This window comes from Saccostrea echinata, unplaced genomic scaffold (assembly GCF_033153115.1).
Source record: "Saccostrea echinata isolate AGI-Se365-2 ecotype Australia unplaced genomic scaffold, CSIRO_AGI_Sech_v1 ptg000061l, whole genome shotgun sequence".
Lineage (NCBI taxonomy): Eukaryota > Metazoa > Mollusca > Bivalvia > Ostreida > Ostreidae > Saccostrea > Saccostrea echinata.
The window spans coordinates 1,076,675-1,220,853 of NW_026889810.1; the positions used below are offsets into that span (position 1 = coordinate 1,076,675).

The 144,179-nt window shown below is 34.3% G+C and overlaps 2 protein-coding genes across 2 annotated transcripts; both read left to right on the forward strand.

Moving 5' to 3' along the window:
* Positions 1-2,998: 2,998 nt before the first annotated feature.
* LOC133175157 (uncharacterized) lies at positions 2,999-96,009 on the forward strand. Its single transcript, XM_061310277.1, has 29 exons — positions 2,999-3,035; positions 8,559-8,638; positions 8,886-8,967; positions 74,387-74,454; positions 74,582-74,647; positions 75,602-75,676; positions 75,795-75,902; positions 77,943-78,024; positions 78,185-78,311; positions 78,582-78,663; positions 79,178-79,369; positions 79,571-79,697; positions 80,367-80,483; positions 84,154-84,278; positions 84,767-84,891; positions 85,257-85,399; positions 85,584-85,700; positions 85,834-85,928; positions 86,310-86,439; positions 86,599-86,774; positions 87,612-87,693; positions 88,333-88,455; positions 88,578-88,694; positions 89,411-89,644; positions 90,117-90,218; positions 90,594-90,728; positions 91,146-91,262; positions 94,612-94,848; positions 95,564-96,009. The coding sequence occupies exons 1-29, from the start codon at positions 2,999-3,001 to the stop codon at positions 95,809-95,811; spliced, it is 3,549 nt and encodes a 1,182-aa protein (XP_061166261.1). The 3' UTR covers positions 95,812-96,009.
* Positions 96,010-102,192: 6,183 nt separating this feature from the next.
* LOC133175158 (perlucin-like) lies at positions 102,193-115,339 on the forward strand. The gene is made up of 3 exons (XM_061310278.1): positions 102,193-102,324; positions 114,529-114,625; positions 115,113-115,339. The coding sequence occupies exons 1-3, from the start codon at positions 102,193-102,195 to the stop codon at positions 115,337-115,339; spliced, it is 456 nt and encodes a 151-aa protein (XP_061166262.1).
* Positions 115,340-144,179: the final 28,840 nt, after the last annotated feature.

Genomic DNA, 144,179 nt, shown 5'->3' on the forward strand with positions numbered 1-144,179 from the left:
CTCTGCTTCTGGGCATATCGGAGGCAAACTTAGTAATATTTTAAATGATATAAGTAAGCTTATTTCTACCAGATTTTTGAACATTTGGACCTTTTGTCTAAGCATTCTGGTCCTGGGCAGGGCTCTATTAATTTGTATTCTACTGAGAGGAGTTATCCCCCTATGCTGTTTACTTTTGATAATTAATCACTGTAAACAATGTACTTGAAAGGTTAATAGAATAAGATAATTATGCAAGAATGTTTATCGTATAATTCAAAAAGTACTTTCTTAGTTTTAATAATCAGGTAGACCTGTAAGTAATAGATAAATAAAAATGAGACAAAAATAACTTATCTTATTAAAAGTTCTTCAAAGACCATAAGAGAGGTCAATGCTAGAGGTCTTAATATGGGTTTAAACATAGTACCGAAGCACTAATAGTTTGTTAATAGTCTGCATGGTGATAGTTTTAAGTGGGGGACAGATTAGAACTTAATTTATGAGTTGATACTGAATACTAGACTAATTATTTTGTTGATCCTGATCTTCCTACTTCTCTTGCTTTAGGGCAACAAAGCTTCATCTATCAGTGTATTTAACTTCTTAATTGTTGTATTATACTCAGGTGACCGATAAGGCCCTTGGGCCTCTTGTTTAATCTCAATACAATGAGTATTTCTGTTTAATTGGACAACATTTATTTTAAAAGGTTTTAAGTTTACACAACTACCCAATACTGATGATATTTTGAAACCACAATAGACTAGTTGGCATTGTTTCGGCAAAAGCAAAAAAACCCGACTAAAAATGAAAAAAACAACATAACCCCAGTTCCATAGCTGATTTTCTGTACATGTATAATGGCAACGTAGATAAATGCAGGATGATGTAGGCAATATCAAGAAACTGTGTGAAAGTTTAAGAGTTGTCATCCATTTTGCATAAAATTTCACATATTTTAAAAAGTTTCTATTCCTATGATAAATTAAAACTTTTGATGAAGTGATATACTCATCTTAACCAACCTTTGTCAAAAATCTTAAAAATAACAAGTTAAGTCATGTCCCAAGGAGTAAAATTAATTACTTTATCCGCATAGATTTTAATTTTTCATTCAAAGTTTCACAATTATTTATTGGAAATAAAGTGACGAAAAGTTGTATAGATTAATAAAGATGGTTGCAAAAAAGTGAAATTTTGAACATCATAAAAATTTTACAATTTCTTAATATTTTAGAAATTTATTATTCGCATCATTTACAACCAAAACAGGTCCAAAATATATACCACTCCAGGCATCAATTTTTCTCTTTGTATCATCTGTCCTTAATATCAAAAATATGTCAAATTATGGCTTGGATATTGACCCTGAATTAGAAAAAAAAATATGGAACAACTCAAATAATACCACCTTAATTTTATCGTTTTAAGTCTTATTGATGAAGAGTTCTCAATTTGTGAACTTCACAAGCTTTTTTATATATAAAAATTTGATCTTGATTTCCTCCTCCATCCTAGAACTTGGAATTCCTAATGTTAAAGGTTCTCAAGTTATTATTGTTGATATAATTAAGTTTGTGTGTTTGTTGTTTAACGTCCCTTTCGAGAATTTTTCACTCAGATGGAGAAGCCACCTTTTGCCGGTGGAGAGCTGCAAATTTTGACCTATGTTCGGCACTCGGGGCCATTGAGGAGCGAGGGATCTTTTTCGTGCCAGCACCTACTGCAACACGGGACCTCGGTTTATACGATATCATCCCAAGGACTGGTATTCACGTCCCAGAGTGGGATTCGAACCCGTGACGTAAGGATCAACTCCTTACTCCGCGACTCTATAGCGAACATTCTAACCACTGCGCCACGCGGGCGACGAAATAATTACGATGTCGACGAAGGAGAAAAAGGGAACCGATAAAAACAATGTCTCCCCAAGGAAGGGAGACATAATTATCTCTTGGAGGACTACATAGAAAGTAAAAGATAAGGAGCAATAGAAAATAGGGTATTGATTAGTAATGCCACCGATCACTCGTTTTTTGTAAATATGGTAAGATTTTGTTTGTTAACGTCCCTCTCGAGAATCATCTATGGAGACACCACCACTTACCGGTGGAGGGCTACAAATTTTGACCTATACTCGGCACCCAGGGCCATTGAGCAGTGAGGGATCTTTTTCGTGCCAACATCTACTGCGACACGGGACCTCGGTTTATAGGACCGGTCTCCACGTTCCACAGTGGGATTCGAAATCGCCACGTAAGGATCAACACCTTTCTACGCGACTCTAGAGCAGACGCTCTACCACTGCGCCACGCGCAAATATGGTAAGATACAGTATGGTAAGAAATAATTAGAAGAAAAGTGTCCATTATTCGGGCTCAAACACGTTAGCTGTGCATTGAATGCAGGTATTGTTCTTAAACGCTACAAAATCCCGAAGGGAAATTCCACGTTATTATTTCATTAAAGAATTTACAAATTTCTAATCAGTACTTTACAGTCAGCTCATCATGATGAAAAGCGTTCTTTTATCCTGAACCAGTCTCCCTTAATTCCTGTTAACAATGCACGGATATCGATCACAGACTTTTGAAGTAGAAAAAAGCCCTTCTTCTTAAAATGAAAATTTAATTGAAATACGTATTAACATTGACAATCGATTAAAACCTATTTACTGATAAACGTATCATAAGTTTTGCCTAATACCAGACAAGAGACAATGACTCCATTTCACATTTTTTAAAATTCTCATTTGGCTGTCATGTTCGCACTATTTCATGGAATATATTGTATGACACGTGAATTAAAACTCACCAAGGAAAACAAGTTCGATTATATGCTACCTTTCAACAATTTTCGCTTTATTTTAGAGATGGAAACACTTAGCCGTGTTCATTGTGGATATATCTGTATCATTCATAAACCTCTCTGTGTTGGAATTTTATATAACTCTAAAAATTATTTCTGCAAAATTCTTCAATCTCACTTGAGTGAACGGTCAGTTGATAACAATAAGATGATAGATGGATGGAGCGTTTGGATTGACTCGGATGGTAAGATCAAACAAGGCAAAGTGTTTCTTGGTTGAATGTCAGTCTTTGCTGTATTTTTCATTTTATTCATGCAAAAAATATAACAGAATGTCATGATTACACACATATAAAACATAACGGATAGTCTATTGATAGAAAAAAAGAAAATTATCTCAGGACTATTCTCCATGATAAAGATCTATTCGAGCATATATTATTATATAAGTTACATGTGACATACAGATAATAAGTATTACCTAAGGATATTCAATAAAAGCTCTCCAATGGGGTCCTGAAATTGCAATTAGGTTAGTAACAAAAAATAACATGAAAAATAATTTACATAATGGAATTTAGCCAGGGTACTTTAAAGAATATAGCATAATACTTTGAAAAATGCCGTGTTTCCTAAGTTACTCATTTATACCTTAAAAAGTATCACATTAATGCTAATGAAAATAAAGTTCGACAAGCTATTATAAAGTATCTCTTCCGTTTGTTGCTAAAAAGGATCTTACAGTTTTTTTGATTTTTTTGGTTTAGTACTCATCTTCTTGATCTCTAATGGCAATGCATTCCAGTCTTTAATAGCATTGTAGAAAAAACAAAGACACTTTACCTATTATCTTAGGTTTTTGAAAATTCCTATTAGTTACACTGCTTTTAATATAACTGTTTAAGGAAAGCTCTAAACACTAACAAAAAGTGCTTTTTGCACTTAAAGACAAATATATCATATAAAGATATGCATATTGAGACTACAGGTGACTCTCGATGGCTCGAACTCCGATCTCTCGAAGTGAACCTCCGGTCCCGTTTTTTCCCCTCTATATAACTAAGCAAATTTACTTTTGATCTCTCGAACTTCCAATTTCTCGACGTTCTCTATCTCTCTCTCGAAGATCTGGGTCCCGTTACCCACATTTCATTGGTTTTTACTCTCTATCTCTCGAAGTTTTGATTGCGCGTGTGTACATGCCAATCAAGCATAAAATTAATGCAGGTTGGACTTACCAGTAACAGTTAACGCCTGGGGCTGTGAGCATTCGAGTGTTGATGTTATTAATTAGTTATAATTCGTAAATTATAAACGGATTGCTTCACAACTTATTTTGACTTGACAGCGAGACGATAATTTCTTAGAAAATAATTTAATAGACGTGTCAATAATTTTCCATAAATTATGAAGTTTTTTAAGAGTCTAATACATAATCCCAGTATGACAAACATTGCACAAGAAATCCTATCTCAAGAACTGAATACCTATTTAATACGAGAAATCTGGTGAAGGACCCGATCAAGCCCGGGGGTAGTCACATGATGATCGCTATTCAGGTTACATGTAATCATGAAATTGGAATAAATAAATCCTAAAACTTAAAAAGATCGCTTTATTTATTCAAAATACGATCATTGTTGTTGAAATCAAGTGAATTACCTGTAAAATACGAATGAAAACGTGCAATGACATTATCAACATATACTTCCGGTATTCATAATAATAGAACAATGATGATTGGAACTGAAAATTCCAGATTTCATTCACTTTCTATCTCTCGAACTTTTCTTGCAGTCCTTTGAACTTCGAGAGATCGAGAGTCACCTGTATTTACTTCATTTTCAACATAGGGTACCTGCCTTATTTCCGCAGGAAAAATGTTCAAAGACAGTGGACTATTCGTGAACAAGAAATCAATGTAGTTTACTTACATTGGGAAAATCAACGGAAATAATGAATGCAATTACTTATTCTTGGTCTAATATAATGCTAAGAATATTTTAATCTATTACAATTTGTGTAATAAATTGTAAATAACCATTATTATGCCCTGCCATGAATATGGCCGGGGCATATAGTGTTTGTCATGTCCGTCTTCCGTCTGTCCTTCCGTCACATTTTGCGTTTAGCTCTGTTTCAAAGAAACTATCCAAGATAATTGAATAAAACTTCATATGCTGATAGATATTGATGAGAGCTATGCAACTGCATCAGCAGTTTTTGACCTTGGCCATTCCTTTGACCTTGACGTCACTTTTCTTAAATTAGTGTCAAACTTCATATTCTGATACATACTGATGTTAACTATTCAACTGCATCAATATTTTTGACCTTGACCTTTCCTTTGACCTTGACCTCACTTTTCTCAATTTGTGTATGACTCCGTTTTAAAGAAAACATATTTTTATCGAACTTCATATGCTAATACATACTGATGTAACCTTTTCAACTGCATCAACATTTTTTGACTTTGACCTTTCCTTTGACCTTAACTTCATTTATTTTAAATTACTGTTTAGCTCAGTTTTAAATCAACTATTCAAAACATTTTTATCAAACTTAAATGTATTTGTGAGAAGTATTCAACTGCATCAAAAATATTTGACCATGGACTTTCCTGTGACCTTGACCTCACTTTTCTTAGATTTGCATTTTGCTTAATTTTAAAGAAACCATTTAAGATATATTTATGTAAGTTTATCCACTTATATACATAATTTGGCGAGAATTTATCATCTATATCCAACTTTTTAGATTTCAATTTCAATTTTCAGGAAACTATTGAAGGTATTCTCATCAAATTTCATACACTAATACAAATTTTCATGTTGCATTACTAATATACCCTCGGTGGAGCATTCATGTCGTATGGACATATTTCTAGTTTTAATCTTACTTCTAAGGGCAGATCACTCTAACTGCATAAACTACCCTACAAGTAGAAACTTTTAGTGTGCAGTGTTTAGATTGATTGATTGACTGTACATTGTTTTGCGTCCCATTCGAGAGTTTTTCACTCATATAGAGACGTCACCATATACCGGTGAAGGGCTTCAAATTTTGACCTTTACTCGGCTCTCATGGCCATGGAGCAGTGAGGGATCTTTATCGTGCCAACGCCTGTCGTGACACGGGGCCTCGGTTTTTAAGGTCTCATCCGAAAGACCCGCAACTTTCACTCCAAAGTGCCGAGCGCATGGCGAAGGAACAGTTGCTACCTATTTTTTATCGACTTAGGTCTGTCGCGGCCGAGATTCGAACTCACGACCTCCCGATCACGGAGCGAGCGCTCTACCGACTGAGCTACCGTCAACGGTATGCAGTGTTTAGAGCTTCCTTAATACAAAATGATCATAGAGATAAGCTGGTGCATTTCCATGATATATATTAAAAACATGGTTTAATCTTAATTGTTTAAACTCTGTCTTCAACTCTTAACATATTCAGAGAGTTTAAAATGTTACAAGAAATATTTTCTCTGGGACCAAGTTTAAAATGAACAGTACTACTTTGTTCTGGATAACTCGTATTCTATGTTTAAGTTGCTTGTTTATTCCAGAACAGGCGTAGTCAAAGTAACTTTGTATCGAAGCAGAACACAGAGTCTTTCTAGACTGTGTACCAAGACAAGATGCGTTTCTTTATGAAAATTTAAGTCTTTTTGTATAATTCTAAATACAATATTTTCACACGAAAGACACTTTTCAATACAGATTCCTAAATATTTAACACTTTCAGAACCTTTGATAACATGACCATTACACAAAATTTTAAAATCTGTAATAATTTTAAGGTTTCTTGGAGGACCAAATAAAATAGATTCTGTCTTACCTAAATGAGGTGACAATTTGTTAACTAACCATGAAGAACTTTTATACAGAACACCAGTTTTTGTGCACTAATAGCAGGATCTCTGTGTGCATAAAAAAACACTGTCATTAGCATATAATCATCATCAATACTGACAGCAATATCGTTTACATAGATAAGAAATAAAAAAGGACCTAAAATGATACCCGAGGAACACCACAATTTATCGAATGAAAAATCTGATGGAATGATGTTGACTTGGACTTGTTGCTGTCTACAGGACAGATAAGATTTGAACCACTAAGTAGATAGAACACCTAAAACTTCTAACTTATCACCTAAAATAATATGGTTAACAATGTCAGAAGCTTTTTGTAAACCCAACATTACCAGGCCTGTAAAAAATCCCTTTAGAGGTTTTGCTTTTAATAAAATCTAGCATGTGTATCTGTAGAAAATTTGTTTCTAAAACCTGATTGGTATGTATACAAGTGAATATAGTTTTAAAAATATAAAAGTTCAACAGGACACATTTTTCCAAAATCTGAGACACTATACATAGTATACTGACGGGCCTATAATTTCCGACTTCAAGGGAATTTCCTTTTTTGAAGAAAGGTTCGACTTTCGCCATTTTGAAGGCTTCTGGTACAATACCAGTGGTAATAGATTTATTTACTACGGACATAAAAGTTTCCTTTAATGTAAAAAACTCCACCTTAAAAAAAAACCTTGCTTGTATGTTATGTAACTTTTCTTTACATTCAAATTTGTCAGTTCTTTGTAAATAAAATCTTCTCATGTTGAAGTACAGGTGGAAGTACACGAGTTTTGTTTTCTGTATTTTTATCTGCATAAAACTGTAAAAACCCTTGATGTAACTGAAAACGTATGAAGGACTAGGATACTTGCGTACAAGTTTTAGTGTAATATACTAGTAGTAAAGAAACAATTAAAGTAATCTAAATATAGTTTTGCCTTCATGGTGTACTATACCATCGATGTTTAAAACAATATTTTCACTACTTTTTTGTTTATATTTGTATCCAATCTTCGTAAGTTTGTTGCCACAACTTTTTAGGCTCTGATCTATTTTCCTCAATTTTATCTTCAAAATAAAAAGATCTAGCTTTTCTAAATTCCCTTTGCATTAGATTTCTTAATTCACAAAAAAATTAGTCTTCTTTATTTTTATGTTTTCTATCAAATAAAAATGTTTAACCTATTTCTAATGAGACCTAAATATTTGACGTCATCCATGGCTCACTTCTTACCTTAACCCTAAGTTCAACAACAAGAACTAAAGTATATCTAAAATGTTGGTAAATATTTATTTAAAATTTGAACCAAGCTCGCGTTGAATTTATACTCCAGTCCACACTAAATAAAAGAAACTGTAGAGATTCGATGAAATAATTGTTCAATAATATTAATAATATGATGACTTTTAAAGTGGCCCCTGGAGACTTTTCTTGTTCAAAATGTCAAAAAAATGATCACTAATTCCAGTGGTAATGACACCAGAGTTAACAATATTTTTCTTTAGAATTACATGAAATGTGGTCAGCAATCGACTCTGTATCACAAGTAACTCAGTAATTGACTCCGTATCACAAGTAACTCTTGTGGGGTCAAGAATAATTTGGTAAAAACTAAATAAATTTAAGATTTTCACATAGGATTTGTATTAAGCATTGCTTTTGATAATGAAGTCACCCAATGTGAGAGTTTCAAAGTCAGTCAGTGCGTAATTTACAGAGATCTTCTTCCCAGTTGTTTTACAAGAGGACCTACCTTTACATGCCATGGACCCTTAATTCTTGCATTGTAACAAGCTTATTGCAATCTTCAACTTGTACCATTGACTGTTAAATGTTAGATTACAAATTAACACACAAAACAATGAAAACATTAGTATAACTTCTTTAAAGCATAGATTTGTTTTTTCCTTGTAGTCTGTACGCCTGGCTGGTCCCCCTTTGCTGGACACTGTTACCGTCTGTATGAAGCCCATGTTACATTCGATGAAGCAGTGGTAAGACATTAACATTTATGACAATGTAAGTTCCATTAGGATTATAGAGTGCATACATTAAACATTTTAGTAAGCTTATAAGAGCAAGATATGTTATTCTTTCTATGTAGAGGAGATGAGGCAGTTCAATCGCCTTTATAATCATTAAATAAATAGTCCTTATGAAGGTACTTTCTCGTCAGCAGTTAAAATAATTGAACCATAGAAAGCACGATCCACAGTTATATATCGATTTTCATTATTTCAGAATCGTTGTCAATTAGAGGGGTCGTACCTGGTTGAGGTCGATTCATTGGAAGAGAACAGCTGGCTATCAGAAGAATTCGGTGGTAAGTTATTCATTTGACATTAAGTATTTATTGAAAAAATGAACAAGTGTTTTTTTTTTTTTATTCCAAGACGATTATAAAGACGTTGCGCGCAATGTTAAATAAAAGACCAGACATGTTAACCCAAGGGTAATTTCGAAATAATGCTCGCAATATAGGCTATTTTTGTATGAATAAATAGCTTTTTTACAGATCTACCTGATTCTAGTCAGAAAATTAATTTAATTGGATTTTAAAGCAAAATATATTTAAACAGCGCTAACAAATGATATATAAAGCGTTATATTTTTACATAATAATGCACTTTTAATATTTTAGTCTGGAATGCTTGGATATGGCTTGGGATTAATGACAGAGATATGGAAGGAAATTTCAAATGGACTCGTCCAGAAAGTCACGTGGTCTTCACGAATTGGCGACCGGGCGAACCTAATGGTCATACTTCTAACAACTGTGTGGGATTATGGGAAACAGGCGTTTGGAATGATATGAGTTGCTCCGAAAAGTTTCTGTTTATTTGCGAAATGGAAAACTGACTATATTAAAATCTGATTCTAAGAAACTGTGAGTGCGATTATATATTATCTCTTATTTTTTACAAGAAGTTTTCAAAATGGTTTATTAAATGAGTATGATAAGTGAAAGTATTTCTCTAAGAAGAGGCCCATGGTTCTTAACGGTCACTTTATTAAATGTAAGACTGAAAATGATCCATAGATTAAAGTATAAAATAAAACTAAATAAGCTGATAAATGAAGCTACATGTACATGTCCAAAAGCAAGAGAATAGATGATCAAGGATCAGTAATAAATTTAATTAAGTACTGAGTAACAAATATTGAAGAAAACAATTGAAGTTGATCTATTATTTGCTATGCAAGTACTTTTTATATTAAGTATCAAAAAATTCTTGTATAATTCTGTTACTTTATTGACATGCCAATTACATTATTTACATTGATTAATTATCATAAGGTTATAACTTCTTTCAGTAAAATACAGCTTAATAAATTGACCAAGTGTCGGATGAAGAATTTAACAATTCAGGTAAAAATATCCTTGCTACTTACTCTATATCCTCTGTTTGCCTCCTAGATGCCCGGGAGAAAATAAGATTTTCAAAGAAATAATGCATTTTTCAGTACAGATTCAACATGGCCCTTCCTTAACAACAGAGCCCCTGACCCAAGGGCCAAGAAATTCATAATTTGGAAGAGGCATGCTTGCTTATCATAACAATGCAATTAGTATGTTTGCAAAATACCCTAGGGAGATCAGATTCACAAAGAAATAATGCATGTTACGATATATTTAAAAGAGCCCCGTCCTGTTACCAGAGCCCCTGACCCAGGGGCAACGAAAGTTATAATTTTGGGAGAGACACTCTTGCTCATCATAACTATGTACTTGGTTTGTTTGCTTTATACTACGGAGCAGAGAAGAAGATCTTCAAAGAAATGATGCAATTTCACTATACATGTATATTCACCATAGCCCCCTCCGTCAGAACCCCTGCCCCTGGGCCCAAAAATTTCAAATTTTTTGAAGAGGCACTCTTGATCATCATTACTATGTATCGAGTTTATCTGCTAAATACCCTGGAGTAGAGAAGATTTTCAACGAAATATAGCACTTTTCAAATTATGATTAATAGACCCTTCTCGCACAAACCCCCCGACTCTGGGGCTACAAAGAGCAAAGTCCACGAACCATTAAAAATGGCCTCTTCTCAAAAATTAATGTGATGTTTGTTATAGGTAATGTAGATTTTTAGCTTTTCATAACGTTTTCCTTTATTTGATATCTATTATACTTTTTGAAAAATAGAAATTGCAATATGACAGTGTTTTGATAGAAAAATGCATTAGGAACGTCATTTTTTGTAATATAACGTTGCGTCAAAGAGCGATAGAAATGACTTATTTAAAGTTTGCGATTACAATGTACCCATATAAATATAGGACTTGAAATTAAATAATTAGCGATAGATACTGATATAATCAACATCATTTAATTTACAATCATAATTTAAAAAAGCAGATGAAGGTGTTCGTTTGATATACCAGTCAATTCTGATTGGATAGAATTGAAAAAAAAAGTTTTCTACGGAAAATGACTTCAACTGTGGTAGTTTTAGATCGATGAAAAAGTAAATATTTGAAACTTTTAAAAACTTATATCTAAATAAATGATCAGAGAAGAAATAGTCAACGGAAGTTAAAAGGACGTACTTTCTAAACATTTGTAACAATAAATTGAACGTCTCACCGTTTTCGTTCATGTAATAGAGAAACTGAAACAAGTTTCGTAAAATACGGAATTCATTCAAAACTTTGTTATTTTTAATGCAAAATTTTATGGAAAAAATGAATTATATTAAAAAGAAGATGACCTAAAAACAAATATGTTAAGTATACTTAAAAACTGAAGATCTATGCTATTGACTTCAAAAGCGTATCCAGCGCCGGCGCGCCGGGCGTAACAACTCCCCCCCCCCCCCCTTTTGTATGTAGAATTTATATGTTCATCATCCTAAAATAGAGGAAAAAACACCTCTTATTTGTAAGAATTGGTCAGCTTAAGGGGGCTTCGCCCCCTGACCCCCATCAGGGCTTTGCCCTGGACCCACTGGGGCTTCAATACAGCCCCCCTGAACCCCCCCCCCCCCGCTTCTTCCTCCCCTCGTTGTGAAATTCCTGGATCCGCCACTGGACTTAGTTGATTTCACGAGAATTCCCCATATTCAGAGAATAAACAGAGTATATATCAACTGAAAAATAAATATAGGTATTACCTTATTTGATGTTCGAAATACATGTATATATTTACTGGAAGAAATAATTAAAAATAGAAATTTGTGTTATACTTGATGATAATTTTGAATGTATATAAACAAAGAAAGTACAAGTAACATCAAGATAAATTCTTACATCTATACTGTCAAACAACTTTCATGAATACGCATGCAAGAAATATCCGCGAGATTCGCATGCAACCCAAGATCGTGGATATTTGTCTTCGCGAACCAGCCGATCGCTTTTAGGGCCATATTTTATTCCCGAAAATAATATGTGTATGCAGGACAGGGATTCGAGACATGTTGTAACGTGGATATAAATAAATGATGTTTCTGTTTTTCTTCTCAAAACTTATTATCTATTGACCTATAAATATAATAAATTTAGTATGTTGCTTAACATTCACTACTTTCAATTTCATTTTCACATTATGATTTTCATGTGTATATATTGCGTATGTAATGCTCGTAAATACACATCAAGAAAGTAAATGAGATACATATATACAAGCATTAATATTTTTCAAATACTCAGCGTAAGATTGATTTTATACGAACAAGTACTTGCTAATAAGGCCTTACGAAAGACAGCATAAGAGGAAAGGGTAATATGCTCTCTATTATTCTTGAAATAGAGAATATTGCTGTAGTAAGAGTAGCATAAATAAGGGGGTGGGGGCACATACAAAATTTTCAGTGTGGCAAAATAGTTTGACATGCGTTCAAGAAAATATTTCCAAGGTTGTTATATATATATATATTCAATAGGACATTGACCTTTTAGCACATAGAATTATTGACAAACACCCTTTCTCCCTGTTTCCAGTAGATTTTATAGTCATAAATCCTAGTTTTAGATATTTCCTATACTTCAAATTAATGTTGATATAATTACATGTAATGCTCTTATAATTTATGTCAAAGCAAACCCCACACCCTTCTCATGTGAAGTAGGAGACAACTAATTTCAGTAGCGGGTTCAGCGAAATTCAGATATTAAATGTAAAGGAAGAAGTAGACCCCCACCCCCCCTTTTCCCACCACCACCCAAAGGATACAGAAGTTAACTGGAGTTGGTAAGAAGAGTCGTGTATATATATGAAAGAAAACGTGTCAATGAGAAGTGTCCCAACAAAATCCCCCGATTAGGTTTTCGTGTTCTAACTGGTTTATTTTCCTTGTCAAAAAAAGGGGGGGGGGGGAGTTGGATTTTTTGGCGTTGGTATTCACGGATCTATCATTGACTCTTACATGTATATTTTAAAAAAAAAAATTCTTAAGTGGTTCTTAAGTGGTTCAATCATGAAAGCCGGAAACTGGCACTGGAATGAAAGTCTCTTCTAAGAGAAATGCCCCCTCCCTTTCGTATTACGGGCCTTAAATTAACTTATCACATATACATATATACATGTATATTGTGCTCAAGTTTTTTATCAGTGTACAATTATTTATAAAAGGGAGGTGCTGGTCGAGAAAACTTGACAAAAACAATTCATTCACAAGTAGTTTACATGTACACATTTTACTTGTTATTTACATTATAGCGTAGTAGCGATTAAATAATTCTGAATTTTTTGAAACATATTTCAATTCCCCTTTTCTTCCTTCTGTCAAATCTTTCTTTTTTTTCCTTTTTTTTTTTTGCTTTTCATTCATTTTTTAATTTGACATCCTACCTGCACTTCAACTCACTCCTTTTAATAAACAATGTCAAGGGTCATATATTTAAAATGTGCATCTTGTTTCTGGAAACCAATAATTTTGCTGACATGCATATATTAGATAACTATAGTAAACATAGATACTATATGCTTGTGCCCTCTAAATAAAAACGTCTGATGACCTTTTTCTTGCTTGTCAGGAAATTTTTGGTAGTGCCCCCTCAACTGCCAACTGAAAATGTATGGCTGTGCCCTCCCCTCCCCCCCCCCCAACTGAATTTGCTTCCTACGGGCCTGTACTTTTCACGCTTTTATGCAGGAGCATAAGAATTATCTACGCGGGCTTCTTTTTAATGAAATGATTGACATGTAGTACAATAATAAAGATTATTTGCTGAGCATTACATGCAGATATAAATATTGTATGTACCGACATGGGATTCGTTAAAGCCCTGACATGTGCATTTGACGGATCAGCACATGAGTTCTTTATTTGGATCCTGTCTGATAATTATCTCAATGAAATATCTAAATTTCTAATGCTATCTTTTTTTAAAAAATAATTTTCCCGATTCTAATTAAATGCATTAATTATCTAAACGACAGAAAACTAGGTCCATTAAAAGCATTTGATTTTTTTCTCTTCTATGACGTCAAAAATGACGTATAACGAGTAACGTCATGTACATACATGATCATAAGATAAACCCATGCTTTTTTCCAAATTTGATTTCAGAAAATGTAATTTTTTAGATTCTTTATCACATTTAGTGTCTTAGAAACGAACAAACAACTGTTTTTCTTTCGCCTTGTGCGTTATCTACAGATCTTTATTAAATATGACCCACCCATTAGGAATTTACCGGATTCTTGAAAACATCAAAATTCAAAAGTATTGTCAAATTTCATATGTCACAAGCACGAACAACGCTTATAATTGACATAAAAATTTGTGTTCGTGCTATTTATACATATAGTAAGTAAGAAAGATGTTCTTGCCTGTGACCCCATCTAACTTTGGGGGGAAACCTGTTGATAAATCGGCACTTTTAACGCTTTTTAGAAACCAGTATATATTCCAATCATCAGACATGCCTAATGACGCCTCATTTAACATTTTTTTTACATGTGGGATACGAGTGTGTTTCCACTTACATTATCAATATTATACATCTCTTGAAACGATCCTATAAGTTTGTGTAAAGCACGAAGACACGTATGATGGATCGTGGCCATAGCATTTTTCACACGCACTGAAATTTTATTTTATTTTTTTTTCAACATGAGCACACTCGTTACCGCAAAATATTTTCATTGGAAAATATTTCCCGAATAGTTATTATTCTTATTCTGTTTTAATATTTTGCGGTAACGGGTGTGCTCTATGTGTAAATCACGATTAAATGTGTAAAATTTTGGCATTTTCCCGGAAAACCTCGAACCACGGTGAGGTTTAGAATTTAGTTTGTCATAATAAACATCCGGTTTTGACGGAAATGTTGCACATGTGAAATGTGTTAATGTTCTAGGGTGAGAATTATCAAAAACATATATTCTAAAGCCCACTTCAATTTTTTCATATTTACTAGGCCAAATAAGGCATATTGTGGGTCGAGTTCTTTCACAATTTTGGGTAAGGCACCCTTGATCATCATAACCATGCACCTAGTTTATCTGCTTTATAAACATTTAAATGAAACAGAAGTTGTTACATCGATCCACTACTGTTGTTTATAATTGAAAATCAATAAAAAACCCTCCAGTCCTCTATAATCCTTTTTGACAAAAGTGATTTACCCAGAGAAGAGAATGAAACGACACTATACTTACGAAACAGTCATTTTTAGTGTAAGAGATATGGGGATAAAGGAATATGTTTTCCAGATCGCTTGTTGTTTTACGTTCCCAGAGGATGAAACTATGCCATTCAGGCACTTTTTCAGTTAATTGAATGCTGTTTTACCTTCCTCAGAGAATGAAACTATGCCATCAGGCACTTTTCAATTAATTGAATGTGAAGTTTCATCCAGTGCATGAAAAAATTATTTTATCCATATGAGACTTCACCGAATGCTGGTAGCATTAAAATCCATACAGCAGAGATTGAGGGGTCGTTATCGTGCGAACGTTTTCCTGATAGGGGCTTCAGTTATTAAAGTCTCATCTGAAAGTTTTGTTTGTTAAATATTTTACTCATATTAATACGCCTCCACTTACCGGTGGAGGGCTGCAAATATAGATCTGTGCTCTGCACTTAGTGCCTTTGAGTAGTAAGGGATCTTTCTCGATCGTGCCAACACCTACTGCGACACGGTACCTCTGTTCATAAGGTCTCATCCAAAGGACCGGTCTCCACGTCCCTCAGTGGGATTCGAACCCACGACGTAAGCTCCTACTCTGCGACTGTAGAACAAACGCTCTGTACAAAGAATCTTTCAGATGCATTCGAATCAACACACACTGAATGCATACTTACGGATATGGATCTGCTGTTGTATTCGATTGCTATAAAAGCAAACATTGTGTAGTATTCGATGGTTATAAAAACAGCATCTATTAAAGAGTTTACTCATATTTGCACGAGTTATAAAAGATGTCCATGTTATGTACCGATTTGTAGAAGATGTTCCTTCATGACAAAAACATATTTCTTCAAACGAAAGTAACAACCAAATTTTTTTTAGGAAGAATGGGATCGCAAAAATACAGAGGACCTTATTGTAAATATTGCAATTGAATATACTTCGCACAAAACAAGAGTGGTAACTGGTGAAGATAAGTGTATTTTGCAGTACCAGGAGTGGATAGGAAAAGAAGACCACGTCGATTTTGGATGATTCATATTAGGTCACTCTTACTATTAAAGTGACAATGACATACACACAGAGAATTTACTTCAAAATATATTGCCTTTTTCTTGTGATATTAATTACTTTATATAAGATGAATCAGAGCGATGCATGGGATCGATTGTTCCAGTAATTGTGTAAAGAGTGGAGGTATTTATTGCTTCAATTGCCTTTCTTAAACTGTTGATTTGGAAAAGAATAAGTGCACTTTAGAGTGTCATTTGGAGCCTTTTCGGCCACCTATTTTAAGCCTTAAATTAGACTATATTGCTAAATTAATCTATGATTATTGTGCATACATATGCTTTTGATATTTATACTTCGAATTTTTTGTTAAACATATTGATATAATTCCACACAACGTCATTGAAAAGAGCATGTATAAGCCTTAAATTCCGGAAATTTGAACTAGACCACTTTCGAATTTAAGGTACCCACAAATGGGCGGAGATATTTAAATCGCATGGAAGTGGAATGTAAACATTTGCACATTATTTCCAGATTGATTCAACAGTATGAATTTAAATGGAGGAGAGAAAGATTGTGTAGTTCCATGATTCACACAAATAATTAATAATTCATGGCCATACATACATGTATTGATCATTTTCATAATTCGTATCCGTATGTTTGATGCCTATCACCAAATTAGATCAATCTTAAGTTTTCGTATATGATAAAAAATGCCCCCTCTTTTTTCTTTAGCTTCATCATTTTTCGTTTTATATGCTGAATGCTTTTTAATTCAAAGAATGAATGTATGTTTTAAGAAAGATTCACATTTACATGACTTCGATGTCACTACATTTAATCTAAATTCGCTTTACATGTAGTACGTAGAGTAATACAAACGTGTAGTGAAACAAATTATACATGTATGTAGTACTCACGGTGATATATATTTTATTATATGCATGTATAGATAAATAACGTTCGGAAATGAAATATAAAATTTTAACTTAAAATTTGAGTCGCTAGGTTAACATGAAAACTCCCAAGAAATACAAACTATCTGTAATTTAAATTAACATTTTATTGACGGAACAAGTATATTTCAGATTAAAAAACATGGTCAACGAAAATTCTACAACGTTACTATATCCATAATCACTCGCTTATGTCTTCAATATATCTTTCATTTCGGCAATCCAAATATTGTGAGGTATGATACTAGTGTTTAGGGATGTGCCTGTATATGCCTGCAGACCATAATACAGAGGCGACATGAGCTAACACAGCTACATACTAATCGTGCACTTGATTTGCACTGGCAATACCAGAATTTCCTTCAAAATACCAAACGAAAAACAATTTAGTGAAAGAAGACAAGGTAAACTTTAAAACCTAATAAAATTTTCGCAAAATTCTTCATTATTTTGAAGTTATTCAGGCCGGTACAAACGGCGAGATTTGTAGTTACTGTATAATACAAGAATTATATTTGTATTATAATACTTTCCTGTATATACGTTTATACGTTTTATTAGATTGTTAATAGACTTTAGGGATTTCTACGTGTTTCCCTCGCAATAAATATATATATCTCTCTCTCAATAATGGAAAGAAAACGAGGTTCTGTTAGCAGTATCTGTTATCGTATTATGCATTGCATTAAAACTGAAAAAAAAACAAGATGTGTTTGTGAAACACTGATGCCCCCGTACGGCAGCTTATGGCGAAGGTTAAAGTTTCTCAAATGCAAGTCAAAATCCTGGCCAAAAGATAAAAAATGTTGATACCCAAAGAAAGATCTTGTCTCGAGGAATACACCTGTGAAATTTGAAAGACCTAGATACAACTGTTCAAAAGTTATGGCGAAGGTTAAAGTTTTTTATAAGTCAAACGTCAAGGTCAAGGTCAAAGTGGTTGGTATCCAAAGGAAGGTCTTGTCACAAGGATTACATATGTGAAGTATGAAAGCCCTAGCATCAACCAATTAAAAGTTATGGCCAAGGTTAAAGTTTTTCAAAAGTAGGTCAAACTCGTAGGTCAAGGTCAAAAGGTCAAAGTGGTTGGTATTCAAAGGAAGGTCTTGTCACAAGGATTACATATGTGAAGTATGAAAGCCCTAGCACCAACCTTTCGAAAGTTACGGCCAAGGTTAAAGTTTTTCAGAAGTAGGTCAAACTCCTAGGTCAAGGTCAAAGGGTCAAAGTGGTTGATATCCAGAGGAAGGTCTTGTCACAAGGAATACACATGTGAAGTTTGAAACCCTAAGCACCAACTGTTCAAAAGTTATGGCCAAGGTTAAAGTTTTACAAAAGTAGGTCAAAGTCCAAGGTCAAAAGGTCAAAGTTGTTGGTATCCAAAGGAAGGCCTTGTCACAAAGAATACACATGTGAAGTTTGAAACCCCAAACACCAACTGTTCAGAAGTTATGGCCAAGGTTAAAGTCTGATAAAATTTTGCACAAGTGGGTCAAACTCCAAGGTCAAGGTCAAATATGATGGTACCCAAAGAAAGGTCTTGTCACAAGGAATACACATGTGAAATATGAAAATAATAGCTCCAACCAATCAAAAGTTATGGGCAAGGTTAAAGTTGACAACAGACAGACAGACAAACGGACAAACAGACAGACAAACAGGACAAAAACAATATACCCCCGGGATCTTTCGATCCGGGAGCATAAAAACATCGTAATGGAAACAGCGGCGGAACACTCGTATATGTACTTGTTGCACACAATACATCGCTAGATGAGGTGCAAAGAGAAGACCCCAGAGTAGTTATAAAAACTTCTTTAGAATACCTGTAGTTACTCCTTTTTATCTTCTTCCCATAAAACAACGAGTTTTTCGATATTTTTACTGCTAAAGTCGACCATTATTTACCACGTGTTTTTTTTTTGTTATGATAAAAATAGGATGACCGCAATGCGATTACTTTTGATTGGTTTAAAAATGAAAGGTAAGTTAAGACTTGTATTAAGAAATAGAGCATTGCCCTATTCTTAATACAGTTTTAAAAGATTCGAAAAATCTTAGGATTCACTGTATTAAAAGTACAGTCAGATTTTGTACTTAAATACATATCCGTATGTACAGCCCTGAAGTCCATTGACAGACGCAATGAAAGCATATCGAACAGTGGAATGTCACGTGAGTAAAGTGATTATAATATCAAACAGGTCAAAATAGGTTGACACTCGGTGACCTGTTAATTTAGTAGCTAACCCGACCGTAGTTTGGAGAATTTAAAAAAAAATACATATGAGCCGCATATTGTCCAACATTGCCCTTTGGATATGTGTAAGTTTAAATCAAAATACACATTCTGTGCAAATGAGATGAATGGAGAAGTTGCGGCTCGATGTAAACAATGTCGTTGAAAACTGGTATGCATATGAATAACAATAGAAATGTGACAAAACTGCTAGACCGCTGTCGCAAAAACCAGTGTCGCTTGGCATTATTTAATATTTTTATGTGATATAATATATCAAACCCTACACTTAAGATATTGTTTAATAATTCTGATTCAAAAAATTTATAAATTTCGGAAATTTATTATTGGCAAAGCACCGGGATCCAACTCTCATAGCTTAAGTGCACTGATCCTTCACTAATTGAACACTAGATCCTTTAACTCCGATATATTAATATATATCCTTGTCTTAGAGTCTGGAACTAAAGAAAACAAGTTAATTCAGAGAATTTGTGTCCCCCGCTTAGGGAAAAAAGTAGAGCAAGCGCGGTTCGCCCCCCCTCCCCCCGGATTTGTAGAATTATTAAATGTATACATGTATATTGAAGCAATTAAAAAATGCCAATATGGATATAAAGCTTTGATTGCTTATTCTTTAATATGTGTATAGAAGATTCTTTTTATATAGAATATTTATCACATTGTAACACAGGCCTTCGGATCGCTTAATTTCGACTTATAAAAAATGGAGTGTATATTTTTTTTTTGTAAAAGCGATCTAAAGGCCTGTGCACTGTAATAATGATTTTATGAGTTTGTACGAGCCAGACGTCATAACTTTTTCATTTTACATTCTGAATACTATCATTTAGTAAATCCCCCCCAAAAAAATTTCGGAAAAAAAGATCGTCCGAATTTGAACCCGGCACCTCTCACAAGCTAAGCGAGAGTCATACCCCTAAACCACAGATTCACTTGATTATATAGCAAATAAATTGCAAACATTAGGTCACATATAATGTTTATATTCATGTTCGATATTGTCAAAATTTTACACAATACATGGTGTCTAATTTAGCCTTTACTAAACAGTTCTAATAGATGTAATAAGAATATAAAGTCCGCCGACAACCTGTATTATACGTTACAGCTCTCCACATGCCACTGTGCTAAAATAGTGCCAAGCGACTTTTAATACAATAAATAATAATAATAATAATAATTAAAAAAAAAAAAAACAAGAGGCCCATGGGCCACATCGCTCACCTGAGCACATTGGCTAGGCAAAAGCCCAAATCAGTTCAGTATAGAAAAGATTACCAGGGGGTTTTAAAAAAATTTTCCCATATATTCCTTTGTAAAAAATTGATCCCCATTGTGGCTCCTCCCTATCCCAGGGGTCATCATTTGAACAAACTTGAATCTACACTCCCTGAGGATGCTTCCATATCAATATGACTAAACATAGCTTTTCTGTTCTTGAGAAGAAATATTTTTTCTATATGTTCTTATGTAAAACTTTCTACCCCCCATTAGGCCCCACCCTACCCCCGGGGGTCATCATTTGAACAAAATTGAATTTACACTACCTAAGGATGCTATCATCTGATCATCTCAAAATGACTAAACATGATTTTCAGTTCTTGAGAAGAAGACATTTTCCTATATGTTCCTATGTAAAATTTTCGATCCCCCATTGTGGCCCGACCCTATCCCCGTGGGTCATCATTTTAACAATCTTGAATCTACACTACCTGAGGATGCTTCCATATCAAAATGACTAATACTGGCTTTGCAGTTCTTCAGAAGTAGATATTTTCCTATATATTTCTATTTAAGACTTTGATCCTCCATTGTGGCCCCACCCTACCCCCGGGAGTCATGATTTGAACAAAATAGAATCTACACTACCTGAGGATGCTTCCACATAAATATGATCAATCAGGGCTTTGCCGTTCCCTTGAAGAAGATTTTTAAAGATTTTTCCTATATATGTCTATGTAAAATTTTGATCCTTCACTGTGGCCCCGCCCTACCCCCAGGGGTTATGACTTGAACAAACTTGAATCTACACTACCTGAGGATGCTTCCATATAAATATGACTCATCATGGCTTTGCTTTTCTTGAGAAGTTTTTTCCTATGTATTTCTATGTAAAACTTTGATCCTCCATTGTGGCCCAGCCCTACCCCCGGGGGTCATGATTTGAACAAACTTGAATCTACACTACCTGAGGATGCTTCCATATAAATATGACTCATCATGGCTTTGCTTTTCTTGAGAAGATGATTTTTCCTATATATTTCTATGTAAAACTTTGATCCTCCATTATGGCCCCGCCCTACCCCCGGGGGTCATGATTTGAACAAACTTGAAAATACACTACCTGAGGATGCTTCCATATAAATATGACTCATCATGGCTTTGCTTTTCTTGAGCAGAAGATTTTTGAAGATTTTTCCTATATATTTCTGTGTAAAACTTTGATCCTGCATTGTGGCGCCACCCTACCCCCGAGGGCCATGATTTGAACAAACTTGAATTTACACTACCTGAGGATGCTTCCATATAGATATGACTCATCATGGCTTAGCTTTTCTTGAGCAGAAGATTTTTGAAGGGTTTTCCTATGTATTTCTGTGTAAAACTTGACCTTTTGACCTCAAAATCAATAGGGATCTTTCTTAGGCGGCCACAGGGAATTATTATGTAAAATTTCATTGCAAGAGCTCAAAGGATTCTCGAGATATCGCGCGGAAACGAAAGTGTAAAAAACAGACAGAATTTATTACCTTGACCTTTGACCTCAAAATTAATAGGGTTCTTTTTTAGGTCATAGGGAGTTGCCATGCAAAATTTCATTGCGAAAGCTCAAAGGGTTCTCGAGATATCGCGCGGAAACGAAAGTGTTACAGACAGACAGAAATACAGACGGTCGGACGGACAGACATACACAAATCAATATTCCCCACTTTCAGTGAAAGTGGGGGGACAATAATATTAACGCATGCTACTTAAACTTCTGTACTTTTTTAAATCTATTTAGAATCTGTTAAAATGGAGTCAGATTATCCGAGAATATAATAATTATATTCAATAAGGTTCATAAAATATGACAACGAATGACAATATATGTGTTAAACTGGCAAAAGTATTTCAGGAGGAAATACTGAAATGACGTCTAAAAAAGCCAATGCATTTATTTTAAAAATACTCCATCATTCAAAGGATTAAAATCGAATGATTTTCTTTACGTTATGGTATCTAGTTGTTTGAGGTATGGATTGGAATCGACATCTTATCACTCCTATATACAAATAATACATATATTGTATCTCTACATGATTAAAGTTAAAATTGCAATAACGGTTCACCGTAGCTTATTGTATCGCATCATTTGAACTGTAGGATTTCAAAGAAATTCGGAGAGGTTATTATTTTTATTCATATTTATTCATCCTAAAGCTATCTATCACCTGTTGTTTTTCAAGTTTTCAAAGTATGTTAGGAGTTCGACTTGGAAGCTGAATCCGATCTTTCAAGCACTCTGATAGTCCGGTAGTTATCAGCAAGATTCTAAATATTTCCTTTCCTGTTTTCCAAAATGCAAATTACAGGTCAGTGGGAACCCCCTTTCCCTTTAATTTGCCATCATATATAATTATAAAATTAAAAACAAGCTAATATACGGATTTGCCATAATGACGTTTGGGGTGTCCTTTCGCTTTGAGGTACCAATCTCTTATACCACTGAATAAAATTTAATGAGACTTCCACTGAATCTCTGTTACATAGTTCCATAATGCACCTCCTATTTTACTTCTTTATCGGACACATATTTGAGTTTCCCATAGCAAAACATAAACACTGCATTTCTTTCTACAATATTTAGGGGTACCCATCTCTTATACGCAACTCCTCCAATACAATACCACTGAATAAAATTTAGTGATACTTTCAAAGAATCTTTATTACATACTGCCATTGTAACCTCCTATTTCTTTTTGATCTGACACTTATTTCGGGTCCCCCGTAGCAGAACATGGACTTTGCCATTATAATCATTTGGAAGGGGCCATTATAATCATATCGGAGGCGGGGGTATCATTTTGTGAGCTCAGTGCTCACAGTACCTCAAGCTATTATTTTTTGGGGGGGGGGGGGGGGGTTACAGAATTTTTTTTTTAAAGTGAAGCAGGGGCCTTATATCAATTCATGAACAGTGCTATCGAAAGTAGGTTGAATTGAAAACTCAGATAACTCTTTTAGAACATCTTACTAATCTTTCCGAAAATTGCATGAAGGATACACAGCAGACCTACAAAATGGGTATAATGCATCTTTTTTATGCCACAGCATTGCTATCGGAAAGTATATTCAGTGTTTGAAGTGAAGGAATCAGATCTTTCATAGCTGCAATTGATGCCTCAAAACACACTCAAGATTACATTCAGTACATGCTTATGCTAACCGGTGACAAATATCGAGTTGCAATCCGACTTTTGTTCTAGTGTAGTGTAGTGTTTGAAGACCAACAAACTGTTGGAATTTCGATAGGCACTAATTGTGCTCTTTAGTAAGCCGACCTGTTTTTTTTTTATATTCGTATTAATGAGAATTTATTCATAAAATAAGTACAAAAGAAGTAGAAAATACTTACTGTGGCCTTTAACTCAACATTCAGATATATCGACGGCGTCCTCTCAATCAGTTGACCTACCCTATTTTGTTTCTGAGAGTTCGCTATCTAGAATTTTTCAGGAAAAAAGGCAATTATTTGATCTCCCCCAGCTTCTTTGTAAATATTCCTGGAAGGGGTTGGTCAGAAATGTATATCACAGAGGCGTTAATGAATAAGAATAAGTAAGCTTTTATTCTGTAATTCCATTTGTCCAATACACATCTACAACTGTATTTACTAACTAAAAAGATTGAAAATAAGTTTTTCCTTAGCATGGTTATTGGTAGAAGCATATTTATGTTCAGTTGGTCGTCATGATTCTCCCTCTAAGATTTTTTTCTCCGCCTGATTAGAGAATATGAAGACATATAATGATCAATTTTCAACTGAGTTAAATCTGGTTATTGAAATGGCGGGCAGGTCGGCGGCTGCCAAAACGATACAACTTGTTTCGGGATAACTGTTTCCGGATCAGGTCGATCTAGAGAGATGAACTCCAAATCGAAGAAATTGGATCTGTTTTCTATTGATTAAGCGCGTGTTGACGACTGACAAACGCATCAACATTTAGGAAAATCATCACTGTAGGGGACAGAACCATGACAACGAAATAAATTAATGCTTTAGTCCAGAAATAGGCGCTGAAGTGGTTGGGGGTATTTTTTCCAAGATAGAGCTTTCGTCCCTTGTAGAGTTTATGTATATAGGTGTGGTACGTCTTTTTTAAACGTGGTTTTTCTTGACTGAAATTGTCAGAATCTTTATTTTATCAACTTTTAAGTGTATTTAAAGTAGATTCAATTCTTTTAAAAATATATTTTACATTTAAAAATCCGGAAGACAAGCCCCTATGGATACCAAGACAAGTAGCTGTAGAATTCAGGTGAAAATCTGTAATATCACTGCCAAGTCTATTACCATAAGACCGAGGTCAGATGTGTATCAGCTTAGTCAAGTTAACATGGTGAACAACTTCTCACAAGTCTTCTGGTAGCACTGCATATAGTGAGAATAATTTGTCTTTATCAGATGTGCAAATTGATAAAAACTTGACTACTGAACAAAATGAGCTTTTCTCAAACATTTTATGTAAATGGGGTTATGTCTTTTCTAGAAATACTAAGGACCTAGGTAAAACAGACTTAGTACAGCACCGGATTGTTTTGGAAAATGATAGACTCTTTAAGCAACCCTATCGGAAGATTCCACCTGGGATGTATGATGAAATTCGCCAACACATCAATGATATGCTGGAAGCAGGAGTAATCAGAGAATCATTTCTTCTAATGTGGTACTTGTTAGAAAAAAAGACGGCAGTCTAAGGTTTTGTATAGACTATAGAATTCTCAATTCTAGGACCAGGAAAGATGCATATATGCTTCCAGATTTTACGATGTGGTGGAAACTTCCAATTTTTTTTTTCAAACTTGACCTACGTTCCGGATATTGGCAAGTGGCCATAGCTGTAGAAAGCAATGAACAACAGAAAAACAATGAAAACACTACACTACCTGAATCATAAATAGGTGGGTCCAAGATCCAACACCTGCCTACATATTCCCCCTGCCATGAGAAAATGGTTCCTGACATTACCTAACTTCGAAGCTAGACAATGGTTCCAGGGCATGAGTCAAGTAAATAGAAAAATAATCATCATCATACATTAGAAATAACACTGATGAAGAAATAAACTTCATTGTTGTCATCATAATATATACTCATACCTACACAGTAAAAGATCTATATATACAGACACAATGAACAACAGACAAAAAATGAAGACACTACACTACCTGAAACACAAAGATTCAACACCTGGCTACATGTATCAAAGATATGCATAGTACATATATTTGGATTTGGATTTTTGAACATTAATGGGGAAAATATCAGTTGTTGAACTAGATCATTCATATCAAGAATATGTTCTTAGGGTACATTGATTTGTTGGAATGTCTTCTGTTTTCGGAATAAAACGTTTATGTAATTTCTGTGGAAAAATACCAGTACCGTTGACACAAAATAAAACCTGGATTGCTGTTACAATATCAGCTTTCCCCTAGTACAAAGATTTACATTCACATATTTTTTAAACAAGATGTGTTTGTGAAACACTATGCCACCGATGGTAACGCAATTGTGGAGTGGGACGTAGACTACAGTGCAATAGTTATGTCCAATGTTAAAGTTTTTTCAAATGTAGGTCAAAGGTCACAGTTGAGGTCACATGATCAAAAGATTCTGTACCAATGGCAAGATCTTGTCATAATGAACACTCATGTCAAATATTAAAGCCTTATCCTTGACAGCGCAATAGTTATGGGCTAGGTTAAAGTTGACAACAGACAGACAGACAAACAGACAGGACAAAAACAATATACCCCCGGGATCTTTCCATCTGGGGGCATAAAAATATATCATGATCTTTACCTCCCCAAATAATAAAGCAATGGTGCACAGGGTTTGCTTTCTACCCCTGATATGCATACAAATATCTTGATAGACAAATGCTCCAATGAAAATCATATAACTCAATATTATATACTCCTGGCAGGTAAATTCCTGTTTGGTATAAGAAGTGTTTCGACAAATACGGCATACACAATTATTTTGACAGTATGGTTTAACAAAAGTATGGCAAGTCAAACGTTGCAATATTCCAATTCTTCCATTTGTATTGTATAATTTTGCTTTTGTATTGTGTAATTTTTATTCATATTCTATAATTTTTCATTTGTAGTGTATAAATTTTTACTTGTTTAATTTTTGTTTGAATTATATAATTTTCCATTTGGATTGCATAACATTTATTTGTCTTCTATATTTTCCATTAGTGTTGTAAAAAATCATTTGTATTATATACATTTTTAAATGTATTCTATATTTTCCATTTGTATTGTATAATTTCGTACATTTGTATTGTATAATTTCTTATATGTATGCGATAATTTTTCATCTGTAAATGTAATCGAGGGATTTTTAAAAAAAAAAAATTTTCCTCTAGATACAGATTTTCTGTAGAATCTGTGGAAGGAATCACGTAAATGTTAGAGCCATATCTATGCCGTCCAACTCTTCCTTCTTGTGCAATGAGTGCACATAACCAATATCTGGCTCTCAGATACAAAGGAAGAGCTTTTAAACAGTCAAAATATTACCATGCATAGAGATGCAACAACAAGAAGCATTCTGAGAGTATTGCGTTAGCAATACTAGTCCCCCACCGGCAAGTGTAATCTGGTTCCCGTTAAAAATTGAAACGGCCATAATTCCGTCATAAATCAATGAAGCTGTACCAAATGCAAACTTGATCTGTAACTAATCAAGATACACTCACATACCAAAAATCAGCTCAATATCTGAAAGCGTTTAGGACAAAAGTGCGGAAAACCAAGTGGGACAGACAGACAGACGGACGGACAGACTCAGAGGAAACCTATAGTCCCCTCCGGTTTCACCGGTAGGGGACTAAAAAAAAAGAAAACATTTCATGGATTTCAATTTCATACAGGAAATAAATCTTAAACTGCTGGTATTAGAGAATTGTCTGATGGGAAGGGAGAGACTATGTTGATAGTACATAATGTTCTAAAGAAGTGTTGTCTGGTATTTCAGTTAAAGAATGTGATGGAAAAATATTTAAGAACCTGTGTCATATTCTACGACTGGAAGGAGTCTCCCGCGTGGTGCAGTGGTTAGAGCGTTCGCTCTAAAGTCGCGGAGTAAGGAGTAGATCCTTATACGTCGCGGGTAAGAAAAAGTGAAAAATTCTCGAGAGGGACGTTAAACAACAAACAAACAAACGACTGAAAGAAGTTCAACAGAACATGGTTATTTCTATTTTATCAAGTGAAATTTCTCATGATGTTCATTCTTGTAAATGTTCTGTCTACCCTCTTTTACAATTTTGAGATGTTGTTTGCAAAAGTTTTTGACTCTGAAAAAGAAACATTCAATTTGATGGATATTCTAGTATATCCAAAAACCCTTATGTCATGTTTATTTTTAAAATGTGTATCAAAATTGTTTTTTCAAGATGGAGCAGGAGATTCAAATTTTACTCGTGTATTTTTTAGAAGTCACCCAATGGGCAAAGTTCCTCTTATGAACACAAGGGCAATTCGTTTTAATTTGTGCTTTTATAATGCTGCTGGAACATTTTTTATTCATAAATTTCTATTACAACATTTTTTATCCTCAAATTTTTTTTTTAAATTTTGTTCAGAATGCTATTGTTTCATCATTGCAGAGCAAATTATTTTTAACAATTTTGAGAACTCTTGGTATTGTTTGTAAATTTATTACAGAACCATACTGGAAAATAAGTTTAGAAGTATCAACAATGGGAAATATGAGCACTATCTATCAAAGACCTTTATGTTTTAAATGTTATTCATGAAAACCCCTCCGTATTGTTGAAGCGGTAAATCAAATTATCTGAAGGTCCAGGTTTCTATGATCCTGTGTCCGATTTTTTATATACTTTGTCCATTAATGATGATCTTAACTGTGTTTTTATTGAAAGGACCTGTAGTGTTATAATAGACAAGGCAAAAAAGTTGCTTGCAGGTTTTTTAGTTGGAGGAAAATATTTCAATACATGTTCAAACAAGTTTTGTTTAAAAGAATGTTCATCCTGTTGTACAAACAATATTTGTTTTGGAAGATTAATGGCTCAATATAGATTCTTAAACTGAAATATGCTGCCACATCGTCTTTAAATACTATTGAAAGTGTTTAAATGTACAATAATAGTGAAACAAAAAATTGGTTGGCCAAGACAGAGCACAATTATTAATACTGCAAGAAAAGATAGTAGAACATTTTAATTGGAAAATAAGAGAAGGAAAGATTTAATAAGCATTTAAAAATTATAAGAGAAAGGGAAGCAGAGAACAAGAAGAAGGAGAGACAGGGAGAAGCCATTGACAAAGCATTAGAAAACATTAATGTCCATGGATTGTGGGAATCATCAGAGGAAATAATGAGAAACTAAGTCATCTGAAAACAAAGAAAGAAAAGATGGGAACATTAAAGACACAAATCGATATATACAAAAAAGTTTTTAAAATTGAAAAAGAATTCTACATTTATTATCATTCAGTAAAAAGGGAATAGTGTGTTGGATGACAAGAAAATTTAATGATATTGAAAAAAAAACCTATTATGAAGACAAGACAGCAACCCTAGAGGATTTGTTTCACGAGAAAATTACCACACGTGGAGTTGGAGGGGCAGTTTTTATGTAACAGCAAGGGAGCAAATTGAGTGAATAAAGTAAATTCAATTTAAAAAAAAAATAGAGTTCTATAATTAATATCACTTTAAACAAGAGGCCCATGGGCCACAACGCTCACCTGAGTCAATATGGCCCTGCTGTTCTTTGTCAGCAGATTTCTTCTTCTATATATTCATACGTAAAGCTTTGATCAACTGTTCTAGGCATAACCTATCCCCAGTTGCCATGTTTTGAATGAAATTGAATCTATACTTTCTGAAGATGCTTCTATATTCATATAACTAATCATAGTTTTGCTGTTCTTGAAACGGAATTTTAAAGATGTCTGCCATCCTACCCTGGGGGGTAGGAAGGGAGGGGGGGTTAAAGATTTGAACAAACTTGAATCTAAACTACCTAAGGATGATAAGAAGATTTTTAAAGAATTTTCCTATATATTCCTATGTAAAACTTTGATCCCCCATTGTGGCCCCACCCTACCCCCGGGGGTCATGATTTGAACAAACTTAAATCTACACTACCTGAGGATGATTTCCTATCAATATGACAAATCATGGCTTTGCTGTTCTTGAGAAGATTTTCACAGAATTTTCCTATGTATTCCTATGTAAAACTTTGATCCCCCATTGTTGCCCCACCCTACCCCCGGGGGGTCATCATTTGAACAAACTTAAATCTACACTACCTGACGATGATTTCATATCAATATGACTAATTGTGGCTTTGTTGTTCTTGAGAAGAAGATTTTTAAAGAATTTTCCTATATATTCCTATGTAAAACTTTAATCCCCCATTGTGGCTCCACCCTACCCCCGGGGGTCATGATTTTGACAAACTTGAATCTACACTACCTGAGGATGATTTCATATCAATATGACTAATTGTGGCTTTGTTGTTCTTGAGAAGATTTTTAAAGCATTTTCCTATATATTCCTATGTAAAACTTTGATCCCCCATTGTGGCCCCACCCTATCCCCGGGGGTCATGATTTGGACAAACTTGAATCTACACTACCTGAGGATGATTTCATATCAATATGACTAATTGTGGCTTTGTTGTTCTTGAGAAGAAGATTTTTAAAGAATTTTCCTATATATTCCTATGTAAAACTTTAATCCCCCATTGTGGCTCCACCCTACCCCCGGGGGTCATGATTTTGACAAACTTGAATCTACACTACCTGAGGATGATTTCATATCAATATGACTAATTGTGGCTTTGTTGTTCTTGAGAAGATTTTTAAAGCATTTTCCTATATATTCCTATGTAAAACTTTGATCCCCCATTGTGGCCCCACCCTATCCCCGGGGGTCATGATTTGGACAAACTTGAATCTACACTACCTGAGGATGATTTCATATCAATATGACTAATTGTGGCTTTGTTATTCTTGACAAGAAGATTTTTAAAGAATTTTCCTATGTATTCTTATGTAAAACTTTGATCTCCCATAGTGGCCCCACCCTACCCCCGGGGGTCATGATTTGAACAAACTTGAATCTACACTATGTAATGAAGGTTTCCCTTAAGTTTCAACTTTTCTGGCCCAATGGTTCTTGAGAAGAAGATTTTAAAAAGAAAACACCAAATTTTTACTTATTCTTAATTATCTCCCCTTGGAAGAGGGCATGACCCTTCATTTGAACAAACTTGAACCCCCTTCGACCAAGGATGCTTTGTGGCAAGTTTGGTTGAAAATGGCCCAGTGGTTCTGGAGAAGAAGTCGAAAATGTGAAAAGTTTACAGACGGACTACGGACAAAATGTGATCAGAAAAGCTCACTTGAGCTTTCAGCTCAGGTGAGCTAATAATACCGCAGCATTCGAAATAAATGTTACAATTTTATATAAAATATAGCCTTTAAACCGAAATAGAGGGTATGTAGCATTTAAACATACCAAAAGAAGATAGGCGTACTTGGCGTGCGATCTGCAGGAATCATGTGTACGAAACATTTATGGTTTAAATGTCCACGATTTGGTCGGCAAACCAGAATAGGACAGACTTTACAAAGTTACGCACAAAGGAAACTGTTTAGATTTACATTGAAATAGCTTTCAAATTTGAAATATATTAGTCCACTTATCTAAATAGTCACGATAACACAGTAATGCTTCACATAAATAATAAATAGGGATGGGTATCGGCAAAAAATTCGTATCGTGATATATCACGAATTTTTCCCAAAAATATCATGATAAATCGTGATATTTTTACACGCATTTTTTACTACAATTTCAAATGAATTTCCATAATATTTCTTAAAAATACTGTAGATTCCTTATTTTACGCGAGTACTTATTATCGCAAAATGACCCAAGGGCGTCAAATCGCGAGAATAATAATTCGCGAATGGTTGATTTATCTAGAGATTTTACATACATTAAAGCACCATAAAAATAAAAGCGAGTAATTTTATTTCGCGAGCGGTGCTTCTCGCGTAATTACGCGATAATTTATTCCTCGCGTATATTTAGGAATCTACAGTATACTATAAAAACATAACATTACTTTTTAAATTTTCATTTATGTAATATAAAGCATGTTTTGATGCTGTTGTATAACTGCTTTCAACATTTTTTACACTTCCTCTTATTGTCATTCAATAGATTGAACAAATAAGTGAATAATTTCCGGAATTTATAGTTATATATGTACCAAATATCGGTATTTTAGTCTCCGCATCACGATACGTATCACGCAATAAAAAAACAAGATATAGAGTATTACAGATGAAATGAAGTTTCAGTAGGTTTGAAAAATTGCTTTCGCTCCCCGTGCAACTGAACCAAAATTGATATATTATAAAACTTATAAATCAGTAAATAAAATTTTACTGTATAAATAAAATTTTACTGTATAAAAAAGGCGGAAAAAATGCTCCATGCGAGGATCGAACCAAAAGCTTCTCGACTCCTAAGTGCACTGGACTGGTAACGCGTACGACTGAGCTATCAACGCTACACAAACACTCCGGAATTTAAAATGACAAAGAAGCAACGCATTTACACATTGGCATATTTTGGAAAAAGTTTTGTTTTTTTTTTTTACAGTTTCTTGGTCTTTTCCCTATTTTTTTACAAATGTTTGTTTCTTTCTTTGAATACAAAAGCACACAGATGTCTTTTGAAAATCGTGGAGAGATGACCCAGAGATAACAAATTTTTAGGAAAACGTGTTTTTTTTGTACTAAATGACGCATCTAGCCATGTTTCAAATATTTTTAAGGAAATCAAAACACACTATTGGGAAAATATTTTCCTTTCCTATTTCATAGGAACATGATACATCAAAAGAATGTTAAAATTTAATCTTACAGTTCAATAAAGTTTTCACTTTTCAAGTGCGCCCCGATTCCTGCCGAATGTCAATCAAAAGCGCCCTCGTTCTTATATCATTTAAAATAATTATATACAGTTTATTTCTTGTGTATCTTTTTTTTAAATTAAGTCCAAGATATTAACACTTTTCAATCTGATGTAATGAATACTACGTTTGTCAATACCTGGACTATTTACAGGAAACTTTGTTATACAAACCGAAAGCATCGATGTTGAAATTGGTATATCTACAGGGCCATTTTATGCATAAAGTAAACCTAGTTCTTTAGGGAAATCCTAGTGAAGATCTAAGATCTTTTGAGAAATTGCATCGAGAGGGGGGCGAGTGTCCCTCCACCACTCTGTCTCTGAAGAATCTTCTCGGTAACATTCTCCCCTTTTGTTTTGGAACAGGCCTTACGATATTTATCTTTTACTTGTTTGACCTTTCAATTTGGACTAATCACATTTATATATTATTAAACCTGACTAATGATGAACAAAGCATCATCAGTGGAGAAATTTTCACTTCTTTTTTTTGGACAGCCATAATTGACAGATGGACAAATTAAGTGCATTATGGGATACTTACCACTGGTCAAGTCATGGTAACCACTAATTGTACTTTGAGCAACAGAAATTTGACCAATGGTTAAGTAGCCAATGGAAAATAAATTTAAAATAACCAGTTGTCGAATTTAACCAGTGTTTTGAGCAACCCAGTCATGGTGTTCATATTTGGAACAGTTCAAAATAAGATTTGCTGTTAGTCTTTAAATAAAATCGTAGAAAAACAAATCATATCAATAGAATTTCATTATTCTGATTTATATTTTTGTACATGTATATGGTTTTTACTGACAGACGGACGATGGACACCTTACTATCGTATAAGCTCTTCTGGTCTCTGACCAGTAGAGCTAAAAATTGACGGGGGGGGGAGGGGATGTAATGAAGTTACTGCAACTGAACTAGACCGTTCTTCAGCTAATGCTACACCAATACATGTCGCATCATCAGGAGTTATACATGCAAATTGCCCTTTAGTTCCAGCTGGAGCTGTTCACTATTTAGATAGAGGTTACGGTAAAGCACCTTAAGATTTCAGAGTCATTCAGTCATATTTTAAGTTGAAAGGTCGAAGTTGTTACTGTGCATATAGGACTGGAGTTAGTGTTAGGGCGAAGGTGTCAGTGTGAGGACAAGGACTAGAGAAAGAGTTATTGGATATAGAGTTAGAGTAATTGATTATGTTGGCCCTATGTGCTTAACTTTCAAGTACCTGCAATGAGTAATTGCTGAGAAAACTGCGACCAAAATTGTTATGTATGGTACGGACAGACGCACGGATAAACAGGAAGTCGACATCAGATTCGCACAAAAATGAATCCCACCATATGGCATGTCTAAACAAAGAGTGTGCTCAACTTTGAAGAATCTGCGATGAGTAATATCTGAGAAAACTGCGACCAAAATTTGTTATGTATGGCACGGACAGACGCACGGATATTCTTCACTGAAGACGTTTTACGTCCCATTCGAGAATTTTTCACTCATATATAGACGTCACCATATACCGGTGAAGGGCTTTACTCGGCACTCAGGGCCATTGAGCAGTGAGGGATCTTTCTTGTGCCAACGCCTGCCGTGACACGGGCCTCGGTTTTTAAGGTCTCATCCGAAAGACCAGCAACTTTCACTTCAAAGTGCCGAGCGCCTGGTGAAGGAACAGTTGCTACCTACTTTTTATCGACTTGGATCAGTCACGGCCGAGATTTGAACTCACGGCCTTCCGATCACGAAGCGAGCGCTCTTCCGACTGAGCTACCGTGACGGCAAGTGTAAGACAAATATCAGCAAAGATTCTTTATCTTTTATTCTGATAGATGAGATGGATTGTTGAGTCAGCAAATGCAAGTTATTGTGGAAACACCTTGCCCACCATCTGCTAACAAATCAAATGCCATTTATTGGAGACTGCTATAATCGTCTGTGCTATGAGCAATATGTATCAAATATAATATATATCTTACAATCTATGTTATACCTTATTATCATTTTATTTCAATAAAAAGTTATCATAACCATGAAGAAGTCTGAAACCCCTGTTTAGTGGAAAAGAGAAGCAGGACAGGCTTTCGAAAGAAATGATTCACCGCTCAAGACAGATACTTGAGCAGCTGTTGAGAAAATTACCTTGGATCTTTGATTAGTGCGTTTAATGACACAGATTTAGGATTCAATCAAAATTCCGTATTTTGATGAGGAGCAACTGTAATATTCCACAAATGGCAGAGTTCAACTGTGGTACCTATAGGAAATTGCACAATTTAGCTACCGATTCAATGTTTACTTTTCAACGCCAGAACTGTGCTTTTAAATTCTTACATAAAGTAAAAACAAGCTAGTTTAAGCAGCGAGTAATTCTATTTTAATATGATTTTGCCCTCGATTTATTTTAACATACGTAGCTTTGCATTGCGTGCCCTTACACTAGTTTTCGCTCAGTGTCATCCTGTGATGATGTTTCAAAGTATCAAACTAAAGGTCAAAACCTTCTACGGTTCGAGTTGTTTCGAGGGCATATTTTTGTCATTCTTGGAGGATATTTCAGGTGAAACACTTGCTGTATGTTTCACGTGATACTGAAGTGCCCAAATTTGTGTCTTCCAGTTTTCAGGGCAAAACAGGAAGGTTCGCTCCGCCAAACCATTTTAATTCTGAACAAATCAAATTGTTCAACTTTTCAACTTAGATTTTTGGCTATATCTTGTATATAAAGATGATCAGATTGTCAGCGCAACTCCTCTTAAACCGTTGCACATAATTTCGTCAAACTTTACAGATATTTAGAACACAGTGTGTATATGCCCTTATTGCCAGGAAATTTCGATTCCATTATTTTTGGCCTTAGTTTTTTCTAGAGAAACTTTCTAGCTACGGTATAAGTGAATCCACTGGAATCAGCTTTTGTAATGAAATGTTATGTGAAATATTTTGACCTTAAAAGAGCCCTATTTGATTTGGAGATCAAAATATTAATGATTCAACACACACACAAAATCTTGGATAGAAGTACACAAAAAGTTCCCCCACCCCACACCTCAAATTAGTGCTTTGCCTTAAATAATTTCATAAGTACAGTATATGAACAAATTGACTACATCATAATTTCGTTTCCGTCAATTATTTAAATGTGTAAATTGTCATACGTTGCACATGGACTTACAATCATTAGCAAATCGAAATCACCGAGGAATTTAAATAACAGTTTGTCAGCAATATTCGTGCACTGAATTTCCTGAAACTTTGTAGTTATTTCAGACATATAATGTGTAGATTTATACTACCAAGAAATTTTGATTCCAATATTCATTTAGAAACTTCAGCCCAATTAAATTTGTAACAGACAAAGATTTCAATGTCATTATATGCAAGAAGTTTGGATGTGATTATTTTTTTGCAAGTAATGCCCCTTTTTGAATTATACTGTTTATTTAAGGTGCACCGTGCCATTCATTATGTATTGCATTGTCCAGTTTTGGGAGAGCGTGGAGTATGTGAGCTTGCTCACTTTTTCTTTCATTTTTTTTCTACAAAATTATTTTTCAAAATTTTCCAAATACCTATCACTGCTTTGATTGATTGATTGTATGTTATTTTACGTCCCATTCGAGAATTTTTCATTCATATAAAGACGTCACCACATACCGGTGAAGGGCTTCAAATTTTGATCTTTACTCGGCACTCAGGGCCATTGAGCAGTGAGGGATCTTTATCGTGTCGCCTGCCGTGACACGGGCCTTGTTTTTTAAGGTCTCATCCGAAGGACCCGCAACTTTCACTTCAAAGTGCCGAGCGCATGGCGAAGGAACAGTTGCTACCTATTTTTTATCGACTTGGGTCAGTCGCGGCCGAGATTTGAACTCACGGCCTTCCGATCACGAAGCGAGCGCTCTACCGACTGAGGTACCGTGAACGGTCCTATCACAGCTTTGCAAGTGGCATTTAGATGTGGTGCGAAAATAAACTAGTCAACAAAGGTAGGGGACACTGTGCCCTAGTTATAAATATCAAACAAATATTTTTAAATCAAAAATAATAAAAACACAAATAAATTAATGAAATCTTTTCTTTTTTTTTATCTTTTTAGGTAAACAAAAAAAGTTGTAGATGAACATCCTTTTTTAAAATCCATGTTTATAAATAAAATTAATGACTTTTATCCAGAGTAATTCTTATTTTATTCAATAATAACTTTAGAACAATAAAATGGAAAACGGACACAGAGTATTGCTAAGAGCTGTCAGAGGAAAGTGATACTTGTACTTTGTAGTAATTTTTAAAACAAAATCAACCACATAAGCAAGGTGACATAGAATCATTCATGTGTGAGAGAATTATAAATATTTAATACTGTTAAAATTTAAAATTCTTACAATGAAAACTTTTTGCCTCATTGAAGACTTCATACTTCCAAGCTCATTTTTCATATATAATGGTACTATGTAAGTTCTTTATTCAGGTAAAAACAGTCTTGTTTGTCACTTTTCCTCCTCAACTGTTTTTCCCCCTACTTTCAGTTTAAAAGTAACGATCCTGATATAAATTATTTGCAAATTAATCTATCGTGCACATCGGGCTAATTTTTGCGTAATCAATGCAACCAAATGATGATTTCTCATTTTATCCCCCCCCCCCCCAACTCCCAAAGGCATGTTACCTGAACAGCTGTTTGTGTGCGTTCAAGCGAGAAGTGATTCCCTATCTTGACTTCACACCTCTGTGTGCATTAAAAATCAGCATGTGCTGATCAACTATGAGTGAATCTCGCCACTGTTGGGCATATTTATTTAATTTTGGCTTGCAAAATACAAACAACAAAAAGCATGGCGCTGAAAAAAGACATGCTGCAGCGCCATGCTAGCTTGCTTTAGACTTAACGCTCTTTAACACTTGCTCAACGTGTTAAAACGATGTTTTGCAAGGAGACCGCCATTGCTGAAACTAAAACTAATACCAGAGTCGATGACGGAAATCGGAGAAAATTCCGGAAAAAATATGAAATTGCCGAAAACAAGTTTAGGGTCGGGGTGTAAAATAGGGACGGTCGGGTAACAGAAACCACACACATTTTTTTTTTATTTGGCCTTACCGAGGATGTTGAGTTCAAAAGAACAGAAATTTCGAACATGAGCAGGACAGTCAATTTTGCTATATGGGTGAATTAACAAAAAAATGACCAAACGCATATTTATCAACCCACACTAAAAATACAGGCAATGAAAATAGATTTCTATGTCTCAGCATATGTCTTTAGATGTGTCTAAATACCTGCCAAATATCTCGTTGGTATCTCAATTAACAAAAAAGTTATGTCCAAAAATGATGCAAAAAAGTCAGGAGTGCAACACCTTTTTGTGACATTTTGAAATTTCAATATTATTTGGAGATCTGTAAAATAAATAATAATGCTTTATGTTGAAAACAGACTTTCCTGATAATATTCAAAGTATTGAGCTTTAAATGTGGACTATAGTAACTTTTGTTTAATCAAGTTGGGGTCATGGCTGATGTTTAAAAAATATATATATTATACCATGTCAGGAGTGCAACAGAAAAAAAAATGTAGTGTTGCCCCAAAAAAAAACATCAATTGTAAAATTCTGAAAGAAAATTAAGACAAAAAAGAATTTTCAAAGTGTGAAACAATAACTGATGTACATTTTAAAACTTAAAAATGTTATATAAATCACAAGTAGCATTAATGAGAGTCAAGTATATGTGCATACCCAATAATGTCAGGAGTGCAACATTTCATGTTTTGCTCCCAAGCATGAAAAACTATTATCATTATATGATTTTCTGATTTTTATTTTGGAAAGTAAAGACACTAAGAACATTTTTACCAAACAGATTTATCAATTACAGGATCTGTCTGTGCTTCAGATCTATTTTTCTATGGTCAGGAGTGCAACACATTTTTTGAAAGATTAAAGTTTTGTGACGAAAACAATTCTATTCATGCTTAGAAGTATTCATTAATTAATAATGATCTTTTTGTATAATTTAATACTAAATTATTGACAATTTTATTATTAATATCCTTCTTTTTTCAATTTTATCAATTCAGATGTGTTTTTATACTTTTTGTGATTTTTTTTAATAAATGTTAAAATAAACACACTAAAAAATTGTCATAAAATTCAAGTAATTCCTCCTCAACTTCACTGAAACAACAGAACAAGTTCTTATGTAGTTTTCACTTCACAATTCTTCTTTAAAGGCCCCCATGCTTTTGGTCAGGAGTGCAACAAATATGTATGAATTATAAATCATCCAATAAGAATAAAAATAAAGAAAAAATGATGATTAGAATTTTTCTGGTGGGTTACTGTTCTTGTCCTCTAAAGGTGAATATGCTATAAAATATATTTTATCTTCTAAATATACATTTAAACTAGTTTCTTTTGGCATGAATAGGGAATAATTCCAGATAAAATGGGAATTTTAAATACTTTCATCTGTTTTAACTATGAAATACTGGACCATAAATATTGCACAATTTCACCACCACTTGATGTTGCTAGAATACTTCATGAATTTTTGTGCTCTATGGTTTTAATTTTAAATTTATTGCAGTCAGGAGTGCAACTGTTTCATAAAAACCAATGCTTTTTAACTATTTTTACTACAAAATAAGTTGAAAAAAATGTTTGATACTAAGGTGAGTTAACCATGCATCGGACACATACCTTGCTTCGGACAACTTTAAGCAAAAAACTTTCATTGAACCCGAGTCTCCCCGTGTTTTTACTTGTTTCTGTCTTAAAGGTGAAGACTTAAACTTTTTAATGATGCCGATTTTTGTTTTCATGTTGTGATAAAAATACCACAAGAATGGCCTTGAAATTACGTCATATTTTGCATCATCAAAGGGGAGTAACCAGAATTTTACGATTTTGCAATTTTTAGAGTTGTCGCTCTTTAAATAGACTGCAAGGGAACGAGTCGTACCTAGGTAAATTTGTTAATGATTGATAATTTTACAGAAATTTTTCAAAAATTTTACTTCAATGTTTGTATAATAATTTTTAGAGTTGTTTTTTACTAGTATGTTTATTTCACCGTACATCGGACACAAATTAACCATGCATCGGGCACTTTCCGATGCATGGGTAATCACTTCCATTTTCATATAAAACCCAAATGACAGCTATTTTTTACGGAAATAGATAATAAAAAATCTAAATTTTAAGTGAAAATACAAGATATCGATATATGACGACTAGAAGTGAACTCAATTTATTTCTTGAAACTAAATGATGATAATCCACGAGACAAAGGCGCGAGTTGCTATATTACTAGCATTGTGAAGCCTTTCTAAGGCGATGTGATGCACCTAAAATCTCTTCACATTTGTGGATCGAAATAGTCATTCAAATTTAACTAGAAGTTTAACTTTTTGATAAAAGATAAAAATGTTTCGATATCACTAATTTTAAAGCACCGAGATCAAGGTATTATATTTCTCTGGTTTAAATACCGTATGTCCGATGAATGGTGAATATTGTCCGATCCATGGTGAATTCTGACTTATTTAGAAAAAAATCGGGTTTTAATGATATTTTCTCTCTAAATAGCACACGATTGTGTCAAAAATTTATATTTAACCAGACATGTTACGTTCCATTTTGATAATATTTGGTCGGTAAGGATATGGCTAGAACTTGTTGAAGTGCGAGGGTGTCCGATGCATGGTGAATTCACCCTATTTGATGTTCAAAACACTATGTCTATCAACAAATTACAGAAATGTCACAGTCAATTCAGGGAATAATTTTCATCATTTCACATATATTTTTAAATACAATTTATGTACTTTACACTTTGTAAATAATCATCTTTTAAGGTCTTCAAAATATGAAAAACCTGCCGCAAACGATGAAAAATATCAAAACGACAAATTGATTTACAACGTAAGAATGGGTTATTGTGTGTTATAATTTTTAAAACAATGTTAAATAAAATACATATCAGATGTGAGGAGTGCAACACAATAATGTAACATAGGGTCACTTCAAAATCTAGTATTTTTTGTAAGAGAACTTGTATATAAAAATTCTTTTTTTGGCTTAGATTTAAAGAATTGACTTGAACGGACAAAAAGTGAATTCTGGGGAATTTTATTGCTTTATATTTTTTTCAAATTAAAACTTTTCAAACCAGAATTGAAAAAATAATGTAAAAAAACAATCAAAAAGCCATTTTTTTTGCTCACATATACAAGAGAAGATACTCAATCAAGGTCTAGATTTAATCATTTATACCCCTTTTACCATTTTGAAGCATAAAAAACTATAATTTCTTGTGATTATGTATTTTAGAAAGTCTTTTAAGGTGTAATGATATTTTCTTTGTTCAAAAGAAATTTTACTTAAAAATTCTGAAACATTTTTAATTCAATTGACTATTCTATTGTAACTTCGGGATTTTAAACTAGAATGCATGTGCAATGTGATGATATAAGTGAAAAAATACGTTATAAGTAGTTGAATTTTTCCAAAAAAATTCAGTTTGGGGGTCATTTTTTTTAATTCACCCATATCGATACTTAGTCGAACACTGTCTCATTCAATATCACTATGACAGAAAAAAACCCAATTTATTTTCAATTTTTATTATTACATGGAGAATACTAAATATAAACAAATGTTTCGGTATATAACAATACTGATAAATGAGCAGACAATACTCGTTATGTTTAATTTTAATTAAAATAAGGTCCTTAGCATCGTTTTTCAAAAAGGGGAGGGCATGCAGCCAGATCACAAACGACATGGAATATTATTTTAAAACAAAGTAATAACCGGGAAAAATAGTAATAACCGGGGGGGGGGGGGGGGGGGCAAGGCAAGAAAAAAAGACGAAAACTGGTCAACATTTAAATATTTTTTGGTGGTGGTGGTGGGGGATCTCTCTTTCAAGCAATGAAAGAGTATGCGTGGAGGGACTTCTTCACATTATAACAATTAAAAAGAAGGGGGGTTAACTGGTCTCTTCAATTTAATTTTTCATTCTGTATAAACAACTCCCCTTCCAACATTTTTCGGGCTTGAATTGCATCAATAATTCTGGTAAATTTAGGTTACTATGTAAGTTATTCAGCCAAGAGATTAAAAACATCATTATGAAGAATATCTACGCAATTGAATTGCATCATTGGGGTACACATGAAATACCAATTAGCGTGGTCCATTACTGCAAATGCGAACAAAACAAACCCAAAGACAATATGGTTATCGCAATCTTCTCCGATGATCAATTTACAATGAGAGTTGCTTATTTTAGACGCTAAGATAATCGAGTTTAAAGACCAGTTTATTGAGGGTCTTTATTATGTTAAGGCCAAGCAACCAGTTTCCAAGTTTTCATGTCAAAAAGGTCCAATGCGGAACATTTCCATTGGATTCAAGGTCTCCGAATCCAATGGTCATGTAATGGAAAACATCATAGCACCATAAAAAAGAATTTTATACTACCGTGTGTCAATGAAATACTATCGTGTAAAGAACATAATTGTACACAAAAACTGCATAAATTACATTTGTATTAGTCACTATTTGTTACATTTGGTATTCGTATTCTCCTTATTTAATTTAAAACTCACAATAAAAAAACAAAGCTTCTCAAGTCAAGTTTCCCCAGATTTGAATATGCCCTAACTAAACAGAGAGGAGGCCTTGTCTGCTGCTGTCGCTGACGTAAAAAAAAATAAGGCAAGTGTTTTCTCTGTTAAGCGTCCACCCATCTTTCAAAAACCTACCTACCTATTCGCAAAAACAACAAACCAAAAAATAAAACAAAGAATTTATAATCATAAAAATAAGGTCAATCAAAGGATTAGATTTCATTAATCTATTTTTCTCACAGAAAGATCCATTCGTAAGCAAAATCAGGATATTAAATGCTTAAAGTTTACCTAACATGACATATTATAGACAAATCTTTAGAGAAATTGACAGAATTCAAAGATTTTGACCAGAATAATCAGTTTCAGGACTCCTGATTTTGTTTGTTTTTTCCCATATTGGGTGTCAAAACCTAGGCGCACGCGGACGCTAAACATAGAACAAACTTGGAATGGCCTAACCTGTCATTAGGAAAATTGGCCAATAAGTACAAAGTCACGAAATCTACGTTACATAATAGAGTCACTGGAAGAGTCCGAGAAGGTGCCCAATGGGGAATGAAGCCTATTTTCTCTGCGAAGGATGAATCTGAGATGGTCGATTCAGCTGTTGAAGGAGCTGAGATAGGTATCGGCTTTCTAAGATTTGCTGGGGCCATAGCAAAGGTGAAAGGGCTTACATTAAGAACAACAAACCCTTGGAAATGTGGTGGCGCAGATTAAAATCTCGCTTTACAAACTTCTCTCTCCGGACCCCTGAACTCAATGGTTCTGCTAGACATGATGCTATGTCGAAGCAAAGAATGGCCAGGTACTATCAGTCTTTAGGAGGGATTCTAATGTGCACAGACTTTCACAACCAGCCTTCCAAAATATGGAATTTTGATGAGACGGGCATAACTCTCGCCAAGAAAGGCACTAAAGTAATTCATGAGAAGATTTCTACTTCCCGTGAAATGGTAACATTTATTGCATGTGACAATGCAGCAGGTACTTGTGTACTTGCATCCCCCGTCAACTTATATGTCCTGGTAAAACTGAATGTCAAAGCTTGAGGGCTTTGACATATTTAATAAGATCTGGACAGGATGGCACGTGGAGAGGGGCAAATTGATTTGATATGTGGTGGGTATGTCACGTGGAGGAGGAATATTAACAATATAATGTCGGTAGGCAGCATAATATGGTTTGATATAGTATTCTTCTCGACCAATGAAATCTCAAGATTTTTATCAGAGGCAGGGTGAAGCTTTATAGTGTGCGTCCGTCTATGTTGGTGACAACTGATTACACTGAACAGTAATTACAGTACCGACCAGACACAACCTGACAGAAAGCGAACCCAGAGCGCACCCCGGGTTCGCTTGGGGTCTGCTAGTGCTGACCCCGAGCGAACCCGGAGCGAACGCCGAAAACGAACCCCAAATTCAGGAGCGGTCCCAGAAAGCGAACGCGCGTTCGGTGTTGCGTAACAGAGCTGTCAATCAGGATTAGCGATTAACCCAATCAACATGCCGAACAGGCTTCGGGGCCACCAACATATAAAAATCTCAGCTCAAATATCAACCTCAAATCTTAGATTTTTGCCTCAGCTGAGATTTTCCTAAAACACGGTGCCACCAACATTTCTGAGATTCGTCTCACGTAAGCTGAGATTTGAGAAAAATCTTAGATTTATTTTCGTTGTTATATGCGACCTTTTTTCGAAAAATGCACTAATATGTTGATTTAGTGATTGAATTTACCTTTTATTCAGTTGTTTATGCAATATTTTCGTGTATAGATCGCGATAAAAACACACCCCCACTTCCTTCGTCTTTTATTTGCTGTTTCGGGTCATTCAACAGAAAGGATTCCATTACGACATTTGCGACAATAAATGTTCATCGAACTCAAGTAAAATAATCCCTACAGAAGAATAAGACAAAAGAAATCCAAATTTTGTAGTCTTGGCTTGTCTGTCGACACATACACCGAGGCGTCACTTCCGCCATTGTGACGTTACGTGTAGCAGGTAGGCGGATCACTATATTTCCCAGACCGATTAAATTAAATCATTTGGTGAAACACATTTTCTTTCTTTTGTTATATGTTAGATATCATGGTACATGTATATCTTTATCTTGAGTTATAGGGACTATTTGTATTTAGAATAAACCTGAGTGATTTTTTTCTAGCGTGCAGATCCAAAAAAAAAAGTTCGATAGTCGATATAATTATATAGCCATATTTCTCACATGCTGTAATAAATTTTGCGAGTTTTCCTTAAGTGTGGATAAATGTGATAATATGAACAACGAACATGAGCGGGTAACATACGTATACTTAGTTTTACAGGATCATTTATCAAGGAAATTTCTCGAGGAACTGTTTGATTAATTGTCGGGGAATTTCAGTTCACCCCCCCCCCCCCACCCAAAAAAAGAAGAAAAACCGGCTAAAATTTGAACTAAGGGCATGAATAGGGAAGAGGCAAACTAACACATCGGATTTTTCTATGATCCCCTGTGACAAAATGTTTCGGAGTCTTTATTTCTATTTTTAGATAAATAATAAACAACGAATATAGCACCACTTGACAAATAACCATCGTTACATTGGAAACCCAAGTCAATCTCGCATGTGCTCATCAATAATGAGAAACTGATTAATTTCTAATATCATATCGTTAATAAAAAGTTTCACTGCGTAATGATGTAATTTTTTTTAAAAACAAATGATCATACTTTTTTGGGGGTTTCAAAATGTATGTTGTCAATTTAAAATAAATACTGTTTGTTTAAAAAAAATCATTCATGCAAGTACATTTGAATAGATGCAGTTCTTGTGAATTATGTAACTCAGAATGGACATAAGACGAATTTATTCTTATAAATACCAGAAACTGTCAAGGATTTTATGTTTACGCACAATGCATTTAGAGTATAAATTCGATCCAAATTATCAATTAAGAATTTTATAGATTTAGTTAAGAACCAAATTAGAGGGACTGCTTTCATCAGTAATTAATAAATTGTGATTTACAAAATGTACATATTATTTCCAAAGAACAGAAATATTTGTACATGAAATGTTAGACAGATTTCTTTTAACATTTGCGTATAATTTACACTTATAAACAGTATACACCTATTTACTGGCTATGAGGACAATGGCAAGTTTATCGTTCCCCAAGACAGCATCTATTTCCCGAGGCGCAGCCGACTATACACTATACAGAGGTATAATAATAAAATATAACTACCGGGAAAAAAAAACAAAGACGGGACCGAGGAGGTTTTATATCTTATCTAGTCATATTTCCTTTACTGATATACAAGAACATAGTGAATTACATATAATAACAAGATGTGTTTGTGAAACACTGATGCCCCCGTATGGCAGCTTATGGCGAAGGTTAAAGTTTCTCAAATGCAAGTCAAAATCCAGGCCAAAAGATAAAAAATGTTGATACCCAAAGAAAGTTCTTGTCTAGAGGAATATACCTGTGAAATTTGAAAGACCTAGCTGCGTCTGTTCAAAAGTTAAGGCGAAGGTAAAAGTTTTTTAAATAAAAGTCAAACGTCAAGGTCAAAGTGGTTGGTATCCAAAGGAAGATCTTGTCACAAGGATTACATATGTGAAGTATGAAAGCCCTAGCACCAACCATTCAAAAGTTATGACCAAGGTTAAAGTTTTTCGAAAGTAGGTCAAACTCCTAGGTCAAGGTCAAAGGGTCAAAGTGGTTGGTATCCAAAGGAAGGTCTTGTCACAAGGATTACATATGTGAAGTATGAAAGCCCTAGCATCAACCATTCAAAAGTTATGGCCAAGGTTAAAGTCTCATAAAATTTTGCAAAAGTGGGTCAAACTCCAAGGTCAAGGCCAAATATGATAGTACCCAAAGAAAGGTCTTGTCACAAGGAATACACAGGTGAAATATGAAAGTCATAGCTCCAACCAATCAAAAGTTATGGGCAAGGTTAAAGTTGACAACAGACAGACAGACAAACAGACAAACGGAAAAACAGACAAACAGATAAACAGACAGACAGGACAAAAACAATATACCCCCGGGATCTTTCGATCCGGGGGCATAAAAATGTCATGCAACAAATAGCACATTAAAATATGAATTTAATTAATTATATTAATTCCTTTATGAATGAAGATATAAATGTTATGTATAACATGCCACTGGAATAATTATATTCCTTTTCTTCTTTATTTTTTATGCTTTTAGTAAAGTTTAAAGTGTTTGATTCCATACGTGGACAATATTATAATAAGAATAGTTTACATGTGTATAATTAAGACACCCGCTCCTCACAAGAGAATCAAGTTTTGGGAGAAATGAACATTATTTCTGTGATTGTGTGTTAATTTCGTATATTCATGCATTAAAATGTTCACTGTCATAACATTTGCGATTATTTTACCATAAAATAATTCTGTGAGATTTTGTCTGAGACTGGTATACATCAATCTCAAAATTTTCTGAGAAATCTCAGATTTTTTTCTCAGCTGAGTCCAAAAAAACGTTGGTGGTACGCATGTTTGAGAAAAATCTCACACTTGAGAAAAAATCTCAGATTTGAGAAAAAACTCAAAAGACTAGTCTGAGTTTGAGAAAATATTTGTTTGGTGGCACAGTTTGGTGAGAAAAACTCAAATTTTCTGAGAAATCTCAGATTTGAGAAAATCTCAGCGTTGGTGGCCCCGAAGCCAGGTCTGTCAATCAGGATAAGTGATAAAATGCGTTGACCATCAGCGCATCGACCAGTCAACATGCCAGTTTGTAATCTAAACATTGCACAAAACAAAGCGTGTGAATGCACAGTGTAAAAATATTATCAACATGATTTTTAAACATGATTTTACATTTATATATTTTAATTCTCCAGACAACATGCAATATTTACACATCTATTTTCATTATTTTCTATTTTTAAAATCTATTAATACATTATATATTTTTTTATTATCCAGGTAGCATGCTACATGTATAGTTACATATTTATTTTCTTTATATTTTTGAAATCCATTAATATATAAATATACATTGCGTAAATTTATCAGACAATAAGTACTTTAATTCATAATAGAAAAAAGAAGATAATAATGCTTATAACAATTGTTACTGAAAAAAAGAAAAAAATGGTCTTCGATAAATTATAGAATTTTATTATCTCAAGATACAGTATAAGAACATGTACGTGCTTTAATTTAATTATTTTTTATTCATTATTTCAATTAACATGCATGTTCTAGTTTATCCAGATCAAAATCGAAATTATCGATCTCAATAATTGATCATGAAAAAAAATTAAATGTACATTGTACAGTATAAATGTGCATTATGTCAATACGTAAATTGGAGAAAGAAAATCTCATTTAACTACTATGATATTTTTTTTTAATTATTCTTTTACCAAAATTTAATAAATAGCTTGATTTAAATACATGTATATAGGGAAAGATTACTTTGTCAATTTTAATTATCCTACGTGTAGACCTTAAATTGTATGTTTTTGAAGTTTTGTAACTACCTGAAAGTCAGCCCCCCAAAAAAAAAAACAAAAAAAAAAACAAAAAAATGCTTATCACTTTCCTTCGCGTCGATATATATAATTATACAGATTTACATGTTCACAAAACTCTTACATGTACTACATGTAATTTTCGAAATACTTTATATGGATATAAAAAAAAATACCCGACGGGTACGTTTTGTACTTGTGCATGAAAAGTACACATAATTCCAACATTAGTAAATTGAATTTGCAAAGATACCTTAATACGAAAACGTACATATATTTTTTTCATTACATAGGCACCTGTATTAGAACTTTGTAATTGTCATAATTATTTAATTTTAACACTTTAATAATTATAGTTTCAAAGTGAAGCCAAGGTTATCACATGTCGGTAATCATCCACCTCTTTCGAAGATATTGCGGGTGCTAAGAGCAATTGCGGTGGGTTTTTTTAATTGACACTTGCTAGGTGATATATACTGTCTCCATGGTCACGGTATATCTGAGTATATACTCACCCTACATTGATCTTAAGTTACATGTACCTCGTCTGGGCACGTTATGAATGAGAAATTCAATTATCATTCTTATTTTATTTTTTTTTTAATTTGGAAACGTCATAGTTCCTTGGTACGTTGCATGAAGAGTACATGTTCATGTAATTTGCTGCCACCTAAAAGCTGAAAATCAGGAAAATAGCTTTACGAGAGAGAGAGAGAGAGCACTGTATATTATTTGAAATTAAAATCGCTACAACCGGCCCATAGAAAACAATTCGAGTACGGAGAGGGTGGGGGCTCATCGAAATTTAAAAAAAAAATCGGGCGGTAGTTTCTTAATTTCATATACTTAATCATGCGAATTTACAGTTATTGAATTCTTCTTTCGTTTGTTTTCTTTCTTGTTTTTATTTATTTTTAAACATTTAGAATTTTGTTTGTTAACATGCCGCTCCAGTATGTACATGTATGTAGTGGGGCGGGGGGAGATCAGGAACCAGTAAAGAACACTAACTATTCAAGTGATCATTTACATGTATTTGAAAACAACTTTGAAAAATAATATATTCTTATCAGTGGACCAGTTATTAGTTTTTGTTTGTTTGTTTTGGATTTTTGATTGTTGTTGTTCTTGTTTTTTTTTTTATAAGTCTTCCGTTAAACACACCTTATAAAACAATGATTTATAGCATGGAAGTAAATAACAAATGATCTGTAACACGAAACCCAAGTTACACTGTATGAGAATTTTTAGTGATTATCACGACCTACATATACTACAACCTAGCTTAAATATAAACTGCTAAATATGAAAACTTAGCATTCTAAGTTGTTTGTCTTTCAAACATTTAAATTACGATTTAGCAATTGCAATTACAATTGAAAGTTCCAACTTATTTTAAAACGCATGAATAATGTATACAAATGAATTTGAAAGCTTTTTTTTTTTTATTAAGATACTCTTATCAATTTCACTCCATCCGATACATCGAAAATAAATTTAACACCTTTTCTTCTTTTTCTTTCGAGATATACTTAGCTTATAAATTAAGAAAAATAAAAAAGTGATAATTCTACGTCGAATGTACGGTGAAATTCTTGAAATATTGTCAACGTTCTCCATACTGTCACTTACATGTACATGTTTCGATCGCCATAAAAACAGTAATGATCGATTTCACTACTGTATTTGGAATATACAAGGGGCGGGCATACTGGCGGCAAGATTAAAGCGGGGTCCGCTTCACGCATGAGTGCGTAAAGCGAACCCGGAAAGCGAACACAGGTTCACCCTGAAGCGCACCCAGAGCGGTCCCATATCTTCTGAAAGTGGACCCGCAGCGGACCCCGAGCGAACCCGGGGTGCGCTTTGGGTTCGCTCTGGTGTTAGGTTGTGTCCGGTCGGTACTGTAAGTGACCGGCTTATACAGAGGCCTCATATATAACGACTGAATAAAAGAATATGACGGACAGGGTATCCAAATAAATCACGCTACTACAGTTCATGTAGGTTCGTCTGCTACTCTGCTTTACGATTCGATGTTTTTATGACAATTATACACATTTCTAGGAACTGATTATTTACTTACAGATTGGGAAAATATCCAGCATAATCAAATTTAATTTAATCAATGTGTATTTCTTAAATACAGCATGTTTTTAATTATTTATTCTATGTGTACGGCAAACTTGTTTGGCACTGTACGGCAAAACTCTTGTTGTGCAGTGACGTACATTGGCCACGATTGGTCGAGTGTCACCGTACAGTTATCTCATTGGTTAAGCCCTATCACGTAATACCTCGGAAAGTCTTTATATATGAGTCGATCAGCCAATAATGGCAGATAATCGTCTTAAGTTCTCCAAGCGCCAAATTCGAAAATCCAGAATATCTTCGGTCATCGCATTTAGGTGAGAATTAATTAAGAGAATTATCCCCCAACACACTGAACAACTATTTATTGTTTGGAAACACTATTAATATTAAGCAAGCATTCTGGGAGTATTGCATTAGCAATACTAGTCCCCTACCGGCAAGTGTAATCTGGTTCCCGTTAAAAATTGAAAATGCCATAATTCCGTCAAAAATCAATGAAGCGGAACGATATGCAAACTTGGTTTTTAACTCATCAAGATACACTCACATACCCAAAATCAGCTCAATATCTACAAGCGTTTAGAAAAAAAAGTGCGGAAAACCAAGTGGGACAGATTTACTGACAGATTAATAGGAAACCTTAAGTCCCCTCCAGGTTCTCAGGTAGAGGACTAATTACTATACAGTATTGATTTGACGGTCACCTTGATGCCCCGCCCCTTTTTGCCATATTTCTGTAAGGTACACTCCAACGACCAAACTCGTTTTTATCCCTGATGTTGTAAGTTCTGAAATATGCTAATAAATCACTGTTACCTTTGAGGAACTCTCCTTCTGTTTGCAATGCTACAGTTATCCAATACTGAAACTTTGCCACCCTACCTGTATGTGTACAGTATGATGTTATACTTGTGTTTATGAAAAGCCATCCATGGGGAGCTTACAATTTTTGGTGTCAGAAGTGAGATGTTAAATTCCAAATAGCATCCAGTGATATGAATCCATGCCCCATATTTATTTTATTGCTCAGCTGCCCAGTGTATTGGTTTTGTACGTAGTGTATATACTATAGAAAATACCTGTTATTAAACATTTAATTCACATATTTAAACTTAAGTACAATGACAGCGGTACCATCCCCTGATCCTGAAGTGCAGTTCAGAATTGAAGATAAGGTGAGGTAGGGCAAGGTGATGAACTATTCAATATAACCCCCCCCCCCCCCCAACACACACACACAAAGGAGACTTGATAGACCAAGTGACTATCACAGTCCAAATATAGACCCTAATTCTTATTTTTAAAAAAACATTGTACTAGACCCTGAGTGTATTCCTTCCCTAAGGTCATTTATGAGTAGCCAGTTGGAAGAAAATGACCTGGTTGTCTTAGGTATGCCCACAGTAATGAAGCCAGAACCTTACAATGGTAAGGATGATTGGGATGAGTATATTTCTCATTTCCAGGACTGCAGAGCTAGGCAGATGGCCAGATTGGACAAAATTACTTTACCTTGCAGCAACTTTAAGTGACCAGGCTAGAACCTATTGTATGAGATTCTGGGTTCTCATAGAAGACTAGTAAATAAGTATATTTTAGTGGTATATGACTGATTTAGTAAATGGACTGAGGCAGTTGCCATACCAGACCAAGAATCAAGAGCGAAAGTCCCCGTAAATGAGTTTATTTGTAGATTTGGCCGTCACGGTAGACGAGTCGGTAGAGCACTCGCTCCGTGATCGGAAGGTCGTGTGTTCGAATCGGCCGCGACTGACCTAAGTCGGTAAAAAATAGGTAGGAACTGTTCCTTCACCAGGCGCTCGGCACTTTGAAGTGACAGTTGCGGATCCTTCGGATGAGACCTTGAAAACCGAGGCACCGTGTCACGGTAGGCGCTGGCACGATAAAGAACCCTCACTGCTCATTGGCCCTGAGTGCCGAGCAAAGGTCTAAATTTGAAGCCCTTCACGGGTATATGCTGGCGCCTCTATATGAGTGAAAAATTCTTGAACGGGACGTAAAACAACATACATCAATCAATATTTGCAGATTTGGTACCCCCTTCAACTCCATTCTGATCAGGAGAGGTTATTTGAATCTAACCTACTTAAAAACATGTTGTCAATGTTCCGGATCGAGAAAACAAGAACTACCAGTCAGCGACGTCAAGCTTATGGCACTATAGAGCGTTTCAACAGAACTTGTTCAGCATGCTGACCATGTACTGCGATAAGAACCAGAAGCACTGGGATGATGTTTTGGCACAGACGATAATAGCTTACCGGTCATCTATTCACTCTAGTACTGCTTTGACTCCAAATAGAATGATGTCAGGTAGAAACATAATAATGCCCATGGTAGCTATCATCCCGAGGCCCAAAGAACCCAGTGATGAACTCTCTGATGAAGCTGATTATGCACAGAAGCTTCAAGATAATTGGTCAAGCATTCACAAGTTCACCAGAAAACATCTGAACGAAAATGCAGCACTATGATGCCAAAGTCCAAGTTAGAAAATTTGAGGAAGGAGATCTAGTCTGGTTGGATTATGTAACAAGTTCACATGTAAATGGAAGGGCCATAACAATAACAAAGAAGATAGATGACACCACATTCTTAGTGAAGAGATCTCAGAAGCAGAGGGGTAAAGTATATCACATTGATAGATTACTCCCTATAAAGGAAAACACCCACCGAAATGGTATAAGAAATAGAAGAAAAGGGAAAAATTACAGGTCCAATTGTTGTTAAAAATAAAACCATTAAAGTCATTGTTGAGCATTTTTGTTCTTATTACCATGGACGATGGCGTCCACTATTCCAACTTCCTGTGCTTTTCCATTTACAACTTATAGTCACATACCCATCCCCTATTTATTTCGTCATGTTCCATGAGAGATCCCCAGAGTGTGTTATCTATATGTTAATTGATTGATTGTATGTTGTTTTACGTCCCGTTCGAGAATTTTTCACTCATATAGAGGTGTCACCATATATCGATCAGGGTTCTCCATCATTTCAAATTTAACTGTGGCGCAAGATTTACGTGAAGTTCTAATATTCGCGATCATTTCGCGACCGAATTCGCGTAGGAACCACGAAATCAATTGAAAAACACACAGCCCCAATGAATCAATAGTTTAATACACAAATGACATTTATTATTTGGCAAATTGATTTTTAAATTTATTAATAAAAGCAATTAATCGATATCGATTAAACATAGTGTAAAACAAAAATAAGGATGTTTCCAAAATATATGCATACTGTGAAAAAGACCCCCACACATAAAACCCTATTTTTAAAAAAAATGTTGACAAAAAGTAAATTAGAATGTTCATTAAAGGACAGAGGAAATTCTGGTAAGTCACACATTACGCTAACATATCTACATATATTTGCAATTATCGGTCTGAAGACTGAAATATTATAAAACTTGTGAATTAAAAAAAATTAAGTAGTTTAGTCATAAAATAATATTTTGGTGGATCTAACGTTAATTTTTCAACATAAAAAAAATACATGATTACGATACACGTACGATGTTTTTAACTCGCAGTGCCAATGCAATTCTAGAGACGTGGTTATCTGTAGAACTATTAAAGCATGACTTAATTAATATTAAAAATTTCATTTGCAATTATCGTGAGGTGTGGAAAATTCATTCAAGTGTCCAGCGAGGACTAGAAGATAATTGCTTGTGCAAGCCAAACAATGGACCCTAATTAGAGTAAATGAACGGTTTAGCATTAGAAACTGAAAAACGGTACATAATTTGGAGGTTCATTTGGTTTTTGAAATTAAATATTTATCTTACTGATGACGACGATCTTACTGTGGCGCTAATATTTTAACTGTGGCGGAACTATGGCGCTGATTTTTTAACTATGGCGCTAAGGAATTTAACTGTGGCGGGGCCGCAACGTTAAACGGCCCATGGAGAACCCTGATCGATGAAAGGCTTCAAATTTAGACCTTCACTCGGCACTTACGGCCATTGAGTAGTGAGGGTTCTTTATCGTTCAAACGCCTACCGTGACACGGGGCCTCGGTTTTTAAGGTCTCATCCGAAGGACCCGCAACTTTCACTTCAGAATGCCAAGCGCTTGGTGAAGGAACAGTTGCTACCTTTTTATGCCCCGCCATGAATATGGCCGGGGCATATAGTGTTTGTCATGTCCGTCTTCCGTCCTTCTGTCCTTCCGTCTGTCCTTCCGTCACACTTTGCGTTTAGCTCTGTTCAAAGCTCAGTTTCAAAGAAACTATCCAAGATATTTTTATCAAACTTCATATGCTGATAGATATTGATGAGGGCTATGCAACTGCATCAACATTTTTTGACCTTGACGTTTCCTTTGACCTTGACCTCACTTTTCTTAAATTAGTGTTTAGCTCAGTTTTAAAGATACCATTCAAGATAGTGTAATGAAACTTCATATGTTGATACCTACTGACGTAAGCTATTCAACTGCATCAACATTTTTTGACCTTGACCTTTCTTTTGACCTTGACCTCACTTTTCTAAAATTAGTGAGAATTAAGATTCTTGGGTGGGGAAAGTGTAAGACATATAACGTTCAAGTAATACTAAATTTTAACATCTTTTAACTCTGCCATACCATATTTAATTGTGTAATTTATTACTGCATCTTTGCAAAGCCATTATTTCAATTGCTTGTGAGACGTTTCTATTAATAGCACATGCTGATATATACATAATCTATTTTTTAATTTAATTCAGTATCTGATGAATTGGGTCATATATCTTGTAAAACTAGTTTTTTCATAGATTATTCATGAATTGGGGTGAGATATTATAACCTACATGTACTGTAATAGCGCAATTTATTTGTTCTGTATAATCAGGCAAGTAAACCCTAGCAAAAAAAAATACTATAGTAAACTATAGTTAACTATAGTTTACTAAAGTTAACTATAGTACCAAAGTAAAAACTTTGGAACTTTGATTTACTATAGTGAAAACTTTGGAACTTTGATTTACTATAGTAAAAACTTTGGAACTTTGATTTACTATAGTGAAAACTTTGGAACTTTGATTTACTATAGTAAAAACTTTGGAACTTTGATTTACTATAGTGAAAACTTGGGAACTTTGATTTACTTTAGTAAAAACTTTGATTAAGTACGATAAATCCCGTGGAATTATGTTTTAGATTCCCATTCTTTACATTTTTAGCTCTTCTGAGCCAAAGGCTCAAAGAGCTAATGCTATGGCCATTTGTGCGGTGTGCGTAAACTTTTTAGAATATGGGCCATAACTCAAGAACCCCTTGCCCAATTATTGTCAAATTTGTCACAGGGTATCCTTGGCCCAAGGGCTCCCTTTTATACTAAAACTGGGGTTGTGACCCTTTAACAAGGGGAGATAATAAGGAAAATAGAAAAAAAGTACTGGTTGCTAAAAAATCTTCTTCTCAAGAACCACTGGGCAGATTATCACCAAACTTACACAAAAGGATGAGGATATGTTGTAGATTAAAATTTGCACGGGGATATACCCTGGGGCAAAGGGCGTGGTCTCAAGGTCACTTCAAAGTTGACCAAAAATTACATTTTATTAAAATGTTGATATTTTGCTTACTATAAGGACTAGGATCATCAAATCTTGTCAGTTGGTGCATCTAAGGACCTCATATCATGTTGACTCAAAAGTAGGTCACGGTGACTTACTTTTTAAATTTTGCGGCCATTCTTTTTCAAAATGATTTAGAGGCATATTTTGAACAATTTAAGGCCTATGATCATCAAACTTTGTCAGTTGATGCATCTTGGGTCCTCAAAGTACGTCAACTAAAGGTAGGTCACCTTGACCTACTTTTTGAATTTTATGGCTAATCTTTTTTAAAACAATTAAGGTCATTAATTCGAATACGGGGAGGCTTAGAATCATTAAATCTTGTAAGATGATGCATCTTGGGGCCATAAAACATATTTATTAAAAAGTAGGTCACAGTGACCTACTTTTTGAACTTTGCAGGCATTCGATTTCAAAGCGTTTTAGAGGGATAATTTGGACATTTTAAGTCCTATGATCATAAAACTTTGTAAGTTGATGCATCTTGGGTCCTCAAAAAAGGTCAACTGAAAAGTAGGTCACCGTGACCTACTTTACAATTTATATGACTATAATTAAATATTTCAGGTACTAATTGGCATAGAATCATCAAACTTTGTCAGTTGATGCATCTTGGGCCTTCGGAGTAGGTCGACTAAAAAGTAGGTCACAGTGACCTACTTTTGAAAATTTATGGCGTTAATTAAATATTTCGGGTACTAATTGGCATAGAATCATCAAACTTTGTCAGTTGATGCATCTTGGGTCTTCGGAGTAGGTCGACTTAAAAGTAGGTCGCAGTGACCTACTTTTAAAAATTTATGGCGATCATTAAATATTTCGGGTACTAATTGGCTTAGAATCATCAAACTTTGTCAGTTGATGCGTCATGGGTCTTCGGAGTAGGTCGACTAAAAAGTAGGTCACCGTGACCTACTTTCGGAAAATTTATGGCTTTAATAAAATATTTCGGGTACTAATTGGCTTAGAATCATAAAACTTTGTCAGTTTAGGCGTCATGGGTCCTCGGAGTACAACAACTGAAAAGTAGGTCACGGTGACCTACTTTTGAAAATTTATGGCTTTAATCAAATATTTCGGGTACTAATTGGCTTAGAATCATTAAACTTTGTCAGTTGTTGCGTCTTGAGTCCTCGGAGTACAACAACTGAAAAGTAGGTCACGGTGACCTACTTTTGGAATTTTATGGCTGTATTTAATATTTTCAGGAATTATTTGGCTTAGAATCGTCAAAATTTGTCAGTTGATGCATCTTTGGTCCTCGGAGTGGGTTGACTGAAAGGTAGGTCACTGTGACCTACTTTTGAAAATTTATGGCTGTAATTAAATATTTTGGGAACTTATTGGCTAGAATCATCAAACTTTGTCAGTCGATGTATCTTTGGTCCTCGGATTACAGCAACTGAAAAGTAGATCACGGTGACCTACTTTTGAAAATTTATGGCTTTAATTAAATATTACAGGTACTAATTGGCTTAGAATCATCAAACTTTGTCAGTTGATGCATCTTGGGTCCTTGGAGTAAAACAATTGAAAAGTAGGTCACTTTGACCTACTTATAAAATTTTATGATTATAATTTTAAAAAATATTTTAGGTATTAATTGGCTTAGAATCATCAAACTTAGTTGATGGGTCCTCAGAGAATGACAAGTGATAAGTAGGTCACCATGACCAACTCTCAGGTACTAATTGGCTTAGAATCATCTTGGGTTCTCAGAGTGTGAATTGGAATTTCAAGGGTTTATGTAAATATACAGGATACTTTGAGGCTTCAAATAGAAGTGATAGGTTGTACAGTTTATCAGAAGAGCGATTCAAGGCCTATGGGCCTCTTGTATGATATTCAAGTTTAGGATTCATAAAAGCTTTAGCGAACATTTTAAAAACCCGACCCTTCCCTTAAAAGAATAATGTACAAGATATGAATTTTAATGTAAAGGTTGTCGCTTGCGCCGATCAATAAGCAATATTTATTTCAATTTATTTAATTTTAATGTTATGCAGTAACGTAAGTCTTATTTATGGAGAAAAAATAATATGTTATAAAAAATTGTGTCATTTAGAATCAAACATCTGCTTCATCAACTTCAGTCAATATGTATTTTTTTTATTTATAAATGTAAATATTGCATTTGAATTAACTACTTTGTATATTTAAATAAAGATGTACAACAAAAAAAACAGCCCCCAACTAACCCATATCCACCCCCTCCCTTAAAACGGCTAAATAATAATAAAAAAAAAATTAATAAAAATACATAAGTTGTTAAACTAATGAAAAAACTTTGAAACTTTGATTTAGTATAGGGAAAACTTTGAAACTTTGATTTACTATAGTAAAAACTTTGGAACTTTGATTTACTATAGTGAAAACTTTGAAACTTTGATTTACTATTGTGAAAACTTTGGAACTTTGATTTACTATAGTAAAAACTTTGGAACTTTGATTTACTATAGTGAAAACTTTGGAACTTTGATTTACTATGGTAAAAACTTTGGAACTTTGATTTACTATAGTGAAAACTTTGGAACTTTGATTTACTATAGTGAAAACTTTGGAACTTTGATCTACTATAGTTAACTATAGTAAACTATAGTTAACTATAGTTTACTATAGTATTTTTTTGTTAGGGAAACGCGGGGGAGGGGGGCCACCCCCTTTTTTCAGTATAGTATTTTGCTTTAGTAAATTTTCCTTTAGATGGTGATCCCCCCCTTTTTATGTTGTTGTAAGGCCGAGCACAGACAAATTAAAAGACTTGGACAGTAAATTAGGGGTTTTTTGTTTGGCTTGTCACATTCTCTTGGAGTGCCCCCCCCTTTTGAAACTGTTGCTACATGCCTGATAATCTTGTATACAACCCGCTGCCATATTTGTTGATATGACGTACACACTAGCCAGAGTTTTGCATTTTTGTATTTCTATGATTTTCTAATTGTCCATTTTCAGAACTCAGATTATTGCTAAAACAATTGTTATAAGTTTTATTATTATCAGACAGTCATTTTTACCTTCAAAACTTATCATTGTGTTCGAATTCGACAGACTTAGTTGACGTCGTCTGCGATACGATTCGATGTTTTTATGACAATTATAGGGTGAGTTGACCATGCATAGGACCATGCATAGGACACGCATCTTGCTCCGGACAAATTTATGCAATAAACTTTCTTTGAACCTGAGTCTCCTCGTGTTTTTACCTGTTTCTGTGTTTAAAGGTGAAGGTTTAAACTTTTTAATGATGCCGACTTTCATTTTCATGTTGTGATAAAAATACCACAAGAATGACCTTGAAATTACGTCATATTTTGCATCATCAAAGGGGAGTAACCAGAATTTCACGAATTTGCAATTTTTAGGTCACCTGAGTCTCTTCGTCCGTCGTCAACTTTTGAACATTTTCAGCTTCTTCTCTGGAACCAGCAAACCAATTTCAACCAATTTTGGCATATAGCATCTATGGGTGAAGGGGAACAAAAATTGTGAAATTCGTGGCCCCTGCCCCCCTGGGGCCTGAGGGGTGGGGCCAAAACCATCAAAATTAATGCAATCTTTAAAAATCTTCTTCTTCACTCCTGGACATCAAGCAGTCAAACTGTTGGCAAGATTGTAATAAGCATTGAGCCCTCTACCAAAATTGTGAAATTCATGGCCCCAGGGTCAGGGGTTCTGGTGCTAGGGCGGGGATATATAGATCATATAGTGAAAGTACGTGCATTATTTCTTTGAAAATCTTCTTTTCTATTCCTGTGTATTATTTAAACAAATTAAATACATAGTTATGATAAGCAAGAGTGACTCTACCAAAATTGTGAAATTCATAGCCCCAGGGTCAGGGATTCTGGTGCTAGGGTGGGGATATATAGATCATATAGTGAAAGTGCATTAGTGCATTATTTCTTTGAAAATCTTCTTTTCTACTCCTGGGTATTATTTAAACATATTAAATACATAGTTATGATAAGAAAGAGTGACTCTACCAAAATTGTGAAATTCATGACCCCAGGGTCAGGGGTTCTGGTGCTAGGGCGGGACTATATAGATCATATATAATGAAAGTGCATTATTTCTTTGAAAATCTTCTTCTCTACTCCTGGGTATTATTTAGACAAATACATGCTTATGAAAAGCAAGGATGCCTCTTCCAAAATTGTGAATTTCATGACCCCTGGATCAGAAGTTCTGATATTAGGGCGGGGCTCTATTTATTATATAGTGAAAATGCATTAATGCTTTAAAAATATTCTCTGCACCTGGGCAAATCAGAGGCAGAAAGAGTAAAAGTTTTTTAACAAGGAAGGGTATTTTTACCAAATTTTTGAACATCAGAACCATTTGATCAAGTGTTCTGGTCCAGGCCAGGGCTCTATTAATTTGTATTCTACTGAAAGGAGTTATTCCCGTTTGCCATTTACTGGTGATAATTAATCACTGTAAATAATGTACTTGAAAGGTTAATAGAATAAGAGAATTATGCAAGAATTTGTATTGAATAATACAAAAAGTACTTTCATAGTTTTAATGATCAGGTAGACTTGTAAGTAACAGATAAATAAAATGAGACAAAAATAACCTGTCTTATTAAATGTTCATCAAAGACCAAGATAGGCCAATGTAAGAGATTTCAACAAGGAATTAAAAGAGTATGGAAGCACTGATTATAAGTTTGTTTATATACTGTCTGGTGAGAGTGATAAATGGGGAACAGATTAGAACCTAATTTATGTACTGTTAATGAACACTAGACTAATTATTTTGTTGATCCTGATCACCCTATTTTTCTTGCTTTTGGGCAACAAAGCTTCACCTTTCAGTTCATTTTATACACTGTGGATTCTCTAAATTGTGTATTATACTCAGGTGACCGTTAAGGCCCTTGGGCCTCTTGTTAGAGTTGTCGTTCTTTAAAATAGACCTCAACGGAACGGGTTATACCTGGGTAAAATGTGTCAATGATTGAGAATTTTACAGAATTGTTTTTCAAAATTTTTACTTCAATGTTTGTATAATATTTTTTAGAATTGTTTTTACTAGTATGTTTATTTCACCGTACATCGGACACAAATTAACCATGCATCGGACACTTTCGGATACATGGGTAATCACTTCCATTTTCATATAAAACCCAAATGACAGGTGGTTTTTTTTCTTTTTTTTTTACAGAAATACAAAATAAAAACTCTAAATTTTCAATGTTTTTTTTTCAATGAAAATACAAGTTATCGATATATGACGACTAGAAGTGGACTCTATTTATTTCTTTAAAACTAGATAATGATAGCTCACGAGACAAAGGCGAGTTGCCATATTACTAGCATTGTCAAGCCTTTCTAAGGCGATGTGATGCAACTAAAATCTCTTTACATTTGTGGATCGAAATCATTCAAATGTAACTAAAAGGTTAATTTTTAAATAAAAGATAAAAATGTTTTGATATCACTAATTTTAAAGCACCGAGATCAAGGTATGGTATTTTTTTGGTTTGAATACCGTATATCCGATACATTGTGAATATTGCCCGATCCATGGTGAATTCTGGCTTATTTCGAAAAAAAAAAATCGGATTTTAATGATATTTTCTCAAAAAATATCACATGAATTGTACCAAAAATTTATATTTTAATCACATACTACATGTTAAGTTCCATTTTGATAAAAAAATTCGGTCGGTAGCGATATCGCTAGAACTTGTTGAAGTGCGAGGGTGTCCGATGCATGGTGAATTCACCCTACATATTGCTAGGAACTGGGTATTTACTTACAGATTAGGATAATATCCAGCAAAATCAAATTAATTTAATCAATGTGTATTTGTTTAATCACCGCATATTTTTAAATTATTTTTTCTATGCGTACGGCAAACTTGTTTGCCACTGTACGGCAAAACTCGTGTTAATTGCCACGATTGGTCGAGTGTCACCGTACAATTATCTTCATTATGGTTGAGCCCTCTCACATGGTACCTCGGAAACTCTACATATATGAGTCGATCAGCCAATAATGGCAGATAATCCTGTCTAAAGTTCCACCAGCGCCAAATTCGAAATTCCAATAGCTCTTCGATTATCCAATTTAGGTGAGAAAGAATCAAGATTATCTCCCAACACACTGGACACCTATTTATTGTTTGGAAGTATTAATATTAAATTACTATACAATATTGATTTAAAGGTCACGTTGATATCCCACCCCTTTTTGCCATATTCCTGTAGGGTTTTTTGTTTTTGTTTGTTTGTTGTTTAAAGTCCCTCTCGAGAATTTTTCACTCATATGGAGACGCCACCACTTGCCGGTGGAGGGCTGCAAATCTTGTCCTATGCTCGGCACTTACGGCCATTGAGCAGTGAGGGGTCTTTTTCGTGCCAACACCTACTGCGACACGGGACCTCGGTTTATACGGTCTCATCCGAAGGACCGGTCTCCACGTCCCACAGTGGGATTCGAACCTGCGACGTAAGGATCAACTCCTTTCCTCGCGACTCTAGAGCAGACGCTCTAACCACTGCGCCACGCGGGCGACTCCTAGTAGGGTAGACGCCATCGATCAAACTCGTTTTATACCTGATGCTGTAAATGCTGAAATGTGTTAATAGATTATTGTTACATGTACCTTTGAGAACTCTCGTTCTGTTTACAATACTGAAGTTTTCCAATACTGAAACTGTGCCACCCTACTTGTATGTGTACAGTATGATGTGATATTTTGTAACCCCCATATATGAAAGGCCATCCTTGGGGAGCTTACAATATTGAAACCTAACAAAACGTAGATTTTAAAAAGGAATATTAATGACTAACATTTTGAATTGAAACTAAGGTATTCAACGATTTTTTAAAAAATAGATTTTGTGGTAGTAAAAATGCATTCAATGGATAACAATCCAATCAATGACACGACTAACTGAATCCGTCATGATTCATACATATGTAATATCACTGCCTTAGTATAAATACACAACACTTTTAAAATCTTGTCCTGAAAAAAAATGCATTAAGTTCTTTTTCTGTTCTGACGAAAAGTTACACGAGGAATGTTGGATGGAAAACTCGGTAAATTTAGAAAGATTTCGATAAGGAGAAAGAACAAACTTTATCACCAAGATATTTTTTGAATAACTCCTTAGATTTTCTAATAAAATAGAGGGATTGCTGAAATAAAACCAACTGCTGTCTTTTGAAGTCATGCACGTAATACACTTTTCTCTTGTTTGCAATGCAGTGAAATCTTGAACGTCGAGTCACAACTCTGATATCTCAACACCTCGGATATCTCGACATTTTCTGAGTTCGAATCTCTGCCGCTACTGACCTAAGTCGATAAAAAATGGGTAGCAACTGTTCTTCGGCATGCGCTCGGCACTTTGAAGTGAAAGTTGTGGGTCCTTCGGATGAGACCTTGAAAACCGAGGCCCCGTGTCACAGCAGGCGTTGGCAGGATAAAGATTCCTCGCTGTTCAATGGCCCTGAGCGCCGAGTAAAATATAAAATTTGAAGCCCTTCACCGGTATATGGTGACGTCTCTATATAAGTGAAAAATTCTCAAATGGGACGTAAAACAACATACAATAAATTGAATAATAATTCAAAGTATAAGGTTAAATTCGTATTCTTTTCGCGTTGTTGTTGTTGTTGTTGTTGTGTTCAGGTATCGCATGTTTATGGGACATTTCTTAGAGAACGTCAACCCCTTTGAGAGAAATCTGTGAATCCTCTGATGTTTGATTTGCAAAATTTGTTTCACTGCATTGTATATTAGTTTTGTTCACATCACTCATTTTTTTATCACAATTTCTCAAATTAAGTTTTGCCAAGACAATACATGTACTTCAAGATGGTTTTCAATGTCTAAAACCTTTCAGTTAGCATTGTGCAACAAGGAGTTGGCTTCCATTACGTGGATGAGTACCAGATAACAGTGCAAAATGAATTTCACTGCCTTGGGAACGGTTAACTTCTTCTTTTGTTTCGGAACATCGATCAGAGCGTATGTAACATCTCGTGAATCCTGTATGGTTACAGATTTCAACGATATGGTGCTTTTGTCTGCAAAAATATTAACATTAAACTTAAGTGCCTGTTTTACTTTTCTTACCTTTTAATATTAATTTGCTTAGCATCTTTAGCAACTTTTTCTCTCCATACATTTTTTCTTGCTCTCTTTTTCCATATTACAGCTAGAATTGCTAGCACATGTAATTTCAGTATTATACTGTATTTGACTTAAAAAAAACCCTAAATAACAGCCAGGTACTCATCAATGCCAACCAAAGTCCAGTGGGGAATTTACCATAAGATGGCCAGGCAGGATTATATTAGGCTGGTGAGGGAGGTGTCAGATGTTTCTATCCAACCACTTGGCTTGCCTTTAATGTCAATTTATTGAGCTTCTGGAGATGGTAAATTCATGGACAATACTATGCCCCAGGGCTGTCAGGAAGACGATAAATGGCCGTACTCAATTAACGGCCAATTCAACACCAATAAGGAAATACATCAGCTTCAGCTAGATATTATGGAAATACTCAAAGAGAAAGCAACATTATGTCATAAACATAAAAGTATTATGCTAGGGTGTAAAGAATTGCTTGTTTTGGGCTTAACATGACGTTTTTCACCTGAACTGCTGCTGCTGGAAGCACTGTATTTGTAGAAAGGATCGATTTTTAATCTTTCCATTGGCGACAGAACTTCGTTTCTATCATACATCTGTCGAGGATTATGCCAGACAATGGGAGAGAAGACCTGAACACTTTATCAAAATTGATGAAGTGTATAAGAAATATATTAAAAAATCGTATTAGAAATTAAAAGGCAGTATGCAAACCACACGTCCTTCTGTTTTCAGGAAATCTGAACTGATAAAATAATTAGAAAGACTACATGAACAATATTTTATGGTTTCAGCAGACAAGCTTTGTAACAACTGTTCACTCATCCACAAAAATTCAGTCAGGTCCTGCATCCAAAGCAAGTCTTTTACATGTAGTGTTTAAATCTTGATGCATCATCCATGGAAGTTTGGTCCAGGTAGAAAGTTGCTTGAGAATGAGCCTGCTCCAAAAGCTTTAACCAGGACGCCATCGCTGGGGTATGGTAAGCATAAGCTCGTCTCGACCTGGTGGAGATGAGCTTGATTTTTTTTTTCGTGCATTCTAGGCAAACATTATGCAATTAAACTTATTTAGAGCACATATCTTTGTATGAAGAAGATATATCCGTGTTTTAAAATATTAGAAAATCTTGATTTTGAAAATACCAAAACCTTCAGCAATCAGCTACTGAACCCAACCTTCATGCAAAGAAACTGCCAACTTATCTATGAGGGAGGATACTTTTATTTTACCTCTGCCTTCTTCCCAATCCATTAAGTCGTAAATCGCGCTTTTTAGTCCCCTACCGGTGAAACCGGAGGGGACTATAGGTTTCCTCTGAGTCTATCCGTCCGACTGTCTGTCCGTCTGTCAGTCTGTCCCACTTGGTTTTCCGCACTTTTCTTCTAAACGCTTGCAGTATTGAGCTGATTTTTGGTTTGTGAGTGTATCTTGATGAGTTACAGATCAAGTTTGCATTTCGTTCTGCTTCAATGATTTTTGACGGAATTACGACCTTTTCAATCTTTCAGGCTTTTCCGCACTTTTTTTCTAAACGCTTGCAGATATTGAGCTGATTTTTGATATGTGACTTTACCTTGATGAGTTATAGATCAAGTTTGCATTTCGTTCCGCTTCATTGAATTTTGACGTAATTATGGCATTTTCAATTTTTAACGGGAACCAGATTACACTTGCCGGTAGGGGACTAGTATTGCTAATGCAATACTCTCAGAATGCTTGTTGAATTAGGAAACTTTAAAGAAAACCGAATGACCATTCATTGAATAATTAAAGATTATTGACTGAATACCGGGAAATATGCCCGCCGATGTCTTGTGGTATCCGCAATTGCGCAAGAGCGGAGGGTCGTCATATTTCCAATATTCAGTCAATTTTAAATGCTGATACATTTCATTCCGACTCGTATGAATGGAATTTGCATAGCTAACTGCCAGATCAGGGGATATTTGTGTTGTTTCAAATGTTCATGAATTAAGAATTGAGAGACAGGAAATACATTGTGAAGTCACACACAAAAGTAATCCCCAGTGTGGGCCGATATGGCTCTTTAAATTCTGAGTACTCTTCTAGAGCTTTCTTTGGGCACTGATATATTTGACCTCTTGAACTTGACCGTGGAGATGTACATACTTTTGAAAAACATTAACAGTTAGTGCTAGGGCTTTCATATCCTGGTGACAGAGCCTTTCTTTGGGTACCAAGATTTGTGACCTTTGTTTTTAACCTTGGAATATGAACTACGTTTGAAAAATTTTAACCCTGGTCATATCTTTCGAACAATTGGCGTTCAGGATTTTATATTTCATGTTTGTATTACTTTTGACAATATCTTTCTTATGGTACCAAAGTTTCGTGACTTTAAACTTGGATTTTGACCTTCATTTGAAAATAATTTTGACCATAATTTTCTTACGGTGTGCAAGGGCTTTCATATTTCACATGTTTTTTTTTTTCTCTCTTTGGTTACCAGCATTTTTAACCTCTTGATCTTGACCTTGGAGTTTGACTTGCATTTAAGAAACTTAAACCTTGGAAATGAGCTGTCATACGAGGGCATTGGTGTTCCACAAACGCATCTTGTCATTGGAGCCCCCATCGATTTACATATATTCATTTTCCCAACAATTTTCTTTTTTTTTAACTCTTAATGTTAATTTCTTGGTATTTACTACTGAATGTAAATTTCGCCACATGAAAGCTCAAGTGTCATAAATGTATGTCTTTATCACGGGCTGTCATTGTGTTTGACGTCAGAGGGCGGGGACTACGTAATTATTATGATATGCTTAATATATTTCAGTACTATTAGACAGCTTTTTTTCACATATTAATTGAATGTAGGAAGTCAATGAAGCCGTTATGCAGATTATCCCACGTTTCCAACACTCATTAATGTCCCAGGCATAGTCAACAATGTAGACAGTGATTCCTTGAATATTTTCTTGAGTTCACTCTCGGTCTGATACATAAGTCATTAAATGTTCAAGTTTTCGGTACCTTTTACTAGATAGGCAAAATTATATCAGGTATATCGAGAATCTTAAATTTTTTTTTCATGGAACAGAATTAAATCAATAATCAAAAATTATTTTATATTCGTTAAAGCTTTCTTATCCTAATATGCGATCCACATTCAAAACAGATATTTACATGCACTTACATTTTAAATTCAGTCGTTTTAGGGCGATTTGTAATTATGTTTATATTTTTTTTTAGCCGGTATGTCCTATAAACCTCTCCAAGTGAAAGAATTTTTCAATACCGTAAAATAATACAGCTTAAAAGTCGTATCGCTAACAGATAAGAAAAACGTATTAAAACCCTATCGTTCTATTAAATTTTAGATAAATTGAAACGCGTTGTCTATTCTTTATGAAATAAGTATGTTAGGTTGTTTGTGCTCTCAATCCTTAATATGATGACAATTATCTACTCAGTAATGTTTTGTCAGCACGAGGTAGGTGGTAACTGCGCCACACGAGCTTTTATATGTATGCAATGCTTTTGAACCTGAGAACATGCTCAGATTAAAAAAATAAAATAAAATCCAAAACCCATATTTGATTGAGGAATTGAGCAGGGCATTTTATACAAGTAGGGTTCTATATTAATTGCATTTGTTGGATATAGAACTTACATAAAGGTCGTTTTGTTAGTGGTTCATTTACTAGAAGTCAGAAAATTAAAAAAAAATATTTTGAGATTTTGGTCACTAATATTACGATACTTATAAGCATTGCCTACTTGGGAAGTCATTATATAATTCTTTGGGTGAAACACTTTTTCTGCAGTCTCGGTATAAAAACTATCTACATGTAATTCAATGCAAAAGCTATAGTAAAAACTGAAGGTTAGCATCTGGTAAAATTTAATGTATCATTGCTTCATTCTGTCACACATAATATTTAATGAATAAGACATTTTATAATATAGCACTGTATTCTAATGGCTGAAATTGCATCAGTCCTGAAGGGATGTTTGCTTGTTTACAAATCATCATCATGCTTTCCTTCTTCAAAAGTCTGTGTGCTTTATCAGTGTAGTTATAACTACAAGGTTATAGATTTTATCACAAAATTGACAATTCTTTCTTTGCTTTCAAAATTCATTCCGGAAAAACATCGCTCTCTTCTGTTAAAAGGACATTACTATTTAAAGCAATATCAGCTGAATTTTTGAGAATTTTATTTTGCTGTTAAAATGTGTTCTTATGAAAAATTTGTATTTAATTTAAACCTTTTTGATCAATTACACAGAAATAAAGTATGAAATTGTTTCAGAATTGAGGATTCTGTACAGTCAAATATGTAGTATTATATAAGAAATCAATACTGTACAGGACGAACGTTTATATATATTTTATATGTAAGTTAAGAATATATATACAAAACTTAAGCCTTGGTTCTCTTACAGTGTTTTCTCACAGCTATCGAAACGTTATGTCAAAGGTCAAAATATTGATTGAAGGCACTCTTTAAGGATTCTTTTCTTATGATTACGGTGCATAATTAAAAAAAGATTCTGCCAGCTCATATACTCTGATATGGGACAACGGATGCAATATTAATTGACAGGTGATCTAAGGTGTGCGGTCTGTAATCTCCAACGATGAATACACGCTTCTTAAATCTTTGTACGATTAAAATACCCTGTTGGGGAAACGTGAAAAAAATCTGATTGAAAAACAGACATCTCAGGCCTTGAGATGATTTAAACAGGGTTAAGACGTCTACAGTATATTGAGATTTTTTGTAGCTAATTTAACAACGCCTTTATCCAATGTTCGTAGGAGAGGAAAGAAATTTGTATAGATTTGACGTTTGTCATGAAGCCATCAAATTCTCTTTTCTTCTGAAGTTTCCCCTTCGTCAGCTTTATTATGTGAAGTGCCGATTCAAAAATTACCTCGATATATACATCTTTGGAAAGTATAACTGATAAAATGTCCGTTTTTTTGCAAATGAATTGATAAAATTTTTGTTGCACACACCACAAGTTTATTAATTTTTACACTTTTTTACTTTCGACAGTAAATTTCATAGCGTTTTCTTTCTCGTGAAGCTTATTACCGAAATAATTTATTGTATACTAAGGCTTTCACCCATAAAATAATGTTAACTTTCTTCACACCCAGACTTCAGTCGAGTGTAAGTTAGATATCCATTATTCGAATTAAATACAATTTTAATACAATGTTAATCCAGTCTTCAAATTCCTGTGAATTGATATTGAGCGCTTATTTATCTAGCAAATAATGGATGGTTTAAATTCCTTTAATTCTGAATTTTTAAGAATTTCCTTGGAAAAATAAAATTTTATTGATGAACCAATATTATCATAACTTGTACGTTTTTTTAGCAGACTTGCATCTTTTCGAGGAAAATAACATCGCGTGTCAAATACTGTGATTCGTTATGTTTTACTTCTCTGCATGTTTCGGGAGAATATGAATTTAAAATTTACATTTTTACTTTCAGATTTCCTAATAACCCTTTAAAAAATTGTTTTATTTCTGATAGAGAAATAGGTAATTAAACTGGTAAGAAATACCTAGATCTGATTGATGGTTCCAAGAATAATTATATACTACGTTTTGAAAGGAAATAATAATTATAATGAAGCTGTGTTGATCTCGAGATCCCTTTCTTGAAGTGACATTTTCTACAAATTGACCCGTTAATATTTTAGGGGGTCATTATCATTTTATATAAAAAAGTTTACGTAAAGAATTTCAGATTCCTCCAGCATTTTCTCGGAGATGTTTTGCTCAATCATAATTATTTTTCAGAAATGATATGCAACTTAAGTTGTGCAAAAAAGATTCAAATTATTGAAAATAGCCATCATAACCATGTAAAGGAATAAAAAAAAAAGTGACAATTATTGTCCACATTTGTTCTCGCAGAGAATTTTAATAAAACTTCTAGGAAATAATAATCACCAAAGTAAATATGCCATTTACATTCGAAATATTCAAAATGGCAACCGTTTCCATGGGAGCAAAAGAAATATGGATATTTTAGAATTCCATTTTCTCAATAACTGCTAAGCCAAACTCTCTGAAACTTTAATGGATTGTTCATTGCATTCTGACGATGTGTATTTTACCAAATAAATTTGAATGTGTTGTCGCTATTTAATGGAAAGAAAAATGAGTTAACTACGTTCTCTCTGGAGATAGAAAAATTGATGTCACGTGACAGTTTTGTATTTTGTTCAGGTACGCCGTCTTGTGAAATACTGTTCTGACTCTATATGTACTTGCTTTTTCAACTTCCAACTCCAATAATGTAATGTTGGGATCAAATTGGGGTGATATATGCTATTGCTTGCAATAGCGAAAATTCTAGTTTATTATTTTGTCCTCAAAATTATTTTTGGGGTGGAATTAAGATTGGAAATGGAAAGGATGTTTGTAAGCATATTTTTCCCCTGTACTTGCAGCCTGGAATCTATGAGGGATGCCTTGGTAAGGCAGTGTCAATGTCGTTTTCTTTGGTTTCCATGTGCCCTTTCAAAACATATATTGGACAATTGTCAAAAGTTCTAAACCAACGAGGTTTGCACTTGATGCATGTCAAAAGCCTTCCAAATAACAAATAAAATATAATTATCGTATTTTTTTCTAATCTTTATCATCTGTAAGTAAATAATATGTGACATTCAGAAAGAAACTGTCATTACCGCTAATATCTTTAGGTGTGCCAAAAAATCGGGTACTTAGAACGTATTAAACAATAACTGACATGTTAGATCATATTTTTCTGATCAGATCTTCTTTATAAAAATCATTGCATTGAAACATTAAGCGTAATAGAAATGCATGTCATTAAAAGATCAACCATTTTACTGAAGAGAGATCTCAATCTTCTCAAAGAAAAAAAAAATCTTATACACCCCCCCCCCAATAAAAAATGAAGAGAAGAACGAGAAAGAAGGACCAGGCTCGGTATTTTTCTGAAAAAAATCTGTATGTTTAAATTGTACGGTTTGTAGGCTTTCAACATATTAAAATCTAATTTGTGTTTCTAATTTATCTAACGATGTAAATGTGTGTGTGGACAACCCATGAATAAACTACCTCTATATAGTAAAGGTCCTCAGGAATAACAAGAGAAGCAGGATTATTAATAAACAGATGAGAATACATATTAGATACAATTGATGGAATCATTTGAAACTTTTTATTTAAATAAGAATGATTGATTGGTTGTTGTTTAAATAAAAGACCCAGAATGTGAAACTGTAGTAAAATAAATGATTTTTTTTTGTTAATTAAGGGCATTCCGTTTCCAAGTGATTTTTAAATATGGAGGAAATAAATATTACAGCTGTATTATAATTCAGTCATGGGAGGCAGGTGTAAAAATAATTTCGATCTCTATCAATTGTTAAGTCAAGATAGAAGGCGATCGTAGTAATTATTTAAAAATGAATGGGAGACATTTTTAATTAGATAATATTTAAATTTCAACTGCATTAAAATTAACACCCTAGCAAACATTTAAAATTACAAGATAATATAAAACATTTAATTTCAATACAGTCCAAGGTAAGCTCGTGCGTAATTCAACGAAAGGGGTGGATAGATATAAAGGGGTGGAATAATTCACATAAAGACTGAAGTAAGGGGGTGGGATATTTCGCATGAGTTCTGATATATAAGGGGGTCCGGGTTTGTTAATTTTCCACTCTACCCGGGCTACACAGAGAGATGCGGTGGTGTTTCTGTCTGCTGGTTCTCTTCCTGGTAATGGTCCTTCTGGAATACACAGAGGGCGTAGACATGGACAAATGTATGTTTTGTTTTAATTTTGCAAACTTGGCAATCTTGTTACCTATTCAGCCATCTAACTACAACTTAAGTCATTTGATGTAAACTTTTATTTCATTTTATTATGAATTTTTTTTTCCTTCTATACATTTAAAAAAAAAACTGTGATGATTATATAAATTTTTGATTTCTCTTTTTGCTTCAGATTAATGTAAATCATATCACATATTTAAAACAAAACGATAAAGCATCTGCAAGTATAATCAATAACTCTTTACTCGTGTTGGTTTAATACGTAGTATTTTACATCTGGGTCTGCAATTATTTTTTTTCATAGCAGCATCCCTGTGTCTAAATCACAAAACAGCGTGCTCTAACGTTCTGATTTATGGCTTAGTAATGTTTATCAGTAATCAATCTAAAGTTCAGAATGAATTTATCGTTTGGTAATTTTTACTTAAGACTGAAAATTGCTAAACAACAATACGATAAGATAACCGGTATGTTTGTGAATTTATTTGTAAAGGAAGACACGAGTCAAATGGAATTTAAATAGCAAACTAACCAATATATATATATATATATATATATATATATATATATATATATATATATATATATATATATATATATATATATATATATAATTTCAAAAACAAAATGAAGAACCGGTACAGTTTTGCTGAGTGTATTAAAAAATAAAAATCCAAAAAATCACAAAATATTTTCTGCAAGCGCTTTCGCCATGTTAGGCTCTTCAGGCAGTTATACAAATGTCAGGTAGGTTACCTGGTATATATATATATATATATATATATATATATATATATATATATATATATATATATATATATATATATATATATATATATATATGAAACCAGGAACCCCGCAACAACCAACAAATGATCCTTTTTCTAAACGAAAAAAAAGTTCCAATAACAAAGAGAGAAAGTTATCTTAGATAAAGAATATTTGGACAATCAATAAGGTAAATTATGTACAGAGTATTATTTTTCTTTTATCAATAATTATAATAGTAACAATTATGAAAACATTACATGTAATTTTAAAAAAAAGTCACAAATTTACTTTGTAGTAAATAAAATCATCTACCTATATTCCGACCACCAGTGAAAGATTTTATATTTCTGTACTGAATTTTTGACATTTAATGACAAATCATGGTGATGAAAAATACAAATAAGTTTTAATGGAAAGTGAATCAAAACGATTCAACGATGGTTAGAAATGTTTTATATTAATTAAACAAGAAAGCATCTATGAAGATTCGAATTATCTAAAGCTACTTGAATTTTTATTGATCACACTGGAAAGTCGTAGATACACTGTACCACAGTAAATAAAAAAAGAATTAAACATGGCATTACAGAGAAGAGTACCAACAGTTTAAATCTACGTCTAAGACAGCTAGATTGAGCTCATTGTCAACAGTTCTCAATATAAATAATGAATGCTATTAGAAGTTATAATTTTTAGTCGAATTTGAAAACTTGCACCCAGCTATTGTACTAAACAGCAATTGAAAAAACTAAATTTTTGTGCATCAATTTAATTCCTCTTAATAATAGTTGTCTATCAAAATCAACATTTTTGAAAGAGATTTAGAGAGCGGATATATCAGGCGAAATAAGTGTGGATTTGCTGTAATTAATATTTATATAACAAAGATAGCACAGCTGAGTAAATTTTACATGCGATTTTCATCAAGATACTGAAACACAGTATTATAAAATGTGACGTAAATCAGGTTAGTGGAACTATGCTTCTTATGTATAGTGTTTCATACTTAAAGTGGACACGCGGATGTCCAACTTCATACTTCCGGTACATTGTGTATATAATTACCGGTATTTTACGAATATGGGTTATCAAGATTCAATTATTAACAGGTGCCTTGTCATAATTACTTAGTACTTGAAATTGAATTTTATATCTTATAAAAAGGCCTTTTCCCCCCTTGTTTTTACACTTCATGTTTTATTTAATGCGAAGAGAAAATAGTAAGGTTATAATTGTGAAGTTTTTTTGCCCTCTAAGATTAGTCCATGCTTTTGATTTTTTGATTCTGTATATCTATTATCGAGATTTAAATTGGCAAAAGCTACAGCTTTTAAATTGATTGTTAAAAATGTTTGGGTTTTTTTCTTACCCCAAAGCTATACACAACCTGGTTTTTATTGACAGACATTAAGTTTATTTAAAGTGTGTGAAAATGGTATCATTTGGATTTTATTTGCCAAATTATGCGAGAAATAAACGTATCATTTTCAAATTTTAAATATGGCATTGGAAATGTTTATCACTTTATTGGAAGTGATTCTTTTTTGTATCTGAATTATCAAATCTGTTTAAAATAAACCTTTACAGATTTTATTTTATTTTTAATTTTGTCAGACATCTCCCTGCTCCTTACATAAATTTAATTAAATAAAAAGCCTTCAGATAATCAAATTTTAAATCTTGTAAAATTAAATTGTTGTAAACCATTTCAACCAAATTGATTTAACTTGTATCGTTTTAATTTACATCAAAAGATTACTATGCTCCCGGTTCCAGAAAAAAATGTTTGGAATATTAAAAAAAATCATTATACCTACATTACCTAATAAAGCACCAAATAAAATAGTAACAGAAGGAAAAATCGACTTTTTCATGGTATTTTACAATGCAAGGAAATTTTCAGTTTGAAATTGTCAATATATTAAAAGAAGTATATTTATATAGTGACAAAGTGACCAAAACTTTGTTAAAAATGAACACATTTTATATCAGCAAGTCACCCCCCCCCCCCCCCAATATACCGGTATTACGATACATAAAGTAACGTTTTCTGTCCGTAGACCCCAAATGACATGACTTGATTAAGTTTTGTACATGTATTGCTAATTGATTTTCCATCCTTAAACACAGCCTCAAGGCAGAAAGAAAGGAACAAACTAAAGGAACAGAGAAGATTGGCAAGATACGAAGAAAACAAGGCAACTGTTCCGTATTTTGGATTGAATTAAACTATTCTGATTTATATGTAAAGTGTATTTCCTATTTGTTGACGATTTAAAGTCCATTAGTTTCTGTTGCTTTATGCTATATAGTTTTTCTTTCTAGAAAGAAGATGAAAAAGCAAAGAAAAGAGGACTCAAAAGAAATAGAGCAGACAAAATGGACGACAAGGTCTTAAGGTTTTTGTTTAAGCGAGGTCTTAAATCATCTTGATAATATATCCTTCTTTGTTTTCCGGTTCTTAAGAGGACATAAAGATGTTCGATAGAATTTCATGACTTACAAGACCGATAAAAAAAATATTGTTTAGAAACTTTTTTATTTCAAATTTATAATTTATAGGAATTTTGTGTTTGTTTTAGAACACCCTTCTATTTAAGAAAAAACGGGAAATTTGTGGTGATCATCTAGAAGATATTACAATTACAAACAAGAAATATGACAAAGCAGATTTAATACAGCTTTTTTGTCAGTTCGTTTTCAGACACGTGTGCAGTGTTAGTAAATCGAACCGAAAATATCGATTAACAATAACAGAGCTCGAGCATATTATTATTTAAAAACAAAGGTGTTTGATGTACCGTTAGGAAGAATGCCCTTGTCGTAGAATAAAGAGAATGTAATACAAGTTCAAATCAGTGAAGGAAGGCCTGTAGAATCTGATACTGTCTTCTTTGGGATGGATAAACAGTAACAAGCCATTTTCCTTTGGTAATTTGAAATTTAACTGCAATGTGCGTATTTTTCTTGATAAGTGACTTTTTTCTCCTGTCTTATAAGATTATAGCAGACTGCAGTTGATTTCTTCTCGTTTTTAAGGATCAGTAAATGTTTTCTTAAATATTATTACAATTGTACCTGGTAAAGATTTTTTTTTCTTCAAAAAAGCTCAGTTAACATTGGACAATCCCATATAAAATAGTGAGGGCGCGCAGAACAATCGGGATTATAATCAAAGACTGAAAAGGCATAATTATATATCTTTTTAAAATTTTATATGACTTCGAAAGCAATGATCTTCTTTTTAATTTTATAGGGCATCAATCCTAATGATCCTGATTATTTCTTTTTAATTTATAGGAAATCGATCCCAATCAACCTGATTTTTTTTTATTACTTTTATAGGACATCGATCCCAATGATCCTGATTTGCAGATGGTACTCAGCTTTGGAGTAGGAGTAGATGGTGACGTCAGATCTGTAAGTAAAATGATGAAAACAGGAACAGGTGCATGTATTGTTACATATTATCAAAAAATAAAAACAAATACAAAACAAACAAATACTTAGATAAATCATATTTGGCCGCATATTTTAGCCGAAAGGGACTCATCCCGAGAATTCCACGAGACTTCTGGAAGTCAGTCTGGACAGAACGGTTGAGACGGAAGTAGAGACAGAAAAAGAAGGAAATCCGGGAAAACAGGTACATTTATTTGATAACTTCCGGGGATCATTACTTTGTTTTACTTTATAGTTTATATGTAGTCTTAATAAAATATACCCCTCTCCCTTTAAAAATAATATTCAAGCATTCAATACCTTGGCAATTTCATTGCACTGTACCTTTTGCAGTAAATATACAATTATGTCCCGAAATATTCCGAATGCAGTAGGGAAGGTGGTCTTTTTTATCAAACATTTGAAATGTTTCAGAAATGATGAAAATCCTCAAAAAATCCTCAATAGTAAATCATACGGGTTGATAAGGTTTTTGGATCGAGTGACAAAATATTGAAAATTTCCATATCATTTCCTTTACTGAGAACTTGTCATTAAATTTGAGCTATTTTGTTTGATAAAATCAATGGGAAATGTTTAGCTATATAATTAAGGAGATATAGAGCTCATAAAGGTCAATGTTGGCTCTCTTTTGCTGTTAAAATGCACTGGAAAGCTCGTGCATTCTTACCAGTATCCACAAACAGAATTTCAATAATTCTAGAATCTTTTTAAACATTCCTTTACTTATTGAAATCGATAGCAAAAATTACACTTTAATTGTATAAAGTAATGATTATGCTGCTATATATTTAAATTCATTTGTTACAAAATTAAGTCAAAATCCCTATTTTTATGCCCCGCCATAAATATGGCCGGGGCATATAGTGTTTGTCATGTCCGTCTTCCGTCTTTCTGTCCTTCCGTCTGTCCTTCCGTCACACTTTGCGTTTACCTCTGTTCAAAGCTCAGTTTCAAAGAAACTATCCAAGATATTTTTATAAAACTTCATATGCTGATAGATATTGATGAGAGCTATGCAACTGCATCAACATTTTTTGACCTTGACCTTTCCTTTGACCTTGACCTCACTTTTCTTAAATTAGTGTTTAGCTCAGTTTTAAAGATACCATTCAAGATAGTGTAATCAAAAGTCATATGTTGAAACACACTGATGTAAGCTATTCAACTGCATCAACATTTTTTGACCTTGACCTTTCCTTTGACCTTGACCTCACTTTTCTTAAATTAGTGTTTAGCTCAGTTTTAAAAATACCATTCAAGATAATGTAATCAAACTTCATATGTTGATACATACTGATGTAAGCCATTCAACTGCATCAACATTTTATGACCTTGTGCTTTCTTTTGACCTTGACCTCACTTTTCTTAAATTAGTGTTTAGCTCAGTTTTAATGAAACAATTCAAGATATTTTTAATAAACTTTACATGCTGATACATACTGATGAGAGCTATTCAACTGCATCAATATTTTATACCTTGACCTTTCCTTTGACTTAGACCTCACTTTTCTTAAATTAGTGTTTAGCTCAGTTTTAAAGATACCATTCAAGATAGTGATATCAAACTTCATATGCTGATACATACTGATGAGAGCTATTCAACTGCATCAACATACCTTGACCTTTCCTTTGACCTTGACCTCACTTTTCTTAAATTAGTGTCAAACTTCATATGCTGATACATACTGATGAGGGCTATTCAACTGCATCAATATTTTTTGACCTTGACCTTTCCTTTGACCTTGACCTTATTTTTCTTAAATTAGTGTTTGGCTCAGTTTTAAAGAAACCATTCATAATATTTTTATCAAACTTCATATGCTAATACATACTGACGTATCCTTTTCAACTGCATCAACAATTTTTGACCTTGACCTTTCCTTTGACCTTGACCTCACTTTTCTTAAATTAGTGTCAAACTTCATATGCTGATACATACTGATGTAAGCTATTCAACTGCATCAATATTTTTTCACCTTGACCTTTCCTTTGACCTTGACCTCACTTTTCTCAATTTGTGTTAAAATGTTGCATTACTAATATACTTTCGGCGGGGCTTTCATGTCCTATGGACATAATTCTAGTTATATAATTGTGTAAAAGAAATATATACCTTTCATAATGTTAATATATGCCAAATGATTTTTCAAATTATGTATATATCAGTCTTTTGAATAGTTTTACATGTCTTTATTATACAATGTTGTTTTTTTTTTTTCAGAGACGAAGAAAAAGAAATTTTGGACCAGGCTCCACAAACTGGCCGAAAGGTGTCGTCCCATACATCTTTGATGACAATTTAGGTCAGTTTTAATCTGAATCCCAGAACTCAGGTATTTAATCACCTTTATATAAGTTGAAAAAGGAAGCTCAAGCAATGGAAACTCGAGAATGTTTTCAGTGTAAAAGTAACACAATAAATCTTTAAGGCCATATAAGACAATTTTTGTTATATTTTTACAGTTGCCAACAGAGCGCCATTTCTAGAGGCTATTGAGATATTCGATCAGCTGACTTGTATTCGTTGGAAGCAGAAATCCTCAGCAGTGGAGACGGAAGTCGGCCATACAGGATTCGTTCGTGTTCTAAAGTAGGCACCTTCTTTAAGAATTGAATTTGCGTTAAGGAAGCAACTGTACAATTACTTTATGTAGAATATGTTTTAGAAAGAGAAGTATTTTGCATTCCTTTTGTTTAACCGGTTCCTGATTTTTTTTAAATTTTAATTACCAGTTTTAACCATTTTTTATATGGAGAAAAATTAACAGATTTTCTGTCTGACCCCCCTGTGACAGTCACAATCTGTTCTGCGAGTTTGTTTTTTTTTTTTCGTCAGCATTGAATTTTTGTAATTTAACAGCGGAGGCGGATGCAGTTCAGGGGTTGGTTTCCATGGCAACGAAGAACATCACATTACCTTAGCAGAACCCGGGTGTGGCTCAGTACGTACTAAATCAAAGTGGTTATTTCTTTATTTTCTGTCTTCTACAGAATTTTTGCATTTACTGTATCGAACCAACAACCATAGCATAACAGATGTACATGTTTTATCTCTAAGTCTACTAGTGTTTGGATTTAGATTGCTCATCGAGATGGTCGTCCAATTCTGAATTGTGAATAAAAGTCTGATTCTTTTACCAAGTGTCTTCTGTTAAGTAAATTAATCATATTAAAAAAGTAATTTTACTGATCAATTTTAGTGTGTTACATGCATTTAAAATATTTCTAAATTGGAGAGAGCCTCGAACGATTGAGGGAATACTATCAATTAGAAATAGATAAGATAAACACCAGAATATAATAAAAAGTCAAATGAGCAAAATTAAGAGGGGCATGTTTAATCAGGATTTTCACCCGAAAACGATAGCACGAACTTTCATAATTACAAATTGTTAATATTTTTAAATCATATGAGAAAAATCTTGTGCCTCTATAACATGCTGGTATTTGTTGTAGGTCAGTATTGCTGTACATGAAATGCTGCACAGACTTGGACAGAGACACGAACAGTCCCGTAATGATCGGGATCGATATGTCAAAATAATTTGGGACAACATCGATCCCAACTACAAAAATAATTTCTACAGACGATTGACCTACAACCGTAACCCGTACGATGTAGGAAGCGTGATGCAGTACGGGTACACGGTAGGTATTCTCTCTATCATTGAATACAGTTGCAAATTAAAAGAAATATATACATCAGCTTTTTCATTCATTGATATTAATTGTCTTATTAACAATGTCAACATCCTCAGTCTTATTCATTGGAGACTATTAATTTCTTATACTGAACCCGAGAAAATGTAATCTTCTTTCAAAATATCGTGTTCCACTCTTTATTTCAAGTCATTTGGTGGTGGAAAAGCAACGATAGAACTTAAGGATAAGAACCTCTACTTCCTGGAAGTTCCTGGTGACCAGGTCATGTCTTTCTATGATTTAAAAGATCTGTTGGACCACTATGAATGTACAGGTAATTGAAGATGTTAGGCAAATTGTAACTACTTATTTAAAACTGTATCCTGTCTGCTTGTGCATTTAATACAGAAAGAATAAAGGTAACTGAATGCTTTTCTATTTCGTTTGTAGCCACATTGTTTAAATTGGGGAGGGTTTGCTTAAACTTATAAATTATAAGCAAATATATTGGCAGTCAAACACACAGCAAATTATGTCGTAAATGAAAGTCAATAGAAAACTTGAACATCTATTAATTTACTAGTTCATGATTTTTAATACGAGGTTTGTTGAAGCTCATTTTTTGAATGTTTTAGAAGTTAACGTTATTATATTTAATGATCCAACGTTTTATTAAAAGCTTAAGGAATGAATTACTACAGTTGACATGAAAATATGTAGCTACATTTCATTCATCAAGTGTAAAAAACAAAGTTATTTTGCAAAAGAAAGTGAAAAAGAAAACACTTTTGGACTGGAGAATATGAAGCCATACGTTGACTGTTGTCCAGTTCTTAACATAACATACATGTAGATATGATACGGTTCACTCACTTCTCTTCATTATAGGTATAAATTGGTTATTACAAACGAACCTATTAACCCTATATAGTGAGGTTCAAAAGAAAAAAAAACCTGACAGCTTTATATCTTTAAATTGTTATTTTCTGTTTTTTTTTTTTAGCTCATTGTACCTCCCCTCCAGTCTGTCAGAATGGGGGATACGTGAACGTAACTTGTGGGTGCACCTGTCCAGAGGGGTTCACTGGTAACCTGTGTCAAACCGTCGTCACAGACTCAGGTAATTAAATGCTGCCTCCAGGCTCCGTTTGAAACATTACAGGGAACATGTATGGGAGGGAATGATTACTTGTTTTAGGTCACTACATGTCAAAATATCAGCATTACACACATGACGAAACTACACCTTTCAGTCAACCGTATGATCACTGAAAGGTCTGGATAGGTGACTAAATGACAGAGCTTTGTCATTCAGACACATCTAGTAAATATTCAGTAATTTTCCAGTTAACTGAATGGCAGAGTTGTATCCTGTGACAGACAGTGTCAGTGGAATGTCATTGGTGAAGGTGAATTCCTCCCTTGATATTGCTAAATACTGTGAACAATCACTTATTTTCTTGAAGATTTATTTTTGTTGTTTTTAGCTCACCTGAGCCGAAGGCTCAAGTGAGCTTTTCTGATCACATTTTGTCTGTAGTCCGTATGTCCGTCTGTCTGTCTGTCCGTCTGTAAACTTTTCACATTTTCGACTTCTTCTCCAGAACCAATGAGCCAATTTCAACAAAACTTGCCACAAAGTATCCTTGGGTAAAGGGATTCAAGTTTGTTCAAATGAAGGGCCACGCCTTCTTCCAAGGGGAGATAATTAAGAATTCGTGAAAAATTAATGGCATCATAAAAAAATCTTCTTCTCAAGAACCACTGTGCTTGAAAATATGAAACTTATGTGGAAGCATCCTGAGATAGTGTAGATTCAAATTTGTTCAAATCATGACCCCCGGGGGTCGGGTGGGGCCACAATGGGCGATCAAAGTTTTACATAGGAATATATAGGAAAAATCTTTAAAAATCTTCTTCTCAAGAACAGCAAAGCCATGAGTGGTCATATTTATATGGTAGCATCCTCAGATAGTCTAGATTCAAGTTTGTTCAAATCATGACCCCCGGGAGTCAGGTGGGGCCACAATGGGCGATCAAAGTTTTACATAGGAATATATAGGAAAAATCTTTAAAAAATCTTCTTCTCAAGAACAGCAAAGCCATGAGTGGTCATATTTACATGGAAGCATCCTGAGATAGTGTATATTCAAATTTGTCCAAATCATGACCCCCGGGGGTCAGGTGGGGCCACAATGGGCGATCAAAGTTTTACATAGGAATATATAGGAAAAATCTTTAAAAATCTTCTTCTCAAGAACAGCAATGCCATGAGTGGTCATATTTATATGGTAGCATTCTCAGATAGTCTAGATTCAAGTTTGTTCAAATCATGACCCCTGGGGGTCGGGTGGGGCCACAATGGGCGATCAAAGTTTTACATAGGAATATATAGGAAAAATCTTTAAAAATCTTCTTCTCAAGAACAGCAAAGCCATGAGTGGTCATATTTATATGGTAGCATCCTCAGATAGTCTAGATTCAAGTTTGTTCAAATCATGACCCCCGGGGGTCGGGTGGGGCCACAATGGGCGATCAAAGTTTTACATAGGAATATATAGGAAAAATCTTTAAAAATCTTCTTCTCAAGAACAGCAAAGCCATGAGTGGTCATATTTACATGGTAGCATCCTCAGGTAGTGTAGATTCAAGTTTGTTCAAATCATGACCCCCGGGGGTCAGGTGGGGCCACAATGGGCGATCAAAGTTTTACATAGGAATATATAGGAAAAATCTTTAAAAATCTTCTTCTCAAGAACAGCAAAGCCATGATTGGTCATATTTAAATGGAAGTATCCTCAGTTAATGTAGATTAAAATTTGTTCAATTCATAACTCCCCCCCCCCCAAAAAAAACCACTTTTATATTTAAATTTTTCTACCTTTCAAGACTGAACTGATTTCCGCTTTTTCCTAGCCATAGTGCTCAGGTGAGCGATGTGGCCCCTGGGCCTCTTGTTTGGTATGAATCGACTCACGAATTTCCGTCTTTGTCAACCTCGAAGTTGAATCCCCACGAACATACCTGTTTTCCTCAGAGCACAAAGTTTTGACCTTAAAGATAATATGTGATTTTGCAGTACAACCCTAACTTAGCAATACATAATGTGTTTTTGAAGGTTCACTGAGCCATGCACATGTAAGTAAATCCCTTTTATTTTGGGAATTTCACTAAGCAAGGTAAATTCATGCTTAATTTCATAAATAGAAACTGTGGGCAAACATTGGATTGCTCACTGACCAAGATTAATATATGCAAACAAATAGTTTTGAGTTATACATGTACATTCTACTGTAAGATTCAAAAAAAGAATCCAGAGATTTAATTTAATAATGAAATATACGTATATGATTAACTGTACATTCGAATTCTGTTTTATTTCACTAACTACTTATTGTTCGTTTTCGAAGCCAAAGGAAAAAAAGCTTAACCCAATACAGCTTTGCAGGGTGATAAAAGGAGTAAGAATGTAAAAAAAAACTCTTTGTTATGTCAATACTTCATACTGAAAATAAAAAAGGACAGTTAAGCATCCTGTATAAAGAAATGGATTACAGACGATTTCTTGATGAACAGGAATCCGATAGGACCGTATGGATGTTACAAACTGGAATGCTACATGATGCAATAGGCTGATTGATTAACAGGTCGTAAAGCGGTATTATTCGGGTGTGACAAAGATTTCCAAATTTTAATCGATGTAAATGATGAAGGCGTCGAGTATGGAGGTTGAAGAATGAGAGTTCCAGTAGCTGCTGTGTGGTTCAGCATGACCAGTTTGGTGGGGTGTTGTCATTATGTTTCCATGAAAGGGTCCATGAAGTTGTATGTCATCAGAAATGGAGCACTGTCAAATATCAGATATAGAGATAAGATTCTTCGTCCAGTTTTACGACCATTTGACGGTACAAAAAGTACAGAATTCGTTCTGATGGATGATAATGTAAGACAGAGGGCAATCATTGTGAAGCGGAACCTTGAGGCAAGGTCTATAGAGAGAATGGAATGTTCTATTGTGGCAGAATCAGCAAAAGGGTCTTGTTCCATCCAATACAAATGAACATAAAGGTGCTCTTGTTGAGCTCTACTAAAAGGACCATTCATTCATCCATTCGTATTTTCTCCACGCGATGCAGGGCTTTTTTTCACGCATGGGGAGGGGGGTTACACAAAGTATAATAATGGTCGGATCAGTTAAAATGGCTTTCCCTGAAAAATATGCAATCAGTGCATATGGAAATTCACTCTAAATCAGGGGATGTACTTACAATGTAATTGGTACTCTTGTCCTTTTGTATTAGTAAATATTTACCATTAGTTTTTGCATGAAATATGTTGTTACTTTACAGAAGAAACCGTGAGATTTATGTTGCTTATATATACTCTAAATAAGATAAGAAATGAAGAATTTAACATCTCTTTACTTTTTTGGTGAGTATACCTCACAGTCAGAGAGAGAAGACATTGTTTGAGGTGTCCGTAGTTTCAAATACGTCTAAATTATTCATTAGTTGTAGTTTTGTTTCTGTTGAAAGTTTGAATCCGTTGTGATTTACTTCGTGTCTTCTTAAAATATGATGCTTCATTCTGGTGATTCATTAGTAGGTAGTTTACTTGTGGAGTTGTGAGTTTGTGCCGAGGAAATTCAATAAATGAAACACTTAAAATCTGAATTAATTCCTAGTCTTTAAATTGGTATTTCAGTTAACTTATTCTTAATCAAAATCATCTGCCTCAAGGAATATATAATCTTGTCTAATCCACTTGAACATATTCCTCTCCTTTTTCAGATTGTGGGGGATTTGTTTATTTGAAAGAAGCTACCATTCTAGGCGAAAACAAAGATGTTTTTGTGACATCCCCTAATTATCCCGGCCAAGCCGGACAGGGAAAAGTTTGTAGATGGGTTGTGAAGGTACGACATTAACTTTGTTTTGCGAAACAGGTTTTGCGACGTTATTCTATAAAGGCAATACATTGAAAAGCATTTGAGTTTGCTAAATATAGATATGCAGGAAAACTGGCACATTAGAACTCTGCCTGCACAGCACATTTCGGGGCTATCAATCGGGGAATTCAAGACGATGCTGTCATAAGAATTCTATTAATAATTTTGGAGAAAATGACTAAAAAATGAAAATTAATTGAAAATTATTTGCTATGAACAATTGAACAATTTCTTGAACATATCGACATTATCCTTGAACAGAAGGACAGTAGATTAAACATTTTCATTAAGGGACTGTTTGACCAAAATTACAAACGAAACCTGTTTCAAAACTTTTTTATTCTAGATCTCATCTGATTAGCTACATATTTTTCTGAAATGTTAAAATCTGTTTAGAAAGTATTTACTATTGTTAGGTTTCAGTGCTGACCCGAATATTTTAATATACCTTACAGGCACCAGAAGGATACATCATTAAAATGACAATTGACGACCTTCATATGGCCTTTAACCCGGATACACTTCGTTGTTATCACTGGTTGGAGATTCAGTACAATTTACCCGGACAACCTGGAATACGGTAATGTTAATACAAAAATATTGTAAAAGGTTACTTAACACCAAGATGTAAGCAAAATATGGTGTCGGACATAAGGCAAGAAATTTGAATTCTGTATATGAAGGACTCGCATGAGTAACAGAAACTTATGTATTTGAAACACAGTAACTTCCAATTTGCACGCTTTGACAGTTAAACATGGACAGAGAGCGTATGTTTTTTTTTTCATTTTACCGTTAGATACTCACGAACTTGTACTTATTTTACTGAAACAAAAATAAACTTTAGTATTAATACTGTATCTGTAGTTTGAAGAAGTAAATAGAAAAAGACAAATGTTTCAAGCATTTTGGAGGGTAACATAATGGCGATTTTTTTTTCTCTAGGCGATGTGGAGATATTGTTGGAGAAACCTTCCTGACATCGGTGGATTCCCCAACATTAATGATTGTTACCATGGATACCAGATTTGCTGGCAGCAGGGTTACACACAAAGGATTCAGGCTTCATTTCGAAAAAGAAAGAGAAGGTAAAAACGTACTTAATTTCACAGTAAATTTATCGTAAATCTCAATGGTAAGACGAATGTGTTTCTTCCACAACTACCAGTATTCAGTTAAAAAAACAAAACAATTATTATCATTATTATCTCGAAAATATATAACGAAGGAGCCTTCATTTGATTCTATATGTTTGCATTTCCCTGTGAGTAGTATGCAGGGACAACCCTTGTCAGTACGGGACGTGTTTCCCTACTGAGCTGAAGGTGTGCGAGTACAAGTGTGTGTGTCAACCCGGGTACATTGGGGACAACTGTGACCAAGTCATTGGTAAGGCGTCACCTTTTTGTTTTGTTCTATAATTATATAACTCTATTGGATCAAAATCTAAGTTAGAGATGAATAGACTTTGTCAGAAAATACTAAGTTACTGATTCAAAAGAAATATAATTTCTTTCTTCAGCTGATGTCAAGCTTAAATGCACCTTTGAGAGGCATGAAAAGTGTTTCTTTCAAAATATTCAAGAAGGAGACAATTTTGAATGGGGTCCTGGGTTTGTAAGTATAAACTTTGCTGTTTTTTTATTAAAATGAAATTAGGCAAATTGTTAAAGAGTGAAGTTATTTTCATCAATAGATATGAAGTGCATTTTGAACAAGTGTATATGCTATACATTCAATAGCAATATGATAAGTAAAAATGATCCTTTTGAAGAATGTAAGTTTATAGTTTTCCTATGAACTTGATGAAAGTTTGAGTACACCCGAAAATATAATTTCTTCTTTTCACAGTAACCTGAAATTAAAATTAAAATAGCAGCTTCTTTAAAATGCATTTAATTTATGACTTTTTTTTCAAAACAATTGATACTTGTATCTGATTTGATTTGTATTCCATGGGTAAATATAACTGTACTTTCTATCCCTTAATCCTTTAAGAAATATACTTCGTCAGTGGGAACAGGACCAGAGGAAGCCTATAGAGGAGAAAGTTACCTCTTCACAGAGATGTCCTCACCCAGAAAACCCGGGGATAAGGCTATCCTACAGACTGCTGTACCCCTCCCAGGTGATAATAATCTCACAAGTATTGTGTAATGAAGACGACACATTGTTTACATCGCCTGATCCATCATTATAACGTGTATTGTTAACATTGTTTTAGATAAACGCTATCTAGTTGTATCAAATTTCTTTTCAATATTTTTTATATATATTGTCTTGTCAGAAAAAGCAGGTTGTCTGTCATTTGCATACAATATGTTTGGATTGAACGTAAACAAGCTGACATTATATGCGGAGGGAACAAGCACGGCGAAAACTTCTCTTTGGTCTAAAGAAGGAAATCAGGGCGCTGATTGGTTGATGGCCCAAGTCAATGTACCGGCCACAGCGGGACTGAAGGTTTGTTATTCCTGTTGCAAGAGTTTTCTTCTAACAACTCTTTCTGAAAAGAAGTTTTATTCAAAGAGAAAACAACGTCATTAAAGGGTATTCTTAATCCAGCATGATTTTTTTTTTTAAATTTACAACATCAGAAAAGGTTTCAAATATTTTTAAGGACATATGCAACATAGTTTGAACTTTATTGTCTTTTTCCCTGGAGTTGAAGAGTTCCAAAACTTGAAGGAACTGTGTGCTACATTTTAATGTCTATATATGCTGTTGTACACTTCTTCTAAAACAATTTTGGATAAACAAAACATCTAGAATATATGTTTAATAATTTTTGTATATTTTTCTTTGAATTACACAAGAATTTTCATCAATTAATATCTTTTCAAAACCCCTGGTAATGCATGCTGATTTTTTGTCTACGAACATCTGATGGCACTGTAATCTTAAATTAAGAATATCTTGAAAAATTATCAGTAGGTAAGGTACGTTGCATATGTCCTTAAAATATTTAGATGGGATTTTTGTTAAAACATAAAATATGATAAATGAAATGGTTAAATGAGATACCTATCTGTCGATATTTACTTTTCAATGATCAAAATATTAATTTGATTTAAAGTAAATGTTTCTCAATGGTTAAAATATAGTTTTTAGAACTGTTTACCCAGGTCATTTATTTTTAAAGTCTGAAAAAGTGAATTTCAGTATACATATATCTACCAAATGTACACTTAACATACTGGTTTCAATACTCTAATTATTCCAAGTAAATTTGGACTATGTAATGAGAAATACATGAATATTATCATGGTTGTGACTTTTTCCCCATTCTGTATATTTCAGTTGTCGTTTGAAGCTCTTACTGGCGATGCTTGGGATAGTGACGTAGCTCTTGACGAGATCACGTGGGAGGTGGGACAATGTGGTGAGTAGTTTACCTAAATCAGATGTTACCTTGAAATTGTTCCATAAACGTAGTCTACACATATTTTAATAACCTATGTATATACTGAGAATCATTTAAATAGTATGTTGGTGTATTTGGCAGAAAAAAATCATTTCTTTTCCTATGATAAGGCACGTTTTGTAATATTGCAGTAATTTAGATGACTCCAAATAATAACGTATGTCTAATACTTTCTTCCTGAAGCTTATTCACTTGTTAATTTTATGTATTAAAAAGTATATATTAAAAATAGTGTATTACAGAATTTCTCTCTTTAGTAAACTCTGAATTTTTGCCATAATTTAAACTCACTTGAATGTCAAGACAGTTTAGTTTTATAAACCTGGTATACAGCGTCTTCCATATATCTGAGTAGAAACATTTCACTCTTGGACACCCAGATATATGAAATGTAAACAAATAAAAACTCATATTCCCCCTGGGTGATTCAGCAATACTCAATCGAAATCTTCTGGCAGTTTTAACTTTAAAATATCATTTATTTTAAGGATACAGTTTTGGGTATTTGATTCGTTTGATATTTGAAGAATGAAACGGCACTATATTTTAGCAGGGAAATATTTTACACTGATGAATAAAAACATTTTTGTTTCATAGATGCAAGTAAGCTGAAGAATTGTGTAGAACTGGGAAAAGAGTACGAGGGAACACGTGACTATACTAAAAATGGGGTCAAATGTCAGGCATGGGCAGTCAACGAGCCTCATGATGTACCTGCAAGTAAATATCACCTAGAATCAACTCAAAATATTTATGAAAAGTTCATACTTTACTAGTTACACACAAGAAAAGAAACCTATCCAAATTGATTGTACTGTATGAGCTTATTTGACTGTTTCTAGAGTATGCCTACCTTGCGACAGAATCCAACTACTGCCGAATCGCTGACGAGCCCTCTCCGTGGTGCTACACCACATCAGCTACAACACGGTGGGACTGGTGTGCCGTACCCTACTGTAGTAAGTAAACAACCTTAATAGATGAACTTGTCTTTCATCAAATTACAAAGTTTATCTGATTTAAATTATTGATATATACTGCTTAAAATATGTCATTTAGCCATGTTATTTGGTTTTTACACTTATCCTTATTTATTAGTCCCCTACCGGTGAAACCGGAGGGGACTATAGGTTTCCTCTGAGTCTGTCCGTCCGTCTGTCCGTCCGTCTGTCTGTCTGTCTGTCCGTCTGTCTGTCTGTCTGTCCCTCTGTCTGTCTGTCAGTCTGTCCCACTTGGTTTTCCGCACTTTTTTCCTAAACGCTTGCAGATATTAAGCTGATTTTTGGTATGTGAGTGTATCTTGATGAGTTACAGATCAAGTTTGCATTTCGTTCCGCTTCATTGATTTTTGACGGAAATACGGCCTTTTCAATTTTTACGGGTTTTCCGCAATTTTCTTCTAAACGCTTGTAGATATTGAGCTGATTTTTGGTATGTGGCTTTACCTTGATTAGTTATAGATCAAGTTTGCATTTCGTCCCGCTTCATTAATTTTTGACGGAATTATGGCATTTTCAATTCTTAACGGGAACAGAACCAGATTACACTTGCCGGTAGGGGACTAGTATTGCTCATGCAATACTCTCAGAATGCTTGTTAGTTTTTATTTTCTTACAATATTACTCAATTTGTCATAAATTTGCACTGACATTTTTAATAACGCATCTTATGTAAGGTGCAACGGAGTGTGCGTACACAGCTAATGGCGCGGATTACAGTGGGACCATGAGCCACACAAAGTCAGGTTACCCCTGCCAGAGATGGGACTCGCAGACTCCACATGCTCACGACTACAACAAGCTAGATAAGGATGAGAACTACTGTAGAAACACGGACAATAGTCCTCAGCCCTGGTGTTATACCCAGGACCCACACATACGCTGGCAGGAGTGTGAAGTTCCGCGGTGTGGTAAGACAAAAAAATGTGTGGAGGTAAAGCTTTGCTTATACAGATTCCAATAATTTGCTAGAACAAGGTCGATTTATTTATAAATTAGGAACTTAATGTTATGGTATTGTGTAGTAGAAATGACATTAAGTATCTATGCACATTTTTAATCACGTTTATTTATTAGTGGGAAGTCATTCGGAATTATGCCGAGGTACTACTGTAACAAATTCGTTCCGTTTTAAAATCTGCATAATGAATCAATAATTTTTAATCCATGTCGAGTCAAAAGTCAAAAGAACATTCTTTGTTATATCTTGAACTCTGTAAATAAATTCATATATAATTTTTATGCCTTTATTCATATACATGTATATAACTAAGAAAAAAAACATGTAATTACAAACGTTATCAATGGATTTATCCCTTCCTCTCTAAAGTAAAAAATACTGCTACTGAACTAAATGATGAATTGAAGGTGATTTTTTTGCAGAGAAGATAGAGAGGGATTGTCTTATGACAGGAAGAGGTTTAGATTATGTTGGAAAAATTAGTGTATCAAGCTCAGGAAAAACATGTCTAACTTGGACAGATGGTAAGTGCCGATTTCTAAAATTCTGATCAAACATAGAATGAAATGTGTATAAAATGGACTGATTCTTGACATGTGGAAAAGGAAAATTAAAAAAAATAGGATATTATAAAATTCAGTCTGAGTTATATGGATGTAAGCTATGTTTATACAATTTATAGATGCATTAATTAAGTGAATCTATGAATTTTTACTGCTGACAGCTCAATAACTGACCAAAGTATCTTTTAAAAGTATGTTTAATCAAAGGATAAAAGTCATATTGGAATTATTTTCTTTTTGAAAATGGACTTGAGATAAATACCACTTTTAAACATAATACTGTTTGAAAGTAAGGTATGACACCAAATGATTAAATATTTTGGAATATAGTAGAAGGTTTCCTTGTTATTTCAGAGTCGATGAGTGATGAGGCTAATTACTGTAGGAATCCTGATTCTTCCTCAAAGCCTTGGTGTTACGTACAGGGAGACACGGGTCCCACGAAGGAGTACTGTAATATAGCATCATGTGGTAACTACTATTTATAACTGTTGCTGATTACTCACCTAGTAAATGATATATACCGATACTAATTATAGTTACCTGAGTACACATCCAGTCGTGTAGGAAGGGATCTACTGATACAAATTAGAATAAAATTAGTAAACATCCTAACGTGTGTTTAGGGATCTACTTATATAATTACAGTTAACTGAGTACACACCACATAATGTGGTTAGGGACCTACTGATTCAGTAATAATAAACATCCTGTCGTGTGGTTAGGGACCTACTGATACTATAATCGTAAACATCCTACCATGTGGGTAGTGATCTACTGATACAATTAGAGTAAACTGAATATTTTAAAATCCCGTTATATGGTTAGGGAATTAATACAAAGTAAAAAATGAAACAATTATATATATTCTGTTTTCACTCATTGCAGCTGATTCGCCATGTTTTCCAAATCCGTGTAAAAACAGAGGACAGTGTGAAGTGGCAGGAACCTCGTTCACATGTACTTGTCTAAACGGGTTCACCGGAGATAACTGTGAAATAGAGGGTAAAGCATTATCTTACAAATACATATACAATAAAAATTAAAAAGTGAAATGTACTAGTTAAAGTATATAAGTTAAATTTCTCTTTCGAGGTGCCAGTTGCATTGTTATACTGTGCATTGGAGTTTTCAGTTAAGATATTCTGATGATGGTGATAATTAATTGAATTTAATTTTCTGTAAATTTCATATTGACTTTGAGAAAGGTTCGGAACATTCCATTTATTGTAGGTATAGTGACTCCAGTCAGCTTGCTTCTATTTAGTACTAAATGTAAAATAATTTTATTTTAAAACAAGAGGCCCATGGGCCACATCGCTCACCTGAGTAACTTTGGCCATGCTGTTCATTATCAGACTCCCCCCTTGTAATACCTATTGTGACCCCACCCTCCCCCCAGGGGCCATGATTTGAACAATTTAGAATCTACACTACCCCAGGACGCTTCCACATAAGTTTCAGTTTTTCTGGTCCAGTGGTTCTTGAGAAGATTTTTAAAGATTTTTCCTATATATTTCAATGTAAAACTTGGGATTCCCCCTATTGTGGCCCCGCCCTATCCCCTGTGTCATGATTTGAACAATTTAGAGTGTACACTACTTGAGGATGCTTCCACATAAGTTTCAGCTTTTCTGGCCCAGTGGTTCTTGAGAAGAAGATTTTTAAAGATTTTTCCTATATATTTCAATGTAAAACTTGTATTTCCTATTGTGGCCCCGCCCTACCCCCGGGGATCATGATTTGAACAATTTAGAATCTACACTACCCCAGGATGCTTCCACATAAGTTTCAGCTTTTCTGGCCCAGTGGTTCTTGAGAAGAAGATTTTTAAAGATTTTTCCTATATATTTCAATGTAAAACTTGTATTTCCTATTGTGGCCCCGCCCTACCCCCGGGGGTCATGATTTGAACAATTTAGAATCTACACTACCCCAGGATGCTTCCACATAAGTTTCAGCTTTTCTGGCCCAGTGGTTCTTGAGAAGAAGATTTTTAAAGATTTTTCCTATATATTTCAATGTAAAACTTGTATTTCCTATTGTGGCCCCGCCCTACCCCCGGGGGTCATGATTTGAACAATTTAGAATCTACACTACCCCAGGATGCTTCCACATAAGTTTCAGCTTTTCTGGCCCAGTGGTTCTTGAGAAGAAGATTTTAAAAGATTTTTCCAATATATATTTCAATGTAAAACTTGGATTCCCTATTGTGGCCCCACCCTACCCCCGGGGGTCATGATTTAAACAATTTAGAATCTACACTACCCCAGGATGCTTCCACATAAGTTTCAGCTTTTCTGGCCCAGTGGTTCCTGAGAAGAAGTTTTTTAAAGATTTTTCCTATATATTTCAATGTAAAACTTGTATTTCCTATTGTGGCCCCGCCCTACCCCCGGGGGTCATGATTTGAACAATTTAGAATCTACACTACCCCAGGATGCTACCACATAAGTTTCAGCTTTTCTGGCCCAGTGGTTCTTGAGAAGAAGATTTTTAAAGATTTTTCCTATATATTTCAATGTAAAACTTGTATTTCCTATTGTGGCCCCGCCCTACCCCCGGGGGTCATGATTTGAACAATTTAGAATCTACACTACCCCAGGATGCTTCCACATAAGTTTCAGCTTTTCTGGTCCAGTGGTTCTTGAGAAGAAGATTTTAAAAGATTTTTCCAATATATATTTCAATGTAAAACTTGGATTCCCTATTGTGGCCCCACCCTACCCCCGGGGGTCATGATTTAAACAATTTAGAATCTACACTACCCCAGGATGCTTCCACATAAGTTTCAGCTTTTCTGGCCCAGTGGTTCCTGAGAAGAAGTTTTTTAAAGATTTTTCCTATATATTTCAATGTAAAACTTGTATTTCCTATTGTGGCCCCGCCCTACCCCCGGGGGTCATGATTTGAACAATTTAGAATCTACACTACCCCAGGATGCTACCACATAAGTTTCAGCTTTTCTGGCCCAGTGGTTCTTGAGAAGAAGATTTTTAAAGATTTTTCCTATATATTTCAATGTAAAACTTGTATTTCCTATTGTGGCCCCGCCCTACCCCCGGGGGTCATGATTTGAACAATTTAGAATCTACACTACCCCAGGATGCTTCCACATAAGTTTCAGCTTTTCTGGCCCAGTGGTTCTTGAGAAGAAGTTTTTTAAAGATTTTTCCAATATATATTTCAATGTAAAACTTGGATTCCCTATTGTGGCCCCGCCCTACCCCCGGGGGTCATGATTTTTACAATTTAGAATCTACACTATCCCAGGATGCTTCCACATAAGTTTCAGCTTTTCTGGCCCAGTGGTTCTTGAGAAGAAGATTTTTAAAAATTTTTCCTATATATTTCTATGTAAAACATTGATTCCACATTGTGGCCCCGCCCTACCCCCGGGGGTCATGATTTGAACAATTTAGAATCTACACTACCCCAGGATGCTTCCATATAAGTTTCAGCTTTACTGGCCCTGTGGTTCTTGAGAATAAAATTTTTTAATGACCCCACCCTATTTTTGTCTTCTCTTGATTATCTCCCCTTGTGAGGGGACTTGGCCCTTCATTTTAACAATTTAAATTCCCCTTCACCCAGGGATGCTTTGTACCAAGTTTGGTCAAAATTGGCCCAGTGGTTCTTGAGAAGAAGTCAAAAATGTGAAGAGTTTACAGACGGACGGACAGACGGACGACGGACAAAATGTGATCAGAAAAGCTCACTTGAGCCTTTGGCTCAGGTGAGCTAAAAATCCAAAAATAGCTTGAGTAATTGACAAAGAAAAGGACTATTATATGAGATGAATTTAAAGTAAACACTATACAATTTCTTTAGTACTATAATACAAAAGAAATGAACTTCTCGTTCAGATATATCACCGAAATATGGCTGAAATATTTCCGACTCGGTGTTAAACAATAATTATCAATCAATTGGATATATATCAACATGAAAGTTATATACCATAAAACATCAAGTTAATATATGATTTTAATGAACTCATGACATCAGATATATCACCGTACATATTAAATATGAAAGAGTGAATGTATAAAATTGACATGGCATTTGTCTTTATCTTTTTTTTTTAAAAATGTTAATGGAAAGAGAATTATTTCAAATAAACCTTAAATCAGAAGTGTATTTTTGGACATTACGTGTTTCCCTGAAACATAATTGCAAAATAGGACAGATTACTAAGAAACAATACATTTTACAGTTTATTTATAGCAAGATGTCTATAATATTTCAATTCAGTTAACAGTTCAATTTAGTGTATTATGCAATGCATGACAATCACCAACATTGTTGTTTTTTTTTTAATATCAAAACTTTTTCATAAAGATTTTTTTTTTAGATCAACGACAGGATCCCGAGTGTAAAAGAACAACAACAGGATGGGAATACTTAGGAAAAATAAACGTGACGGTATCAGGGAGGTCTTGTCAGGCCTGGGGGTCACAGACTCCTCACGCCCACTCATCCACGACCCTGCCAGAGAACTACTGCAGGAACCCAGACGGCGAGGCGGCCCCCTGGTGTTATACCACAGACCCAAACAAACGATGGGAGCTCTGTAATATCCCCGACTGTGGTAAATAAGAATCAACTCTATTTTTTTTAAATAATTAAATGAAATAAGAAATAATAATTTTTAGTATTTTTCATGTCTGTGAATATTTCGATAAAAATACTTCGTACGAAAATGTTTTTCCATTTTGCCAAAGGCTTAAACAATTAAAACCTCAAATATCTCTCGAAAAAGGAAACTTGTTCAATTAAAAAGCATTATTTTGATTTCGATAACTTCGGCTACTATTTTATAGAATTCAAACATTGAATAAGCATGCTCAGTTCGCCGTTTTCAAAACTGAGCTCTAGTTTGTAAAGAACTTAAACCAGGTTGTAAGCGACATAATAGTTGCTTCAAGAAAATTCCCTAATTCGTCCTATGACTATCGCGTAACAACTTTGAATTCCTTTGTTAACTGACACGTAAATGTTTTGCTCCTGATGTCTATAAAAAGCTCGACTTTTTCAGATTAAGTCTCTAAAATGTTAGTTACATGTATACACATACATTAACCATATGTTTAATTTAAATCATTATATATAAAACAGACCATTTTTCTGTCAATTTACAAACAATTGCCTGAAACATGTTAAATCCAGACCCAATTTACAATCAAACTGTGTCTCAGAAAAAAAGAATAGAACTATTTTTCAATCTTTTCAAGGCTTTCACTAAAACAATAAAGAGAAAAAAATTCCTTTATATCCAATCATTCATAAAGATAACTCTTTTACAGTAACGCCAGCAACGGAATGCCTCACTAGCTCAGATCCTACAGGAAAACGCTACTTCGGAACACATAACGTGGCTGATACTGGAGACCTATGTCAGGCATGGAGCAGTAACTCACCTACTGCGCATAGTTTTGGAAATCTCGCTGATCAATCTAACTACTGCAGGAACCCGGATGGTGAGAGCGCCCCCTGGTGTTACACAGTCAATCCAAATGTTCGCTGGAGCAAGTGCAACATTCCTCATTGCTGATATCTGTTGTTATTTTAAGAAATTCTAACACTCTATTGATTGCTGTAGTATCCTATTATAGATAATGAGAGTTAAAACTGTTTTCCCTACAGCTTATGATACCTTCTTTATATATGTCATACCAAAAGTTTATGTTGCTTTCTGTGGACTTTGTGAAAGTTGGTTTATCTTCCTATTACTGTTAAATAGTTCAATTTATCTGCCACTCTTACATCATTGTTCAAAATTTTTTTCTACTTGTTAAGTAGAAATTAATAAATCTCGATGCAAAATGTCACTTTGATGCCCATAATGTTTTATTAAATATCTTTTCATTTGTTGTTCTCCTTTCTTTATTTATTTGGTTATCACAGCTTACCCTGTCGTTGTACACAGCGCCTTCTGGGCTTGAAAATAGATCAGTACAAAATGGTATATGGAAAACAACCGTAAACGTTGGAATATTTATAGTATTTTCCAATTATTACCAGAAGTTGCAATCGCTACTCTATAGTGGTATCTCCGTTCTTTACCCTTCCTTTCACACATTGCAATATAATTGTTTAAACTTGCATTTATAACACAATATTTTATGCATAACAATGGAAAATATCTATTCTTTCTTTATGATTAATTTCAAAAATAGTTTAATCTAAATGTCAAAAATACAATATGTAGTTTCATGTAGTTACTTTCATTAACTAGATGCTATCATAAGACAGTAATACCCGCACTAATGTGTTTGCCTCAAACTGCAGGCACGTAGCATCAGGGGGGAGGGCAGAGGCGGCCTGCCTCCTCCCCCCTTTTTTTCGAAACATAACTTTTTACTATTGAAAATGTTCATGAAAGTTGAACCCACCCCCACCCCACGAAATAGGATTTTTGAGTTTTGGAAAATAAATTTTCTTTGGCTTGTCAAGTTTTTTCAGGTAAGTTGAAATTTTTTTCTCTGGCTGCCCCCCCCCCCCCCTCCCCACTTTCAAAAACGTTGCTACGTCCCTGAAATGTGCTCTGACTGCTCTCCTTCATATTCTGGTAACCAGGGAAGAAGCACACATTTAAATCAAGCATAAAATGCTCAGGTGAACATGCAGCCCATATGGGCCTCTTATGTAAATCAGGTGCGGATCCAGGAATTTTTTCCAGGGGGATCCAACCCAGAAATTTCTTGGCAAGCAAAAAAAAAACAAAACAAAACAAAACAAAACCAAAAAAAAAAAACAAACAAAAAAACTAACAACAAAAACACTTAAACTCCTCTCCCAAATGTGAAAACCTATTTCATGGTAGTGGAAGTGGTGGTAGGGGGGGGGGGGAGTGGGGGTTTGGCCGTTCACTTTTTAAGCTTCATATGTATAACTTTTCATACCAACTTAACAGGGGTCCGTGTTTTCTAGGGGGGGGGGGTGTTACAAGGTCACTTTTTTATGTAGTTGCTTTCGTATATGGGTTCCGGACCCCCCCCCCCCCCCCCCAGACCCGCGCATGTTAATATTTCATTACCAGTCTTATATTATCTAATGTAAATTCTGATAAAGAGAGAATTTTTGAAAGATTTGTGTAAAAAATTTTATTACAACAGGTGATGAATTGTAATTGGGATTATAACCTAAACATTAAGTATACTGCACTCTTTTCGTCAACTTCTGGTTATGGGAGAAAAACTACAGAATTTGAGCATTAAACTTATTCATTAATTTCATTGATGCACCTAATTGATTTTCCCTTTATTCCTCCATGAGCAGTCGATGAACCAATCTCGCACACACATGGGGCCTTCTGAAGATTTATTAGTAGGTTATGGACAGTGCTCTCACTATCATTCAACTAATAGGCTATCTTATATCGACGATCTACAGTGACAGCGTCTTTTGCCATTGCCAGTAGCTGTTTGTTCTACACGGGAACCCGATCAAAAAGCTTCCGCTTTGAAAACTCTCATTTCACTTGTGTACTAAAGATCTAGTGATATTTAAATATTTTTTCTTCTGTAGTCATTTAAAGTTTCTTAGGGCGTCATTACGACATCTAAATCAAACCCAACTGCTCTCCGGTGCGCCGTAACGTCGCCATTTTTTAATTCGTATGTTGCGTTTACCATTTTCCCACTTTAAATGCTCGGGAAACTGCCAAAAATTAAGCAAATGCCTTGATATTTTAAGAAAGACGAAATAATAGTTAGTGGATTAAAAATAGGATAATTTTTACCCCAACCTTATCTATTTCATACTTTTATTTCAAAATAATACTCGTGTATTCGCTAATGAAACCATGGGGTTTTTGATCGTGCGCCGTAGAATATTGACCGGGGATCATTTGTCTACGTAGAAATTTGCCCTCCCCCCCCCCCCGGTCAATATTCTACATAGAAAAATGACCCACTTTTTTGTAGGAATTTTTTCCCCCTGTGGATTGTAGAATAATGACCCTGTGTCATTTTTTGATTGCAGAAAGAAAAAAAAATGCATGGTTTTGGTAGGATAATTGATGTAAGGTAAATACACAAGGGTTAAATCACGCAGCCTTATGATAGGAAATGTTCATTTCTAAAAGCTTTAACGTTTAAATGACAAAAGGTTATACTATACTTTACATTAATAATACAAGATGTTTTATCACCATTAAAGGAGAGCCTAACAAGGCTATAATGATGTTCTATCACTATTAGAGCAAGAATACTGGTCGTACGTTCTTTGATTTGTTTTGTCACACCTAATAAAATAAGTTTCCAGAGTTGTAATCATTTTAAAAATAAAGATCATTTTCTTAGCCTGTGTAAGAAAGGGATATATTAAAATAAAAAAAAATGTATGTAGCTTCCATAATTGTAATCCTCTTTGATTTTACTCTGGAAAAATAATGTGCAACAAATAAAAAATATAGTCTTCCTTTTTCCTTAAGAAGGTATAAGAAAGGTTAACAATTTGGAACCTTACCCAAATAAAGCTTCACTTCTATATGAATAGGGATTCCACCTATAGGGCTGGGATTAGTTTTTGTCTGTACAAAAAGCTTGTGGATTCCCGTTCCAGTTATTGATTTTAGGCTAAATGCATGTAATAAATTGATTTTCATAAATCATTTCCGTGGATTTAATAAAAACATGCCATTAATGAACATGTATTCGAATTATATAAAGGACATCCAAGGGAGTGCAGTTACTGATATGTGCCCTACTGTTTCAAAACTGATATGTGCCCTACTGTTTCAAAACTTAAGATCTGATTAAGAATATTGACTCAGTACAAAAGTACATGTATGTTATTCTAAATATTTAAAGCTCAAAGAATACAAGCAGTACGTAACATATTAACCCAGGCAAGCATTACAGACGGAAGGAATGTTTAAAGCAATGTGATTAAATTCTAAGGAATGTATACAACTGAAATCCATCGCAGCTCATTGCAGCCGAGAATACCTGTATCGAGTTACACTGAGTGAGATATTATTGTCCTCAAAGAAAGTGTGCTATACTGAGGTATTGTTCCGCTTGACTGTGTTTTAGGTACATTGGAATGTTACGATTTGCTCACTCTTTAGTGTTTCTTATATCAAGAATGGGAATGCATAAAGGATAGATAATTGAAGGAACATACACAAGCCTATAAAAAATTAAAATAGTCTTTGAGAATGCGAAAATTTAGAATTATAAAAAAAGATTATCAAAATCAACTTTCATTATTTTTTGTAGGTTTTTGTTAATTTCGACCCTAGGGCAGGGGTATCCCTAAAAGTCATATCTTAAATTATTCCTTAATCACAACCTACCAAAATATCGCAATTTTATTTAGGGGAAGGTCTGCCCTGAAGGACTTCTAGGCCAAAATTCATGCAAAAGTCGGCGCTTTAATGGACAAAATACTGTTTTGGCCAACTTTGGATTTTTATTCTTAAGTCGTAAATAATAAGTTTTACGTGAAAATACAAATTCGAAAAAATTAGACATTTATACGGAAGAAAACAACTAATAAACATTGATTTTTAAATGTTACTTTTTCCAAGAAATTGTTCTATAACTATGGGCCTATTCTATTGAAACTTTGAATACAACCTTTGCGTAACAAAATGGAAGACTGATAAGAAAATTCGATCTCGTAAATATCTTTGATTTTCTATTAATAAAGTCTCAAACGTTTTCTCATAAAAATATAGGGAAGATTTATAATACATTTGTGAAAAAATAAAATAATACAAAACTAAATCAACATGCTTATGACCTTCGATATCAGGGGAACAAAAAGTGATTAGCTCAAAATCTTCACGAAATTGATGTTTTTTTATCGCTTGTTAGTGTCAACAAAGTCTTTAAGAAAATGAGTTTTTTTACATAAAAAAATGATTGCTTTAAAAAAGAGGTGTTTGGTATACCAAGAATTTACAAAAGTTTATACAAGGTATATCGTCTTTTCCCTTTCTAGTTACATGTAAAAAAAATTATCAATAGCAAAAAAAAACCCCAGAATGTTGCAAAAAAAAAAGCTTCCCAGTCTAATTTACATAATTTCTTCCTGGGTATGATTGGAAATATGAGCACATTTGAAATTGTGTGTGCCAAAAAATATAGAACTGTACAAAAACGTATTGTAACAAATTGTGTTAGAATCAAGTACCATGCGAGATTCGTATAAGCGTATCTATAGTGGCGAGTTTTGAAGGGGTTACGGGGTTGTAGCCCACTCATTAAATTTGCTAGTAGCCTATTGGAAAAAAATCCTTTCTGGCCATGTACGTCTTTCCTATAAATAAATTAAGCGTTCGTGCTGTCTGAAACGAGGTTTAAAAATATAAAAGGGTTATTAGGATAAAAGTGAAAAGAAAACTTTTCCTTTCACCGAAAATCCTCTTATAAGGATTTTATTTATATAATGCGTATGTGCATTGTAATGCAGGTTGTTTTGAATTCATTGAGATTTACAAATTTTATCTTTTTAACGTAACATGACTTGAGGACGGCGGTATGCGCGACAGAGGCAATGTTTTAACAATTTTTAAACACACATTTTGAATGGCTCTACTGCTTAATTGAGTGATTGTAATTTTCCCAGAAGCATGGCTCAGGCCCGTTATAAGGTGAACATTTACTCAAATTACACTGATGGCCCAACGGTAAATCATTTAACACTATCCATTCAAAAGCTATAGGTTAGAAGAGTAGAATCATGCAACAAGAAAAAGTTACATGTTAACAGTACGCATTTGAATAAAGCAGCAGACGAACATTCATATGTACTGAGAAAATATGACATACCGGGTAATCCGTAGAACAACGAGGGAATCATGATGCAAATGCATTTTAGCTAACAATCAACACAACGACACGCTATTAAAACTGGACAAAAATTACAAAAATATAAAATAAAAGTAAAATGAATGCATGCAAGGGAAACGAATAGTGAATGTCAAACCCATATCACATACTTGATCAAATAAAGAATAATTTATAGACCTCCTCGCAGCATGGGGATAATTTAGCTACTTTACATAACGGAACAACAAATAATAAATAATATTCAACTGGGATTTCAAGCTGACATATCATCTTTCTTGCATGTTAGTAAACAGATAAGTAATGTTCTTCAAACATATAAAATCCTTCTTCAATAAATACGAAAACAAACAACGTAATGATCTAATTGTGAACTGGGGAGCCGTATTTTCTGTTGTGTGAAGTTATCGCCCGTATAATTTTAAATTGTATTGATTTTTTTGCATAAATAAATATTTCTGCTAAATCCATTTTAAAGTTAAAAGATCAAGAATAAATATTAAATAATTTATTTTAAAATAATGATAAAAATTTTCTCTTTGTTTTAGAAAAAGTATTTTCCCAATTATTTTTTATTGTGAAAACTTTGAAAAATGTATGTATCAGGCATATATATAATTTTTCTTAGAAGGCTGAAGTGTTACTGAAAAGATGGACCAAAAAAAAAAATAAATAAAGAGAGGGAAAGAAAGTGGGGAGAGAGAGAGTGTGTGAGGGGAGAGGGAGAGAGTGTGTGTATGAGGAGAGAGACAGTGCGTGTGTGTGAGGAGGGAGGGGAGGGGAAGAGAGAGGGCATGAGTGGGGGAGAGAGCGTTGGGAGAGAGAGGGCGTGAAAGGAGAGGGGCAGAGAGTGAGTGGGGGAGAGAGTGAGTGGGGGAAAGAGAGAGGGAGTGGGAAGAGAGTGTGTGAGTGGGGGAGAGTGTGTGAGTGGGGAGAGAGAGGATGTGAGTGGGGAGAGAGTGTTTGAGTTAGTTGGGAGTGGGAAGAGAGATTGTGAGTGGGGGGAGGGTGTAAGTGAAGGAGAAAGAAAGTGAGGAGAGAGAGTGGGGAGACAGAGAGATCGAGAGGGGAGAGAGCGCGAGTGAGAAAGCAAGTGGCGATAGAGAGAGTGGGGAGAAAGAGAGAGGGAGAGAATGGGAGCGAGAGTAGGGGAGAGAGAGCAAGTGGGTAGAGAGACAGAGAGTGAGTGGGGAAAGAGTGTAAGTGGGGAGAGTGGAGTGGGTGAGGAGAGTATGAATGAGGAGGGAAGAGAGAGAGAGAGACGGGTGAGAGAGGGAGTGGTGTTTCAGTTTTATGTTAAAGTTAAATTATGTCAATAGTTTTTTACATATACTACGAAAGCCCATTGAGCTCATTTTCGTAGATAAAAAAATATATTTTTCGCGTTATAACTCGAAACTTTCGCGAATAAACGCGTAACTTTCGCGTTATAACGCGAAACTTTCGCGAATAAACGCGTAACTTTCTCGTTATAACGCGAAACTTTCCCTGTAAAACAGAGACATTTGCATAAGTCTACAGTTTGTTTTACTGTTTAATGATCTAGTTTATTCATTACAGTGAAAGTCGCCCGCGTGGCGCAGTGGTTAGAGCGTCTGCTCTAGAATCGCGAAGTAAGGAGTTGATCCTTACGTCGCAGGTTCGAATCCCACTGTGGGACGAGGAGACCGGTCCTTCGGATGAGACCGTATAAACCGAGGTCCCGTGTCGCAGTAGGTGCTGGCACGAAAAAGATCCCTCACTGCTCAATGGCCGTAAGTGCCGAGTATAGGACAAAATTTGCAGCTCTCCACCGGCAAATGGTGGCGTCTCCATATGAGTGAAAAATTCTCGAGAGGGACGTTAAACAGCATACAATCAATCAATCAATCATTACAGTGAAAAACGAAAGACTATTTTGAACTTGGATTACCACGAGCTGAAATTTTATGTTTTCTCACCATTGAATGTGTCTTTCCTCTTTCTAAATCTTTTTTGCCGTCACATATTGTCTTTCTCAATGCTGTTCAATACAAGTGTTGAAGCGTATGGTAGAGGAGCGAAAATACAAGTCTAATTTTAATTAGATTGAACACTCTATATAGAATTTGAAATAAAAGATCTCAGAAAATTGACAACAATGAAGTAAATTTGTATTTCACGGAACAATTGTGTCACATCACATGAGTAACCTAATGTGAAAATTGGATGACAAATATTCGTATCAAATATTTCATCTCCGATAGACTCACTGAAGAAATACAACATTGTTTTTTAAGGTTGCACCATTTGGTCATACCATTACTTACGAAAACATTGACAATTTTTTCAAAGAAAGCAACGAGTGGAGATCTTCCTGAGAAAAAAAAATAGTCTACAGAATTTCTTGGATTCAACAAGTGAAAAACAAGAAAATCTTTAAAGGAATATTCATTTAATTAATTAGTAGGGTTTTAAGATTAAATGCAAAATCAACACTAATATATCCATTTCTCGCATCAATTCTCTTTTACATCTTCTGAAGAAATGTCATTTATAAATTCATAGAAGTCCCCCTCTGCGTTCATGTTTTTTATCTGTCAGTCAAGATCACAGGTTCCCGAGTAACATGTAATATACGAAAGTAATACAAGAAAGTTACGCGTTATAACGCGAAAGTTACGCGTTTATTCGCGAAGGTTACGCGTTATAACGCGAAAGATACGTGTTTATTCGCGAAAGTTTCGCATTTATTCGCGAAAGTTTCGCGTTATAACGCGAAAAATATATTTTTGTTACCTACGAAAATGAGCTCAATGGGCTTTCGTAATATCCAACTGAGCTGACTTTTTTTAAAATTTTTTATGTTGTAAATTTTGCTTTTCTGGTATGGGTACTTCAAAATTAACTTGATATCATACTTGGATATTTTTTCTACTTGTATAAATTGTATAAAACAAGATATTTAACTTTAATGTGTGGCAAGTTGACTTGAATGAGTTCATTGTGTTGCAACTTACCAAGCAGTTTCTACATGTTTTCCAATATCTATATATAAAGCCGCGCAATCTGACAAGAAAATGTTGTTCCCTAACCCTCAAATGAATAATTAAATAGAAATTATTAGAAATAACTAGTATCTATCATTTATTAATACGTGTTTCCAACAATCCTCTGTGTGTATTTGCTGCAATATTGTCAGTCTACATGATCCACGTGGAATACCAATCCCGATGTATTTTTATAGTATCTAAATATAAGTTTATATGGTAAGCGAACACTATACAGTTTCAAAGCACTGTATCATAAGCTCAACGTGTTTTCAACAATCCTCCAAAAACATCAGTTTGTCTTTACTGCAATTGTCAGTCTTCCTGATCTATATGAGTGGATTGTAACGCTGGTATTTTTTGTAATATCTTATGACACACATCGCACAAGTTTAATAACAGACTTACCTATTAAATGTCAAAAATATTCCGTATTTCGGCACTATGATCTATTTTAAAATTTTACTTGTATACTGTTTTCTTGTACAATAAACATAAAATAGGATTTATTTTGCCCCCTACTTCAAATATATTATGTGCCTTACAGCACACTCTAAAGATGGGTAGAGGAAAATTTTGGAAAAGATGACATAAGAGTTTATATTAAGATTTTGAACAAATTAAAATGCCGTTTAATTATGTAAACGGATGTTATAACAACTCTTACTTCCTCTTCCTTTGAACAATTTCAAGATCCGCGCCTGTAAAGAATTAAATAATAGTACCCTTTACAGACCATAATAAAACATGTCCGTATTGTATTGTATTGTATTGTATTGTTCGGCCACATGTAACTAGTTTTAATCGTTCCTCGCGAGAATCGTCCTCATTCTGATAACAATGGAGGCAGGAGGAGGCCGGAGAAAATCCATGAGATTTTCTAAACAAGAAACTTTTGTTAATTTTAAGGAGTCACATTCTTCGCCCTGGTGCTTTTGAGGAAATTTTAAAAGAAATGAAAGAGAATCTTTCCACTTTGGATATTGTCACTAGAAATTTATATATTGATGAAAATACACGCAAACGTTTGACACGAATTCCATCGCTTGCAAGAAGGTGGGGATGCTGAAAAAAGACCCAGAGATAAGGTACGATAAATAGATTTATCCGACATATTTTTTTCATTATACACTTAATATATCAATGACTTTTAGGCATAAACAAATTCTTCATAAAATCATCAAAATCTATGAATATTTACACCTCTTTTAAACTAACAATTCAACTTTGAAGTGATTATCTCTTTTTTATATTCAAAACATTGAATAGCTAAAATTAATAACTTGAAAATAGTTTTTAGAAAATACATTTTGGAACAGAAGTCATGGAAAGGCGCCACTTAAGGAGAACTGAAGGTGCAGTCCCCCTTGGCGGATCGGTGGGAAATATGCACAGCAAGCGCGGATCTCTCAGTGAAGCACTCTCTTCCCAAGGACCCAGTAGACCAATAAGTCTAATTCAGTGGATATCGCTAAGTACACTGCCCAGCAGATCAACGAAACACAGCCAATCCCTGATTAGCACACCCTCGATCCATGGACCCAGTAGGTTTTGTCCAGTGGAGACCGTTGAGCACAGAGCCATTGTTGCACGGACCCAGCAGATATGCAGAGCAAAGCCAATGCCATACTAAATCAGCGTTGTACACTGGACCAAGACGGGCAGCAGGTCTAGTTCAGAGGAGATCGCTCAGCACTGTTGAGTCGGAGCCAGGACCAAGCTGATCGACAGACCACAATCTCAGAATGACGCACCCTCCGCCTCTAGACCCAGTACTGGCAGTAGGCCAGTAGATTTTCTTCAGCATAGATCTACCTCGCAGCCCAGGCCAAAGAGATCAGCGGAACAAGGTCAGCCTAGATCGTTTTCGGAGATGGGGAAAATGATGTCGATCCAGAGGACATCCGATTGAAATGGATCGGAGAGGACGCCAGGGCATGTGAAAGAGACCGGGGGAGAGGAAAGGAAGAGAACTACAAAAGAACTTGTCGGAGAAAATGAGAAACTGAAAAATAAACTTCTTAAGTAATTTTAAAACGAAAAATAAAAACATTTGAAGATTCTAATTCAAGTTCCTCAAGTTCTGAATCCTCTACCGAATATTTATTAAATTCACAAACTTGTTTTTTGAGCTTGCCTATGTGAGTTTAAAAATAAAGTCTGTCTGTCTGTCTGTCGGTCTTCATGCCTATCTACATTTCTCCTTCTTTTGGAACTTTTTGAATAAAAAATGTAACTGTACAGTCAAATCTGTGATGACACACTTTAAGTAAAAAATATCTCAGGGTCGTCCCTGTTTTTAAACTATGTGCACATTTGTCGTCTGCTCGTTACTTTACGTCAGCCATGGAGTTTAAATTTTACGAAATTTTAACTTGTCAATAAGACACAAATTTATATTACACAAACTATTTATAATTTTACTTTCGTACATGTACCTGTAAATTTTGTCTCAAAGATATAAATCAAATGTGAAAAACTTAAAACTTCTTTTCGGGCAGTTCAATGTTTGTCTAATTTTACAAGAGTATTGCATAATTGTATTTGAAAAAAAAATTATATACTGTATTTGGCACGATTTCAAAAGTTTCTGCAGTTTAATTCAATAAAATAATAAGCGCATTAGCCTTATATGTAGACTAGAAACTAGCAACTAAAAAAAACCCTTTAAAAAAAACCAACACTTTTGTAAACAAACAAAAAACCGTATTCTGGGGGAGGGGGCAGACAAAGAAAATGACAAAAAAATGTTTAAAAAATTGGGAAGGGGTGGCGGATATAGGTTCTGGCCTTTCAACAAAAATTTCTATATCAGACTACTAAATATTCTAGGTACACGGGTAATGAAGGCACACGTCTCGGCCGCCCTGATACTAAATGTATGTGTCTACACATTAATGAGAGTGCCCCGTTTCAAGGATTACAACCCCTTGGCATGTAAAAGATCGTTTCTCTGAATTTTGAAAAAGCTCAATGGGGCCCCCAGAGAAACCAAAACATTAAGTTTTTAAAACCAATTACATAAACTAAATTATCCTTTGAAATACTGCTGAAATATTACCGACTCGGCTTTAAACAATAAACGATCAATCAATGAGAGAGAGAGAGAGAGGGAGAGAGAGAAAGATCATTGAATATACATATATTAACCCTACTTGAGCCCCAACACTCGCTTTATTTAGTATAATAGATCGAACTCCTTTCAGTTCCTTATGATGTCCGGATAGGGCCATTTGAAAAAGCTGAACAGCGCGTTCAGAAAAATTTCGGGAAGAGTCCTAGGAATACAGCACTACTACTTCCGGCCCGCAGCCATTTCACTGCCAACATTCCCTCTTTCCCGATCATCGACATATCTTATTAGACCCAAACTAAGTGGTCATACTTCCACAAAATTTGAGAACCAGAAAATGAATGGAAGAATATGTAGGCCTAAGCTTTTGATTTTTTTTTCTTCAAACGAAATTTAGCGAAAAAAAAGGGGGGGGGGTTACATGGTGAATCAATGAGACAAAAAAAGCTTCAAACTCCAAAATATATTCTGAACTTATAATGACTGTATAAGAATATGATGATAATACGAAAATTATACCCTCATCCTCAGTTTTTGTGAGATTACATGTTCACTGCAAGACATACGAATATTGACCTGCTTATAAATCGGTACAGAGCAAATAGGCAATGCAAATATTATGACGGTTTACGCCAATATGTAGGGAATACGACCAACTTAAATTAAAATAATGTTTGTATGCCCTTTCGCGACTCAGGAAGAAAAAATTGGATCGGTAGGTAGATGAGAATTTTTTTCCCCAGAAAATTTTAATATCAATGCTGAATTTTCGAAATCTATTTCAGAAATGCAATTAAAAAATGCTTTCTGACAGTTAAAATGAGTTTTGAGTCATGCCATTTTTAGCCGGTCGGAGAGGGCGATCAACCAGTTTTGACAGGTAGATCTTCTAATATGTACAATATCGTAAGAAACATACATTACACATGTAAAAGGGGGAAGGGATTGTCTCGGCACTTATTATTGCCTGTGTCAATATTTACCAATGCAGGACAATGAATACACATATGTTCAGTATTGTAGGTACATATTGCCCCCTCCCCCTCCCCTAAACTTCATTTAATTTGTCAGAAAACCTCCTCAAACTTCATTCTTTAACTTGTCAGAAAATTTTAACTGGATTGTGTTACTGTAGATGCCCCCCCCCCCTCTTACGGATCAATTTTCTGTATCCGCCCTTCAAGCTTTCTTTCATAAATTCATCTACGTCATGCATAAAACAACAAAAATTATATCCTTACGATGAAAAATTATCAAACAATGAACTCTATTATTACAAGGAAGACGCAATGTTATCAGTCTTATCTTGCATATTCTTTTAAAATTTTTAAAAAATATTTTTCATAAACTACAAATAAATAAAATACTAGTCTGTAAAATATCTAAACACTTATCTTTTATTTGTTTGTTTTAATTCAATATTTACTTTTCTTTGAACCGTATATCAGAGCAATATTCACGTCTAACATGACGTCGCGAGTGTTTAAAAGAAAAAAAAAGCTTACCGGTATTTACGGATATAAAACCATTATCTGTGTTTTATTTATGAGAAAACTTACATAAAGATTTTTTTATCGGATTTTTTAAATCATGTGTGTTACATTTGATCAAAATGGCCATTTATGTGACATGCAAAAATGTCGACACTCTTAAAATGCACATGAAACTTACGTCTGATACAGAGTCCAAAACACCTCCTCTTTATAAAATTAAACTAATATTGAAACGGTTTCGACACTTACTATATAATTTACTTTAACGAAAACAACTACATGTATATCAAATATTGCATGTAAAATAAAGGCAGGGGATTTATGCATAAATTTTTCATGTATGTTTTCGTGTGATAAAGTAAGTTTTTTTTTTCAATCAGATACATATTTCAAATATTTATGAGAGTAAAATAAAAACGTCAGTTCGAACGTCATTTTTCAAGGTAATTTTAACATTTTCTTAACCTTTGATTCCCTATATCTCAGTATATATTCTGAATATTTGAATCAAACTTTATATTTGGTTATTTTACACTATAATCTATCATAATCCATTAAAAAGTTAGTTTTGAAAATTTTTACCTTAAGGGCCCTTTTCGCATGGGACGGCTCATTTATTGAATTGTATACGAAGTTTCATTTCTTGCTTGATTACTTTCAGAATCTGCGTACCCTAAACAACAAAAATAAAATGTTCTTGGTTCTTTCGTTGGTTCCTTTGTGTTTAAAACCTTATTCATGATCAACTCTTGCGCACATTTTTAGCATTTCTAGATCATCTGTTTCTCTAATCGTAAACTCTGTCTGGCCCATTCTTTACGAACAAAATATATTCATATAGACGTTGATTTAAAAAAAAAATATTTTTTTCAAATCAATAAAATGGACTGAACAGCAGGCATATGATTGTTCTCTCCATATTGGTCAAGGCACAATTACATGTACATTTAAACATAAAAGATGCACGAAGAGTGAATTATCAATTGATATATATTTAGAATGAATCCAGAGAGAGAGAGAGAGAGAGGGAGTGAAACGATGGCGTAATCTTAAAGGTAGGTGGCGTAAGTTACCTAAAAGAGTTGACTTCTCATCAAATCTACTGTCCCTCAACAGAACCACAACGTCTATATTACATGTACCGCGGGCATCGCAGATACCACTGTGTCCACACACAAATCATCATTGGTGCTGAGTTAAAAATTTGTCACATAGAATCCGGATTTCTGGGGCACATTGATGATACTCAAACTTTTAGGATGATGACGCCTATCGGATCTGATAAAGAACTAGACTTTCCAAGGGACTGCTACCTTCTAGGCGATAGCATTTAGCCATCCGTACATCCTATAGCTACTCCATTTACAGCAGCTCAAATTCGCCGCCAGCCACAAAATATCCGAGAAGAGTGCAAACGTGTTAATAAAAAGATTCGAAAGTACAGATTCTACATCGAGCATGTTATTCATTTAGTAAAGATTTTTAAGGTTATTCCTACTTTAAACAGACATTCGAGACAACAAATTGGCGATATTGTCTGCCTCTGCGCATGTCCAGCGGTCAGCAGAACAAAATTATATTTTTACATAATGGAGCCTCAAATAAGGAAAAATGGAAAGGTGGGTTAATGATAAGAACTAAATTGATAGTCACGTGTAATCATATCATGATTAAAAACCATAATTAAAAAATACAAATTTTAAAAGATTGAATTCAAAAGAGGACGTCTTGAGACGAAAAACCCAATAGCATCACCCCCCAAGAACAGAGCATATCAATAAATGTAGAAAAATATGAAGAAAATGAATGATTAATTGATGATTAATAATAAGGACCCCCCCCCCAAAAAAAAATAAAAAAAAAAAAAACAAAACAAAACAAACAAACAAAAGCTAAAACAAAACAAAACAAGCAAGCAAAGAAACGAAAACAAAAATTTAAAAAAATCAAAGCAGAACAATAACAAGCTAATTCAGAGAATTTGTGTCCCCCGCTTAAGGAAAAAGGAAGAGCATGCGCAATTCTAGTGGGGGAGGGTCGTACTCCCCCTGGATTTGTAGAATTATTAAATGTGTATATGTATATTGAAGCAAATATAAAATGCCAATATGGATATAAAGATTTGATTGCTTATTCTTTAATATGTGTATAGAAGATTCTATTTATATAGAATATTTATCACTCTGTAATAATGATTTTATGAGTTTGTACACGCCAGACGTCATAACTTTTTCATTTCATATGTTGAATACTACATGTATCATTTAGTAAATCCAGAAAAAAATTAATAAAAGGATCGTCCGGGATTTTAACCCGTGACCTCTCACTTGCAAAAGCTCAAAGGATTCTCGAGATATCGCGCGGAAACGAAAGTGTTAAAACAGACAGAATATATGACCCTGACCTTTTGACCTCAAAATAAATAGGGTTCTTCTGTATGCCATAGGGAGTTGCTGTGAGAAATTTCATTGCGAAAGCTCAAAAAGTTCTCGAGATATCCGTGCGGAAACGGACGTGTTACAGACAGACAGCTAACAAACGGATGGATAGATAGACGGACGGACAGACAGACCCAAATTAATATCCCCCACTTTCAGTGAAAGCGGGGGACAAAAAAAGATGTAGTGATATTATGCAGAAGTAATCAAGACTTTGTTACATATAAGTGCATAGGGATGAGGAAGAGGCTTAACACTTTTCAGATTTAAATTCCATATATTCGTCGTCATGGTACATGTGAAAAATAAATCACAGAAAAATATCAGTATTCATATACTTATGTATTGTATAATTAAGAAATTATCTTGTGCTGATATCTTTTTTTCAGTTTTTAAATCGGGATCGAGATCCCTCCAATTCAGATTCGTTTCAAATTCATTTTCAAATTCAGATTCGATTCATATTCAGAATCATCTCTGTTATAGGAAATAGAGATATCGCATGTTTTCGATCTCTTTGACTTATCGCAGTTTAATCCTTAATAACTTATGCTCATTTCTTACAATGATGAAAAAAAACATTCGCTATCACTCCATTTTATTTTCACCTTAAGAAATTCTCCCTTATCACCCCTTATTGCTCAAAACTATTCAAATAGTTACACATAAATGTACACATTCGTTGAATAAACAATTGCATGTTGTAATCGTAAGAATCTTTGTATACGCCACTTTTCTGGTTTTGAAAATATCCATACCTTTGATTCAGTATTTATATATAACGTATATATAATTTATATATAACGTACACTGTAGATATGACAGAAGTACATACTGACCGAGTTTTACTATCAGGTATCGCGCCATGTGTCGATTTCAAATATTATGGACAATATTGTACATCTCATCTGAAATAAGTAAGTCAATTTTATTACAAAGAAATCTAGACGTCTGAGGACAGTCACCATAAAGCAATGTTTATTTCCAAAAAGTAACTAATACTGACACATGCACCGAATATTCAAAGGGGACCTGAAAGAGGGGAATCACCGCGGAAAATATCATTTACGGAACATGATTAAATTTCACACAAAATCAAATGAATCGGTTGTTAAAAAACGAGTGGTATTTATTATTCGTAACCAATGATTTATTTGATATAATGTGAAATTTAATCGTAGTCTGTAAATGAAATCCAAGCAGGCACGCAACGCTGAAAGTAGGTGAATAAAAGTTGCATCGTTAAGGTACATAATTTGTCTGGATAACTCCTTTTACAGTTCTCAAGCTAAGAAATTTGTATTCTGCAGATCAATTTTGCATATATTAGAGACGTGCATAAACTTTAATTTTGATTTTGGAAATTTAAAAGTAAAATCCAATTTATTGAACTTATCAATTCAATGCGAAATATGTTGTTGGGATATCACCTCCTATAGTTCTCAGAATAGAAAGTTTTACGATTTATGTGAAAAAAATCCGTATTATCCACACAAAAGAAAATCGGATTCGCTGTTACATTGACAGGTTTCTAACACGATTTATTGATTACTTGAGTGTTTTTTTTATCAATGGAAACGTCGACAATCACTAAAAATGTTTATTCAATCAAGTTACCATGCTGTTATCTGCTAGTATTCACAGTTTTAATTTATGCTATAGAGCATGAGCTGTTATATTTTACCACCATCAATTCTGATGAATATACATCTTCTCTTTCAGTTTTGTTTACTTCTGGGGACGGACCCTGTGGAGATTGGGTCCACCTCCTGGATTCCTGTTACTTGTTTTCTCAGTTCACAAATACGTGGAGTGAAGCAGTGGTGAGTTTATGTTCTTTATGAAAGGTCCTCGGGGAAATCTGGTTATAAAGTGTTCCCTTAAGTTAATTACACATTATTAAATGCATGTATATGTTCCATACCCTGAGCTTATTTAAGTATAACTACTTCTAAAATAAAGTCTCCAAACTTCGTACAAACAAAATCAAATTAAAGAAAATGACAAAATGATTTATAGGTGATGTAAAGCTATTTGATGATATCAGTTTTAACTCTGATTTTAGTTAATAATTAATTTTAAGCTCTACTGGTCAGTTTTCGGTCTCGGGGACTGAAGAGCTTTTGCGATAGTAAGGCGTCCGTCAGCGTCCGTCTGTCTGTAAACATTTTTTTTCAAAACGCTACTCCTCCTACAGTTTTGGTCTGATTTCAATATAACTTGGCACACGAGTACACTGTACAATGATACATAATTGAGTGCATCGGTTTTTGATTTCAATGAACGGTGTTGCCATACTTACTCAAAATAGAAATTTCTGTGAAATTCCTTTCAAACGCTACTTCTTCTACAGTTTTGGTCAGATTTCAATATAACATGGCACACTAGTAGACTGTACATTGATACATAATTTAATGCATCGGTTTTCGATTTCAATGAACGATGTTGCCATGGTTACTAAAATAGAAATTTCTTTGAAATTCCTTTAAAACGCTACTCCTCCTACAGTTTTGGTCTTATTTCAATATAACTTGGCATACAAGTAGACTACAATAAGATGCATAATTTAGTGCATCGGCCTTTGATTTCGATGAAGTGTTGCCGTGGTTAATAAAAATATAATTGCTGTGAAATTCCTTTAAACACTACTCCCCTTATAGTTTTGGCCTGATCTTAATATAACTTGGCACATAAGTGGACTTCACTTAAATACATAATTTAGTGCATCGGTTTATGATTTCGATGTACAGTGTTGCCATGGTTACTAAAAATAGAAATTTCTGTGAAATTCCTTACAAACACTACTCCTCTTACAGTTTTGGTTTCATTTTAATATAACTTGGCATATAAGTAGACAGTACACTGATACATAATTTAGTGCATCGGCTTTTGATTTCGATGAACGTTGTTGCCATGGTTACTAAAATAGAAATTTCTTTGAAATTCCTTTAAAACGCTACTCCTGCTACAGTTTTAACTGCTTTTAACATAATTTTGCATACAAGAAGGCTATACTAAGACACATAGTTTAATGCATCGGCTTTTGATTTCGATAACAGTGTTGCCATGGTTACTGAATATAGAAATTACTGTGAAATTCCTTAAAAACGCTGCTCCTCCTACGGTTTTGGTCTGATTAGAATACACTATGATACATAGTATGTATATCAATTTTTGATTTCGGTGAATGGTGTTGTCATGGTTACTAAAAATAGTAATTTCTGTGAAATACTTTCAAAACGCTACTCCTCCAACAGTTTTCGTTTTGATTTCAATATAACTTGGCACAGAAGTAGACTACATTAAGATACATAATTCTATTTATTGTTGTATGTTGCAAAGTTTCAAATCCAAGTGCTATTTTTCTTTTGTTATACGTACAGACCAGTAGAGCTACAGTCTCATCAGAGACTTCTGGTTTTAATAATTTTTTTTCTCATGGACATTTCTGTTTCAGGCAGTTTGTAAAGCATTTGAATCTGATTTGGTTTCTATAGAGTCAAACGACGAGAATCTATTGATCGATGGCTACTTACAAACTAAACATCCACACGGTAAATCAATATAATTTTGAAGATTTTCTTTATTAGAATAATGAACTTTGATATATTTTCCGATGACGGGCTGCAAATATAAAACTGCTCTCGGCGTTGAACAGTACAGTGATCGGTATATATTTCTCCAACACCTATTGCAAGAAATTAGTTTCAAACTGTCTTGTACGAACGACAAGTATGTGGGATTCGAACCCGCGATATAAAAAGCAGTCTTCTTTCTCGACTATATGGACATATGTTCTACTTACTAAGACAACCAAGCTACTGAACAAGTCAGTGATATATCGAGATATTATACTTGGTATGTTTGCAGGTTGTACTACATTTTATTATTGTTTTACTTTATGCTTCAACAACAGTGTAACATCATTTCGTAACATTTCTTTGATTCATTGGCATTAACGTTTTTGTTTTCAATGTAAACAATTTTAAAGGACATCTCGTGATTGAAATGTAGTATATGCATTACACTTATTCTCTACAGATAATGACAAAGTAGCAGCGGACTACTGGATCGGTGGAAATGACATCGAGTCTGAGGGTAACTTTAAATGGATAGGATCGGAGCAGCCGTTTACTTTCACTTACTGGATGTCTGGTCAACCTGATCCGGCGGAGCAGGATTGTGTTGAGATCCGGGGAGTAAGCAACTTTCGCTGGCATGACGAAACATGCACCCATCAGCACCGCTTTATTTGCGAGAAACCGTAAGGAAATCTTTGCGTCAAAACACAGCGTTCTGTTCATCTGTTATCTATATTTTGTCTATCTCATCCATCAACTTTTACTGTACATGAAGTTAAATTTATAGTTAATGTGATTAGTTTTTCAATTCATATAATAGATCTACCATGTTTTGATGAAGTTAAATTTTTTACAGCGTAAAATTATTTATATTACATTAACTGATATTTTCAAGCAATTTTAAGCTTACCAGAGCTAAAAGCTCAAGTGACCTTTTCTGATCACCCGCTGTCCGGCGTCCGTCCATTTTTCTGTCTGTCTTTCTGTGCGTCGGTCTGTAAACTTTTCACATTCTCGACCTCTTCTCACGAACCACTTGGCCAATTTTAACCAATTAAAATAATTTCATTGGGTAGAGGGAATCCTAAATTGGTCAAATAAAGGGCCAAATCTAATACCAAGGGGTGATAATCAAGAAAAGGCAAAAATAGGGTGGGGTCATTAAAAAATCTTTTAAACACTAGGCCAGAAGAAATAAAACTTGTGTGGAAGCTTCCTGTGGTAGTGTTTATTCTAAATTGTTCAAACCATGTCTCCCAGGAATAGGGTTGGGCCATAATAGGGGATCAAAGTCTTACATTGAAATAAAAGAAAAATTATTTTTAAAATCTACTTCTATAGAACTACTGGGACAATAGAGATGAAACTTATTTGAAAGCTTCTTATGATAGTGCAGATTCTAAATTGTTAAAAACATGGCCCGGCTGGTTGGGTGGGGCCACAACAGAGATCAAAGTTTTACACTGAAATGCATAGGAAAAATTCTTTAAAAATCTTTTTGTCAAGAACCACTGGGCTAGAAGAGACGAAACTTTTGTGGAAGCTTCCAGAGGTAGAGTGGATTCAAAGTGTTCAAAATGACCACAATAGGGGATCAAAGTCTTACATTGAAAAACATAAGAAAAATTCTTTAAAAATCTTCATCCCAAGAACCACTGGGCTAGAAAGATGAAACAAATTTGATTTTTTTCTGAGATAGCGTAGATTCTATCATGACCCTTTGGGGGTAGGGTTGGGCCTTATATGGGACTTTATAGAAAATAATTCTGAAAATCATCTTAGGAACCACAATTACGCTACACTTATGCAAACATTCCAAGCTGTGTGGATTCATTTTCAAATTATGCACTGGGGGTTAGAGTTAGCTAAAATACGGATCAAATTTTACGTAATGCATATATACAGGAAAAGAATTTTCTTCCCAATAACTACAAGTTCAAGTTAATCATATTGATATCGAAGCATTCCCATGTTGTGTGTATTCAGAGACCCTCAGAGTAGGGCTATAATATGGGGATACAATTTTTCAACGGAATATAACTTCTTTTTGGAAATGTGAAGAAAAATGGCTGGGCAATGCTTCCCACGTGAGCGTTGTGGCCCATTGGACTTGTATTCTTGTGATAACATACTTAAGATGCATTATGCCTCGTCTTATTGTCCCCCGCTTTCACTGAAAGTGGGGAATATTAATTTGGGTCTGTCCGTCCGTTCCGTCCGTCTGTATTTCTGTCTGTAACACTTTCGTTTTCGATATCTCGAGAACCCTTTGAGCTTTCGCAACGAAATTTTGCATAGCAACTTCCCATGGCCTTAAAAGTAACTCTATTGATTTTGAGGTCAAAGGTCAAGGTCATAAATTCTGTCTGTTTTAAAACTTTCGTTTTCGCGCGATATCTCGAGAATCCTTTGAGCTTTTGCAATGACATTTTACATAACAACTCCCTGTGGCCTAAGGAAGACCCCTATTGATTTTGAGATCAAACGGTCACAGTTCAATGTCGTAAATTCATACATTCCGTCCGTGTGTAAAACTTTCGCTTCCGGGCGATATCTCAAGAAGCTTTTGCAATGAAATTTTATACCATAACTCCCTAGGGCCTCTCTTGCCCCTGTCAAAGTGTCCCGCCCCGTTTTTTAGTATTATTTATTGTATTAAAAGTCGCTTGGCACTATTTTAAGTACAGGGGCATGTGGAGAGTTATAAAGTATAATACAGGTCGTCGGCGGACTTTATATTCTTATTAAATCTATTAGAACTATTTAGTAAAGGCTAAATTAGACACCATGTATTGTGTAAAATTTTGACAATATCGAACGTGAATATAAACATTATATGTGACCTAATGTTTGCATTTACTTTGCTACATAAATAATTGCTCTCGCTTATCATGTGAGAGGTGCCGGGATCAAATCCTGGACGATCCTTCTTTTTTTTATTATTATTTTTTTTTTTTTTTGATTTACTAAATGATAGTATTCAGCATGTGAAATGAAAAAGTTATGACGTCTGACTTGTACAAACTCTAAAAATCATTATTACATTGTGAAAAATATTCTAAATAAAAAGAATCTTCTATACACATAGTAAGGAATAAGCAATCAAAGCTTTATATCCATATTGGCATTTTTATTTGCTTCAATATGCATGTATACATTTAATAATTATACAAATCCAGAAGGGGGGGGGGGGTCCGAACCCCACCCCGATATGCGCATGCTCGTCTTTTTTCCCTAAGCGGGGGAAACAAATTCTCTGAATTAGCTTGTTATATGTATGTATTAGTAAACATTTTCCATATCAGTTGATTCCTGCATACTTGTATGTTTCTTTTTCTGTGATGCATTTGATATACTGGTCCACAATGGCAACTAGAAAAGAAAACAATTTCTGGCTAGAACGCTTAACAACATACAATTGATTGATTGATTGATTATATGTTGTTTTACGTCTCGTTCGAGAATTTTTCACTCATAAAGAGACGTCACCATATACCGGTGAACGGCTTCAAATTTAGACCTTTACTCGGCACTCAGGGCCATTGAGCAGGGAGGGTTTTTTAACGTGCCAACGCCTACCGTGACTCCGGGCCTCGGTTTTTAAGGTCTTATCCGAAGGATCCGCAACGCCGAGCGCTTGGCGAAGGAACAGTTGCTACCTATTTTTATCGACTTAAGTCAGTCTTGGCCGTGATTCGAACACACTACCTACCGATCACTTAGCGAGCGCTCTACCGACTGAGCTACCGTGACGGTCACATTGAAAAAGAATACAGTATGAATTATGAACACTCTAGTAAGGCTGCATTTTGATAATGATGAATTCCAAGAATGCAGAAGGAAAGGTTGTTAAATAGTAAAATACAGGATTTTTTTTTTCAGGATTGGTTCTCCACCCGATATTGTCATCGGCTGAAGCTTCTAAACATCAGTGTATGAATTGTTAAAGATTTTTGAATAAAACTTAAGCGTCTGTATATGAAAAAAATCAAACAAGTTAGAACATGTTTAAAGTCGTAAAAAAAAAACATTTACGTTTCAGTATCGATCTTTACGTCTAATTACATATTAGAGATGTTGAGATCTTAAATTTGAATGTGTACATATACTTTGACGTACACGTTTTTGTAATTTGTCTGTTGAGATTTAATGACGTGTAACATGAACGTGCACATTGCTATCGGTGTCTCTGTTTGAACTATTTTGTAGTTTTGTGACATCAGTTTGACTTAAGTTAATAAATAAAACATTGTTTATACAAGTGCTCATGAAACTAAACATCCAAAGTAATGTACAACAATCACATTTTCACACAAAATTTACTTTTTTATTGTAAAAGTTTATAATTGCGTATAGATGCCATTCTAGACGCATAGAAAACTTGTACACACTTTAACTGATGGCGTAATACGCGAAAAATTTAGGGAATCCACCTACTAGACGTTCCCATACACGTATGAAATCTCCACCTCTCTATTTTGTTATGGTGTATTCTATTTCGATATGGTGTACCTAAAGATGTTTTTAGAGTTACTCTTGTGACCTATTGCTATCTTTTTTGTCAGTCGTCGTCCGTCGGTCGTAAATTTTTGAACATTTTCAGCTTCTTCTCTTGTACCACTGAACCAATTTCAACCAATTTTGGCATATAGCATCTATGGGTAAAGGGGAACGAAATTTGAAGAATTCATGGTCCCTGCCCCCTGGGGCCTTAGGGATGGGCATAAAATCATCAAAAGTAATGCAATCTTTAAAAATCTTCTTTACTTCTGAACATCAAGAAGTCAAACTTTGGCATGAATGTAATAAGCATTGAGTCTTCTACCAAAATTATGAAATTCATGGCCCCAAGATCAGGTGTTCCGGTGCTAGGGCGGGCCTCTGTTGAATATATAGTGAAAATGCATTATTTATTTAAAAAATCTTCTCTTCTGCTCCTGGGTATTAAGCAAATGAACTAAATGCATAGTTATGATGAGCAAGGGTGCTTCTTCCAAAATTGTGATGTTCATGGCCCCTGGGTCAGGGGTTCGGTTTTAAGGGCGGGACTCTAAAGATTATATATTAGTGAAAATGCATTAATTCTTTGAAAATCTTCTCATCTCCTGGGTATTAAGCCGATGAAATAAGTGCATAGTTATGATGACCAAGGATGCCTTTTCTAAAATTGTGAAAGTTTTGGCCCTAGGGTCAGGGGTTTTGGGAGGAAGGGGGGCTCTATTGATTATATAGTGAAAAATTAATTAATTCTTTGAAAATGTTCTCTGCTTCTAAGTATTAAGCAAACAAACTAAATGCAGTATAAATGTATAAATATAAATAAATGTACCTCTTCTCTGCTTCTGGGTATCTAGGCAAAGTTCAAAATTGTAATAAGTGAAGCAAATGAGAGTTACTTCCTTTGCTGAATTGTATTAATAAAGAAATCCTTGAACATAATTAAATTAACAGGTTATTTGATTGAGAGAGAGAGAGATAGACAGAGCGAGAGACCATGAATGAGCAAATCATGCTCAAAGTCGGATTCTTGCCTGTACAGCAATATAAAAGATTGACATTAAGATTGTTTATATAGCAAAATAGCCAATTGAAAATAGTATGGGTATTACCTGATTAATCAGGTGTGAAAACAATTGATTGTCAGGTAAAATTTCTTTTGTATATATTGTTTCTGGAATGTGAAAGGGGACAAGGTCTGTGATTTTTTCAAGGTCTTAAATGTTACGAAAATTAGAATTACTAATCTTGTTTATCTTAAAATAAAACTTTATGATGTCCACATGGGGTGCTTTATTTCTGAATTGTATTTAACTCTTTGCCCCTTGCGCTTCTGTGACGTAATAGTAGCATTACATTGATCAATATTTGATGACGTTATCCTTTTCCCCGCAGCGCACTTGCGATTTTGAACATGAATACTTACATTGTGTGTAGCGATTTATTGTAAAATAGGTTGCCGTATTCATCATCAAAAATCACGCAACCATCCGCAAGTTGAATTCAAGTATTTTTAATGGTGATTTGATCCTGTTTATTCTGTTTAAATCATTCTTTCGTATGGACTCTGTTACACGTTTATTATAATATCATAGCTTGTACTTGTTTAAAAAGTTAAATCTAAAACATTGTTCAAAATATTTGTATGATTTTTCAGACAGGGTTCAATTTCTGTGCTCATAATAAAGTGAGAGCCAACGACACTCGTTACCGCCCTCCCCCCTTTTTTATTTCTTCTGTCACATGCATAACCATTTTATTGAAACTTGCAGAATCTTCTAATAATTAAAATAGAAATGAGAAGACTAGGATTATCACTCGTAAAGATTTTTATAACGGTTATTTTTACAGATCTATGAGGATCTATGAGGAGAAAAAAAAATTGGCATACTGCATATTGTATTTGTAACTTTCACATAAAACATAAAATTTATCTGAATATTTTTTTTTAACAAAAAAGAATCTTGAGTATCTCTTAATTTCCTATTGGACAATAGCAATTCGTCAAAAGGAGACTTATTTTAACTGACAGCTTCTTAGTACTATTATGGCTGATATACAAGTACGGCTGAAATACTGCCGACTCGGCGTTAAACAATAATCATTAGCAATACCTTTACAACTACTTGTACATGTATGTCGACTACTGTAAAAATTCAGCACGTTAAAAAGCCATGAAATAAGGAAAAGCATTCAATTTTCCGAAAGGCGAACCTCGTATAAAGCATGTATAATGTAGTATTTATTTTCTTTGGAATTGATTTAAAACCCATTTTTTTAAAAACAATATACCAGGTAATAGTCGATAGTATTTTTTCCGATGGTGTCCAAAGTATTCCGATTAATTCTTGAGCAAATCAGGCTGTTTGTACTGTTGGAAGGGTTTCTATGAAAAATGCATTAATGGTAGCTGTATTGATCGAGAAATATAGAAGGTATTTCCTCTATTTTTGCTAGGCCTGACAACGGAATACATTTTGCCTTCATAGTCAGATTTCTATGGCATGATGAATTCTATTAATATGCGTATTTATATCAAATTCGATCAAACTTACATTAAATATTTAGTCAAAATAAGAAACATTGTATATTCAAGAAAATTAATTCATCAATTATATTATTCATAAGCTATCAGGAGTCGGTGCGTAGTGGATACACAGATTTTTCAATATCTGCGTTCGTGATTGCGTGTTATCCCTACGATCATCATATTATTAAAATATACAATTTAATGGCAGAAAAAAATTCTTTAATTTATTGTGTTTGTAAAATTTGTACAGTTTTATACAATGTCTTAATACTTTGCTGCATTTCATTTCCAAAATTAAAAAAATATATATTTCACTTTTCATTTCTTACATTTTAAAGTTTTCTTTTTCGACATTATATTTTTCAGGCAATAAAGCTTAGGCTGAAGACTTTCCTGATCGAAAATCAAAATCTTTAAACAATAAATCATTGACATCCAAATAAGGTTCATGTTTTGCTTTGCTTTTAAAGAAACCAATTTTGAGTCTGAGATCATTATCAATTTTTTGGACATAAATTATGTGCAGTCACTGACATAACATAATGCAAGCGTAGTTGACATTTTAGAGCGATCATTCATAAATTTGGTAGACATAAAATGCATATTTAATCACTGTTTGTATATACATGTATTTGGAAAATGTAGTTTGAAATAAACGAAATGTTTATATTCTGTTAGAAATTCTATTTCCACCTACCAGGTTAAGAGTAAATTGCCAAAAAAAACCCACTGAAATGTAAAAAAATAAAAAATAAAATAAAAATAAAAAAAATGCTGAGCATGATTCCGAGATGAAATGTCGCGAATGATTTCCGATCAGTCCTTCTATTTAGATAGCAGTTGAAGATGTGTTATCCCCCTCCTTCCGGGCGAGAAAAGGCGTTGCATTGGTCCTCATATCTAAGGGTGACACATAGGTGGTAAATACAGTCACGGGTTAACTGTCCAATGTTGCTGTCAAATTGCTGTCTTACCTGTGCATTACATATGCATATACATGTAGCTGCATGGTGGAAGAATCCCATCAGACCACATCGTTGTCCCCTTCTGGACAGTTTACTTTCCCTTGAGCTTTATCTTATTTCTAGTGTATGTAGAGTAGACATACACGAGCCTACAGTGAACAAATATATTCTAAAACTACATGCGGTAGCGGCTAATAAATGAATAGGTATTTGATATACTGACAATATAAATGTTCTCAAGGCGGATCAAGGAATATTCCTAAGGGAGCCTATGCCCACTGAAAAACTAATAGCTAGCTCAGGAATTTGTTGACATATAAACTTCATCAATGACAAGGTGCCCATACATAAGTTTATGTTTACTAAAAAAGAGGGGGATTCTACCTGCATATATGTAATTGCTTTTTTCAATATATAGATTTAATGGCCGTTAATAAAATGGATGGTCAAACTCCCTGAAGCCTCCCCACCTCTATATTTGCACATGATGTGTTTTGTGTTTTCATTTTCAACTCTTTGTAAATTTAAGTATTAATCGGATTCATTATCACCATTTCTGGTGCAAAAGTATTTGTTTATAAAAAAAAAAGGGGGAGGGGGTGTAGATTACATTGACTAAAAAAAATAACGAGACCTTAAGTCGACCCTTGTAGACAATAGGTTTGTAGGCTTTGCCATATATAATATTGCTAATTAATGACAAGAGAGATTCTAAGTGAAGGGTTACCGGAAGCATCAAAGCTACAATGATTTCATTTCGTGCACTTGGACGTTGAGAAAATGGGGAGGGGGTATTTAAAATCTAATGTAGATTGATTATGATGTTTTATATCAGTATGACAGACACACAAACAAGTATAATTATAAACATCTCAATTTTTAAACTGTTGACAAATCAAAACTTTCAATATGCCAATTCAATCTAGTGAAAACTCTAACACTGACCAGTCCAAAGACATGTCTATTATTTTTTATCCGTATGCAGTTATTTCGTTAAGCCCTGTTTTGAAAAAAAAATGTCAAACAGGTATCCAGTATACATGAACTTGCAATCAAATTCTTCTGAATAGCTTGTTTTTCTATATATTTTTGAAAATCAAATTGACAATTCACAGACATAATTGCAACACTTTTTCTTCTTTTTTATGAATGTTCGGAACGCTGACTTGATAATGAAATAATATAAGTTTAAATTGATCTACATGAACATTTTATATTGACTTTTCTTTCAGCATGATTTTCGTGGGGTTTTTTTCTATTGTGTGTATGTGTATTCCGTGTGATTTACTGTGTAAGGAGGGAAAAACAGGTTGTGTATTTACGAAATTGAATTTGAATTGAACAAGAAATTAGATTAAATTAAAACAAGGCATTATTCTATGATCAAAACCCCTTTTCTCTGCAGCTGTACGAGTATATGAACTTTTGTCGTAATTTTATCGGTTCCTTCCGTCATTTTCTGTTCACGCTTTCCATCAAACAGTAACATAAAAGCATAAATAAATAAATTAAAAAAAAAAAGATACTTTAATTTGTCAAATTTGGTAAATTGTGGATCGAGGATCCCACCTCACACAAAACTTGAGGACTTCCACATCGTTCCAATGGTGAGCTTATTTAGCGTCAATAGAAAGACTTTACTTGACTCGCCCCGAAGTTTTGTCAAATAAATATACGACTCGGACATATCAAAATTGGAAAAATACTCTTTTTTTGCGAAATATTTTAGAATAGAATTACAAAATTTATTATCACTCATTGATTATCATACCATCAAAACTTTACGCGTTATCAGAGCAGGAAACGTCAAAAACGAAAAGTGTATAAAAGTGCGTGATTGCGGGGTAAAGGTGTATGCGTTAAATTGCGTAACTACGGGGTAACGGTATATGCGTTAAAATGCGGCTGTTGAAACATGAAGGCAGTTTTCAGGAAGGATATATGTATTCAGAATTACCAATTCGACATTTATAACCGGGTAACCAGGAGAGATATAAATGTAGCCGGGCAGTGGGATACGTCACCAACTTTCAAATGTTTATGTGTGTAAGGGCGGGGGCAGAATCATATTGTCCACTTATAAATTTCAATTTTGAAAATGTTCAATTTAAATTTAATTAATTCTTAAACTGGTAGAGGACAATATACATGTATGGCCCACCAACTCCTAGTTTTAAGTTGACTCCACTTTTTGCTGTTAAATTTTGTTGTTTAAATTTTGGATTGTAATCACATGCATGTTGAATTGAGCTCCCCTCCGCCAACTCACAATGTTTTGAATTTGAGCCGTCTCACTTAAGTACACGGCTACACCAAGGCATTTTTTACTCGGTAAATGTTTCATGTCAAGATCAGGAGGAAAGTGCAGCTGTACATATACTAATTACGATATTTTCGAGGAATTACAACTTCTTAAGAGTAGAGACATTAACATGTCATCTACTTTTTTACCACAGCATTGTATGTTACTAAGACTTATCAGAATCACCCTTGTGTTTGGGAAGATATAGTAGAGGAGCTTGGTAAATCAAGAGAAACTCCTGGTGATAACGCATTTAATAATATTTAATAAATATTTTATTACATTAGTGGACCTGGATCCTGACAATTAATTATATAAATCTGAGATTCTATCATTAAATTGACGAAAGGGTAGTTTTTAGATAATAAAATTATATCATCAATCGACTGAATTCCGACCACAAGTGCAACTTTATATCATAAGTAGAAATTTTTATTATTAATAGTTACATGTGTGTTATTATCATTATTAGCGTCGGCATTTCAACATGAATCTCGATGCGAGGAAAAAAATAGTACAGGACGAAATGAATCGTTTTTGTCATCTGATCTTCTATCTTATAATCGAATTCTCTAGGTGATTTTGATACAAGGAAGTAAGAGACTTGTGCACAAGAAAGATAATAAATGTGTCATCTGAATGTGTCATCTGAAAATGTTTTTTTGTAATATCTTATCATAAATCATATGTTTTATAACTGCTTATGGCTTATAAATTTTAAATTTTAACCTACTTTTTGAATTGTTACAAAATTGAAACTGTATATTTCCCTCACCATACATGAAAGGTTACTGTTATAATATTAGGTATGATTTATTGCATGAAATGTAAACAACTCCTGTATTTTCTGGCATCCTTTATACTTAAGCAAATAAATCAATATCTTTAATTCTTTCTCACTATTTTGTTTAAAAGCTCTGAAAACTCCAAAAATAAACTATGCAATTATTTTCTTCAGACCTCAATAATGATAAGTATTAGCAGTTTGAATCAATTTCTTAATAATTTACTTATGTATCATTATATTACTTGCCTTTACCTATACACAGTTTTGTGTAAATTTTCTTTTTTTAATTTACTCGAATAACCTTAGTCGTTTCTCTTAAAGAAAATGCAGTCAAGCGCTCAGCCTTCGAGGAGCTTTTCTTTACACAATGAAATATTTAGACTTTAAAACGTAAAACTATACCCGCTGTCAATAAACTTCCTGGTTAACAGCCTGATAAAAACAATAAGTAAACGCTCCGCGATCTGTTCCATTTGTGACCTCTATCGACGAAATATCTGCATTCTACGGTAAGATTAAAACATGCATTTGTTAAGACTATTTGAAATTAAATTTTTGCATGTTTCAGATAAATGCAATTTATGAAGGTACATATCTTTTAAAGTTTTTTTTTCTCCGTATGCGGTGTCATATTTGGGACTTTAAATTTACAGTCAAAACATTCATATTTCATTTAACTATCCCCTGTAATGGTTTCAGTCGTCTTCAGGAAGCTAATGTTTAAGTCCTTTTATCTCATCTTTTTTATATGCATGAACATGCGTGTTTGTGTGTGTGCTTTAAGAAAATCAAGAAATAGAAAAGAAGTTAAAATCCTTCTGGTAGTTTTATTTTCATTTTAATTGTCAAATTATATTATGAAGAAGTCTAGAAAACGGAAGTACATATCGTGAACGAAATTTTTAATACGGGTAAATATTGTCAATACAGAGATGTGCTTAATCATGTACTGTTTTCCTTTAAAGCTTTACTTTAAATACATGATATTGCTATATCAGTATTTTGATGATATCTTTAAAAGCATGACTAAAGCAGTTGTAGAAATGGAATACCATTACTTTCATGTAATATATTAACGTGATTAAGTCATAGCTATAAGCGTTAAGAATACAGGCATTGTTTTCTGTAACAAAAGTTTATCCCATTAAAAATAAAAGGAGGTATCTTACTCCATATTAAATGGAACAATGACTTACCGAGAATGCAATAATATTTTCTTTCTGGTCAAATGCGATGGAAAACTGTAATTAACTGTTCTCTGTATGACACGCATACCTTTAATGTCCATTGTCTGCGTTAACAGGTCTAAACATTACTTACATGCTAGAAAGCACGTATGACACCAAAAGAATTTTCAAAATGGGTAAAAATCCAGTAAACACTGTATTTAATCCTTTTATAAATTAAGAGGTCTAACAAATATTAAATTAATTTTAATTTTCTTTTATTTGTTTTACGAGAGAAACTCAGGTGTCAGGCATATAGAAATATTTACATTGTCATGTGCTTAGTAACGCGTTTTCAAATTATGAGCACGCTCAACGTCAAAAATTTACATTTCAACACTTATCTCTACATTTTAAAACTCCATGGGAAGATTGATATCTTTTCTTTGAATATTTGTATATTATTCCTGTTTAAGGTAAAACCTATGTTTTTCAAACTTCAAAATAAGTAATTAGCACTCTCTTATCAATCAATTAAAAAATATGGCATGATTTGTTATAAATAGAGTGCATCCGGTGCAACTTGGAATGGTTTTTATAAACTGCGACTACAATTTTCAGCCATTTTTTCAGGGATATGGTCATCAGGGGAATATAGAAAATCACAAAAAAATACTTCTTCAAACATCTTCGTTTATAGACCTTATTAACTTAGCAATAGTTAGAAATTTTAAGCAAAATAAGATTCTTTTTTCTTCAACTGAAATAAAAGATTAGATTTGAAGTAGCAGCCATTACTGTTCAAGGTAAATTTTGCACTTACACGGCGTTTAACGATTGTGACGTCAAAATATATGTGATAACTTAACTTCTGACCTCCCCATCACTGTTCTGGTGTGTTGAGTGCATAAGCTTTCTATATATAATTTATTAGGAAGATACTGTGGAATGTAAATAATGAAATATTTCGCCAAGTGAAAGTATTTATATCAGTTTCCGAGGCTGTCATTTTGGCTGGCCCCAGTGAGGCGGGGGCTATGGAAATTGAAATTGAATGCTTCATAAATTCAAACAATTATACATCATTTTTAGGTCACCTGAGTAACTCAGGTGACATTTTACTAAAGTTTTTGTTTTTTCCGTCGCCGTGCGTCTTCCGTCGATCGTAAACGTTTGATCATTTTCAGCTTCTTATCTTGAATCGGTGAGCCAATTTCAACCAAATCATGGGTGAAGGGATACGAAAAATGTGAATTTCATGGTCCCTGCCCCTGGGACCTGAGGGATGGGGCTTAAACCATCAAAACAAGTTGCTGTCCTTTAAAATAGGACTACAATACGTGGACGATAGGCTTGTGTTTCTAAGAGAAAGTTAAAAGAAGTTCTGGGTTAATTAAGTACGTTTTACAAAAAAAAGATGTCTTCCATCTTCAAACATGTAATTTTTTAAATAATTATAATTTAACTTCATGGCCTTATTACTAAAACTGTAATAACGATTGAGAGAAGCACGTCGTGATCAAGGTATCTATTCTTTTTTACTGTAAGTAGCCTTGACCTTTAAATGGGGATATCCATTTATCAAAATACCCCACATGTAAAATGTTTTGCTCGTGTTCATATTTTATTATATTGTCCAATCTTTAACAGTGATGCTCTTCTTGAAAGAGACATATCTGTTAAAGATTACATATGATCTATTAGATAGAACGTTCTATCGTTAAAATGATATTGTCCTCAGGACCCAGTTTAGCGATAGAATTCGTTCCGTGTATTGGCAATGTTGCAAAATGAACACGGGCGATAACTCGTACTCTGTGCATTTTCTATGAACAATCCAGAGAGTTCCGAATGTCAACATGGCGTTAAATTTGAAGCAAGGAAAAAACGTTGAGAAAATGAATTGAATTTTCGTATTTATATGGATTATTTTTTAGGTTAAAAGGCATTTACAATCTCAAAAAGGTTTGTTATGATTAATTTGGTAGTTATTTTTAGTGCAACTCCTTTTGTATTCTTCAAAATCATTTCGGAGTGGATCCACTCCGATTTGCTACATTGCAAGTGTATGGGACGTATTCTAACTGTGGTGAGGGCTTGTCCCGAGACACAGTTAGATTATTCTAACTAATGATCTATAGGACCCGGGAATGGGGTATTACGTATTCAATCTACGCTCATTTACGGTCTTGCCCTCTCAAAAACGCAGGATAACATTTTTTATTTCAGGGACTTGACCCCCCCTTTGAAAATGCGCCTAACGAGCGCCTGGATGCTGAAAACTGCATGATGCCGATGAAATGTGTCTTTTAAAGTCTAATTATTTAATTAAAATGTTTTATATTTGTAGATAAAAACATTTCTAGAAAAAAAAAAAGAAGGTTATCTTTAATATGTCTGTATGTATTAAAAGATATTAAGCGTTGAATGTCGGATTCTATTCTATGACGAAGGAATACTGTGTGCTGCTCCGCAGCCGCAACAGAGATTTCGCGCTTTCCTTTGTAGGAATCTCAGGTAAGTTTTACAGCGGCCGTCAATGGATCCGTGGATGAGTTTATTGGTTACTCTGAAAAGTGACACAGGTAACCCATCGTTAACATTTTCTACAATGGTAGATAGCCCAATTTTTTAAACTAATAAACTACAGACTTGTCAGGGATAGAATTTAACATTAATTTTGTGCTAGTAAACTACTATCACTCAAAGGTGATAAGTTAAATAGCACAAAATTAATGTTAAATTATATTCCTGATAAGTCTGTAGTTTGTTAATATTTTAAAGAAATGGGCTATCTTCGGTAACCTTTAACAGCTGGGACTTGTTTGGGATTTGTACGGAAGATTCTATCATTTGAAAGATGCACATGCAGCACAGATCGAAGACACGAGGGATATTTTCGCCCCCCCCCCTCCACAGGCCTGTAACACGTTATTTGGATTGCTAAATATCAATGTTGCGGTGTCTTTTAGTAAATGGTAATAAAAACTAGAGCAGAGCTCGTTGCAAAGCAACGAGTAGGTCTTCCGTTGGAGCTGCGAACAGGAAGAAGTGACCTTGAGTCAAGGTCATGCCACATTCTAAGGTTAAAAGCAATCTTGTAAGGGGTATGAACTTGCAATGTCTCACCAGTAGAAAGACAGTTAAGGAATGTTATTTCTCCGTTGATGACCTTGAACTCGTTCAAATGACCTTGCATCAAACCATGACACACTCTGGTTATAAGAAAACCCCATCTATGTGTAACCGACTCGACAAGTTAACACATGTTCTTTCAGACCATTCATCCAGTCAAAACATTCTTTCCTTAGTGACCCTAAATTTAATCAACATGGCCGTAGGAACCGAGGGGGGCGTGCCCCCCAATAATTTTGCCGATATATAGATTACAATAGTAGACATAGATACTATAGCTTGTGCCACCTCAATAAAAACGTCTGATAACCTTCTTTTTTTTTTTTTGCTTGTCAAGGAATTTTTGGTAGTTGGTGACCTTTTTTTTTTTGCTTGTCAGGAAATTTATGGTAGTAGTGCCCCCTCAACTGTCAACTGAAAATGTATGGCTGTGCCCCCTCCCCCCCCCCCCCCCCAAAAAAAAACTGAATTTGCTTCCTATGGGCCTGATCAAGGCAATGATACACTCTGTATGATATCAGCGATACCCTTTTGTGTGTTTCGGACTTGACAAGTTCACAGTTTGCATTTATTGCATGATAGTGAGGGAGACATGAAGATTTCTTCGCCCATAAAAAATCATATTCCGCGAGGGCAACATGAAGATTTCTTCGCCCATGAAAAATCATACTCCCCGAAGGCAACGCCAGAGGGAAATATGATTTTTCATTTGCGAAGAAATCTTTATGCTCTATTATGCAATAAATTGTTTATAATACCGAATTAACCAAAATGCAGGAATTACAAAGGAGATCCAATGAATAAAGCAAACATGCATTTGATGAGAACGATATGAAAGAGATGTAAGTTACAGGTACACCAATAGCCTCGTTTCATTAAAAAAAAATTCCTACGTGACAAGTTTGTGTGATCACACCAGTAACATTCAAACACCATTACATTCTTACACATTTAAATCGACACAATCAATCAACGATAATATGTTGACGGTGCGACCGTTGGGCGAGTGCATTGTTCACTTAATTTTAAGATCCGCCTCTTCAAACAGCACGAGACATTTGGAACGTCTAGACTGTGATGTCTCATGACGTATGTTAGCTGTACTTCCATAAACGAATTTTGAAAAGTGCAAACATTTTAACAAAGAACGTTTAATCTACTATCTGTATGCAATTCCATTAATTAGGGTGATTTTTTGGGGTGAATTTTTAGTTGTTGTTACCGCGCGAACGAAGTTAGCAGCGTCGCTATAAACAATCTAACTCCTCACTCGTTTAATTGTGACGTCACAATCGTGAAACACGACGTTTTGTTGCAGGGCAAACATGATGGACACGTGACTTTCTCGGCCAATCAAATTCTATTTTACTAGTGATTTTTCACTTGTAAGCTAGTTTTCACAGAGGTATAATAAACGTTTTTTTAGACCATACATCGAAATAAATTATCATAATTTCTATAGTCGTAATTTATAAGGTTCAACTCACTGCTTTAAAGGATCATTGTAAATGTTTTATGCCCGATTTGGATACTGAACAACGTGTGATTTTTGAAACACTGATGCCCCCATATGGCATCTTATGGCAAAAGTTAAAGTTTCTCAAATGCAAGTCAAACTCCATGGTCAAGATCAAAAGATAAAAAAAATGTTATTACCCAAATAAAGGTCTTGAACAAAGAATATACTGTGAAATATATACTAGTATAGCAGCAACAGTTTAAAAGTTATTGCCAAGTTTAATTTCTTTAAAAGGTCAAACTCCAAGGTCAAGGGATCATAATTGTTTGTACTTGAGGGAAGGTCTTAATTGTTACAAGGAATACACATATGGTTTTAAAAAAGCCTTAGCACCAACTGTTCAAAAGTTAAAACCAAGGTTAAAGTTTTTCAAAGTAGGACATACTCAAAGGTCAAGGTAAAATGGTCAAAATTAAAGGTATACAATGACAGGCCTTGTCAGAAGAAAATTACCTATGTAATATAAAAGCCCTAGTACTAGTCATTCAAAAGTTATTGTCAAGGCTAAAGTTGTTTAAAAGTTGGTCAAACTCCAAGATCAAGGTGAAATGGTCAAACATATTTATACCCAAGGAGGAGACTTATCACAAGGGATACAGATGTGAAGTATAAAAGCCATAGCACCAACTGTTCAAAAGTTTTGGCCAAGGTTATAGTTTGGTAAAATTTTGCGAAAGAGGATCAAACTCCAAGTTCAAGGTCAAGAGGTCAAATATGTTGGTACCTGAAGGAAGTCCTTGTTACTAGGAATACACATAAGAAATATGAAAGCAGTAGTTCCAACCAATCAAATTTTATGGGCATAGTTTTTTGCGGACAAAGAGGCTAACACAGTCTAACAGACAAATAGACAGGTGGACAGGACAAAAACTGTTTGCCCCCCGGATCTTCGATTACAGTAGCATAAAAAAAATGTCGGCGTCTTTGGGTTTTCGCATTGGCCTTAAATCTGAAAATCCAAAGGATTACAAGGTGCATTACGATACGCTTTCACATCATGTTCTATAACCCAGAGCATATTGTCTGCAAAGATAAATATTTAATTCAGTATTTAATTAGCTATGCATAATTATCTATGTTGTTTTAAAAAGAAAATATTAAAAAAATATTTGTTTTATATTTTTCGATGTAGAGATATGCAGAAAATGTTTTCCTATTTTAAGTCCTATCGCAATACATATTTAAAAGAAAGTGTGTGTTGGAGGGGGGGGGGTCATTACATTTTTGCTGGGATTCGCCTATGTATGACCGTAGAGAAACAAAGAGTGGGGAGGGTGCAAGCAGCAAATAAATCAAAATTTACATATTAAAACTACAGCAAAAGACTATTTTCAGAAGGTCTGCCCCCCCCCCCCCCGGTACAATCCGTACAACGGACCTGTGAAAAAAATACTGATCCTACATTCAGAGTCCCAGGGCACCAGGAAAGAGTGGCAAAAAGAGAATATCGGTTGATTTCAGTCTATAAGTCGAATCAAAATATCTTTTCCTCAAGAGTCTTCTTTCTTTGAGTTCATCCCAATGATCGTGTGATTTATTTCATCTATTTTACGTTCTGTACTGGACTTGGAAAATGAGGACATCTTTAGGTTCCTGAGCTGGCCTTGAAGCCCGCAGAACAGATTTTCTGCTTTATGATAAATTCAAGTGATATGTAATCCGGTATTAATTTTGTGTTGCTTTTTTTAATGTTAATTTCATCAAGAAATATGAAAAATTAATGTTTTAACTATACACAGTGAGGCATTTTTTGTGTGGAACGATTATCAAATGGGGTTTTCACGATTTTTTTCATATGGTACACATGATGAGTAAGTGCAATAAATATAATTTGTGGAAAAAATGTCCAACAAGCCCCGGGGTTGAATATCGGGGGGGGGGGGTCTATCCACAAGTACCTTTTGTCAAGCCCGTAGAAGCAATTTCAGTTTTTTTGGAGGGAGGGGGGCAAATATAAATTTCCACAGGTACTTGTACTCGATTTTTTCCTATGGTACACATGATGAATAAGTGAAATAAATATAATTTGTGGAAAAAAATGTCCAACAAACATCGGGGTTGAATTTGGGGGGGGGGGGATCCTGTCCACAAGTACCTGTGGAAATTTCTTGATACGTAAACAGAATTTAAAAGCATGTATAAGACATCAATTGAAGGGGAGAGGGCACGGCCGTAATTAAAAGTTATATAGAGACTAGGAAGGAATGAACTGTCATTAAATTTTGGTTAAGAACTATTACCTAAACTCTTCACTTTCACATTTTCAATTACAGATTCTTGTTTTTAAAAAGCTACACATGTACATTGATATGTATCTATTAGATGCATAAATTATGTTATTAATCATTTTATCTTAAAGGAAAAGTAAAAATCTCAATCAAACTTGTTCCGCATATTATGCTCTCTGATTCATTACTCAGCAGATGCTTCATATACATAGACTGCAGGTGTGATAAATTCACAGCATGCAGCTCCAGCCTTAATTCCAACTTTGTTCCAAAATATTATTATTCAACGCGAAAAATTAGAATTAGCCGATAGAATATTTTGAATCACTTTGGAAATGCTGCCGTAACACCAGACTGAGTTCACAATATCGAGTGATTTTGATTGACAGGTGTAGCGCCGTTGTGCATGGATTTCGTGTAACTGCAGATTGTGGTTGAAAATAATAAACAAACAGATCTAAAGAAAAGATATTGTATACTGTACATATATTTGTTAAGAACCAGTTCATTCATGAAACGAATTTAGTCGTATTATGTGGGCCCATGTTAGATCATTTAGGGTATTCCGAATCACCCCGCATATCGCGACTCTCGGTAATTTACCTTACCGCTGTACCTCGCACGACACATGCACAGGTGTGACAACCAAACAGTCATTATTAGTAAGGTCTATACTTATTGCATACAACAAATAAAGAGGTAAACATAATGCGTTAACTAAAAGAATTAATTATTTTAATTCATTAACTTCCTACCCTTTTCGAAGAAAATGCCCGTGTAGAAACGTTGCATGGTATTTCTCATCGATGTCGTGGCGTTGTTGGTGGATGAAACATGGCATATAAGGTATCGATAGAACGGCAATTTTATTAGCTTTTGTGAGTATTATTTGTTTTTTTATAACACCTCAAAAATATACTAGTTATGGCCGCATTTGTAGCCCCCTATAGTTTCGAACCACGTGTGTACATGCCCCTAGCCAAATAAATTGCACACGCTACATGTATACTTGTTATATGTCAGATTATTATTTTTTTTTATAACATTGTTTTTCTTAAATGCAAGGGGTATGAAAGTAATGATTTGACAAAGCAAGAGCTATAATAAGACTATCCCGGGTCCCGGTATACACTTGATCAGTGTTGATCAATGTTGATATGTACGAGTACACGTATGCAGTGATATACGTCATTCTTGATAATCATGAAATCTAAACATGAGTTGGTTTAATTCCTTTTCACAATTTTTTTTATCATCATTATATCATTATTTGGTAGCCTACTCGTAGAATTATGACAGTTCAATGTTAATTATTTGCATTAAAAAAATCACATAGGTAAAAAAAAAAATTACATAATTATCATGATTATATTTACAGGACAACAATTTACAATCAGGTAATTTCAGAAAGTAAATATTCTGTTGGTATTTGCTTTTCTGCATGATCCGCCTCTGAGAACGCTGTTTTATAGTGTTGTCTACAGAAGGGGGGGGGGGGCTTTAATAACTTAATAAAAAAAACAACAACATTCAACAAGAAAATAATTCTTTTTATTTTTTGATACTTTTGGTAAACAATACCAACTAATTCATTAATTATAATGTTGTTATCTGACTGTTTTTAGCCATTTACCTGGTGATTCGAAATACCCGGAAGTGACCTGCAATACACTAAAAAGGTGATGTAAATATAACCCCTGTCAAGGCCGCTGTATCGTAGATAGACTCGCCGTGTAATGTAGATTTGATTTTTCATTGAATTGGATTTCCTTTAATACCAACCAACCATTTATAAACTTGTTAATAAAATCGTTTACCGTCAAAATGTAAAAAGTGATTCGGAATACTCTAAATGTACTCGTTATAAAAACAACTCATTATCAACTCAGTGGACCGATAATTTACTTCAAAATAAGCTATAGATCAATAAAATTGATTTCAGATTAACCAATATTTTGTTGCAAAGATAATGTAAAACAGAGACCGGGGATTTTGTATTTCTCTGTATTTTAAACACTTGCATGCATGTATGTATGTATGTATGTATCCGTAAAACTTTTCGATTTTCCCGAGAATTCATCCTCACAATGTCAATTAAGGTTCCGAAATCACATGTGAGGATGCCGAGAATTGAAAAAGTCACCTCCACTTACAATTATCATGCATGTGTACATGCAGTTTAAAACACGAGACAGAAAAATAAATTTTGCAAACTTAATGGTTAAGTCGGCAATTAAAATGCGTAAAACTTGAAATGAATAAATGCACGGGCGGTAAGGATTGATAAAAATAAGCGTGAGATAGAGTAAAATAAAATAATATGTAAGATTCGAAATGATTTCAAACCCAATTTTCCATTAATCGCTATGAGTACACAATGTATTTTAATACCGATATGACCCCGGCTCTCTGCGGCCACGTGTGCACGAAGACTGAGTTACAAAGCGACAGAGCAGAATGTAGACTGTGCTGTAAGAAGGCGTGAATTATTGTATGTTTAAAAGTATTATTTGATGTATATACATGTAGTTTAATATTTAATGAAAAATTAAATGAAGAAACAATTAAGAGACTGATAGTAAAAATTATACTTTACACAAGTATTAATACTTAATACTTCCATCACTAATTGCAATTATTTGCCTTAGCACCTTTTCAATTACAATTGAAATAGAATACAATTACACGGGACAGAGAAATAAATTGTTTGTTTGTTTTTTTAAATCGTATTTCTATGTCGACAGTGAACAGGCCGGTAAAAGCGATTAAAATTCGAAATGATTTTATGCACTAGTGTTTGAAATTAAGACTAAATCAAAGATGCAATTACACGGGACAGAGAAATAAATTGTTTTTTTTTTTTGTTTTTTTTTTAAATCGTATTGCTGTGTCGACAGTGAACAGGCCGGTAAAAGCGATTAAAATTCGAAATGATTTTATGCACTAGTGTTTGAAATTAAGATTAAATCAAAGATGAGATTAAGTTATCTTAAAGATTCAATATAAATTTAAAAAACACAATGTTTCATTAGTTGTTGTTTCTACACGATGGATTTAAAACGTGATCACAGTCTTCACAGATATTTGTTTTGTTTACATGGTTTATGACCGCAGGTGGCTGGTCGATGGTGACCTCGGCAACGTGGGATCGCGGGTTGTGTTACATAACTAAAAACATTTAGGTGAACATGGAGAAATGCGTACTGTTAATGATCATTAATTATTCGATGCTTAAAGTCTAATATTACTTATATAGTTATATAGATACATTTAATTCCTTCCTTTATTTGAAGACGTGTTCCCTTTAAATCTAAATTAAAATAGAAAAGAAAGTTGTAAAGAATAATTTATGAGTGAACCACAGAACACGTTTAAAACCTTATTTAGAAGAAAATTAGCATTAAATACAGTAGGGTATATAATTTATTGCAAGTTTGTTAAAGTTATACACATGAAGAGTTCCGATTTACTTGCCGAATGAAAACGCTTACCTGTTTACGGGACCTGCTTTTTACCTACATATTACGACATATTACGCAATACTCGAACAAAACAACATTTGTATGAGATCAATAAGGTGTTAAAGAACAACTTTAATTCCGAAAGCCATATCGAAATATTTACCGTTTTTGAGTTATAAAGCGAAAACTTTCAAGGGCTCTAGATCCCTAATTTTAGGTGCCAGCCGCTTTTAAATGATATCAAATGAAAGCTCTTGCTATTATGCACAATTTTTATTCTACATGTTTTAACAAAATATTTTTAGTTTTAAAGATATAAAGGAAATATGTCAAAATTTTTGCTCTTTTCCGCGTTCTAACTTTTGACCCCTCTCTAGCGCCATTTTTAATGCAAAAATCAAAAAACAAAAACCGATGTGCACAACTTCAATGCTTCTTCTTTTCAATTTCAAAGGGTTTTGTGCTCCAATTATTACAGTCTCAGAGCCTTTGTCTGGAAACCAGAGGCATAAAAATTTCAATCAAAGGGGAATAACTCGTGAACAGAAGGTAATTTCCGAATTGTATTACAGTATTCTGAGAGTGTTTTGCAAAGTCTAAAAGCTCTGAAAATTTGAACAAAATCCGTTCAGAAATGAGGAAGATATGAAGCTTCAAAGTTGGCGTCTAGGAAAAAAAAAAGAATAATAAGAATAATCTTAACCATCAGAATCAGTAGAAGGTCTTCCGTTGGAAACGGAAGACCTTAATAAATGCATGTAGTTTTAGTATAATAACTACGTTTATATGGACAAATATTTCAATCAATATAGAAAATGACGCCACTAAAATAAAAAAACCCTGAAAATTAACGAGTGGCGTATTGAACACAATTCATTTTTAAAAGTAGTACGATTAATAATTTTAATTCTAAGTTCTCTTTTTGAATTTTAGATTAAAAAGAAATTGAAACTATATCAGGCATGTGCAACTTCGTGATAAAGCCACTACATTCAAGTATATAATTATGTCCATTAATAAGCATCGAGCCCTTTACCAGAATTGTGAAATTCTTGGCCCCAGAGTCAGGGGTTTTGAAGCTAGGATGGGGCTCTATTGATAATGTAGTGAAAATGCATAAAATCTACAAATATCTTCTCCTTTCCCCCTTTATATTTAAAAATCAGATAAATTAAATCCATGGTTATGTTTGTTTGTTTGTATGTTGTTTAACGTCCCTCTCGAGAATTTTTCACTCATATGGAGACGCCACCACTTGCCGGTGGAGAGCTGCAAATTTTGTCCTATACTCGGCACCTACGGCCATTGAGCAGTGAGAGATCTTTTTCGTGCCAGCACCTACTGCGACACGGGACCTCGATTTATACGGTCTCATCCGAAGGACCGGTCTCCACGTCCCACAGTGGGATTCGAAAACCCGCGACGTAAGGATCAACTACTTACTTCGCGACTCTAGAGCAGACGCTCTAACCACTGCGCCACGCAGGCGACAATTCGTGGTTATGATGAGCAAGGATGCTTCTTCCAAAATTGTGAAATTTGAGACCCCAAGGTCAGGGAATTAAGCCTCCTCCCCTTTATTTAAATCTAGGCTGAATTGATTGATGCCTGAAGGCTGCGTAAATGTATTATGTACATTTGCAAATATTTTTCTTGGATGAACTCATTGAACCCAAAATATGTTCAATATTGTATTAACCTATTTGGTGAGCAGCGGTCACGGCGTGAGCGCGATGTTATCTTGATAAACATATTTCTGTTGCAGTGAAACTAGCTTCGGAACATCTAATTTGATAGCGATGGCAGAGATAAAATAAAGGAAACATTTTGTTACCGTTTTAATAAACATATGTCAATTTAAATTTCCATAAATGTGATGAATAATTTTAATAATCTGATAACCCGAAATTCCTTTAAAGATATGATTGATATTGTTTGACGCCGAGTCGGCAATATTTCAGCCATGTATCGGCGGTGAAAAGTTATGTTCAGATTGAAAGATTTTTTGGGTTTCTCTGGCGGCCCCCAGTGAGCCTACTCTTTTTCGAAAACCAGAAAAACAATCTTTTACGTGCCAAGGCGGTTGTTATCCTTGACACGGGGCACCATTTAACGTCCCATCAGACGGACTTTAAATTTAAAAATATGTAAAAAGTTAAATTTATAACGAAAATTCGCTATTTAAAATGTACATATCTAAGTATTACTGTAAAAATCAGTTTCTTGCAAGTATTGTAAAATTGTACTAGGACTTATATTTTAAGGTCATACATTGTTTGCACATTATTAAAAATTCTACTTCGAACAGGCGTAAGGTCAGAACATTCTAAAAGAATATGATTTATAGTTATTGCACAGTCACAAGATATGCATTCCGGTTGATATTCCCCGTTTAGTAAATAAGAATGAGTTAACCTTGAATGTCCAATGCGTATTCTTGATATAATAACTTCGTCCTGACGTTTCAGGCCAAAATCAGCTGACTGATTAACCTTGTTTTGTATGGCATCAAGTTTACTATGATCACAAAAATCTCAAAATATTTGCCAATGTGAATTTACATAAGTTTTTACTAAATATTTCACATCAGTGTAATGATCTATAGAGACATGTAACTGAAACAAACTATTCTTTCTGAAATACAACCGGTTTCGACTTTACGTGTAAAGGACCGATAAAATAGTCAGAATTTCTAAATCGCTCATTGTACTATCATTATAAACAGGTACATGTATTTCCTACATGTAGATAAGTGATTACTAACATCAATGTAAACATTCAAATGTTGGAGTTTAACGAACTTTCATGACCTAACAACGTCTAGATCACTGCTACCTGCGTGTCAAAACATATTGATACGGCGGGTCGTTTATTCAATATTTCTATTTGAATGTTCGTCTCAAATTTATATGTAAGTAATAAATAACAGGGTTGAACTTGGTTTGGACGTGATAAAATCTACTGAGTAGTCCCTCGGGCTTCCCATGATTTGATCAAGTAACCAAACAAGTTCGTTTCCCAGTGAACTCTATACCATTATTATTTATTTTTTAGATAAATTGAAAAATCTCTATTATCATGCAGGCAAGAAATACTAAAAAGCAATTAATGACTAATTCCCCCGCCCCCCAAAAATAAACAAATTAAAAAAAAAAAATGGGCTGAAGGACAAAATAAAAACTGTTTTCTTCTGTCTTCAGTAATTCAGCAGTGACTAAGGAATTAGATAAATTATATGCTCAATATTTACTGGTCCAAGCTGACAAAGTAACAACTTAATAGTGTTTGTTTTTAAGGCTTTTACAATTTCCTTTTACATGAACTTGGATTAAATTCTCCTAGGGGTAATCTGACTTGCACTCATATTGCCTTACTAAAGATGAAATTCTTCAATAGCCTATATCAGTTTTAAATATTTTCAATATTCCAAACAGACAAATTGAAGTCAAACTGCCATACCTCTACTGAATTCTAAAGATGCATAGCGGGTTCCAGTAAATGTTCTACCAAGCTTGGTGTTATTAAGATGTGGATACTTAATTAAAAACGAGAAGTATCTTCGAAAATTTGACAAATCTTTACCAAAATCAAAAACGCTTGACTTTCAATACTGTATATAACCATCCCTCACCATAAATCAAAGACTGAGGTTTTTGACATCATAGACAAATATTTGTTTTAAGACGTACAAACAGCGGGGGAGATAACTCTTGCGGTTTAACGTGATGTCAAATTTGAAGTTATTAATAAATCGTCAAAAATGACGAGAGATATGATTCCGATGTAAAGTAGAAACAGAAAAATGTGATTATGGGTTTGATTGTGATTTCTTTATGAGTACCAAATTCTATCATTGATTTCTTTTTAATTAAACGTTTTATATCACTGTACACATGAATCATTTTAAAATAAATGAAGAATTTAAAGTTTGATACATTGTAGTTAATATGGACGAATACAAAATTTCCATTTTATCTATCGAAGCAACGGAAATATGCATACAATATCGAAGGGGGGGGGGGGGGGGTTATCCCCACACACTCCTTTGTTTGAAAATATTAAGAAACTATAAATATTCCATTTATATTGTTATGAATTTACATGGGCCTGTACCTTATGTCATCCATGGTTATCACGTATGATTATTATTTTAGTTTAACATGGATATTTACACATTGCTACGGAGTGTAGATACGATATTTCAAGTGATAATTGTCATCTCTCTCGAGAGATGACACATTAAGTTTGTTACCCGGACATGAAGCCCCAGTGTAAGCTGCCATTGATAAGCTGGTGGTCTGGCAAATGACACGATTTCTAAATATAGAGATGTAAACAAAACTGCTAAATGACAAAGAATGGGGGCGATCTGTCAAACAGGCCATCTTAAAAAAAGAAAAACTATACACATTAATCACAGAGAGTCACAGAGACAGAATCGCTTGGATAGTGGTGGGTCTTCAAAATACATGCAGTTATCTATCATGGTCAGCGCGTGTGTATCAGAATGCACTAAACATGGCATCGATTAGAACGGCCAAGGCAAGGATCAAAGTATTTACAGAAAAACAAAGTGGCGGGTCTTCAAATAACATGCAGTTATCTAGGCTGTTACGTAAATGACGGCCAGCGCGTGTGTATCAAAGTACACTTTACATGGCATCGACTAGAAGTAAATACTCGCATTAAAAGTTTAAATACGACTGATGTGAATTGATGTCGAAAATTTTACCTTTATGTGTATCTTAGTCATTCAATAACTTGATGCCATTTTTTTTAAATATTTTTTTTAAACAAATAGTAAATGTTAAAACTACAGGCATTGGAAGAAATATTAATATAATCATCATGAGTTTTTACGCATGTCTGCACTATTCTTTGTTTTTTGTTCTATAAAAAATAAATGTCAGATATACAATATTGTTACCTCTGTATAATAGACGCGATTTCTTTACCCGACTCGTATTTTGAGAATTTATAATTAAAGCACCTGCAATAATTTTCTCTGTGTAATTTTAAATTGCATTACTGGTAAATGGCAAAAAGCAATCAAAGTAGTAGAGAGTGATTGTTTTTATGCTACTTTGAGGTGCAAACTGATTTGAGGTGGAGAGGTGGGCTTTAAAGGCGGAAGTACAAAGTAAATCCTGATGCTAATAATGACTATGTAATTCTAGCGAAGCAAACCCGGATGATTTTTACTTATGATTAACTAATACACAAACGTTCAGTCCTATGAATATATTGTATTTCTTTTAATGTTATGATGGGTTGAAACTTAAAGACTATGTCAATAATGTATTAAGATCCTAAAGTGTGTCAATTATTGAAATAAGACGTATATTTACTGTTTTGATTCATCAAAGTAGTTCGTGTATGTCCAGTACATACAAATGAGACGAGAAATTTTAAACATGTGGCCTGAGTCAAGACACAAGTTTTATAACCAAACCTTGAAAGATGATAAACAAGTTGAAAATGAAACCTGTAATTGTTCAAGAACTAGTCATTTAATAAACTTAAGAGAAGAAATAAAAAGAGACACGGAGAAGTCGGAATGGGAGCGATTTAATGAACACCTCGTCTATAGCTTTGGTGACATTTGCACGACTCCTGTAAAGGTAATGAACTGTTTAGCCTGTCATTAGAACTGTAATGAAAGAAAAGGAAACAGGATTTATCTTTGCTTGATATTAGCCTCTTTTTTTGAGGTGCACATATCTAAGGTGAATTTACTCTTAACATGTCCATGGATGTTATCCGGATGTTTATCATGGATGAAAATGAGGTAATGAAGGAAACAAACCTGGATTTTGAAATCGGATATGACGTAGTAAAGATACTCATTTCCGTAAAAGTCTCCAGTATTTTGTCATTTAACTGCTAGCATTCACGGTGACAACATGTTTTCTTCTTGCTGTAAGTTAGCATTAAAAAATGACCGCTTCATTGAGGTATATACTACGAAAAACAACGACAAAAGAGTAGACTTACGCGAATGGAATACGGATCGCTTTGCGACAAAGAAGGGAATTAGTTTAAGGCTGGACCTTTTTAAAACATTGACACTCGCATTCGACATGATTGATACAGCTTTGAACAAAAAAGAGGAGTTGAACTATCATATGGGTTCTAACATTTTCTGTACAATTAAAAAAGACAATCCGTGTTTGGACATCAGACAATACTGGCAACCACCGGACAAAGAAATGCTCGTCCCAACGAAAAAAGGACTGTGTCTTCGACCTTTCGAGTACAGAGCGCTGAAATCCCACATGAATGAAATAGAAAAAGTCATCCCTGAGCTCGAATCACTTGTTCCTTGTTTTTTGTGCGAGGATCATATGAACCAATTAAACATGCTCCAGTGTCCTACTTGTAACCCGCTGCAGTATGTGAACTGGTGAGAAGAGACAGTGCAAGCAAGAAGACACCTTTTAAAGACTTTCATAAATTATTATCATCATGATTGTTTTAGGTATCATTTGTAGTAAAATAAATGTTACATTTTAATTTTGTGTGCGCGCATGTGTGAAAAGACGTACAAGATACTGAAGGCTACATTCAGAAATGACAATGATTTAAACAATGTGGATATTTGCTTGACGTGAGCAAAATATATTGAAATATTATTATGTACACAGATGTAATAAACATGTTCATTTAAACGTTTATGAATCTACATGTTTTATTTAATCATATGATTCAGCTAGGATATACATGTATATATTCCTCAAAAACTTATGGTCAATTTATTTGCTGGAATAATGAGGTTGACAAACGTCGTGTACCAAGGAGACATGAATTGTGTTCTTAATCTTAAACAACTGGCAACCCGTTTAGTTAACGTGCGGTACGATCCCCTCAAATTTCCAGGGGTAATTTTTCAACATAGAAAAATAGGAGAGAACTGTTTAATATTTTCCAATGGAAAGAT

Excerpts from the sequence above, each read along its gene's own strand:
- LOC133175157 (XM_061310277.1), top strand. The coding sequence starts at position 2,999 with ATGATAGATGGATGGAGCGTTTGGATTGACTCGGATG. Across the intron at positions 3,036-8,558 it reads CGTTTGGATTGACTCGGATG|TCTGTACGCCTGGCTGGTCC; the intron begins GTAAGATCAAAC and ends TTTTCCTTGTAG. Across the intron at positions 85,701-85,833 it reads CAACTGTGACCAAGTCATTG|CTGATGTCAAGCTTAAATGC; the intron begins GTAAGGCGTCAC and ends TTCTTTCTTCAG.
- LOC133175158 (XM_061310278.1), top strand. The coding sequence starts at position 102,193 with ATGGGAGCGAGAGTAGGGGAGAGAGAGCAAGTGGGTAGAGAGACAGAG. Across the intron at positions 102,325-114,528 it reads GAAGAGAGAGAGAGAGACGG|GCAGTTTGTAAAGCATTTGA; the intron begins GTGAGAGAGGGA and ends TTTCTGTTTCAG. Across the intron at positions 114,626-115,112 it reads ACAAACTAAACATCCACACG|ATAATGACAAAGTAGCAGCG; the intron begins GTAAATCAATAT and ends TATTCTCTACAG.